The sequence below is a fragment of the Staurois parvus genome, unplaced genomic scaffold, assembly GCF_062004578.1.
Source record: "Staurois parvus isolate SC_StPar_1 unplaced genomic scaffold, SC_StPar_1.0 ptg000879l, whole genome shotgun sequence".
NCBI lineage: Eukaryota > Metazoa > Chordata > Amphibia > Anura > Ranidae > Staurois > Staurois parvus.
The window spans coordinates 1,866,695-1,982,356 of NW_028318675.1; the positions used below are offsets into that span (position 1 = coordinate 1,866,695).

The 115,662-nt window shown below is 47.6% G+C and overlaps 2 protein-coding genes across 2 annotated transcripts; both read right to left on the bottom strand.

Annotated features, from left to right (window-relative positions):
- Nucleotides 1–583: 583 nt before the first annotated feature.
- LOC149443042 (uncharacterized) lies at nt 584–68,260 on the bottom strand. The gene is given in 6 exon segments (XM_089655973.1): nt 584–2,241; nt 16,326–17,450; nt 29,660–30,514; nt 59,272–59,356; nt 64,897–65,940; nt 68,211–68,260. Coding segments are annotated over 6 exon segments (3,831 nt in total). The 3' UTR covers nt 584–1,569.
- A 391-nt stretch (nt 68,261–68,651) lies between these two features.
- LOC149443043 (uncharacterized) lies at nt 68,652–80,249 on the bottom strand. Its single transcript, XM_089655974.1, has 3 exons — nt 80,199–80,249; nt 69,063–69,197; nt 68,652–68,983 (listed from the first exon to the last, which is right to left on the bottom strand). The coding sequence occupies exons 1-3, from the start codon at nt 80,247–80,249 to the stop codon at nt 68,714–68,716; spliced, it is 456 nt and encodes a 151-aa protein (XP_089512100.1). The 3' UTR covers nt 68,652–68,713.
- Between the last annotated feature and the right edge of the window lie 35,413 nt (nt 80,250–115,662).

A 115,662-nucleotide genomic window follows, 5' to 3' on the forward strand; every position in this document is an offset into this window, starting at 1 on the left:
TCCATATCTGACATCTATCGACCTTTACACTCTCTCTTTACTAAACCTCTACATCCCACATCTGTGAAATCTTGGAGGAAGGTCATACCGGGAGAGAACCTGGTGGGCAACATACTGGAAGGATAGAACAAAGTGCAAAGGCTTGTGGTGAATGAATCCTGGAGAGAGTCTCAATGTAAGCTCTTCCATGGGGCCATCATCCCATTTCTATCCACCAAGAACTCTCCACAAATCCACTATATAGTGAGCACCGCCCTCTCTCTTCCACCGATTTCAGGAATGGCCCCGCATCTCAACCTTTTGGGAACAAGTGTTAGCCTACATCTCAGGAGTTTGTGGCTGCTCACTCCCCATGGACCCAGTTCTTCTACAACTCTTCATTCAGCTCAGAAAACCCACATCCACAAATCCTGCAGGAGCTTGCGGTGGATATTATTATGTTTACTGGTGGCCCACAGGGCTATTCCTAAGAAATGGACTATCACCTTGTCCCCACCATCACAGACACTAAAAAAGATCTACGTCTTCTGATTTACAGAGAGAAGGTAGACATGGAGCTCAACAACCAAGCCTCAGTCACACATTTCCATAATAGATGGGACACTTTTATTGCAGCAACACTTACATCCTTGGAGCAATCCTCTATGTTGTCTTCTTTTACTTCTATGGATGGGTTGGTGAAGGTGGTTACATTGTAGAGATTAGACAGCCGTGTATGGAACACGCATTGAGGACACGCATACATAACAGGTGTTACTTGCTCCCCATCTGGCCGTGTATACCTTGGTTTTCTGGTTCATGACGTTGTCATTCTTTTGCTCTCCTGATGTGTCTGTGCGCACTCATGGCCGAACCTTACTTCCTTGGCTTTATCATGACATCTAGGAACATTATGACATTCTGCTCCTCTCACTTATTGGAGTTGGGAACAAAGTATCAGGAGAGTCCATCCATGTTTTCTGATCAGGTATCACACCCGGTCACACCTCCAGGTCAGTTCCTGCCAGACGATTCCTTCCTCTTTCTTTATTGGAGAGATTATAATTATTTCATTGGTTACTGTGATTTATCTTTTATTCAGAAGTCATGGCAAGAAGTATGAGGTGCTCGTCTCCTCTTTTGATATTGCTTCTTTGTATATCTCTTTAGAAAACTCAATATAGAATGTTTGAAAAAAAATGTACTCAGCCAATGAAAGGTCAGGACTCCATTTTTATTCTTCTCCTATCAACCCGGTCCCACACTTCATCCATGTCTTTGGGGACCTCTGATCTCCTTATGAACTGTTTCTTCCATGATGAAGATCAGCCATGGAGTATATCTGAGGTGTATATCAGGGTGTGCTTCTTCCCCACATGAGAGCTGGGATGTCCAGCAACATTCATCTAGAAGACATTTCCCGCACTCAAGGCACTAATACACCTCCAGGGTTGTGTGTGACCCCTGATGTACAGGAAGACAGGACTTCAGTGAGGAACATTTCCCTCAATCAGGACAGGAAAGTGACTTCAGCCCTGTTTGACATCTCTGATGTTTATATAGATGGGGCTTCTGTGAAAAACATTACCTTCACTCAGGACAGGAAAGTAGCTTCTCCCCCGTGTGAGTTCTCTGATGTCTGTAAAGATCGGACTTCTGCAAAAAACATTTCCCGCACTCAGAACAAGAATATGGCTTTTCTCCTGTATGAAATCTCTGATGTGTGTTAAGGCCGGATCTCCCTGAAAAACATTTCCCGCACTCAGGACAGGAATACGGCTTCTGTCCAGTGTGCAATCTCTGATGTGTGTAAAGATGGGACATCTGAGAAAAACATTTCCCGCACTCAGAACAGGAATAAGGCTTCTCCCCCGTGTGAGATCTCTGATGTATGTAAAGATGGGGCTTCTGTGAAAAACATTTCCCACACTGAGGGCAGGAATGTGGCTTGTCCCCAGTGTGCAATTTCTTATGTCTGTAAAGATTAGACTTATCTGAAAAACATTTCCCACACTCAGTACAGGAGAAGCTCTTCCCTGTTGGAAGGTCGGCCTGGTCTCGCACAGTCTGAGGTTCCTCAGGATACGAGGAATCCGATGGTCCATCTACACTGGGTGGTGCCGGGTGGACATTGGAGGGAGCCGGGTTTTCTCCTGGACTATACTGTGTGATGTCCTCATCTTCTACTTTCCAGTCTGGAGACAAAGTGAGACAATCCTCGGAGGTTTTCCTCATCTCCCGGCCATGGACTAAAATACAAAGATAAAGAGGATTACTAGACAGGAGCTGATTGGTTTCCCCAAACCAGGACTCCGCCCACATCAGGCAGCTTGGTCTCTGAGGAGCTTACAATTCCACCCTCAAGGGAACTAGGAAATGGCTCCTCTGATCTCCTACCAGGTCATTTCTTTATTCATGGACCTTAGTCAGAGAGTGAGGAAACAACCAGAACTGTCTTTTATAGGAGGGACAGTGATGAGGGGATTATAGGACGAGGGTCCCCACCCCCTCTATCACTCATCGCCATCTTCCCAACACAAGAAGTACTGCACTTCCTTATTTAGTCCATGATTTAGTCATGAAGAACAGCGGGGCTGAGCCCCACCAGAGGTCAGAGAGTGAGGATGGGGGGAGAACAACCAAGATGAAGACTGGACTGATTCTGAAGACCACCATCATTGGGGTATTGACTCCTCCCTCATTATCACTTTCTGTTTAAGGGTCCAAAGGGTCCACATGAAGACACGTTTCTCAAACACTAATACACAAATGTAAAGGCTTAATAACATCTAGGTTCAGGGGGGATAGGTAGGAACAGACAGGAGGCAAAACCCGATGCTGGATCAATGTGAAGGAAAGCATGACAAGTATGGGTGGAGGAATGGATTTAGTGTTCATGACCCACCTGTGCTGATCTCTGTAGGAGTGTCCTCCTCTATAAATGTCCCCGTTATTCCATCCTCCTCCATAGACTGCTGATCATCCCTCACATACGCCTCTTCTTCTTCTTTAACCTCAACTTTGATGTCTATCAGATCTTCACTCTGAACCAAGAAAATGAGAGAAAATATCATCTGTAAATATAAGGTCACATAAAAGAACTCCACACATTGTCTCCATGAATCCATGTTCTGGATGCTCCATCCCACCTACCTTGTAATGGTGAGGGATGGTGTGACCTTCCTGTGTGGAATCCCGGGAATACAGAGGATGGGGACATCTCTCTGGTGGGTTCCTGGTATTAGGTGGCTCCATCATATCCTTGTGTCCTTCTGAAAACTCCTCCATCACTCCATACTCCTCATCCTCCTCTTTATACTTTTCTTTAACATCAATATTATCATCCCCGAGGATTCCACTCTGAAAGGTATAATAAAACATTCATTGTAACAAACATGCTGTGTATAAATCACAACTACCAATAATTGTCATCATCTACCTGATGATGGTGAGGGATGGTGTGACCTTCCTGTGTGGAATCCCGGGAATACAGAGGACGGGGACATCTCTCTGGTGGGTTCCTGTAGCTGGATGACTCCACCATGGTGTCCTGGTACAGATCTTTGTGTTCTCTTAGAAGCTCTGACTCCTCCATCCCCCCATCCTCATCCTCCTCCTCTTTTATCTCTTCTTTATCCTCAACTTTAGGATCTCTCAGGTTTCCACTCTGAATATATAATAAAAATGCCATCAATGGTAACAATGCAGATAATGTACAGATCCTAATGATACTATCAGTGATTGTTCCTCATCTACCTGATGATGGTGAGGGATGGTGTGACCTTCCTGTGTGGAATCCCGGGAATACAGAGGACGGGGACATCTCTCAGGTGGGTTCCCATGACTGGATCCATCTGTAGGAAACACACACACTGACTGAATCCATTGTTTCTATGTGTTTATCAGATGATGGGGGATCTAGGTGGATCCTCCGTACTGCTCTCTCCTTTACAATAAAGTCTCCTCTTACCCGGTGATGTGAGGGGCGGCTGATTGTCCATCATGACGTCCTTGTAGAGATCCTTGTGTCCTTCTAAATACTCCCACTCCTCCATGGAGAAATAGACAGTGACACCCTGACACCTTATAGGAACCTGACACACACAATGATACAGTCACCATCCAGACACATCCCTTGTCTGTTACTGGAGAATGTCCCAGAATTCCCGGCACCGCTCACCTCTCCTGTCAGCAGCTCAGTGATCTCTCTGGTGACTTCTAGAATCTTCTTCTTCTTTCTCTCTTCTATCAGGGAGGGAGGTGGAGGCAATGTGATGTCATATGATCTCCAGACTTCACAGGAGGAAAACTCTACATCTGAACACAAATAGTCACATCAAATGATATTCCCAGAATCCTCCTCACCTCTCCATTCAGGTCTCCATTTTATTAAAGCCCCACTTCAGGCTGAGGTATAATTCCCCCCCACAGGACCCCCACACTACGCAGGGTATAGGCTTGTTGCAGCATTCTGATGTCATTAGATACAACGCAGGACCAACAGTCCCACTTTACATGTGAGGATACCAAGGGACCCCCACATCCTAAGAGCATCAGAAAATATCAGATGGAGGAACATTGGGAGGAGGAGCTGTGAGGTCAGTGTGATGTCATAGGACATATAGACTCTGGATGGAGGGACATTTGGATGGGGAGATTTGAGGGGCCCTCTAGATGTGCCTCCCATGTAAATCAAATCCTTGTTCCTGGGTGCGTCCTACCTCTCCTAAACTGAAGAGTGACCTTTGACCTTTACCATCCAGAAATCTGTCCGGAATCTGTGGAAGTAAGCTGTCATGTGATCAGGTGACGTGCGGAGGAACGGAGTGTAAATAGCAGACAATTGTCTCCAGAGCCCCTAATGGTGGGGATGGATTTGGCGGCATGCTGGTGCCAAGTTTCCTCCCCCCAGGGTCACTGCAGGTGTGGAGAAAAGCTGTGTAAGAGGATATGGAGGAGAGATGAGGAGGAGATCCAGGAATCAGGAGAAAGGTCAGGGCAAGCAACAGACGAGCGCATCCAAGAGACCAAGCCGGGGTCACTACACAGAAAATCAATCCAAGGAAACAACAGGCAGGACGAGGAATAGCAAGAAGGAGCTGAGAGACAAATGAGAATATTGCTCAGCCAATGGGAGATGATCTCAGCATGACTTCCATCATGAAGGAGATGAGGGGGAGGGGAGGAAGTCACTGAAGGTGACCATAGATCCATGGAAATTCAGCTGGTTCAGCAGGGATCGCTCACATTTCCATCCATGTGTGGCCACTGCCGGATAAAAGCCACTCCCCCAGCGGCTGCAGCCAATAGCTTCAGTGCTGATCTGTGTATTCTGAGAGCGGAGGAGTCCCCCCATTGTCAGAATACAAGAGTGCAGCGGGGAGGATTCCCCCATCCACCTCCAATGTGTGGATGGGGGAATCGCTTCAGTTTTTATGGTCATCCCGCTGGCTGAACGATAAAACTGAACCATGTAGGCCAGCTTTGGGAGCAAATATATTATCATCAACTCCTCCCCCTGAAGGGGTTCATCTACGTATTACCTCCTCTGACACCAGATTCAGATTCACCTCTCCGCTTCCTCCCGATTCATCTCTCACCCAGAGCATCCTGTCTGTACCTGACATCACTTCCTGTCTGTACCTGACATCACTTCCTGTCTGTACCTGATATCACTTCCTGTCTTCCATAGAGACTTCCTGTGTGGGTAGAAGTGAGATCCCCACCTTGTGGAGCTCAGAGGAACTGCAGCCCCGAGAAGCGTCTGGTAGTGTGACCCCGGCCTTGTGCTGGGTGTGTATGGACTGTAGATCCTTATAGAGGGGTCACCTCCACTCCCACCAAGGGGGACAGAAATATATGACTGCTCGGGGGGGGGGGGATTTTGGCCCCTTTGATTTTGCAGTAAATGTGATTGCATTAGTCCCGTTGATTTTCGTATTTCCATGTAATAAAAGGTGTCACACGATGTCGGGTTCCCCTTTCTCTCCTCCCTGAGTGTGTATTTAGAGGTGGAGCTCCTGCTGGAATGGCGGTTGGAGGCGGAGTCTAGGAGGGAGACTGACAGAACCCGCAGCAGACTTGCAGGAGTGAGCGAGGAGGATCCGGTTCCTTTACCATCGGAGATGAGGAGAGTGTGAAGGATGTTTGTGACTCTGGGAGCTGAAAAGCTGGGAGTCCTATTGGTGTGGTGAGGGGGAAGCACTACTAGGGGGCGCCCTCACCATCCCGTGTACAAGAGGTGGAAGAAGGCGTGGCTACACTACAGCTGACACAGTTTGGAGGGCGGAGCACTTTCACCCCTTATCAACTTTTCACTGATTGGTGGATTTTTGGAGTAAAATAAGTGGATTGAAGTAGATGCAAAGTGGAAGCGGTGGACTTGCAGAGAACACTATACTGAGCATACAATATTGTCGGTCTCCATGGATTTGCACAGGATTTGAGATGATTTCCTATAGCAGCAAATCTGATGAGATGAATGAATGTAGCGCCCCCTCCTGGTCAGGTCTAGGATGTGTAGAGTCAGGTAAAGCATAGCTGTGTTTCTCTGCTCACCAGAGAGGCTGTCAGGTAGATTCAGTCGGGTATTCTGATTTACAGAGAGCTGTGATTGATTAGTCAGGTCTGCTCATGCTGCTCTGGTTCTGTTGGAGTTTGTCTGAGTTCTGCCCGCCTTCAGGAAGCTATGAGAGTCTTCCAGAACATGGGAATTGGCTAGACAAATGACCGGCATGAATATGGATACAGTCCTGGCCAATTGCAGGGGAGGGTGACCCCATTGCATGCTGGGAGTGGTATTTATACTCTGAGAGCACATGGGTTCAGTGTCTTTCCTTGGAGAGGATTGCACCAGCCAGGCTGGAGGCAGGCTGCCTCGCCTGGCACTTGCTGTTATGTGGCCTCGGGTGGGTGACCTGAGGGCCTGAAGTTAGAGAGAGTGACCCTGATTCTACAGTAAGCTGACTGAGGGGAGCTGTCTGCCAAAGCTCTGTCTGGTATCACTGGAGAGAGTGGCTTGGAAGATTGGAAGGAGGCAACCATTCTGTCCTTGAACCTGTGAGTGCAAACTCTGAGAGATCTGGGGGACTCTGTGTGCTTGTTACCCCTCTGGTGCTTGATAGTCAGCCTGGGTCTGAGAAAGGGAGCCCTGCCTAGTGTTCTGCAGAGCTTGTCCAAGTATTGCTACTGCTAATGGGACTTGGCTCACTCCTACAACTACTTGCTGCTATTTGTTACTGAGAAGTCTGCTATCTACTGTCAGCCGAGACTTCACAAGTGTTCTACTAAGAGATCAGCTAGATGTCCTCAGTGTGAAGAGTTCTGATTCTGGAGGATCCGACTACATTCCCCATCCCTATCCCCAGTTCTACAATAAACTCCAAACACAAAACATCCCCTAGACTGGTCATTGGAGACAACGAGCAGAAGTGTGTGTGTTTGCCTTGCTGTGGGGCAAAGCAAAGGGAAACCAGGGGCAACATTCAGCTCCTTCTGAGGTAGTGCTACATAAAGGCGGTGTAAAGTGGAAGCAGTAGATCTGCAGGGAACTGCATCCCGAGCACAAACACTTTGTTGTATATGGATTTGCACATGGTTCAGTATTCTTAATTTACTGTCAAACACCTCAAGATCAATGAAGTAGGTGTAAAGTGGAAGCAGTAGATCCACAGAGAATAATATTTTGAGTAGGGATGGGATGACGGTTTGAGTCAAACATAAGTTTGAATCGAACATTAGCCGTTTGAGTGTTCACCATTATGCAGGAAGTTTGCCCGCGTGCCCAAACAATGTAAAACATGCTTTGTGATTGGCCAAAGCATTGTACCTGACCTGCGGTCAGGTGCAATGCTTTGGCCAATAACAGCTGAGTTCTCGGGAAGAGCCATGATTGGCCCAAGTGCTGGCCGTATTATTGAACTACAACATGCAGAAGAGGTGGTGGAGTGGATAAATCAGTCATCCTCATCCTCTGTCACCCAGGCTCATACTATTTTGCCTTCCACCACAGCTGCCAAAGTGGCCTGTTCCTCCGGCTCCTTGTCCACCACAGCTGCTCCTTCCGTAGCCCCACCATCATGCATGGAGGAGTCACCAGAATGATTGGATCATAGTGTCAGTTCCATGCTGCTGGAGGATGTGCAGCAATCTGAATGCTGTGATGTTGGTTCCCAGGATGAGGAAAGGAGTGACGTGAGCCTAGAGAGAGGGGGCGCCAGTGAGGGAAAAGAAATGGTCAGTCCTGTTCCCCCAGCCGCAGCACACTGCCAAGTTGGCTCCATTGATGAGGAGGAAGGAGATGATGAGGTCACTGACCATACTTGGGTGCCTGAGAGAACAGAGGAGGACAGTGAGGAGGAGGCAGAACTCCAACAAGGCAGGATGTCCTCCAGGGACAGGCATAAGGGCAGCCAACCAATGGCATAACACGACAGAGCTCCACAGGTGGGGGGTGCTGCTGACTCCAGGCAGACTTCCACAAGTTCTCTGGTGGGGGCTTTCTTCAACACATGTGCAGCATTGCTGTTTGCAGTCTTTGACTGAAGCAGACCAAGCGTGGCCAAAACACCAGCCACTTGGGCACCACATGATTGACAAGACGTATGATGAGCTGCCATGCAGCCCGCTGGTAACAGCACCTGAAAGACCCAGAAAAAGTGCAGACTTCTCCTTGCTCCTCATCTGGGATCTCTACTGTAAAACGTCAGGTCTTCTCAACAGCCTCCACTGAGAGGAGTGATGGTACAGCAGTGGGTGGCCCATCTGACAGCAGGACACCACCTGTTGATTTCAGCAGGAACATTTCACTACCCCATTTGCTGAACCATGAAAAAAAAGACTGTCCCACCCATCCACATTCTATCCTGGCCAAATTGCTGCGTTACAACTGCTGCCTTTCCATCTGGTGGACTCTTCCCCCTTCCGGGAATTTGCAGAATGTGCTGTATCACAGTGACAGGTTCTGAAAAGACAATTTGTTTCATGCAAGGCCATTCCAGCTCTGTACCATCATGTGGAAGGTCATGTTTTGGCCTTGTTGGACAAGGAGGTCAGCAGCAAGGTCCACATTACTGACACGTGGTCCAGCAGGTACAGTCAGGGATGGTACATATCCGTCACGGCACACTGGGTGACTCTGCTAGCAGCTGGGAAGGATGCAGGACAGGGTTCAGTTCTGGAGCTTGTTCCACCACCATGCCTCCAAAAACCTAGTGGTGATTCTGCCACATCTGTCTGCTCCACCCTCTCCCCTTCCTCTTCCTCCATGGCCTCTTCTGCTGAATTGTCGTCTGAACCAGCAGTGCTCCATAACAGGGGCGGACTGACAACTCACGGGGCCCCTGGGCAATAGGGGATTATGGGGCCCCTGTGTCCTTGCCCAAACTCAAAAAATCATATGAAAAAGGTATCAGGGACATCTCATGGGGCCCCCTACTGACCCCAGGCCCTCAGGCAGTGCCCGAGTTTCCAAATGGTCAGTCTGTCCCTGCTCCGTAAGCGTTCAAGGGGCTATGTGATCAGTCAGGCTAAAAGATGCCATGTGGTGCTTCAGCTGGTCTGTCTAAGGGACAGGAGCCACACCAGGACACAGATTCTGTAAACTCTGAAAGGGCTCTCCGCCCTCCAACAGGGACACTTGACACATGTTCCATGCTTGGCACACAAGCTGAATTTGGTGGTGCAGCGCTTCTTGAACAGGTACCCAGGCTTTCAAGATCTTCTGAGGCAGGCCATAAAAGTCTGGCCATTTCTGGTGGTCACACATGGCCAGTGTTCAGCTGGCTGAAATTCAAGCCGTTCACCAACCAACTCATTTGTGACATGTCTACTCGGTGGAACTCCACGTTGGTAACACGGCAGTGGCTGCACACACAGCAGAGGACCATCAATGAGTACCTGTGTGAGAATGGCACAAGGACAGGCTCAGAGGAGCTTGGCTTCTTCTCACCTCACCAGTGGCTGCTGACAATGGATCCATGCACTGTCCTGCCACCATCTGAGGAGGCCACAAGGATGGTGAGCTGTGACACTGCATGCATCAGTGACACTATCCCTGTAGTCTTCCTGCTGGAGCACACGCTGCATGGAATCATGGACAGGGCACTGGAGGCAGAACAGCGGGAGGAAGAGGAGGATTTCCTGTCCTCTCAAGGCCCTCTTTATGCAGAAACCATTCCTGTGGGGCCACAGAACACACAGAAGGAGGAGGAAGTGGCGGAGGAGGAGGATTGCAGCAACATGGAAGTAGAGGATCACATAGAGCAGTATTCAAGGGACACTTTTCAGTCCCCAGAAACCCAGCCAGGAGTAGTACATGTCTGGGAGGAGGTAGTTCCTGACAATGTCATCCTCAGTGATCCAGAGGACTCAGAATCTCCTGCCTCCTCAAACTTACACTGCATGAGCTCCCTGATTCTGCAAAGTCTGTGTAAGGACCTGAGGATTTGTGTTATCAAGAAGAGGGATCAATACTGGTTGGCAACCCTTCTTGATCCACGTTACAAGGGTCAAGGTGCAGAGCTCATCCAGTCTTCCCAGAGGGAGCAGAGGATGAAACATCTTGAGGATGCCTTGAAAGAAAAATTGTGCAACACCTTTCCAGACACTGGGAGGTTACCATTTCCTGGACAACGTGTTTCTGAGGCTTCATTCTGTCAAATGAAGAGCGGTGGAGAAGGCGGCCAGCTGACCGATACCTTTAAACAGTTCTTTAGTCCTCAGTGCCCAGGACTGTTAGGTTTAAGCACCCATCGGCAGGGTCTGCATCATATAGTGCAGGATTATCTAGGGGTAAGAGTAGACTTGGAGACCTTTCCAACTGAGCATCCACTGGGTTACTGGGTCTTGAGGATGGATCACTGGCCAGAACTTGCTCAATATGCCATCAAGGTACTGGCCTGTCCTGCATCCAGCATGCTTTCTGAACGGACATTCAGTGCTGATGGAGGTTTTGTGATGGATAAAAGAGTGCGTCTGTCCACAGACAATTTTTTATGTTTCAATATTTTTTATTGAGTTTTTCAAAGATAAACAGGGAAAATAGATCAGGTTCAATCATACAACATTACAGTAGACAAATATGGTTGATCATTTTGTTGTAGATCCGCCCTCTGGACAGATGAGGTGTTGGTCTTGTTTAGCAATATCATCAGAGGTATTCATGTGCATTTGAAGAACCTTGGTGAGGAGTTTGGGGAGTTGGGGGGGTGTTAGTGGAGAGGTGGGGGAGGAGAGGATTGGGGAGGGAGGAATATAACTGGGAATTGAGGAGATACCAGTCTTGGTGTGCGGTGTGAATTCATCTCTTGAGATGTCATCAGGGTTGTACATAACATTTTGGGTGATTTAGCCATCGCGTCCACTGGATATTGAATTTGTGATAGGAGGAAGTGTTCATTGCGGATAGTTTTTCCATTTGACATTGAGTGTTAAGGTCTGTAATAATGAAGTGATTGAGGGGGTATTATTTGTGTTCCATAATCTAGTAATATTAATTTTGGCGGCAAAGAGTATGTGGGCAATAATTGTTCGGGAATGAGGAGGGAGTTTCTCTATTCCGATGTGTAGGACTGCTAATGAGGGGTTCAGGACTAACGGAATTTTGTTTATTTCAGAGATTAATAGGAATGTAGTATTCCAGAAGGAGCGAAGCTATCTGCATGACCACAAAATGTGGATTGTTGAGCCTGGCTCACCACAGAGTCTCCAACATGTAGGAGAATGTTTCGGGTAGTATATGGAGAGTTTAACCGGGGTCAGGTACCATTGGTGAAGTATTTTTAAGTATGACTCCCAGTGGGAGCTACATCGGGTAGCTTTAGAAGTGATGCTGAAGGTATTTTCCCAGCATTTTAAAGTTTTTTGGGTTGATAGGATTATGTCCCAATTGGTTATGGAGGTTGTTTGTAGAATAAATTGTGAGTTTATGAGGTGTGTATAGAAAGTGGATATACCTTTACCCAGGTATTGGGGTTTGGTGAAGAAGATGTAGGCTGTGTTTGGTATTATAGTATTGTGGGGTAAATTAGTTGTTAGTAGACAATGAGCGATTCTGAGGTATGTAACATTTTCAGCAGTAGGAATCAGGGGCGGACTGAAAACTCATGGGGCCCCCGGGCAATTGGGGATCATGGGGCCCCTGTGTCCTTGCCCACACTCAAAACACACCCAAAAAGCCTATAAAAGGTACCAGGGGCATTTTATGGGGCCCCCTACTGATCCCGGGCCCTCGGGCAGTGCCCTAGTGCTCGAATGGTCAGTCCGCCCCTGGTAGGAATATTATATTTGGATTGGAGAGTTTGGAAGGGGTAAAAGGATTGATTGGTGTAGAGGTCCCTTATGTTGGTTATTCCTTGTTTTGTCCATTGAGATAGGTCCAGTGAGGGGATGAAGAGGTGTAGTATGTTGGTTGGAGTAGGTACATGTTTAATGTCTTTGAATTTAGTGGATAGAAGGTCCTGCCAAGCTTGTAGGGAGGCTACGATGCAGGGATGATTTAGTTGGGGTGGTATGTGTTTGGACGGTAGGGTCAAGAGTATATTTTGGGGTTTAAGTGGTTGAAAAGGGAGGGTTTCCATTATAGACTAGATTTTTTCCTTCGAAGGATTCCACCAGAAATATAATTGGTCTAAGAGGGTAGCTGTGTAATAAGATTTGAGGTGTGGGAGTCCTGCTCCTCCTTTAGTTGTAGGTCTGATTAGAAGATTGGTGGTACATCCTGGTTTTTTCGAGTTCCATATGAATTTTGTGAGAATTGTTTGTAGTTTAGAGAAGAATGAATTAGGGATTGGTAAGGGGAGTGTGCGGAATATATAAAAGATTTTGGGTAAAATATACATTTTTAGTGTCGCCACACGGCCTAGTTTGGAGAGTTCGGAGGTGCGTAAAGTGTTTAGTTCTCAGGGTATAGTTTCAAGCAATATTTTGTGGTTTGCTGTGTATAGATGGTCTGTCGCTGGTGTGAGTCTGATTCCTAGGTAAGGAATGCTGTTTGTTTCCCATGAAAATGGGAATTGTTTGGCTGGTTGAGTTTGGAGTTGGGTCCACAGACATTTTTGAGAAAAAAACAATATTTTGGACTTTTTGTTATAAAACATGTCCAGTAAAAAAATTTAAAATCAAATTTCGTCATTAATTTCGGTCAAAATGTATTCTGCTCCATGTCTTTGCTAAAGAAAAATCCCAATACGTGTAAATTAATTGGTTTACATGAAAGTTATAGCGTTTACAAATGGTGGTATATATACTGGAATTTTTTTTTCTACTAAAAAATGGTGGCGATCAGCGACTTATAGAGGCGATCAGTGACTTATGGCGACGATCAGTGAGATATGGTAGCGATCAGCGACTTATGGTGGCGATCAGCGACATATGGTGGCAATAAGCGACTTATGCAAGAATAACTGAAGGGTTATGGTGTCAGTCCTGCTGCAGCAGGTTCTATACATTGTACAGATCTGCAACTTTTGCAGGTAGTTTAAGGGGACCCCCAGGCATGATATTGAAAGGAATGTTTTTTTTTTACATTAAGCAATGAGAAATGACTGCCCCTTTACTCTTTGAAAATATGTTTTTCCCTGATTCATGTCCCTCAGGGAAGTCCCCGAGTCCCCATACCACTTTTATGGCCAATACCGTACATATAAACCTTCAAATTGGGCACTTTTGAATTAGCATGTTCGAGTCCCATAGACTTAAAGTAGGTTCGATGTTCACGAACTTGGTCTGTTTGAATGTTTTACCGTGAACCGTACCGGGAGGTGTTCAGCCCATAACTACTGGCGTGCACCAGAATGTGTGATTGCACAATTTCATACACAGGAATGCGCACCAGAATGAGCATGCGCATTAGTATTAGCAAGTGCCCAAATTCTGCACATTCTGGGCACTGCCCGTGCACAGACGTTCATCCAGAGGAACCAGCTCATCTATAGGCATGACCTCCTTGATGGTTTGGTTTAATATTGTTGGGTTAATCCCCTTAAATCCAGTTCCACAGCATGCAAGTACTACCAGCTCCTGGCTTCTTGGAAGATCTCCCGGGACAAGGATAAAGGATTGAGCCCAGCGCTGTAATCAGGAAGCTTGCTACGTGTGGCAGTCTTTCCCCTTGTAGATCCCACAGAATGCTGCTGTACTCACACTGTCCTCTTTGCTCTCTGCTGCTTCAGGTCTCAATCCCATTTACTCCTTACTGTTGGATGTGTCTTCCTGAGCCAGCCTGAGCCCGGCCTGGAGGATGCCCCCGCCAGACCTAGGGGTCTCCTCCCAGGTACCGACAGTCTCCTCAGAACTCCATCTTCCACCCAACCCCTCTGTCAGCCTGACTCTCCCATATTGATAGGCCAGTCCACCACTCTACCAGGGCCTCCAAAGCTGTGATTGGCCGTACTCTCCATGAATATGTAGGTTAGGCCTCTACCCCATCCTGCCCACCGATTTCTGGAAGGGTCTATGGTCCTCCAGGGTCAGGAGAAGGTGATAGAGCTACAACCTGTGGAGTCATCCAGCTGACCTGCAATAACCCGACAACTACTATGAGTCTGAAGACATTCCTTGACAAGTCCTTTATTGAAACACCAAAAAACCCATCCCCCGAAGTAGATCTAACATCAGTCACGATGCCCACCACCTCTACCATAGTCCTGAGCTCAGATCCACTGCGTAGATGACTAGTGGCAGGTCGATGAGTACCCGTCTCATCAGCTCAGGTATTTCTTTCACACAGACTTGCATCCAAAGACAGTGACCAGTCCATGGGCTTAGCTTTGTTATTTTATGAGGGGAATTCAACTTGGATAGGGAAATAGGGATTATGGGATGCCCAATTGGCTTGAATCCTATTGGGCAGCACAGTGACTAAGTGGCACTTCTGCCTGGCAGTACTAGGGTCACCGGTTCAAATCCCAACCACGGCACCACCTGCCTGGAATTTGTATGTTCTCCCTGTGCCTGCGTGGGTTTCCTCAGGGTACTCCAGTTTCCTCCCACACGCCAAAGACATGCTGGTAGGTTAATTGGCTCCTATCTAAATTGTCCCTAGTATGTGTATGTATGAATGTAGGTTTGGGACCTTAGATTATACACCCCTTGAGGGTTAGGGACTGATGTGAATGTACAATATATATGTAAAGTGCTGCATAAATTGATGGTGCTATAGAAGTACCTGAAACAAATTAATAAATAATGTACAAAGCAGATCCTGGACTTTTCTTTTCCTGAAAGCCATCAGTCCCTGCAGATCAGGTCTCGATCCCATTCACTCCTTACTGTTGAATGTAACCTTTTGAGCCAGCCCAGCCCCCCTCAGACCTAGGGGACCCTACCCAGGCACCGACAGGCTCCTCAGCACTCCCAACCCCTCTGTCAGCCTGACTCTTCCATATTTATAGGCCAGTCCACCATCTCTTAAAATGGCCAGACCCCCATGAATATGCAGATTAGGCCTCCACTCCTTCCGGTTTACTGACTTCTGGAAGGTTCTATGGTCCTCCAGGGTCAGGAGGAGGTGATAGAGCTACAACCTGTCGAGTAATCCAGCTGACGTGCAATAACCCGACCTCAATCACAGACTCAAACAACTACCATGAGTCCTACACAATGATTTTACCTATGATACACTATTCTAGTAGCACATTAGAGGGCGCTACAAGTACAGGAGTAAGATCTCAGGAATCTGTATGAAACCCGGCCTGACAGGAAATGAAGGGGTCTAATTATAATTCATAGGAAGAATGTGACAATCACTTATTCAGACATTACAAATTCTGGCCATTTTGTTCCTAGAAAAGTGATTTCCTATGATAAGCAGCTCCACCTAGTGACCATAATGAAGTACTTCTCCTGAAATACCTCCATCAGTAAATATAGCACACTATGATATTATGGTCACTAGATGGAGCCAACGATGTGATGACATAAAATAAGACCACCACTCGTTACAGCTGAGCGAATGCCAATCACCTTCATTCAACAATCAGAAGAAAAAATAAACCTCCAAGTGTTTGTGAAATCTCCCACCACAAAATGTACTCAGCCAATGACAGGTCAGGACTCCATTTTTATTCTTCTCCTGCTATCAATGGCCATCCCAGTCCCACACTTCATCCATGTCTTTGGGGATCTCTGATCTCCTCATGGACTGTTTCTTCCATGATGAAGGTCAACCATGGAGTATATCTGAGGTGTATATCAGGGTGTGCTTCTTCCCCACATGAGAGCTGGGATGTCCAGCAACATTCATCTAGAAGACATTTCCCGCACTCAAGGCACTAATACACCTCCAGGGTTGTGTGGGACCCCTGATGTACAGGAAGACAGGACTTCAGTGAGGAACATTTCCCTCACTCAGGACAGGAAAGTGGCTTCTTCCCCGTGTGAGATCTCTGATGTGTGTAAAGATGGGACTTGTCTGAAAAACATTTCCCACACTCAGGACAGGAATACGGCTTCACTCCTGTGTGGGTTCTCTGATGTGTGTTAAGATTGGATTTATCTGAAAAACATTTCCCACACTCAGGACAGGAATACGGCTTCTCCCCCGTGTGAGATCTCTGATGTGTGTAAAGATTGGACTTTTGTGAAAAACATTTCCCGCACACAGGACAGGAATATGGCTTTTCACCCGTGTGAGATCTCTGATGTGTGTAAAGATTGTATTTATCTGAAAAACATTTCCCGCATTCAGAACAGCAAAGTGGCTTCTCTGCCGTGTGAGATCTTTGATGTATGGAAAGACAGGACTTCTGTGAAAAACATTTCCCGCACTCAGGACAAGAATACGGCTTCTCCCCCGTGTGAGATCTCTGATGTGTTACAAGTTTTGATTTTTCTACAAAACATTTCCCACATTCAAGGCAAGAATATGGCTTCTCCCCCGTGTGAGATCTCTGATGTCTGTAAAGGTAGGAAATATGTGAAAAACATTTCCCGCACTCAGGACAGCAATGCAGCTTCTCCCCCACATGAGATATCTGGTGTGTGTAAAGATAGGACTTCTGTGAAAAACATTTCCCGCACTCAGAACAGGAAAGTGGCTTCTCCCCCGTGTGAGATCTCTGATGTCTGACAAGATTCGACTTTTGTGAAAAACTTTTCCCGCACTCAGGACAGGAATATGGTTTTTCCCCTGTGTGAGACCTTTTATGCCTATTAACAAGGAATTTAGAATGGAAACCCTTCCCGCACTCAGCGCAGGAGAAGCTCTTCCCTGTTGGAAGGCCGGCCGGGTCCCACACAGTCTGAGGTTCCTCAGGATACGAGGAATCCGATGGTCCATCTACACTGGGTGGTGCCGGATGGACATTGGAGGGAGCCGGGTTTTCTCCTGGACTATACTGTGTGATGTCCTCATCTTCTACTTTCCAGTCTGGAGACAAAGTGAGACAATCCTCTGAAGTTTTCCTCATCTCCCGGCCATGGACTAAGATACAAAGACAAAGAGGATTACTAGACAGGAGCTGATTGGTTCCCCCAAACCAGGACTCCGCCCACATCAGGCAGCTTGGTCTCTGAGGAGCTTACAATTCCACCCTCAAGGGAACTAGGAAATGGCTCCTCTGATCTCCTACCAGGTCATTTCTTTATTCATGGACCTTAGTCAGAGAGTGAGGAAACAACCAGAACTGTCTTTTATAGGAGGGACAGTGATGAGGGGATTATAGGACGAGGGTCCCCACCCCCTCTATCACTCATCGCCATCTTCCCAACACAAGAAGTACTGCACTTCCTTATTTAGTCCATGATTTAGTCATGAAGAACAGCGGGGCTGAGCCCCACCAGAGGTCAGAGAGTGAGGATGGGGACAACCAAGATGAAGACTGGACTGATCCTGAAGACCACCATCATTGGGGTATTGACTCCTCCCTCATTATCACTTTCTGTTTAAGGGTCCAAAGTTGGAGGATGTTATCACATTATTATCACCATGTAAAAGTCTGTGCTCCAATCACATCATCCGATATAAAATGTCCAGCTGGGAGGAAATGGGTGTAACAACAGAGAATCCATATTATGTGTATATATAGCAGTGGGGGGAGGGGGAGAGCAGAAGTCAGAAGTATGTAATGTACAACATAGAGTATATAGTGCAGGGGTCAGGAGTATGTAATGTACAACATAGAGTATATAGTGCAGGGGTCAGGAGTATGTAATGTACAACATGGAGTATATAGTGCAGGGGTCAGGAGTATGTAATGTACAACATAGAGTATATAGTGCAGGGGTCAGGAGTATGTAATGTACAACAGAGTATATAGTGCAGGGGTCAGGAGTATGTAATGTACAACAGAGTATATAGTGCAGGGGTCAGGAGTATGTAATGTACAACATAGAGTATATAGTGCAGGGGTCAGGAGTATGTAATGTACAACATAGAGTATATAGTGCAGGGGTCAGGAGTATGTAATGTACAACATAGAGTATATAGTGCAGGGGTCAGGAGTATGGAATGTACAACAGAGTATATAGTGCAGGGGTCAGAAGTATGGAATGTACAACTTATTATAGGATACAAATCTTAGGAATATACTGTATAGTACCAAAATGATGTATTGTACAACATAAAGTATATAGCGCAGGGTTAGGACTCATAATATTAATATTCCTGTATCAGAAATCCAGGAATACAGGACGGGGAACACAGCTCAGGAAAGTGACCAGGGGATTACAGGCTGATATCACCCAGTCCCTGCCCTACTCTGGGCCAATCAGTGAGCAGTATGGGTGGAGGAATGGATTTAGTGTTCATGACCCACCTGTGCTGATCTCTGTAGGAGTGTCCTCCTCTATTAATGTCCCCGTTATTCCATCCTCCTCCATAGACTGCTGATCATCCCTCACATACGCCTCTTCTTCTTCTGCTTTCACCTCAACTTTAGGATCTCTCAGGTTTCCACTCTGAATATATAATAAAATGCCATCAATGGTAACAATGCAGATAATGTACAGATCCTAATGATACTATCAGTGATTGTTCCTCATCTACCTGATGATGGTGAGGGATGGTGTGACCTTCCTGTGTGGAATCCCGGGAATACAGAGGACGGGGACATCTCTCTGGTGGGTTCCCATGACTGGATCCATCTGTAGGAAACACACACACTGACTGAATCCATTGTTTCTATGTGTTTATCAGATGATGGGGGATCTAGGTGGATCCTCCGTACTGCTCTCTCCTTTACAATAAAGTCTCCTCTTACCCGGTGATGTGAGGGGCGGCTGATTGTCCATCATGACGTCCTTGTAGAGATCCTTGTGTCCTTCTAAATACTCCCACTCCTCCATGGAGAAATAGACAGTGACACCCTGACACCTTATAGGAACCTGACACACACAATGATACAGTCACCATCCAGACACATCCCTTGTCTGTTACTGGAGAATGTCCCAGAATTCCCGGCACCGCTCACCTCTCCTGTCAGCAGCTCCATCATCTTCTTGGTGACTTCTAGAATCTTCTGCATGTTGTGTCTCTCAGGGTTTAGGGAGTCACATGGAGGCACTGTGATGGTCATATGATCACCTGACTTCAGAAGAGGAAATCTCTGTATTGAGGAACCAATAGGAATATCATGTTAGAATCCCAGAATCCTCCTCACCTCTCCGGTCAGGTCTGTGTTTTATTAATAGAGATGAGAGTGATGTCATGTGACCTCCCAGAATCCTCCTCACCTCTCCGGTCAGGTCTGTGTTTTATTAATAGAGATAAGAGTGATGTCATGTGACCTCCCAGAATCCTCCTCACCTCTCCAGTCGGGTCTGTGTTTTATTAATGGAGATAAGAGTGATGTCATGTGACCTCCCAGAATCCTCCTCACCTCTCCGGTCAAGTCTATGTTTTATTAATAGAGATCAGTGATGTCATGTGACCTCCCAGAATCCTCCTCACCTCTCCGGTCAGCAGGTAGATGATCTCCAGGGTGAGGTTTAGTATCTTCTCAGTCATGTGACTCTGGTCCTCCTCCATCTTTATTGGTGTGGTCATGTGATCTATGTGGGTTTCTCTGTAGACAGATGGCCAAAAATGATGTGAACTGTATTGGTTGTACAATGTTAGGATGGGGATGTAAGGGGTTAATAGGCAGGCTGCTCCTAGTGGGAACTGGAACAGGTAGATTGGGTTGATTGGGGGGGTCTATTTATATAAAAACCCCATGCACAATCATTCAATAAATCTACATGAAAGTCCTTTTGTGCAAATTTTTTCAGACTTTTTCCCAGCTGATACATTTTCTTTTATCATGGTCAGTAGTAAAATACCACACTGTGGCCACTAGATGGAGATGAGGAGCTCAGGAAATACATAAGTCTTTGTTACAAGAGATACAATGTAACCATTTTGGAGACTTCTAGAGGGAATTAGCAATTCAATGTAACCAATGGGTGTGCAGCATACACATGTTGTAGAATAGTTGTTGAAGACCCCTATGCACACCCCCGCCATCACCTTGCTGTGTGTAAACAGTGTGTACTAAATGCCCCCCCACATCTCTACAGTATACATAAAAGCCAGGATGCCCATTCACCTCCATCAAACTACCACAAGGACTGAGAGACCTCATATGAGAGTTGCTGCACGGGGAGATAGAAGGGGTGAGGTCCGGGAACTCATCCCTCTCCACTCCATCCGCCATGCCGGTCCCAAGCCTGCAGGGGGGGCAGAGGAGCTGGGGTACATGGAGGAGGTAGTCAGGTGTGGGGGGAGGGTGAGATCTTCAAGGGAAGGGTGTGGAAGTGTAAATGTCAGTCCAACCCGAATCTGAATCTCATCCCTCCTTACAGGAGACGGCTAAGGAGAGAAGGTGACACCTCTCCACAATGAGGGGAATGATCTGGCCCCGGAAGTGGGGGAATGTTCTGCCCCTGAAGGGGGTAATCTGGGTTCCCACATTATATATGTGTGTATCATCATCTGCTGGAGATAAAAGATGTCACAGTGACTATGGAGGAAGAGGACGAACATGACTATGGAGGAAGAGGACGGACATGACTATGGAGGAAAAGGATGGACGTGACTATGGAGGAAGAGGACGGACGTGACTATGGAAGAAGAGGACGGACGTGACTATGGAGGAAGAGGACGGACGTGACTATGGAGGAAGAGGACGGACGTGACTATGGAGGAAGAGGACAGACATGGCTATGGAGGAAGAGGACGGACATGACAGAGAATTACTGGGTGTAAATAGAACATAACATCTTATTACCTCCTCTGCTGCAACTTCCAGCTACGTCTGATCTCTACTTTCTGTCTGACATCACTTCCTGTCTGTACCTGACATCACTTCCTGTCTGTACCTGACATCACTTCCTGTCTTCCATAGAGACTTCCAGTCTGGGTAGAAGTGAGATCCCCACCTTGTGGAGCTCAGAGGAACTGCAGCCCCGAGAAGCGTCTGGTAGTGTGACCCCGGCCTTGTGCTGGGTGTGTATGGACTGTAGATCCTTATAGAGGGGTCACCTCCACTCCCACCAAGGGGGACAGAAATATATGACTGCCTAGTCCAGCCTTTCTCAGCCTGGGTTCCTCCAAAGGTTTCTCAGGGCTCCTTCAGCAATGAACAATTCCTGTCTCTCAGTAACAACTGACATCAATGACCTGTAAGGGGGCCGGTCTTCCCACCAATGATGTAAGAATGACAACTATATAAGGGGGGTCCTTCTCCCATTGGTCACCAATGTAAAGGACCACTACACTGGCCACTAGTGATGGGCCAAACACCCTTCTGTTTGGTTCGTGGTGGAATATTTGAACCTACTGAAAGTTTGACTGTGAACTTTGAACCCAGGGGACAGTTCACTAAGCGGCATCTTCCTGATCTGAGTATATGGTGAGATCCCGCTCAGCTACTACAATCCGGTGGGAGGTCTATGATGAAGTCACGCCGTATTTTACTGGTGAGACATTCATTCATGTTTCTGGTGTCAGTGGGCTTCCCCGCTGACAGCTGAATGTTAAAAGTATTGCTGGCAAATACAAATAGGCAAAACAATTGGCATGGTGTCCCCCCATCCATACCAAGCCCTTTGGGTCTGGTATGAATTTTGAGCAGAACCCCCCCCCCCAAAAAAAATATGGCGTGGGGGTCCCCCCAAAATCTGTACCAGACCATTATCTGAGCATGCAACCTGGCAGTTAAGGAAAGGGGAGGACGAGTTAGCACCTCCCTTCCTGAACCATACCAGGCCACATGCCCTCAACAGGGAGGGGTGCTTTGGGACGGGGGGCTCCCCTCCCCAAAGCACCTTGTCCCTATGTTGATGGGGAAAGATTCCTCTTCTCCACAGCCGTGGCCTGTGGTTGTGGGAGTCTGTGGGCGGGGGGTGTATCACAATCTAGAAACCCCTTTAACAAGGGGGCCCTCAGATCCCAGCCCCCCTATGTGAATGAGTATGTGGTACATGGTTCTGCTACCCATTCACAAAAAAAAACGTAGTGTAAAAAATGACAGGAGCCAGTCTCTGACAAGTCCTTTATTAAAAATAAAAAAGTCCCCCAAAGTAGTTCCAACAATAAGCACAATTCCCGCCACCGCTACCCGAAATAAAAGGGGGAAAAAAGACACTCCTCTCTTGATGCTGCACCAGCCTGACAATATCTAAGGAGTGGGGCTACCCAGTGACATCAACTGGGTGCCCCACCCCCTATGACATCATCATGCACTGTGATTGGATAAAGCATTGCACCTGACCCACACAAAGGGGGTTCTCCCGTTGGGCACCAATGTAAGGGACCACTACACTAACCACTTATATAAGGGGATCCTTCTCCCATTGGTCACCAATGTAAGGGACCACTACACTGACCACTGATATAAGGGGTCCTTCTCGCGTTGGTCACCAATGTAAGGGACCACTACACTAACCACTTATATAAGGGGTCCTTCTCCCATTGGTCACCAATGTAAGGGACCACTACACTGACTACTGATATAAGGTAGTCCTTCTCCCATTGGTCACCAATGTAAGGGACCACTACACTGACCACTGATATAAGGGGGACCTTCTCCCATTGGTCACCAATGTAAGGGACCACTACACTGACCTCTGATATAAGGGGGTCCTTCTCCCATTGGTCAGCAATGTAAGGGGCCACTACACTGACCACTGATATAAGGGGTCCTTCTCCCATTGGTCACCAATGTAATGGACCACTACACTGACCACTGATATAAGGAGGTCCTTCTCCCATTGGTCACCAATGTAAGGGACCACTACACTGACCACTGATATAAGGGATCCTTCTCCCATTGGTCACCAATGTAATGGACCACTACACTGACCACTGATATAAGGGATCCTTCTCCCATTGGTCACCAATGTAAGGGACCACTACACTGACTACTGATATAAGGGGATCCTTCTCCCATTGGTGACCAATGTAAGGGACCACTACACTTACCACTGATATAAGGAGATCCTTCTCCCATTGGTCACCAATGTAAGGGACCACTACACTGACCACTGATATAAGGGGTCCTTCTCCCATTAGTGACCAATGTAAGGGGCCGCTACACTGACCACTGCTATAAGAGGATCCTTCTTCCATTGGTGACCAATGTAAGGGACCGCTAGCCTGACTACTGATATAAGGGGGTCCTTCTCCCATTGGTCACCAATGTAAGGGACCACTACACTGACCACTGATATAAGGGGGTCCTTCTCCCATTAGTGACTAATGTAAGGGACCACTACACTGACCACTGATATAAGGGGGTCCTCCCATTGGTCACCAATGTAAGGGACCACTATACTGATTACTGATATAAGGGGGTTCTTCTCCCATCGGTCACCAATGTAAGGGACCACTACACTGACCACTGATATAAGGGGTCTTTCTCCCATTAGTGACCAATGTAAGGGACCACTACACTGACCACTGATATAAGGGGGTCATCCCATTGGTCACCAATGTAAGGGACCACTACACTGACCACTGATATAAGTGGATCCTTCTCCCATTGGTCACCAATGTAAGGGACCACTACACTGACCACTGATATAAGGGGATCCTTCTCCCATCAGTCACCAATGTAAGGGACCATTACACTGACCACTAATATAAGGGGGTCCTTCTCCCATTGATCACCAATGTAAGGGACCACTACACTGACCACTGATATAAGGAGATGCTTCTCCCATTGGTCACCATTGTAAGGGACCACTACACTGACCACTGATATAAGGGGGTCCTCCCACTGGTCCCTAATGTAAGGGACCATTACACTGACCACTGATATAAGGGGGTCCTCCCACTGGTCACCAATGTAAGGGACCACTACACTGACCACTGATATAAGGAGATCCTTCTCCCATCAGTCACCATTGTAAGGGACCACTACACTGACCACTGATATAAGGGGGTCCTCCCACTGGTCACCAATGTAAGGGACCACTACACTGACCACTGATATAAGGGGGTCCTTCTCCCATTGGTCACCAATGTAAGGGACCACTACACTGACCACTGATATAAGGGGGTCCTCCCACTGGTCACCAATGTAAGGGACCACTATACTGATTACTAATATAAGGGGGTCCTTCTCCCATTGGTCACCAATGTAAGGGACCACTACACTGACCACTGATATAAGGGGGTCCTTCTCCCATTGGTCACCAATGTAAAGGACCACTACACTGACCACTGATAAAAGGGGTCCTTCTCCCATTGGTCACCAATGTAAGGGACTACTACACTGACCACTGATATAAGGGGGTCCTCCCACTGGTCCCCAATGTAAGGGACCACTACACTAACAGAGCTGAGCTCCAGGTTAGGACTGAACCCAAGGTCACACAGAATGGAGCATGTTTGTGGAATGGGTGAATGTCAGAACAGAATGTGTGTTCAGCTGAGTTGAACCTCGGACTGCAGTAGTTCTAATACTGTGAAATACAGCAGCTTCCCGCTCAGGCTGGATGTTAGGGGGCCAGCAACCTCCGGGGTCCCTGGATGACGTATCCCGCTCAGCCCATTCAGCAGTCAGCTGGGGATTTCCTGGCCGACAGGTGAATATAAATACAATGTTAAAGGAACATTTCTTCCCCCCCAGCAAAAATCATCCTAGACCTCTCAGGTGGGGTATTGATTTTAGGAAAAAAATAAAAAGTGGGAGGTGCCCCCGAAATCAGTAGCAGACTCTTATCTGAGCATGCAGCCTGGCTACCCAGGGAAGGGGGTGGGGAGTGAGCATGTCCCCTCCTGAACCATACCAGGCCACGTGTCCTCCACATAGGGAGAGTATCTATCCAAGTCCATTCACTCCTGGGTGGAAAGTTGAACAAGTCCAATGTATGAGCTCGTATCGGGGAACACGAGGAATCTGTACACCATAAGTCATCAGGAAATGTCTATCTGTCTGCAGAACATCGGGGAGATATTGGAACTCTAATTCATGGTCATCTGGAAATCATCAAAGAGAGAAAGTCCATCCAAACCGTGAGATTGGTCAGAGACTCATTGGTGTCATTCTGGGCATTGCCAGGCTAGGTCTTGGTTACAGAGTGAAGGGTGATGCTGCTCATACTATATGGAACCCTCATCTCCATCATGGACATTTTCTTCAGATTCCTTCTCTAGCTTGTTTTACTTGACTATTACACTCCATACACAGGGCTGTATATGACATACTCCTGACCACTGCACTCTATACACAGGGCTGTATATGACATACTCCTGACCACTGCACTCTATACACAGGGCTGTATATGATATACTCCTGACCACTGCACTCTATACACAGGGCTGTAAATGACATACTCCTGACCACTGCACTCTATACACAGGGCTGTATATGATATACTCCTGACCACTGCACTCTATACACAGGGCTGTATATGACATACTCCTGACCACTGCACTCTATACACAGGGCTGTATATGACATACTCCTGACCACTGCACTCTATACACAGGGCTGTATAGGACATATTCCTGACCACTGCACTCTATACACAGGGCTGTATATGACATACTCCTGACCACTGCACTCTATACACAGGGCTGTATATGACATACTCCTGACCACTGCACTCTATACACAGGGCTGTATAGGACATACTCCTGACCACTGCACTCTATACACAGGGCTGTATAGGACATATTCCTGACCACTGCACTCTATACACAGGGCTGTATATGACATACTCCTGACCACTGCACTCTATACACAGGGCTGTATAGGACATATTCCTGACCACTGCACTCTATACACAGGGCTGTATAGGACATATTCCTGACCACTGCACTCTATACACAGGGCTGTATATGACATACTCCTGACCACTGCACTCTATACACAGGGCTGTATAGGACATATTCCTGACCACTGCACTCTATACACAGGGCTGTATATGACATACTTCTGACCACTGCACTCTATACACAGGGCTGTATATGACATGTTTCTGACCACTGCACTCTATACACAGGGCTGTATATGACATACTCCTGACCACTGCACTCTACTCTGACTATTCTCAGCCTGATCTCCTGGTGCTGACCTCGGCTTGCTACTAGACCTTGTTCTGCCTGCCTTCCTGGTACTGAACCCGGCCTGCCTTCCTGGTACTGAACCCGGCCTGCCTTCCTGGTACTGAACCCGGCCTGCCTTCCTGGTACCGACCGTGGCAGTCACCTGCTTACAAGCTACGGCCTCCAACCGAGGAGACAGTGAGACTCTCCCTTGTGGAAGTCATTGAATTATATTTTGTGGATACAAGGAAGTGAATTATGTTACTGTTTACACAATGAGTAGGCAAATGTTTAAGCTCCTCCCACTGCAATTTTACCACACCCACAATTCACTGCTGTGCCCCTCCTATTTATTCTCCTCTGGGTACCAATGGATTAAATTCCCCCAGGAACAGACATAACTTTGGCCCTGTACTGTACTTCCTGGAGACCATTGGAGGATCTGATTGGACAGTAGAGATGTGAGTGAGGACAGAAATCTGCTTCCTGATTGGACACGATATGGATCCTTCCTGGTTCTAAAAATCTCTGATCTCACCAGTCCGGTACCAGAGGATCGGCAAACACGAGGATTAGATATTTTACAGACATGGCCAATGGTGGGAATTTCCAAGCACCAAATTATGATGTTCAGGGAAACCTTCCCCAACCTTCCTCCAATGGTGGAATCATTTGCCCCAGAGACCAGCAGGACCTTCTGGAACATTCTGGTGAAGAATAAGTGTGCTGTCAGACACCGTCACAGGAGGAGCTTTCCAAATTACCACTGGATGGCCCCCACAGACCCCCCGCCATGTTTGTCAGGCTCTGCTATCACACCTTTGTGCCCAGCACTCACATAGTGGGTGCCACTGGGTAGAGGGGGAAGATCATAGAACAACCAATCGCTGATCACCCCTAGAAGTGATGTGTATTCAGCCACTTCCGGGGTCAGTGCCATCATTCCTGACCACTGTGACCGGAGAAGCTGTGAATGGAGCTCAATCTGCTCTCCATTATCTTCAGTGGAGGGCAGGAGACACATGAGGGGTCTGATAGACATCATGGAGGGTGGGAGACACACAAGGGGTCTGATAGACACCATGGAGGGCAGGAGACACACGAGGGGTCTGATAGACACCATGGAGGGCAGGAGACATACGAGGGGTCTGATAGACACCATGGAGGGTGGGAGACACTAGAGGGGTCTGATAGACACCATGGAGGGCGGGAGACACACGAGGGGTCTGATAGACACCATGGAGGGTGGGAAACACTAGAGGGGTGTGATAGACATCATGGAGGGTGGGAGACACACGAGGGGTCTGATAGACACCATGGAAGGCGGGAGACACATGAGGGGTCTGATAGACACCATGGAGGGTGGGAGACACACGAGGGGTCTGATAGACATCATGGAGGGCGGGAGACACACGAGGGGTCTGATAGACACCATGGAGGGCGGGAGACACACGAGGGGTCTGATAGACACCATGGAGGGCGGGAGACACACGAGGGGTCTGATAGATATCATGGAGGACAGGAGACACACGAGGGGTCTGATAGACACCATGGAGGGCAGGAGACACACGAGGGGTCTAATAGACACCATGGAGGGCGGGAGACACACGAGGGGTCTGATAGATATCATGGAGGACAGGAGACACACGAGGGGTCTGATAGACACCATGGAGGGCAGGAGACACACGAGGGGTCTGATAGACACCATGGAGGGCAGGAGACACACGAGGGGTCTGATAGACACCATGGAGGGCGGGAGACACACGAGGGGTCTGATAGACATCATGGAGGGCAGGAGACACACGAGGGGTCTGATAGACACCATGGAGGGCAGGAGACACACGAGGGGTCTGATAGACATCATGGAGGGCGGGAGACACACGAGGGGTCTGATAGACATCATGGAGGGCGGGAGACACACGAGGGGTCTGATAGATAGATAGGCACAGAAATACTGACATAATCAGACCGCTAGGGAGGTTAAAGAGAACCCGTCACCACAAAATGTGATCATATGGGGGCTATTGGTTCCTTATATGTTGGCATTATAGTGAAAAAATGAAAGGTGCACCAAACACCTAAAACCCCGCCCCCTAATCATTGAGTTCCCACATACATACGAACCAATATTCCACCTGTGCCTACATACAAGATCATGGATTACATCACGCCATGCATGCCGGAGTGAGAGCAATCATTCTCCATCCATGATTCAGGGTCACCTCTACACTGAGGACCTGGAAAGGCTTTTATAGCGCCCCCTAGGGGCCATTTCTGAGGACAAAGTTTGTCCTGGTTTCATCATCACACCATTGTAGGGCTGGGCGTGTTGGGTATCTAGTTACTCAGCACAACCTCCTTTGTTTCCTGTTTTTGGGTAAAATATTACATTTGTTCACTAGATGACACTAATTCCTATAAAACGTTGTGCCATCTAATGGCGGAATGCACATTTTCAGCTGTAAATGAATGGTTGGTTTATTATTGCTGCTTGGATGACCTTCTATCCTTCAGTGTGTTCTGTACTCACAAGTGATGAGGATGACCTCAGTGATGGAGATGAATCCATGCCTGATGAAGGGAACTAAGGGCTCCACTTATAAACCATTCATTGGACGGAAGAGACAAGTGTCCATCCAGACATGACAAATTCTGGACCTATGTGATTTACAGTGATTTCCTTTGATTGTCGGCTCCATCTAGTGGTCATAATGCAGTATTTTCCTGAAATACCTCCATCAGTAAAAGTCGCGGAATATGAAATGATGGTCCCTATTTGGAGCCAATGATCACATGAAAAAAAATGTGGCCAAAAGATGTCACAGCCGGGTGAATGCCGGTCACATTTATTAAATAAAAGTTTAATAGATCTAAAAGTGTTTGTGAAATCTCCCACCACAAAATGTACTCAGCCAAACACAGGGCAGGACTCCATTTTTATTCTTCTCCTGCCATCAATGGCCGAACCGGTCCCACACTTCATCCATGTGTTTGGGGACCTCTGATCTCCTTATGGACTGTTTCTTCCATGATGAAGATCAGCCATGGAGTATATCTGAGGTGTATATCAGGGTGTGCTTCTTCCCCACATGAGAGCTGGGATGTCCAGCAACATCCATCTAGAAGACATTTCCCGCACTCAAGGCACTAATACACCTCCAGGGTTGTGTGGGACCCCTGATGTACAGGAAGACAGAACTTCAGTGAGGAACATTTCCCTCACTCAGGACAGGAAAGTGGCTTCTTCCCCGTGTGAGATCTCTGATGTCTTGAACGACTGAACTTGTCTGAAAAACATTTCCCGCACTCAGGACAGGAATATGGCTTCTCCCCCGTGTGAGATCTCTGATGTTTGGAAAGATGGGACTTCTGTGAAAAACATATCCCGCACTCAGGACAGGAATAAGGCTTCTCCCCCGTGTGAGTTCTCTGATGTGTGTCAAGTTTTGATTTTCGTACAAAACATTTCCCACACTCAGGACAGCAATAAGGCTTGTCGCCTGTGTGAGATCTCTGATGTCTATGAAGATTGGACTTATATGAAAAACATTTCCCGCACTCAGAACAAGAATACGGCTTCTCCCCCGTGTGACATCTCTGATGACTGAAAAGATGGGACATCTGTGAAAAACATTTCCCGCACTCAGGACAGAAAAAAGGCTTCTCCCCCGTGTGAGATCTTTGATGTATGTAAAGACTGGACTTGACTGAATAACATTTCCCGCACTCAGGACATGAATATGGCTTCTCCCCCGTGTGAGATCTTTTATGAACATTAAGTTTGTATTTAGAACAGAAACTCTTCCCGCACTCAGTACAGGAGAAGCTCTTCCCTGTTGGAAGGCCGGCCCGGTCCAGCACAGTCTGAGGTTCCTCAGGATACAAGGAATCCGATGGTCCATCTACACTGGGTGGTGCCGGATGGACATTGGAGGGAGCCGGGTTTTCTCCTGGACTATACTGTGTGATGTCCTCATCTTCTACTTTCCAGTCTGGAGACAAAGTGAGACAATCCTCGGAGGTTTTCCTCATCTCCCAGCCATGGACTAAAATACAAAGACAAAGAGGATTACTAGACAGGAGCCGATTGGTTCCCCCAAACCAGGACTCCGCCCACATCACGCAGCTTGGTCTCTGAGGAGCTTACAATTCCACCCTCAAGGGAACTAGGAAATGGCTCCTCTGATCTCCTACCAGGTCATTTCTTTATTCATGGACCTTAGTCAGAGAGTGAGGAAACAACCAGAACTGTCTTTTATAGGAGGGACAGTGATGAGGGGATTATAGGACGAGGGTCCCCACCCCCTCTATCACTCATCACCATCTTCCCAACACAAGAAGTACTGCACTTCCTTATTTAGTCCATGATTTAGTCATGAAGAACAGCGGGGCTGAGCCCCACCAGAGGTCAGAGAGTGAGGATGGGGGGAGAACAACCAAGATGAAGACTGGACTGATCCTGAAGACCACCATCATTGGGGTATTGACTCCGCCCTCATTATCACTTTCTGTTTAAGATTCCAAAGTTGGAGGATGTTATCACATTATTATCACCATGTAAAAGTCTGTGCTCCAATCACATCATCCGATATAAAATGTCCAGCTGGTAGGAAATGGGTGTAAAAAAAGAGAATCCATATTATGTGTATATATAGCAGTGGGGGGAGGGGGGAGAGCAGAAGTCAGGACTATGGAATGTACAACATAGAGTATATAGTGCAGGGGTCAGGAGTATGTAATGTACAACATAGAGTATATAGTGCAGGGGTCAGGAGTATGTAATGTACAACATAGAGTATATAGTGCAGGGGTCATGAGTATGTAATGTACAACATAGAGTATATAGTGCAGGGGTCAGGAGTATGTAATGTACAACAAGGAGTATATAGTGCAGGGGTCATGAGTATGTAATGTACAACATAGAGTATATAGTGCAGGGGTCAGGAGTATGTAATGTACAACATAGAGTATATAGTGCAGGGGTCAGGAGTATGTAATGTACAACAAGGAGTATATAGTGCAGGGGTCATGAGTATGTAATGTACAACATAGAGTATATAGTGCAGGGGTCAGGAGTATGTAATCTACAACATGGAGTATATAGTGCAGGGGTCAGGAGTATGTAATGTACAACATAGAGTATATAGTGCAGGGGTCAGGAGTATGTAATGTACAACATAGAGTATATAGTGCAGGGGTCAGGAGTATGGAATGTACAACATAGAGTATATAGTGCAGGGGTCAGGACTATGGAATGTACAACATAGAGTATATAGTGCAGGGGTCAGGAGTATGTAATGTACAACATAGAGTATATAGTGCAGGGGTCAGGAGGATGTAATGTACAACATAGAGTATATAGAGCAGGGTCAGGAGGATGTAATGTACAACATAGAGTATATAGTGCAGGGGTCAGGACTATGGAATGTACAACATAGAGTATATAGTGCAGGGGTTGGAAGGATGTAATGTACAACATAGAGTATATAGAGCAGGGGTAAGGAATATGTAATGTACAACAGAGTATATAGTGCAGGGGTCAGGACTATGGAATGTACAACATAGAGTATATAGTGCAGGGGTCAGGAGTATGGAATGTACAATATAAATTATACAGTGTAAGGGTCAGGAGTATGTAATGTACAACAGAGTATATAGTGCAGGGGTCAGGAGTATGTAATGTACAACAGAGTATATAGTGCAGGGGTCAGGAGTATGTAATGTTTAACACAGAGTATATAATGCAGGGGTCAGGTGTATGTAATGTACAACATATAGTATATAGTGCAGGGGTCAGGAGTATGTAATGTACAACAAAGAGTATATAGCACAGGGGTCAAGAGTATTTAATGTACAACACAGAGTATATAGTGCAGGGGTCAGGAGTATGTAATGTACAACATAGAGTATATAGTGCAGGGGTCAGGAGTATGTAATGTACAACATAGAGTATATAGTGCAGGGGTCAAGAGTATGTAATGTACAACATAGAGTATATAGTGCAGGAGTCAGGAGTATGTAATGTACAACATATAGTACAGCAGGTTCATAAATATTGCCTCACCGGTGCATTCCTTCATTTTAAGAATGTTCCAAACAGTTGTTTTGGCCACGCCTAATGTTTTTGCTATCTCTCTGATGGGTTTGTTTTGTTTTTTCAGCGTAATGATGGCTTCACTGATAGTGACAGCTCTTTGGATCTCATCTTGAGAGTTGACAGCAACAGATTCCAAATGCAAATAGCACACTTGAAATGAACTCTGGACCTTTTATCTGCTCATTGTAATTGGGATAATGAGGAAATAACACACACCTGGCCATGGAACAGCTGAGAAGCCAATTGTCCCATCACTTTTGGTCCCTTAACAAGTGGGAGGCACATATGCAAACTGTTGTAATTCCTACACCGTTCACCTGATTTGGATGTAAATACCCTCAAATTAAAGCTGACAGTCTGCAGTTAAAGCACATCTTCCCTTTATTTCAAATCCATTGTGGTGGTGTATAGAGCCAAAAATGTTAGAATTGTGTCGATGTCCCAATATTTATGGACCTGACTGTATATAGTGCAGGGGTCAGAGGTATGTAATGTACAACATAGAGTATATAGTGCAGGGGTCAGGAGTATGTAATGTACAACATAGAGTATATAGTGCAGGGGTCAGGAGTATGTAATGTACAACATAGCGTATATAGTGCAGGGGTCAGGAGTATGTAATGTACAACATAAAGTATATAGTGCAGGGGTCAGGAGGATGTAATGTACAACATAGAGTATATAGTGCAGGGGTCAGGAGTATGTAATGTACAACATAGAGTATATAGTGCAGGGGTCAGGAGTATGTAATGTACAACACAGAGTATATATTGAAGGGTTCAGGAGTATGTAATGTACAACACAGAGTATATAGTGCAGGGGTCAGGAGTATGTAATGTACAACATAGAGTATATAGTGCAGGGGTCAGGAGAATGTAATGTACAACATAGAGTATATAGTGCAGGGGTCAGGAGTATGTAATGTACAACATAAAGTATATAGCGCAGGGGTCAGGAGTATGTAATGTACAACATAAAGTATATAGCGCAGGGGTCAGGAGTATGTAATGTACAACATAGAGTATATAGTGCAGGGGTCAGGAGTATGTAATGTACAACATAGAGTATATAGTGCAGGGGTCAGGAGAATGTAATGTACAACATAGAGTATATAGTGCAGGGGACAGGGGTATGTAATGTACAACATAGAGTATATAGTGCAGGGGTCAGGAGTATGTAATGTACAACATAGAGTACCGTATTTTCCGGCGTATAAGATGACTGGGCATATAACCCATATATGACCCCCTACTTTTCCTATTAAAATGTAGTGTTTGGGCTATACTCGCCGGATAAGACTACCCCTATTCCAATGCACACCAGTGGGAAGAATAGTGCCCCATCATTGGTGTCAGTGGGAAGAATCGTGCCCCATCATTGGTGTCAGTGGGAGGAATAGTGTCCCATCATTGGTATTAGTGGGAGGAACAGAGCCCCATCATTGGTGTCAGATCGACGAATCGTGCCCCATCATTGGTGTCAGTGGGAGGAATAGTGTCCCAATATTGGTGTCAGTGGGAGGAATAGTGTCCCAACATTGGTGTCAGTGGGAGGAATAGTGTCCCAACATTGGTGCCAGTGGGAGGAATAGCGTCCCAACATTGGTGTCAGTGGGAGGAATAGCGCCCCATCATTGGTGTCAGTGGGAGGAATAGCGCCCCATCATTGGTGTCAGTGGGAGGAATAGCGCCCCATCATTGGTGTCAGTGGGAGGAATAGCGCCCCATCATTGGTGTCAGTGGGAGGAATAGTGTCCCATCATTGGTGTCAGTGGGAGGAATCGTGTCCCATCATTGATATCAGTGGGGGGAATGGTGCCCCATCATTGTTATCAGTGGGGAGAATGGTGCCCCATCATTGGTGTCAGTGGGGGGAATAGTGCCCCATCATTGGTGTCAGTGGGAGGAATAGTGCCCCATCATTGGTGTCAGTGGGAGGAATAGTGCCCCATCATTGGTGTCAGTGGGAGGAATAGTGCCCCATCATTGGTGTCAGTAGGAGGAATAGTGCCCCATCATTGGTATCAGTGGGAGGACTAGCACCCCATCATTGGTGTCAGTGGGCGGAATAGTGCCCCATCATTGGTATCAGTGGGCGGAATAGTGCCCCATCATTGGTGTCAGTGGGAAGAATAGTGCCCCATCATTGGTGTCAGATTGACGAATCGTGCCCCATCATTGGTGTCAGTGGGAGGAATAGTGTCCCATCATTGGTATCAGTGGGAGGAATAGTGCCCCATCATTGGTGTCAGTAGGAGGAATAGTGCCCCATCATTGGTGTCAGTGGGAGGAATAGTGTCCCAACATTGGTGTCAGTGGGAGGAATAGCGCCCCATCATTGGTGTCAATGGGAGGAATAGTGCCCCATCATTGGTGTCAGTGGGGGGAGGAATAGTGCCCCATCATTGGTGTCAGTGGGAGGAATAGTGTCCCAACATTGGTGTCAGTGGGAAGAATAGTGTCCCAACATTGGTGTCAGTGGGGGGAATAGTATCCCATCATTGGTGTCAGTTGGAGGAATAGTGCCCCATCATTGGTGTCAGTGGGAGGAAAAGTGCCCCATCATTGGTGTCAGTGGGAGGAATAGTGTCCCATCATTGGTATCAGTGGGGGGAGGAATAGTGCCCCATCATTAGTATCAGTGGGGGGAGGAATAGTGCCCCATCATTGGTGTCAGTGGGAGGAATAGTGTCCCAACATTGGTGTCAGTGGGAGGAATAGTGTCCCATCATTGGTGTCAGTGGGGGGGAATAGTGCCCCATCATTGGTGTCAGTGGGGGAGGAATAGTGCCCCATCATTGGTGTCAGTGGGGGGGAGGAAGAGTGCCCCTTCATTGGTGTCAGTGGGAGGAATAATGCCCCATCATTGGTATCAGTGACACCAATGATGGGGCACTCTTCCTCCCACTGACACCAATTACACCTGTTCTAGTATGGTGCTGCTACAGCCAGCATATGTGGTTGTAGCAGCACCTCTGCACGGCACACTTACCGGCCACTCCTTCACTCGATTTTCGCGGGTCCGCTCGGCTTCACCTCCTCGCCGTTGATTGGCCACCTGTGTGCCTTTCCTGAGCTACAGTTCCGGCGGCTAATCACCAGTGAGGAGGCGGAGCCGAGCAGCCACGCGAACATCCAGTGGCCGAACCGAATGAAGGTGCAGCCGCGCTTCCTGGACCGGATCATCGCGGGACCGGAGCCAGGTAAGAGACAGAAGCCCCTGCCCACCCCTGTACTTAGTGTCCCTTCCGCTGGAGGGGGCGCGGCAGCGGCACCACGCCACCCCCCTAAAAAGTGTCAGCATGCCGTATACCAGCGTATAAGATGACCCCCGACTTTTGAGAAGATATTCAAGGGGTAAAAAGTCGTCTTATACGCCGGAAAATACGGTATATAGTGCAGGGGTCAGGACTATGTAATGTACAACATAGAGTATACAGTGCAGGGGTCAGGAGTATGTAATGTACAACATAGAGTATATAGTGCAGGGGTCAGGAGTATGTAATGTACAACATAGAGTATATAGTGCAGGGGTCAGGAGGATGTAATGTACAACAGAGTATATAGTGCAGGGGTCAGGAGTATGTAATGTACAACATAGAGTATATAGTGCAGGGGTCAGGAGTATGTAATGTACAACATAGAGTATATAGTGCAGGGGTCAGGAGTATGTAATGTACAACAGAGAGTATATAGTGCAGGGGTCAGGAGGATGTAATGTACAACAGAGTATATAGTGCAGGGGTCAGGAGCATGTAATGTACAACATAGAGTATATAGTGCAGGGGTCAGGAGTATGTAATGCACAACATAGAGTATATAGTGCAGGGGTCAGGAGTATGTAATGTACAACATAGAGTATATAGTGCAGGGGTCAGGAGTATGTAATGTACAACATAGAGTATATAGTGCAGGGGTCAGGAGGATGTAATGTATAACACAGAGTATATAGTGCAGGGGTCAGGAGTATGTAATGTATAACACAGAGTATATAGTGCAGGGGTCAGGAGGATGTAATGTACAACATAGAGTATATAGTGCACTACAGACATATCCCTCCACCCGGCACAGCCAGCAGACCACAGAGAAGGTCCCCTGGAAGAGTCAGGCACAAGGCAGGAGACCCCAGTCACATGTCCTGGGTGCCTACATTATGCAATGCTTAGATTAAAAAAATCAGAATTTTGCTTCCAGCTGAACCCCAGAACCTCCATAAATCCAGTCTAGATACATAAATTGTGTCTGCAGCACAGAGAAGGAAGATTATCCGAGAGAAATCCAGGAATACAGGACGGGGAACACAGCTCAGGAAAGTGACCAGGGGATTACAGGCTGATATCACCCAGTCCCCGCCCTACTCTGAACCAATCAGTGAGCAGTATGGGTGGAGGAATAGATTTAGTGTTCATGACCCACCTGTGCTGATCTCTGTAGGAGTGTCCTCCTCTATAAATGTCCCCGTTATTCCATCCTCCTCCATAGACTGCTGATCATCCCTCACATACGCCTCTTCTTCTTCTGCTTTCACCTCAAATTCTATATCGATTGGATCTCCACTCTAAATCAAGAAAATAAGAGATAATATCACATAAAAAAATTCACACATCTTTACAAGTCCATGTTCTAGATGCTCCGTCCCACCAACCTTGTAATAGTGAGGGATGGTGTGACCTTCCTGTGTGGAATCCCAGAAATACAGAGGACGGGGACATCTCTCTGGTGGGTTCCTGGTATTAGGTGGCTCCATCATATCCTTGTGTCCTTCTGAAAACTCCTCCATCACTCCATACTCCTCATCCTCCTCTTTATACTCTTCTTTAACATCAATATTATCATCCCCGAGGATTCCACTCTGAAAGATATAATAAAACATTCATTGTAACAAACATGCTGTGTATAAATCACAACTACCAATAATTGTCATCATCTACCTGATGATGGTGAGGGATGGTGTGACCTTCCTGTGTGGAATCCCGGGAATACAGAGGACGGGGACATCTCTCTGGTGGGTTCCCATGACTGGATCCATCTGTAGGAAACACACACACTGACTGAATCCATTGTTTCTATGTGTTTATCAGATGATGGGGGATCTAGGTGGATCCTCCGTACTGCTCTCTCCTTTACAATAAAGTCTCCTCTTACCCGGTGATGTGAGGGGCGGCTGATTGTCCATCATGACGTCCTTGTAGAGATCCTTGTGTCCTTCTAAATACTCCCACTCCTCCATGGAGAAATAGACAGTGACACCCTGACACCTTATAGGAACCTGACACACACAATGATACAGTCACCATCCAGACACATCCCTTGTCTGTTACTGGAGAATGTCCCAGAATTCCCGGCACCGCTCACCTCTCCTGTCAGCAGCTCAGTGATCTCTCTGGTGACTTCTAGAATCTTCTTCTTCTTTCTCTCTTCTATCAGGGAGGGAGGTGGAGGCAATGTGATGTCATATGATCTCCAGACTTCACAGGAGGAAAACTCTACATCTGAACACAAATAGTCACATCAAATGATATTCCCAGAATCCTCCTCACCTCTCCGGCCATTTCTCTGTTTATTAAAGTCCCACTTCATAATGAGGTATAATTCCCCCCCACAGGACCCCCACATAACTCAGGGTAAAGCTTGGCGTAAGCAGTTCTGATGTCATTACATATAACAGGACAAACAGTCCCACTTTGTTAGTGAGAATAACAAGTACCTGCTGACATCCTAAGAACATCAGAAAAAAAAGCCAAATGGAGGGACATTGGGAGGAGGAGCTGTGAGGTCAGTGTGATGTCATAGAATTCTCTGACTCTGGATGGAGGGACATTGGGAGGAGGAGCTGTGAGGTCAGTGTGATGTCATAGGATTCTCTGACTCTGGATGAAGGGACATTGGGGGGAGGAGCTGTGAGGTCAGTGTGATGTCATAGGATTCTCTGACTCTGGATGGGGGGACATTGGGGGGAGGAGCTGTGAGGTCAGTGTGATGTCATAGGATTCTCTGACTCTGGATAGAAGGACATTGGGAGGAGGAGCTGTGAGGTCAGTGTGATGTCATAGGATTCTCTGACTCTGGATGGAGGGACATTGGGAGGAGGAGCTGTGAGGTCAGTGTGATGTCATAGGATTCTCTGACTCCGTATGGAGGGACATTTGGATGGGGAGATTTGAGGGGTCCTCTATATGAGGCTCCCATGCAAACCAAATCCTTTTTCCTGGGTGTGTCCTACCTCTCCTAGACTGAAGAGTGACCTTTACCATCCAGAAATCTGTCCGGAATCTGTGGAAGTAAGCTGTCATGTGATCAGGTGACGTGCGGAGGAACGGAGTGTAAATAGCAGACAATTGTCTCCAGAGCCCCTAATGGTGGGGATGGATTTGGCGGCGTGCTGGTGCCAAGTTTCCTCCCCCCAGGGTCACTGCAGGTGTGGAGAAAAGCTGTGTAAGAGGATATGGAGGAGAGATGAGGAGGAGATCCAGGAATCAGGAGAAAGGTCAGGGCAAGCAACAGACGAGCGCATCCAAGAGACCAAGCCGGGGTCACTACACAGAAAATCAATCCAAGGAAACAACAGGCAGGACGAGGAATAGCAAGAAGGAGCTGAGAGACAAATGAGAATATTGCTCAGCCAATGGGAGATGATCTCAGCATGACTTCCATCATGAAGGAGATGAGGGGGAGGGGAGGAAGTCACTGAAGGTGACCATAGATCCATGGAAATTCAGCTGGTTCAGCAGGGATCGCTCACATTTCCATCCATGTGTGGCCACTGCCAGGTAAAAGCCACTCCCCCAGCGGCTGCAGCCAATAGCTTCAGTGCTGATCTGTGTATTCTGAGAGCGGAGGAGTCCCCAAATTGTCAGAATACAAGAGTGCAGCGGGGAGGATTCCCCCATCCACCTCCAATGTGTGGATGGGGGGATCGCTTCTATTTCCTTCCATGACCTTTTTGTCCACTCACCCAGACCCAGTGGTCGGAAAGGTGGTGGGGTTGGTTTGCTTCTATTCCCACTCAGCGCCTTTCAAGTCCTCCCTAACCCTCCCTCTCTATCCTTCTCTTCTTTCCAGACTCACTGCATCCGGCTGTTTTCTCCCATCTCCCTGAGGATTGCAGTGATCTATCGGCCTCCTGGACCCGTGTCCCGCTTTTTTGATGACTTCTCCTCCTGGCTACCCTACTTTCTCTCCTCTGAACTACAAACTATCATTCTCAGAGATTCTACCATCCCCATTAATGTCAACAACCCGGCTACATCCCAACTCTTCAACATAACCTCATCTTTTGCATTAGCACAATGTATACCGTCCTCCACTCACTCTGATGGGAATACATTACACCTTGTTTTCTTCCATCTTTGCACTCCCTACAACCTCACAAACACCCCCTTTCCTCTCTCTGATCACAATCTCATCACCTTCACAGTCTCCTCGTCTTCAAACACCTATCCTTCCAAGCAGCCAACAATTACCTGCAGAAACCTTCACAACTTGAACCCGGCTCCTTTCCACTCTGCAACTGACCAACTCTATGACAGAATCTCTCCCCTGTCCTGCCCTGACCTGGCCACTGCTGTCTACAACAGTTCACTATTAGAGATGAGCGAATCGAAGTAGCCGAAGTGGAATTCGAGTCGAATATTGGAAAAATTTCAATCGCGCCGAATCCGAAAAATAGCCTACTTCGGACGCGCGAATCGAAATTTTTCCGAAAATGGCGGCGGACATGTGCGGCGACGGAGCGGGGATGTCTGGGAAGGCGCGCAGACAAGGCGCGCTGACCCATAATGCATTCCTCAATGACATGTGATCGCATCAGCCAATCAGCAGCCAGCCAGCCAGCACTGTGTAATGGTCGAGCTATAAATAGCGGCCATTTTGGAATTCTTCATTTGCCTGCAGTCATTGAACAGAGGCAGACCGCTCTGTATTAGGGACAGAGTTAGGGCCACAGAAACGTTACTTAGGGACAGAGAACTATTACTCAGGGACACAGAATTGTTAATGAGGACCACAGAATCGTTACTTAGGGACAAAGAAATGCTAGTTAGGGCCACAGAATTCTTACTCAGGGACAGACAGAATTGTTACTGAGTGCCAGAGAATTGTTACTTAGGGCCACAGAAACGTTATTAGGGCCACAGAATTGTTACTCAGGGACAGACAGAATTGTTACTGAGTGCCAGAGAATTGTTACTTAGGGCCACAGAAACTTTAGTTAGGGCCACAGAATTGTTACTCAGGGACAGACACAGAATTGTTACTGAGGGCCACAGAACTGTTACTTAGGGCCACAGAATTGTTACTCGCACAGACACAGAATTGTTACTCAGGGACACAGAATTGTTACTCGCACAGACACAGAACTGTTACTTAGGGCCACAGAATTGTTACTCGCACAGACACAGAATTGTTACACAGGGACACAGAATTGTTACTGAGGGCCACAGAACCGTTACTTAGGGCCACAGAATTGTTACTGAGGGCCACAGAACTGTTACTTAGGGCCACAGAATTGTTACTCGCACAGACACAGAATTGTTACTCAGGGACACAGAATTGTTACTGAGGGCCACAGAACCGTTACTTAGGGCCACAGAATTGTTACTCAGGGACACAGAATTGTTACTGAGGGCCACAGAACTGTTACTTAGGGCCACAGAATTGTTACTCGCACAGACACAGAATTGTTACTCAGGGACACAGAACTGTTACTGAGGGCCACAGAACTGTTACTTAGGGCCACAGAATTGTTACTCGCACAGACACAGAATTGTTACTCAGGGACACAGAATTGTTACTGAGGGCCACAGAACCGTTACTTAGGGCCACAGAATTGTTACTCGCACAGACACAGAATTGTTACACAGGGACACAGAATTGTTACTGAGGGCCACAGAACCGTTACTTAGGGCCACAGAATTGTTACTCAGGGACACAGAATTGTTACTGAGGGCCAAAGAACTGTTACTTAGGGCCACAGAATTGTTACTCGCACAGACACAGAATTGTTACTCAGGGACACAGAACTGTTACTGAGGGCCACAGAACTGTTACTTAGGGCCACAGAATTGTTACTCGCACAGACACAGAATTGTTACTCAGGGACACAGAACTGTTACTGAGGGCCACAGAACTGTTACTTAGGGCCACAGAACTGTTACTTGCACAGACACAGAATTGTTACTCAGGGACACAGAATTGTTACTGAGGGCCAAAGAACTGTTACTTAGGGCCACAGAATTGTTACTCGCACAGACACAGAATTGTTACTCAGGGACACAGAATTGTTACTGAGGGCCACAGAACTGTTACTTAGGGCCACAGAATTGTTACTCGCACAGACACAGAATTGTTACTCAAAGACACAGAATTGTTACTGAGGGCCACAGAACTGTTACTTAGGGCCACAGAATTGTTACTCGCACAGACACAGAATTGTTACACAGGGACACAGAATTGTTACTGAGGGCCACAGAACCGTTACTTAGGGCCACAGAATTGTTACTCAGGGACACAGAATTGTTACTGAGGGCCACAGAACTGTTACTTAGGGCCACAGAATTGTTACTCGCACAGACACAGAATTGTTACTCAGGGACACAGAACTGTTGCTGAGGGCCACAGAATTGTTACTGAGGGCCACAGAACTGTTACTTGGGGCCACAGAAACGTTAATCAGGGACACAGAATTGTTACTGAGGGCCAAAGAACTGTTACTTAGGGCCACAGAATTGTTACTCGCACAGACACAGAATTGTTACTCAGGGACACAGAATTGTTACTGAGGGCCACAGAACTGTTACTTAGGGCCACAGAATTGTTACTCGCACAGACACAGAATTGTTACTCAAAGACACAGAATTGTTACTGAGGGCCACAGAACTGTTACTTAGGGCCACAGAATTGTTACTCGCACAGACACAGAATTGTTACACAGGGACACAGAATTGTTACTGAGGGCCACAGAACCGTTACTTAGGGCCACAGAATTGTTACTCAGGGACACAGAATTGTTACTGAGGGCCACAGAACTGTTACTTAGGGCCACAGAATTGTTACTCGCACAGACACAGAATTGTTACTCAGGGACACAGAACTGTTGCTGAGGGCCACAGAACTGTTACTTAGGGCCACAGAAATGTTACTCGCACAGACACAGAATTGTTACTCAGGGACACAGAATTGTTACTGAGGGCCACAGAACTGTTACTTAGGGCCACAGAATTGTTACTCGCACAGACACAGAATTGTTACTCAGGGACACAGAATTGTTACTCAGGGACACATAATCGTTGAATTAAAGAGTATGTCAGACAACATGCAGAGGAGTGGCAGAGGAGGCAATGTTTTTGGAGCGAGCAGACGTGGCAGCAGAGGAAGGGGTCGAGGCAGCACTAGAAGAAGTACTGGCGAGGAGAGTGGCTCGGTAGCCGGTCTAGAGACAGGTCTGTCTCCTGACCCAGACGCAGCCGAGGGGGCTAGTAGTGAGGCGGAGACCCTACTTGATGATGAAGAGGTTGATCGCAATTGGCTGCCTCGTCGTCATCAGGCAATTTCTTCCGCATCATCAGGAGAAGAGGGTGCCAGCTTGGCAGCGAGCGAAACAGTCGGTGGGTTGCCCAGGAGGCAGCAGGGTCGCATCAGTGTCAGTGGAGCCAAACGTCCACGGAGTAGAGCACCAGCTCCACTGCAGCCTACCACCACGGCCAGTAGTGGTGCCGGTGTGCACGGAGGAAGCAGCAGTCAGCCAGTGAGGAGTATCGGGGGCAAAGTTTCCTACTCGGTGGTGTGGCAATTTTTCGTCAAGCCGCCCGAGGAAGTAAACGTAGCCGTATGTCGACTATGTGGCCAGAAAGTCAAGCGTGGCCAGGGGGCCCATGTTGGGACTACAGCGTTGCGTCAGCATATGCAGCGTCGCCATTCGGTGGCCTGGGAAAACCGTGATAAAGATACGGCGGTTCTGCCTGCCCCAGCCCCCGCTCCATCACCCGCTCCGTTACTTGCTCCGTCACCCGACGTCGTCAATCACCCTCTATCAGCCAGTCAAGGCTCCAACACCTCTGCTGAGGGGAGTTGTCGCTCGTTGGCATCTTCCGCTCGTTCAGATGCTCCTTCTCCTGCTACTCCTCTTCTCGGATTCCGTCAACAGTCTTTCTTGGAATCCGTTTCCAAGAGACAACAGTTTGCGAGCACGCACCCGACGGTGCAGAAGCTGAACGTCCTCCTGTCCAAGTTGCTGGTGCTGCAGTCCCTCCCTTTCCAACTGGTGGACTCAGCACCTTTCCGAGAAATGATGGCTTGTGCCGCGCCGCGGTGGAGAGTGCCAAGCCGGCATTTCTTCGCCATAAAGGCAGTGCCAGCCCTGCATTCACATGTAGAAGAGATGGTGGGCCAGTCTTTGAGCATGTCGGTCTCTGCCAAAGTGCACGGCAGCGCCGACGTGTGGAACTGTAGCTACGGTCAGGAACAGTATATGTCATTTACGGCCCACTGGGTGAACGTGGTGACGGCACAGCCGCACCAGCAACTTGGACAAGTCACGACGCTTTTGCCTCCACGTTTGCACGTCCTTGGTCCAGCAAACATGTCCGCCTCTACCACCTCTTTTTCCGCCGTGTCCTCAGCCGCCACCCCCGTGCCAAGTCCCATTACCCGACCGGCATATCACATGTGCAGGGCGCAACGGTGTCACGCTGTGCTGCACCTGGTATGCCTTGGCGAACGTAGTCACACAGGGGAGGAACTTCTCAGTGTAATGAACAGAGAAATCGACAGATGGCTGTCTCCGCGCAAACTGAAAATCGGAACCATGTTGACCGACAACGGAAAGAACATGGTGTCTGCTCTGCGTCAAGGAAGGTTGTGCCATGCGCCATGCATGGCTCACGTGTTCAATCTGGTTGTCAAGCGGTTCCTAAAATCCACCATCCCACTGCAAGACATCCTTAAAATGTCACGTAAACTGTGCATGCATTTCAGCCATTCCTACACCGCAAAGCACACCCTCATTGAGCTGCAGCGGCAGAACGGAATTCCACAGCATCGCCTGATCTGCGACGTTGCAACAAGGTGGAATTCAACCCTACACATGTTAGACCGCCTTTACGAGCAGCGAAAGGCCATCACCGATTTCCTGATGTTACAAGCGGATAAAGGTACTCCCCTGTGTAACTTCGATGTCAGCCATTGGCAGCTCATGCGTGACACCTGCCGCTTGCTCAGGCCCTTTGAGGAGGCCACGCTATTCGTGAGTCGGCAGGACTATGGGATGAACGACGTCATTCCTCTGTTGCACGTCCTGGAACAAATGCTGTTAACAATGGCTGGTCAGGGTGCGGTAGACGTGGCGCACAGATCTCAACGCCACATGACCCCTGTGGGGCCAGGACAGGAAGAAGAGGAGGAGGTAGAGGAGGACATTTGTGCTCAGGAATTATTGAGTGAAATGGGTGGTTTTTCCACTCAGCGGACAGGAGTGGAGGAGCAGGAGCATCTGGTAGAGGAGGAGGAGGAGACAGAGGACCCAGACGCACCGTGGCAGTATGCTGTGGAGATGGAGGCAGGGAGTCCCTCGCATTCCTTGGCACAAATGGCCCATAGCATGCTCGGTTGCTTGCGTAGCGACAGCCGAATAATAACCATCAGACAGAGGGATGACTTTTGGCTGTCCACCTTGTTGGACCCTCGCTATCGTTCCAAAATGGTGGCCTTTTTCACACCTGCTGAGAGGGAGGCCAAAATTACGTACTATAAAAACCACCTATGTAGTCAGTTGGTCTCTGCCTTTGTGCGCCAACGTCCATCCTCAGACACTGTGGGCCCTGTGCGCTCGCGTTCCGCTGCCATGGCAGCAGGGGAGGGGTGGGGTGGTAGGAGCAGTGGCAGCTCCACCAGCAGCGGCTGCCTCAGTCTGCAGTCGATGATGAGTAGCTTTCTTCACCAGCGCAGTGAGGAAACTACTAACCAGCCGCAGCAGCAGCAGCAGCATCAGGTGGACCTGGAGCAGGAGCTCAAACAACAGGCTTGGGCCTACTTGGACAGCACCCTGCTAACCGAGGTAGACAATCCCCTTGACTACTGGGCAACGAAACTTGACCTTTGGCCCCAACTAGCTGAATTTGCCCTTGAAAGGCTGTCATGCCCGGCCAGTAGCGTGGCATTGGAGCGCGTGTTTAGTGCAGCAGGAGGTATTGTAACTCCGCGGAGGACACGACTGTCCACCCAAAGTGTGGAGAGACTCACGTTTGTGAAAATGAATCAGGCGTGGATTAGTCTGGATTTCAAACCACCAGTTCCTGACACAACTGACTAAATCCGCCATGAATCATGCCCCTGCCATGTGCCACTTTCAGGTCTCCTCACACACTGCTGGTGTGTTCCATTTTTTGTCATAGGGTGCTGGCAGATTACGGGCCTCCCATTGCTGCTGTCTCCATCGCCACACTCTGCCATGTGCCACATTCAGGTCTCTTCACACTGCTGTTGTGTTGAATTTTTTGTCATAGGGTGCTGGCAGATTACGGGCCTCCCATAGCTGCTGCCAGGCCCCTAATCTGCCATGGGCCCCTATATACCGCCTCCTCATGCTGCTGCCAAGTCCAGAGTCTCTCATGGGTCCTGTACGGCCTCCCATTGCTGCTGTTTCCATCGCCACACTCTGCCATGTGCCACATTCAGGTCTCTTCACACTGCTGTTGTGTTGAATTTTTTGACATAGGGTGCTGGCAGATTACGGGCCTCCCATAGCTGCTGCCAGGCCCCTAATCTGCCATGGGCCCCTATATACCGCCTCCTCATGCTGCTGCCAAGTCCAGAGTCTCTCATGGGTCCCTGTACGGCCTCCCATTGCTGCTGTCTCCATCGCCACACTCTGCCATGTGCCACTTTCAGGTCTCCTCACACACTGCTGTTGTGTTGAATTTTTTGACATAGGGTGCTGGCAGATTACGGGCCTCCCATAGCTGCTGCCAGGCCCCTAATCTGCCATGGGCCCCTATATACCGCCTCCTCATGCTGCTGCCAAGTCCAGAGTCTCTCATGGGTCCCTGTACAGCCTCCCATTGCTGCTGTCTCCATCGCCACACTCTGCCATGTGCCACTTTCAGGTCTCCTCACACACTGCTGTTGTGTTGAATTTTTTGACATAGGGTGCTGGCAGATTACGGGCCTCCCATAGCTGCTGCCAGGCCCCTAATCTGCCATGGGCCCCTATATACCGCCTCCTCATGCTGCTGCCAAGTCCAGAGTCTCTCATGGGTCCCTGTACGGCCTCCCATTGCTGCTGTTTCCATCGCCACACTCTGCCATGTGCCACATTCAAGTCTCTACACACTGCTGTTGTGTTGAATTTTTTGACATAGGGTGCTGGCAGATTACGGGCCTCCCATAGCTGCTGCCAGGCCCCTAATCTGCCATGGGCCCCTATATACCGCCTCCTCATGCTGCTGCCAAGTCCAGAGTCTCTCATGGGTTCCTGTACGGCCTCCCATTGCTGCTGTCTCCATCGCCACACTCTGCCATGTGCCACTTTCAGGTCTCCTCACACACTGCTGTTGTGTTGAATTTTTTGACATAGGGTGCTGGCAGATTACGGGCCTCCCATTGCTGCTGCCAGGCCCGTAATCTGCCATGGGCCCCTGTACCGCCTCTTCATGCTGCTGCCAGGTCCAGAGTGTCTCATGGGTCCCTGTACGGCCTCCCATTGCTGCTGCCAGGAGGCAGCAGGGTCGCAGCAGTGTCAGTGGAGGCAAACGGCCACGGAGTAGAGCACAAGCTCCACTGCAGCCTACCACCACGGCCAGTAGTGGTGCCGGTGTGCACGGAGGAAGTAGCAGTCAGCCAGTGAGGAGTAGCGGAGGCAAAGTTTCCTACTCGGCGGTGTGGCAATTTTTCGTCAAGCCGCCCGAGGAAGTAAACGTAGCCGTATGTCGACTATGTGGCCAGAAAGTCAAGCGTGGCCAGGGGGCCCATGTTGGGACTACAGCGTTGCGTCAGCATATGCAGCGTCGCCATTCGGTGGCCTGGGAAAAACGTGATAAAGATACGGCGGTTCTGCCTGCCCCAGCCCAGGGTTCCATTTTGTCATAGGGTGCTGGCAGATTACAGGCCTCCCATAGGTGCCGCCAGGCCCCAAATCGGCCATGGGCCCCCTTACCGCCTGGTCACGCTGCTGCTGAGCCCACAGTGTGACCTGGGTCCCTGTACGGCCTCCCATTGCTCCCACTCTACCATGTGCCACTTTGAGGTCTCCTCACACTCCTGCGGTTTTCCATTTTGTCATAGGTTGCTGGCAGATTAAAGGCCTCCCATAGGTGTCGCCAGGCCCCAAATCGGCCATGGGCCCCCGTACCGCCTGGTCACGCTGCTGCTGAGCCCACAGTGTGACCTGGGTCCCTGTACCGCCTCCCATTGCTCCCACTCTGCCATGTGCCACTTTGAGGTCTCCTCACACTCCTGCAGTTTTCCATGTTGTCATAGGTTGCTGGCAGATTAGCAGCCTTCCATAGGTGCCGCCAGGCCCCAAATCGGCCATGGGCCCCCGTACCGCCTGGTCACGCTGCTGCTGAGCCCACAGTGTGACCTGGGTCCCTGTACCGCCTCCCATTGCTCCCACTCTGCCATGTGCCACTTTGAGGTCTCCTCACACTCCTGCGGTTTTCCATGTTGTCATAGGTTGCTGGCAGATTAGCGGCCTTCCATAGGTGCCGCCAGGCCCCATATCGGCCATGGGCCCCCGTACCGCCTGGTCACACTGCTGCTGAGCCCACAGTGTGACCTGGGTCCCTGTACGGCCTCCCATTGCTTCCACTCTGCCATGTGCCACTTTGAAATCTCCTCACACTCCTGCGGTTGTCCATTTTGTCATAGGTTGCTGGCAGATTACAGGCCTTCCATAGGTGCCGCCAGGCCCCATATCGGCCATGGGCCCCCGTACCGCCTGGTCACGCTGCTGCTGAGCCCACAGTGTGACCTGGGTCCCTGTACGGCCTCCCATTGCTTCCACTCTGCCATGTGCCACTTTGAAATCTCCTCACACTCCTGCAGTTTTCCATGTTGTCATAGGTTGCTGGCAGATTAGCGGCCTTCCATAGGTGCCGCCAGGCCCCATATCGGCCATGGGCCCCCGTACCGCCTGGTCACGCTGCTGCTGGTCCCACAGTGTGACCTGGGTCCCTTTACGGCCTCCCATTGCTTCCACTCTGCCATGTGCCACTTTGAAATCTCCTCACACTCCTGTGCTTTTCCATTTTGTCATAGGTTGCTGGCAGATTACAGGCCTTCCATAGGTGCCGCCAGGCCCCATATCGGCCATGGGCCCCCGTACCTCCTGGTCACGCTGCTGCTGGTCCCACAGTGTGACCTGGGTCCCTGTACGGCCTCCCATTGCTTCCACTCTGCCATGTGCCACTTTGAAATCTCCTCACACTCCTGCGGTTTTCCATGTTGTCATAGGTTGCTGGCAGATTAGCGGCCTCCCATAGGTGCCGCCAGGCCCCATATCGGCCATGGGCCCCCGTACCACCTGGTCACGCTGCTGCTGGGCCCACAGTGTGACCTGGGTCCCTGTACCGCCTCCCATTGCTTCCACTCTGCCATGTGCCACTTTGAGGTCTCCTCACACTCCTGTGCTTTTCCATTTTGACATAGGTTGCTGGCAGATTACAGGCCTTCCATAGGTGCCACCAGGCCCCAAATCGGCCATGGGCCCCCGTACCGCCTGGTCACGCTGCTGCTGAGCCCACAGTGTGACCTGGGTCCCTGTACGGCCTCCCATTGCTTCCACTCTGCCATGTGCCACTTTGAAATCTCCTCACACTCCTGCGGTTGTCCATTTTGTCATAGGTTGCTGGCAGATTACAGGCCTTCCATAGGTGACGCCAGGCCCCAAATCGGCCATGGGCCCCCGTACCGCCTGGTCACGCTGCTGCTGGTCCCACAGTGTGACCTGGGTCCCTGTACGGCCTCCCATTGCTTCCACTCTGCCATGTGCCACTTTGAAATCTCCTCACACTCCTGCGGTTGTCCATTTTGTCATAGGTTGCTGGCAGATTACAGGCCTTCCATAGGTGCCACCAGGCCCCAAATCGGCCATGGGCCCCCGTACCGCCTGGTCACGCTGCTGCTGGGCCCACAGTGTGACCTGGGTCCCTGTACGGCCTCCCATTGCTGCTGCCAGGAGGCAGCAGGGTCGCAGCAGTGTCAGTGGAGGCAAACGGCCACGGAGTAGAGCAGCAGCTCCACTGCAGCCTACCACCACAGCCAGTAGTGGTGCCGGTGTGCACGGAGGAAGTAGCAGTCAGCCAGTGAGGAGTAGCGGGTGCAAAGTTTCCTACTCGGCGGTGTGGCAAGTTTTCGTCAAGCCGCCCGAGGAAGTAAACGTAGCCTAATGTCGACTATGTGGCCAGAAAGTCAAGCGTGGCCAGGGGGCCCATGTTGGGACTACAGCGTTGCGTCAGCATATGCAGCGTCGCCATTCGGTGGCCTGGGAAAAACGTGATAAAGATACGGCGGTTCTGCCTGCCCCAGACCAGGGTTCCATTTTGTCATAGGGTGCTGGCAGATTACGGGCCTCCCATAGGTGCCGCCAGGCCCCAAATCGGCCATGGGCCCCCGTACCGCCTGGTCACGCTGCTGCTGGGCCCACAGTGTGACCTGGGTCCCTGTACGGCCTCCCATTGCTTCCACTCTGCCATGTGCCACTTTGAGGTCTCCTCACACTCCTGTGCTTTTCCATTTTGTCATAGGTTGCTGGCAGATTACAGGCCTTCCATAGGTGCCGCCAGGCCCCATATCGGCCATGGGCCCCCGTACCGCCTGGTCACGCTGCTGCTGGGCCCACAGTGTGACCTGGGTCCCTGTACGGCCTCCCATTGCTTCCACTCTGCCATGTGCCACTTTGAAATCTCCTCACACTCCTGCGGTTGTCCATTTTGTCATAGGTTGCTGGCAGATTACAGGCCTTCCATAGGTGCCACCAGGCCCCAAATCGGCCATGGGCCCCCGTACCGCCTGGTCACGCTGCTGCTGGGCCCACAGTGTGACCTGGGTCCCTGTACAGCCTCCCATTGCTCCCACTCTGCCATGTGCCACTTTGAGGTCTCCTCACACTCCTGCAGTTTTCCATTTTGTCATAGGTTGCTGTATGGCCTCCCATTGCTGCTGCCTCCACCGCCACACTGTGGCTCCAAACACTGGTTTTGGCCCCGTGACTGGCCAAATGAGTGAAGTGTGCGGTGATTCTAAGATCGACGGCACTCATCTGCATGTCATACTGACTGACAGTATTATTTCTCTTCCCCAGCAGACTCCAAGGGCATTTAAATTAAAGGTACAGTGTTCTGCACTAATATTAAGTCTCTCTGAAGCCTAGAAACACCCTTTTTTAAGTTAAATTCACAGCGAATTTATTCGACTCGAATCGAATATTGTCCACGAATTCGCCGAATCAGTCGAATCAAATTTTTCATTTCTTTGCTCATCTCTATTCACTATCATCCACACTGGACTCACTTGTTCCTCTAACAACGCGAAGCATCAGGCCCCGACCATTACATCCGTGGCAGACTGACCACACCAGACATCTTAGGAGACATAGTAGTGCGCTGGAGCGATTGTGGCGTAAAACCAAATCTCAGCAAGCATTCACCCGATATAAATCTGCTTTCTTCACATACAATTCCTCCCTTCATGCTGCCAAACAAGACGACTTTGTCACTCTTATTAATACCTTGTCATCCAGTCCTTGTCGTCTCTTCTCTACTTTTAACTCTCTACTTTCTCCACCTCCACCCAGTACGTCACTCACTGCTCATGAGATTGCAAATCATTTCAAAAACAAGATTGATGCAATTCGTAGGGGCCTCTCCTCTGCACAGACATCCATCCAACTTAGCATACCTTATACTAAACCTCCCTCAACACTTTCCTCTTCTGACCTCGCTACTACTGAAGAGGTCACTAAGGTTTTCTCAGAAGCCCGTCTCACTACCTGCCCCCTGGATCCTGTCCCCTCACAACTACTACGGTCACCCCCTTCTTCCATCCTATGCTCCCTCACTCACATCTTCAATCTCTCCCTCTCTACTGGTGCTTTCCCCACCCCTCTAAAGCATGCACACATCATTCCCATACTTAACAAGCCCTCCCTGGACCCCACCAACCTGAACAACTTAAGACCCATCTCCCTGCTGCCATTTACCTCTAAACTCCTAGAACGCTTAGTCTACAATCACCTGAGCTCCCACCTCACTGACAACAACATTCTTCACCCTTTACAGTCTGGCTTTCACTCTCTACACTCCACTGATACTGCCCTACTAAACCTCACTAATGATCTACTAACTGCTAAAACCAATGGCCACTACTCCATACTAATCCCAACCAATGACCACTACTCCGTACTCATCCCAACCAATGGCCACTACTCCGTACTCATCCCAACCAATGGCCACTACTCCGTACTCATCCCAACCAATGGTCACTACTCCATACTTATCCCAACCAATGACCACTACTGCATTCTCATCCCAACCGATGGCCACTACTCCGCACTCACCCAACCGATGGCCACTACTCCGTACTCATCCCAACCAATGGCCACTACTCCGTACTCATCCCAGCCAATGGCCATTACTCCGTACTCATCCCAACCAATGGTCACTACTCCGTACTCATCCCAACCAATGACCACTACTCCATTCTCATCCCAACCGATGGCCAATACTCCGCACTCATCCCAACCAATGGCCACTACTCCGTACTCATCCCAACCAATGACCACTACTCCGTACTCTTCCCAACCAATGACCACTACTCCGTTCTCATCCCAACCAATGGCCACTACTCCGTACTCATCACAATCAGTGGCCACTACTCCATACTCATCCCAACCAATGGCCACTACTCCGTACTAATCCCAACGAATGACCACTACTCTTACTACTTAACCTCTCTGCGGCTTTTGATACTGTTTACCATCCCCTCCTCCTCAAAAAACTCCACTCTCTTGGCCTCCGAGACTCTGCTCTCTCCTGGTTCTCCTCCTACCTATCACAGCGCTTCTTCAGCATTACCTATAATGCTGCCACCTCCCCCTCACTTCCTATTTCTGTAGAGGTCCCTCAAGGCTCTGTCCTTAGACCCCTTCTCTTCTCCATCTACACCTCCTCCCTTGGTCACTTGATAAACTCCCATGGCTTTAAGTACCATCTCTGTGCTGATGACACACAAATCTATCTCTCTACCCCTCACCTCACCCCTTCAGTCTCCTCCTCACCTCACCCCTTCAGTCTCCTCTCGCATTACTAACCTACTAAGTGACATATCGGCATGGATGTCACTCCACTTCCACAAACTCAATCTTTCCAAAACTGAGCTCTTAGTATTCCCCCCAGCCTGTGCCCCTCCCCTGACTTCTCCATCAAGATCAATAATACAACCATCATTCCCTCCCCTCATGCCAGGGTACTAGGTGTAATCCTAGACTCCCATCTGTCCTTTCAGCCCCAAATCCAATCACTGTCCAAATCTTGTAGACTTCACCTCCGCAACATCTCCAAGATGCGCCCGTTCCTAACCTCGGAAACCACTAAGCAACTTATTCACTCCCTTGTTATATCTCGCCTTGACTGTTGTAACTCCCTCCTCATTGGCCGACCTCATCGCAGGGTATCCCCTCTTCAGTCTATCATGAATGCTGCTGCCAGACTCATCCACCTTACTAACCGTTCTGTATCTGCCACCCCTCTCTGCCAATCCCTCCAGTGGCCTCCATTCAGTGTCCTCCACCCCTCTCTGCCAATCCCTCCACTGGCCTCCATTCAGTGTCCTCCACCCCTCTCTGCCAATCCCTCCACTGGCCTCCACTCAATGTTCTCCAGCCCTCTCTGCCAATCCCTCCAGTGGCCTCCATTCAGTGTCCTCCACCCCTTTCTGCCAATCCCTCCACTGGCCTCCACTCAGTGTTCTCCAGCCCTCTCTGCCAGTCCCTCCAGTGACCTCCATTCAGTGTTCTCCATCCCTCTCTGCCAATCCCTTCTCTGACCTCCATTCAGTGTCCTTCACCCCTCTCTGCCAATCCCTCCACTGCCTCCACTCAGTGTCCTCCATCGCTCTCTGCAAATCCTTCCACTGACCTCCACTCAGTGTCCTCCACCCCTCTCTGCCAATCCCTCCACTGGCTTCCCATTGCCCAACGGATAAAATTCAAAACATTAACAATAACATATAAAGCCATTTATAATTCTGCCCCAAATTACATCACCAATCTTGTCTCTTTATCACCCAAACCGTCCTCTCCGCTCCTCGCAAGACCTTCTGCTCTCTAGCTCCCTTGTCTCCTCCTCCCATGCTCATCTCCAGGACTTCTCCCATCCTCTGGAACTCTCTACCCCAATTTATCAGACTATCGCCTACTCTGCTCACGTTTAGGTGATCTCTAAAAATCTATCGCTTCAGGGAAGCCTATCCTGCCCTCAGCTAATAATGGAATCTTCTACTCCTCCAACCAGTCCATCCCCCACAGTTACTACCTTTTGTACCACTAGCCCCTCCCTCCTAGATTGTAAGCTCCCAGGATCAGGCCCTCCTATCCCTCTTGTATTGAACTGTATTGTTGCTGTATTGTCTCCCTTTATATTGTAAAGCGCTGAGCAAACTGTTGGCGCTATATAAGTCATGCATAATAATAATATTTTTTTCTCTCATCCCGCTGGCTGAATGATAAAACTGAACCATGTAGGCCAGCTTTGGGAGCAAATATATTATCATCAACTGCTCCCCCTGAAGGGGTTAATCTGGGTCCCCACACTATATATGTGTGTATCATCATCTGCTGGAGATAAAAGACATCACAATTAGAGATGAGCAAATTTCTCAAAAATTCGATTCGGCTGATTCGGCGAATTCCAGTATGAAATTCGATTCGATGCGAATTAATTCGCTACGAAGTTAACTTATTAAAAGGGTTTCTAGGCTTCAGAGAGCCTTTAAATTAGTGCAGAACACTGTACCTTTAATTTAAATGCCCTTGGAGATGAGGAAGGAGAAGGAGAAGGATGAGAAGAAGGAGAAGGAGAAGGATGAGAAGAAGGAGAAGGATGAGAAGAAGGAGAAGGATGAGAAGAAGGAGAAGGAGAAGGATGAGAAGAAGGAGAAGGAGAAGGATGAGAAGAAGGAGAAGGAGAAGGAGAAGGATGAGAAGAAGGAGAAGGATGAGAAGATGGAGAAGGAGAAGGATGAGAAGAAGGAGAAGGAGAAGGATGAGAAGAAGGAGAAGGATGAGGAGAAGGAGAAGGAGAAGGATGAGAAGAAGGAGAAGGATGAGAAGAAGGAGAAGGAGAAGGATGAGAAGTAGGAGAAGGATGAGAAGAAGGAGAAGGATGAGAAGAAGGATGAGAAGAAGGAGAAGGATGAGAAGAAGGATGAGAAGAAGGAGAAGGATGAGAAGAAGGAGGAGAAGGATGAGAAGAAGGAGAAGGATGAGAAGAAGGAGAAGGATGAGAAGAAGGAGAAGGATGAGAAGAAGGAGAAGCAGAAGGAGAAGGATGAGAAGAAGGAGAAGGAGAAGGATGAGAAGATGGAGAAGGAGAAGGATGAGAAGAAGGAGAAGGAGAAGGATGAGAAGAAGGAGAAGGAGAAGGATGAGAAGAAGGAGAAGGATGAGAAGAAGGAGAAGGATGAGAAGAAGGAGAAGGAGAAGGATGAGAAGAAGGAGAAGGATGAGAAGAAGGAGAAGGAGAAGGATGAGAAGAAGGAGAAGGATGAGAAGGATGAGAAGAAGGAGAAGGATGAGAAGAAGGAGAAGGAGAAGGATGAGAAGAAGGAGAAGGATGAGAAGAAGGAGAAGGATGAGAAGAAGGATGAGAAGAAGGAGAAGGATGAGAAGAAGGACAGTTCTGTGACAGTTTCTGTCTATTTCTGACAGTTCTGGGACATTCACTCCATACAGCGGTTGAAACATTGTATCTATTTTTTTCCATAAATGACATTCTGCAGATACACTTAGAGGAGCGCTGCAGATACACTTTTTGCCGGCTTGGAATTAATCTTATTTTCATCCTACTTCTTCTTCTTCATCCTCATCCTCATAAGAAGAAGAAGAGGATGAGGATGAAGAAGAAGAAGAAGTAGGATGAAAATAAGAATAATTCCAAGCCGGCAAAAAGTGTATCTGCAGAGCTCCTCTAAGTGTATCTGCAGAATGTCATTTATGGAAAAAAATAGATACAATGTTTCAACCGCTGTATGGAAGGAATGTCCCAGAACTGTCATAATTAGTCTATTTCTGACAGTTCTGGGACATTCCCTCCATACAGCGGTTTCCGGCAAAAAGTGTATGTGCAGAGTTCCTCTATTCTGCAGATACACTTAGAGGAGCTCTGCACATACACTTAGAGGAGCTCTGCACATACACTTTTTGCCGGCTTGGAATTATTCTTATTTTCATCCTACTTCTTCTTCTTCTTCTTCATCCTCATCCTCTTCTTCTGAGGATGAGGATGAAGAAGTAGAAGAAGAAGAAGTAGGATGAAAATAAGAATTCCAAACCGGCAAAAAGTGTATGTGCAGAGTTCCTCTATTTCTGACAGTTCTCTGACAGCTTCTTCACATGTACAGCGGTTGAAACATCTGTATCCTAAATGGAAACTAATAGATACAATGTTTCAACTGCTTTACATGTGTTCCTTCTGTCAGAGAACTGTCAGAAATAGCGGAGCTCTCTGCAGGGACACTTTTGCCGGCTGATCGGGAAATATTCGATTCGCGCACCCGAAGTAGGCAAAATTTCGGATTCGACGCGAATCGAATATTTCCTGAAATTCGACTCGAATTCCGGTTCGCCTGGTTCGATTCGCTCATCTCTAATCACAATTACTGTGGAGGAAGAGGACGGACATGACTATGGAGCAAGAGGACGGATGTGACTATGGAGGAAGAGGATGGACATGACTATGGAGGAAGAGGATGGACATGATGGGGGGTTACTGGGTGTAAATAGGAAATACCATCTTATTACCTCCTCTGCTGCTACTTCCACCGATGTCTCTTTTTCTTTGTGCCACACGGAACTTTGTCTTTATTTCAGGTCACTTCCTGCCTGTACCTGACATCACTTCCTGTCTGTACCTGACATCACTTCCTGTCTGTACCTGACATCACTTCTTATCTGTCTTCCATAGAGACTTCCTGTCTGGGTAGAAGTGAGATCCCCACCTTGTGGAGCTCAGAGGAACTGCAGCCCCGAGAAGCATCTGGTAGTGTAGATCTCATTTGCTGCCATAAGTTTTTGAAGATTGAAGAAAAAAAACAAAAGAAATGTTTCTATTTTTTTTCATATTTCAAAACCTTTTGAGAAAAAATGAGATCTGCAAAATACTCCCCATGCCTCTTTTTAAATTCCCTGGGGTGTCTACTTTCAAGAAAGGGGTCATTTGGGGGGGTTTGGTGCTATCCTGGCATTTCAGGGCCTCCGAAACTGTGATAGGTAGTGAGGAAGTGAAATGAGGAAGTTACGCACCTTCAGGCTTTCAAAGCGGTCATTGGATTTCAGGTTCCTGTATGTGGCTAGGCTCCCAAAAAGTCTCACACATGTGGTACCCCCATACTCGGTAGAAGTAGCAGAATGTATTTTGGGGTGTAATTCTATATATACCCATGGCTTGTGTGACAAATATATCATTTAAATGACAACTTTGTGTAAAAAACGTTTTTGTAATTTTCCAGAAACTTGTGGAAATAAAAAAAATCTTCCATGGACTCAATATGCCTCTCAGCAGATAGCTTAAGGTGTCTACTTTCTGAAAAGGGTCATTTGGGGGTGTTTGTACTATTCTGGTATTTTAGCACCTCAAGAAATGTGATGAGTCAGAAAGTAAAAGCTGTAAATTCCATTATCTCTCCCATAGTTTGTAGACGCTATAACTATCACACAAAGCAATCAATATACAATTATTGGGAATATTTTTAACCAAAGACATGTAGCAGAATATTTTAGTATTTTTTAATATTTTTATGACAGAAATGAGAAAATGTTTTTTTTTTCAAAACTTTTTTTTTCAAAATGTTTTTTGTTTATAGCACCAAAAATAAATATTGCACAGGTGATCAAATACCACGGAAAGAAAGCTTAAAAGGACGTAAATTTCATTTATTTACTGTATTGCATGACCGCGCAATTGTCAGTAACACTAGTGCAGCGCTGTATAGCAAAAAATGGTGTAAATTCCATTATCTATCCCATAGTTTGTAGATATAACTATCACACAAAGCAATCAATATACACTTATTGGGATTTTTCACCAAAAACATGGAGCAGAATACATTTTGGCCTAAATTTATGACTAACTTTGAGTTTACTATATATTTTTTATAGCCGAAAGTAAACAATTTGGTTTTTCTTCAAAATGTTCGGTATTTTTTTGATTGTAGCGTGAAAAATAAAAAGCGCACAGGTGATGAAACACCACCAAAAGAAAGCTCTATTTGTGTGAAAAAAGGATGTAAATATTGTTTGGGTGAAGCATTGCATGACCGCGCAATTATCAGTGGAATTAGTGCAGCGCTGAATATCAAAAAGAGGCGTGGTCAGGAAGGGGGGAAAATCCTTTGGAAGGCAAGGGGTTAATCTTGTCCAGCAAAAAAAAAATTAAAATTAAAATTTCGTCATAAATTTCGTCCAGAATGTATTCTCCTCCTTGTCTTTGCTAAAAATAAAACCCCAATCCGTGTAAATGAATCGGTTTCTGTGAAAGTTGCAGCGTCTACAAATGGCGGGATAGATACTGGAATTGTATTTTTTTTACTAGTGTGATAGATATTTTGGGCCTACAGTAATTTTTACCATCATTGGGAACTTGTTTTTTTTTTTTTAAAGAAATATTTATTGGGTTTTATGTCAATAAAAAAAAGAAAACATCGTCATTTGGGTGTTACAAACAGGGAGAACAGATGACATTAATGACTGGATAGACATTGCAGATGATGTACATAGAGCATTGCTGGGTTCTGCTCTCCAATGTGTGTCAGAGTGAGGAGACCGGGGATCACATCAACATCTATACATCCTACAAATGTACAAAGGGACATAAAAGAAAGACAAAGGAAATACAGCAGAGGGCTTAAGAAGGGGGAGGGGGGGAGAAGGAAGGGAGGGGTTGGAAGGAAGGGGGTAGGGAGGGAGGGGGGGGGTGGAAAGAAGGGGGGAAGGGCAGAAAGAAAAGGGAGCTAGAAAGGGAATAAAAAGGAATCCCCTGATCTCTGATGTGTGGGATTAGAGAGGGATAAATAGACATAGAAGTATAGCCGGAACCTCTAGTGGAGCATCTAAGCAGCACGTTGTTCAGCGACCCCTTGAAGGGGAGGGAGGGGGTGGATCCTAAGGACATCATGGCCTCATGCTCATATGACAAGTTGGATTTAGATGGGTTGACCTCCGTGGAGCAGAGGGATCTCAGGACCACTAATGCCTTAATAAATACATTATCCATACGTTTTAGTCAGAAGTGGAGACAGTGTTCTGGAGGGGGTGTAGGTGGGGGCAGGATCTGCCATAGCATTTTCCAGAAGCCTTCTTTGTTCAGATAGAATGTTCTGGATACGTATATTTGCCATTTTCATGCGAAAGAGTCCGATTTGTTTGGACAGGATGAGAAAAGATGAAGTTTGTCTGTGTGGAGGAGGTGGATGAGATCCTTTTTGACGTCAGACTTGGTTGGTGGTGTACCATCTACCCATTTTTTCAGGATGGCTCGTCTTGCCATCAGGAGGAAAGTAGACATCCAAGACTTGTTTTGTTGAAGAAGTGAGTTGAGGCCCCTGTGAAGCATGAAAAGGGTAGAGTCCAAATTGCCGAATAGTAGATGTATTGGAGATTCAGGGAGTTTAACTCCTGTCACAAATTGGATGAAAGATAGCGCTTGATCCCAAAATGTGGAGATAGGATGGCAAGTCCAAAATCTGTGTTTAAGGTTTGGTAGGTTACAGAGGCAGAGAGGACATTGAGACGTGTTCGATGCGGACTTGGAGGAAGAGCGAGGCATGTAGGCCCGATGCATAATTTTCAGTTGCTGTTCCCGTCAGAACTCGTTCGTAACATAGGCACAGGTGGTGTTGAAGCCTGCCAAAATGTGTTCCACAGTAAGATAGTCCTGGAAGTCCTTGACCCATGAGGTCACAGATGTAGACTCTAAAGGTTTAGTAAAGCAAAGGTTAAGTGGGGAGTAAATATCTGAAGTCTTGAACCTGCCTCTGCTCAACAGAGTGTCAACCAATGTGGTTTGAAAAAGAGAAGGCTTGTCAGGAGCTGGTGATTTCACAAAGTTTATTACTTTCATTGCATATACAGTCATGGCCGAAATTGTTGGCACCCTTGATATTTCTCCAGGAAATCATGTATTTCTCACGAAACGTATTGCATTAACACATGTTTTGCTATACACATGTTTATTCCCTTTGTGTGTATTGGGACAAAACAAAAAAAGGGAGGAAAGAAAGCAAATTCGACATAATGTCACACAAACCTCCAAAAATGGGCTGGACAAAAGTATTGGCACCCTTTCACAACTGCGGATAAATAAGAATGTTACAAGCATGTGATGCTCCTGTAAACTCACCTGGGGCAAGTAACAGGTGTGGGCAATATAGAAATCACACCTGAAAGCAGATAAAAAGGAGAGACGTTCACTTAACCTTTGCATTGTGTGTCTGTCTGTGCCACACTAAGCATGGACAACAGAAAGAGGAGACGAGAACTGTCTGAGGACCTGAGAACCAAAATTGTGGCAAAATATCAACAATCTCAAGGTTACAAGTCCATCTCCAGAGAACTAGATTTGCCTTTGTCCACAGTGCGCAACATTATCAAGAAGTTTGCAACCCATGGCACTGTAGCTAATCTCCCTGGTCGTGGACGGATGAGGAAAATTGATGAAAGATTGCAACGCAGAATAGTCCGGATGGTGGATAAGCAGCCCCAAACATGTTCCAAAGACATTCAAGCTGTCCTGCAGGCTCAGGGAGCATCAGTGTCAGCGCGAACTATCCGTCGACATTTAAATGAAATGAAACGCTATGGCAGGAGACCCAGGAGGACCCCACTGCTGACACAGAGACATAAAAAAGCAAGACTACAGTTTGCCAAAATGTACTTGAGTAAGCCAAAAGCCTTCTGGGAAAACGTCTTGTGGACAGATGAGACCAAGATAGAGCTTTTCGGTAAAGCACATCATTCTGTTTACCGAAAACGGAATGAGGCCTACAAAGAACAAAACACAGTACCTACGGTAAAATATGGTGGAGGTTCAATGATGTTTTGGGGTTGTTTTGCTGCCTCTGGCACTGGGTGCCTTGACTGTGTGCAAGGCATCATGAAATCTGAGGATTACCAAAGGATTTTGGGTCGCACTGTAGGGCCCAGTGTCAGAAAGCTGGGTTTGCGTCCAAGATCCTGGGTCTTCCAGCAGGACAATGACCCCAAACATACCTCAAAAAGCACTCAGAAATGGATGGCAAAGAAGCGCTGGAGAGTTCTGAAGTGGCCAGCAATGAGCCCAGATCTAAATCCCATTGAACACCTGTGGAGAGATCTTAAAATTGCTGTTGGGAAAAGGTGTCCTTCCAATAAGAGAGACCTGGAGCTGTTTGCAAAGGAAGAGTGGTCCAAAATTCCGGGTGAGAGGTGTCAGAAGCTTATTGATGGTTATAGGAAGCGACTGATTTCAGTTATGTTTTCCAAAGGGTGTGCAACCAAATATTAAGTTAAGGGTGCCAATACTTTTGTCCAGCCCATTTTTGGGGTTTTGTGTGACATTATGTCATATTTGCTTTTCTGCCTCTGTTTTATATTTGTTCCAATACATACAAAGGGAATAAACATGTGTATAGCAAAACATGTGTTAATGCAATACCTTTTTTGTGTGAAATACTTGATTTTCAGGAAAAATATCAAGGGTGCCAACAATTTCGGCCATGACTGTATAAAATGGTGTGAGGGCAAGTCCAGGCTCCCTAATGTCCGCAGGATTGGTGGAGGTTTACAGAGGAAGAGTCAAAGAATTGTGGAACAAGTGTAAGGTCTTGGGTGTGCCATTAGTGTAGGCCGCGTATTGTTGTGGATGAGGGAAAGATGGATTACCATGAATAGGGAGGTAGCAGGAAACCCATGGGGACACTCCCAATTTGCGTCTGATTTCTCTCCAGGCCACCAAAGTGTCACGTAAAAGAGGGTTGTTTTTTAGGGGAGTTGGAAGCTGGTTTATATTGCCGTGTAAAATAGCAGCTACATTGTGCGGGTTACCATGTCAGATTCTAGCTGGTGGAGTAAATAGACGACTTGGATAGCCAGTCTAGACTGATGTGTAAGAGACATGCAAGGTTATATATGTGAATGTTGGGAAGGCCCGATCCCCCCTCGCTCCTCCGGTATGTGAATGTTGGGAAGGCCCGATCCCCCCTCGCTCCTCCGGTATGTGAATGTTGGGAAGGCCCGATCCCCCCTCGCTCCTCCGGTATGTGAATGTTGGGAAGGCCCGATCCCCCCTCGCTCCTCCGGTATGTGAATGTTGGGAAGGCCCGATCCCCCCTCGCTCCTCCGGTATGTGAATGTTGGGAAGGCCCGATCCCCCCTCGCTCCTCCGGTATGTGAATGTTGGGAAGGCCCGATCCCCCCTCGCTCCTCCGGTATGTGAATGTTGGGAAGGCCCGATCCCCCCTCGCTCCTCGGGAGATAGAGGTTTTGCAAAGCTATGCGTGGACGGCAACCCCTCCAGAGAAATTGTGAGAGAGCTGGGTTTAGTTTGGTTACGTCTCCATGATGGAGTAGTAGAGGAATGGATTGAAGTGGATAAAGTAGTTTTAGGAAAGTGGCCATTTTAAAAATATGAGATCTCCCCAGGAGCGTGAGGAGCAGACCCACCCACATGGCTAGCAGACACCTTTACCCTCCCCCACTTCCCATCTACTTCTCACACGTGGACACTGCTGACGGACACTTCTACCCTCTACTTCTCACACGTGGAAACAGCTAGCAGACACCTCTACCCTCCCCCACTTCCCATCTACTTCTCACACGTGGAAACCGCTAGCAGACAGCTCTACTCTCCCCCACTTCTGCTCTACTTCTCACACGTGGACACCGCTAGCGGACACCTCTACCCTCCCCCACTTCCGCTCTACTTCTCACACGTGGACACCGCAAGCGGACACCTCTACCCTCCTCCACTTCCGCTCTACTTCTCACACGTGGACACTGCTAGCAGACACCTCTACCCTCCTCCACTTCCCATCTACTTCTCACACGTGGACACCGCTAGTAGACACCTTTACCTTCCCCCACTTCCGCTCTACTTCTCACACGTGGACACTGCTAGCAGACACCTTTACCCTCCCCCACTTCTGCTCTACTTCTCACACGTGGAAACCGCTAGCAGACACCTCTACCCTCCCCCACTTCCGCTCTACTTCTCACACGTGGACACTGCTAGCAGACACCTCTACCCTCCTCCACTTCCCATCTACTTCTCACACGTGGACACCGCTAGTAGACACCTTTACCCTCCCCCACTTCTGCTCTACTTCTCACACGTGGACACCGCTAGCAGACACCTCTACCCTCCCCCACTTTCGCTCTACTTCTCACATGTGGACAGAGCTAGCAGACACCTTTACCCTCCCCCACTTCTGCTCTACTTCTCACACGTGGACACCGCTAGCAGACACCTCTACCCTCCCCCACTTTCGCTCTACTTCTCACATGTGGACAGAGCTAGCAGACACCTTTACCCTCCCCCACTGCCCATCTACTTCTCACACATGGACACCGCTAGAGACACCTTTACCCTCCCCCACTTTTGTTCTACTTCTCACACGTGGACACCGCTAGAGACACCTTTACCCTCCCCCACTTTTGTTCTACTTCTCACACGTGGACACCGCTAGAGACACCTTTACCCTCCCCCACTTCTGCTCTACTTCTCACACGTGGACACCGCTAGCAGACACCTCTACCCTCCCCCACTTCTGCTCTACTTCTCACACGTGGACACCGCTAGCAGACACCTCTACCCTCCCCCACTTCCCCTCTACTTCTCACACGTGGACACAGCTAGCAGACACCTCTACCCCACTTCCTCCAAGGAGATCCCATTACCCCATCTTCTCTGCAGATTTGACCAAGTCATTACCATCCCCTATACTCCAACTGTTGAAGGGCCCCATCTATAGCCGGCAGAAGATGAACTCTCCTTGGTCTCCATATACTGTATATCCATCGGTAACTCAGAGATGCTCCCACTTTCCATTAGCCAATCCCTGCTCCTCATCCCTCCACACCCGCCCCATATACAGTCCAGGTGTGGCAGTCCCGGGAGTGCAGCTGTAGCTGTGTGAAGCCTGAATGTCCCAGTAGGAGGAGTTCTGCCCGCAGTGTGAGCTGCACTCCTGGAGGACCCTGTTCCAGTCTATGCTGCACCACCCCCAGCTTCATGATTGGCCTTCCTCTGCCTCATTGTCTGATATCAATTGTCCGTGTATTGCTACATGTTGGGGATTTCTGCTACAAATCTGAACTAGGAATAGAGAAAGGTAGAAAGGATGGCGCTCTACTTCCTGCTCTCTGTGCTTTCCATCCCCCATCAACCAATCACAATGTGTCCACAATCACCATGGAAATGATCAGATCAATGAAACGTTTGTTATAGACAGACCATCATGTGCCGATCATATACACAGACATTTGTATCACGGGAAACATACAAGAAGAAACATGTATGGAGAAAGACAAGGGAAAGTCCCAATATGTCCATTCACCAATCACTCCTTCATTCCCGGTATACACACAATTCCATTGCTCCCATGTGTACACCATCAGTCACTCTTCTAGAATTGGGACATTTTATTACCACCCACCTCTTCAGTGATCCCCCACCATGCAAGTATTGTCCTCACCTCCAACTGTGGGCCTAATGAGTGCTTGGAACATTTGTCCACAAAGTATCAATAATAGACCTCCAAGTGTTTGTGAAATCTCCCACCACAAAATGTACTCAGCCAATCACAGGGCAGGACTCCATTTTTATTCTTCTCCTGCCATCAATGGCCAACCCGGTCCCACACTTCATCCATGTCTTTGGGGGCCTCTCATCTCCTTATCAACTGTTTCTTCCATGATGAAGATCAGCCATGGAGTATATCTGAGGTGTATATCAGGGTGTGCTTCTTCCCCACATGAGAGCTGGGATGTCCAGCAACATTCATCTAGAAGACATTTCCCGCACTCAAGGCACTAATACACCTCCAGGGTTGTGTGGGATCCCTGATGTACAGGAAGACAGGACTTCAGTGAGGAACATTTCCCTCACTGAAGAGTAGAAAGCAGCTTCTCCCCCCTGTGCAATCTCTGATGTTTGTAAAGACTGGCCTTCACTGAAAAAAATTTACCGCACTCAGGACAGGAATACGGTTTCTCCCCCGTGTGAGATCTCTGATGTGGGAAGAGATTTGACTTATTTGAAAAACATTTCCCGCACTCGAGACAGGAAAATGGCTTCTCCCCCGTGTGAGATCGCTGATGTTTGTAAAGAATGGATTTCCGTGAAAAACATTTCCCACACTCAGGACAGGAATACGGCTTCTCTCCTGTGTGAGTTCTTTTATGCTCATTAAGATGGCATTTAAAACGGAAACATTTCCCGCACTCAGGACAGGAATATGGCTTTTCCCCCGTGTGAGATCTCTGATGTACGGTAAGCTGGGATTTCTGTGGAAAACATTTCCCGCACTCAAGGCAGGAATACGGCTTTTCTCCTGTGTGAATTCTTTTATGTTCATTAAAATAGCAATTAAAACGGAAACATTTCCCGCACTCAGTACAGGAATACGGCTTTTCTGTGTGAGATCTTTGATGTACGATAAGCTGGGATTTCTTTGAAAAACATTTCCTGCACTCAGGACAGGAATACGGTTTCTCTCCTGTGTGAGTTATTTTATGCTCATTAAGATGGCATCTAAAACGGAAACATTTCCCACACTCAGGACAGGAGAACGGCTTATCTCCCATTTGAGATCTCTGATGTCTGACAAGATTGGATTTCTGTGAAAAACATTTCCCGCACCCAGGACAGGAATACGGCTTCTCACCTGTGTGAGATCTTTTATGCACGTTAAGATGGTATTTAGCATGGAAACACATCCCGCACTCAGTACAGGAGAAGCTCTTCCCTGTTGGAAGGCCGGCCCGGTCCCGCACAGTCTGAAGTTCCTCAGGATACAAGGAATCCGATGGTCCATCTACACTGGGTGGTGCCGGATGGACATTGGAGGGAGCCGGGTTTTCTCCTGGACTATACAGTGTGATGTCCTCATCTTCTTCAGGGCAAGAATGCGGCTTCTCACCTCTGTGAGATCTTTCATGCTCATTAAGTTTGGATTTATAATGGAAACATTTCCCACACTCAGTACAGGAATATGGCTTCTCAGCTGTGTGAAGCCTTTGATGTGTTTTAAGATTAGACTTTTGTGAAAAACATTTCCCGCACTCAGGACAGGAATACGGCTTCTCCCCCGTGTGAGATCTGTTATGCTCATTAAGATGGAATTTAGAAGGGAAACATTTCCCGCACTCAGTACAGGAGAAGCTCCTCCCTGTTGGAAGGCCGGCCCGGTCCCGCACAGTCTGAGGTTCCTCAGGATACGAGGAATCCGATGGTCCATCTACACTGGGTGGTGCCGGATGGACATTGGAGGGAGCCGGGTTTTCTCCTGGACTATACTGTGTGATGTCCTCATCTTCTACTTTCCAGTCTGGAGACAAAGTGAGACAATCCTCGGAGGTTTTCCTCATCTCCCGGCCATGGACTAAAATACAAAGACAAAGAGGATTACTAGACAGGAGCTGATTGGTTCCCTCAAACCAGGACTCCGCCCACATCAGTCAGCTTGGTCTATGAGGAGCTTACAATTCCACCCTCAAGGAAACTAGGAAATGTCTCCTCTGATCTCCTACCAGGTCATTTCTTTATTCATGGACCTTAGTCAGAGAGTGAGGAAACAACCAGAACTGTCTTTTATAGGAGGGACAGTGATGAGGGGATTATAGGACGAGGGTCCCCACCCCCTCTATCACTCATCGCCATCTTCCCAACACAAGAAGTACTGCACTTCCTTATTTAGTCCATGATTTAGTCATGAAGAACAGCGGGGCTGAGCCCCACCAGAGGTCAGAGAGTGAGGTTGGGGGGAGAACAACCAAGAATGAAGACTGGACTGATCCTGAAGACCACCATCATTGGGGTATTGACTCCTCCCCCATTATCACTTTCTGTTTAAGGGTCTAAAGTTGGAGGATGTGATCACATTATTATCACCATGTAAAAGTCTGTGCTCCAATCACATCATCCGATATAAAATGTCCAGCTGGGAGGAAATGGGTGTAACAAAAGAGAATCCATATTAAGTGTATATATAGCAGTGGGGGAGGGGGAGAGCAGAAGTCAGGACTATGGAATGTACAACATAGAGTATATAGTGCAGGGGTCAGGAGTATGTAATGTACAACATAGAGTATATAGTGCAGGGGTCAGGAGTATGTAATGTACAACATAGAGTATATAGTGCAGAGGTCAGGAGTATGTAATGTACAACATAGAGTATATAGTGCAGGGGTCAGGGGTATGTAATGTACAACATAGAGTATATAGTGCAGGGGTCAGGAGTATGTAATGTACAGCGCAGAGTATATAGTGCAGGGGTCAGGAGTATGTAATGTACAACAGAGTATATAGTGCAGGGGTCAGGAGAATGGAATGTACAAGATAGAGTATATAGTGCGGGGGTCAGGAGTATGTAATGTACAACATGGAGTATATAGTGCAGGGGTCAGGAGTATGTAATGTACAACATAGAGTATATAGTGCAGGGGTCAGGAGTATGTAATGTACAACATAGAGTATATAGTGCAGGGGTCAGGAGTATGTAATGTACAACGCAGAGTATATAGTGCAGGGGTCAGGAGTATGTAATGTACAACAGAGTATATAGTGCAGGGTCAGGAGAATGTAATGTACAACATAGAGTATATAGTGCAGGGGTCAGGAGTATGTAATGTACAACGCAGAGTATATAGTGCAGGGGTCAGGAGTATGTAATGTACAACAGAGTATATAGTGCAGGGGTCAGGAGAATGGAATGTACAAGATAGAGTATATAGTGCGGGGGTCAGGAGTATGTAATGTACAACATGGAGTATATAGTGCAGGGGTCAGGAGTATGTAATGTACAACATAGAGTATATAGTGCAGGGGTCAGGAGTATGTAATGTACAACATAGAGTATATAGTGCAGGGGTCAGGAGTATGTAATGTACAACGCAGAGTATATAGTGCAGGGGTCAGGAGTATGTAATGTACAACAGAGTATATAGTGCAGGGTCAGGAGAATGTAATGTACAACAGAGTATATAGTGCAGGGGTCAGGAGTATGTAATGTACAATATGGTCAGAAGATTAAATGCTTACTGTAGACAAGTTGCAGAGATCCCACACCGCTGCCTCCCATCTCCTGAGACTGCACTCAGTGACTTGGGTCTGAGACACTACAGACATATCCCTCCACCCGGCACAGCCAGCAGACCACAGAGCAAGGAACCCTGGGAGAATTGTACTGTCAGAGATCTTACCCGGGCATGAGGAAGAAGACCCACAGATTAGGTCCCAGATAACTCAACATCTATGGTGAAATGAACATTTTGCTGCCAGCTGAACCCCAGAACCTCCATAAATCCAGTCTAGATACATAAATTGTGTCTGCAGCACAGAGAAGGAAGATTATCCGAGAGAAATCCAGGAATACAGGACGGGGAACACAGCTCAGGAAAGTGACCAGGGGATTACAGGCTGATATCACCCAGTCCCCGCCCTACTCTGGACCAATCAGTGAGCAGTATGGGTGGAGCAATGGATTTAGTGTTCATGACCCACCTGTGCTGATCTCTGTAGGAGTGTCCTCCTCTATAAATGTCCCCGTTATTCCATCCTCCTCCATAGACTGCTGATCATCCCTCACATACGCCTCTTCTTCTTCTGCTTTCACCTCAAATTCTATATCGATTGGATCTCCACTCTAAATCAAGGAAATGAGAGAAAATATCATCTGTAAAATGTAAGATTTATGATTGTGACATCACACACAAAATCCACACATTGTCTCCACAAGTCCATGTTCTAGATTCTCCATCCCACCAACCTTGTAATAGTGAGGGATGGTGTGACCTTCCTGTGGGGAATCCCGGGAATACAGAGGACGGGGACATCTCTCTGGTGGGTTCCTGGTATTAGGTGGCTCCATCATATCCTTGTGTCCTTCTGAAAACTCCTCCATCACTCCATACTCCTCATCCTCCTCTTTATACTCTTCTTTAACATCAATATTATCATCCCTGAGGATTCCACTCTGAAAGATATAATAAAACATTCATTGTAACAAACATGCTGTGTATAAATCACAACTACCAATAATTGTCATCATCTACCTGATGATGGTGAGGGATGGTGTGACCTTCCTGTGTGGAATCCCGGGAATACAGAGGACGGGGACATCTCTGTGGTGGGTTCCCATGACTGGATCCATCTGTAGGAAACACACACACTGACTGAATCCATTGTTTCTATGTGTTTATCAGATGATGGGGGATCTAGGTGGATCCTCCGTACTGCTCTCTCCTTTACAATAAAGTCTCCTCTTACCCGGTGATGTGAGGGGCGGCTGATTGTCCATCATGACGTCCTTGTAGAGATCCTTGTGTCCTTCTAAATACTCCCACTCCTCCATGGAGAAATAGACAGTGACACCCTGACACCTTATAGGAACCTGACACACACAATGATACAGTCACCATCCAGACACATCCCTTGTCTGTTACTGGAGAATGTCCCAGAATTCCCGGCACCGCTCACCTCTCCTGTCAGCAGCTCAGTGATCTCTCTGGTGACTTCTAGAATCTTCTTCTTCTTTCTCTCTTCTATCAGGGAGGGAGGTGGAGGCAATGTGATGTCATATGATCTCCAGACTTCACAGGAGGAAAACTCTACATCTGAACACAAAGAGTCACATCAAATGATATTCCCAGAATCCTCCTCACCTCTCCATTCAGGTCTCCATTTTATTAAAGCCCCACTTCAGGCTGAGGTATAATTCCCCCCCACAGGACCCCCACACTACGCAGGGTATAGGCTTGTGAGGTCAGTGTGATGTCATAGGATTCTCTGACTCTGGATGGAGGGACATTGGGGGGAGGAGCTGTGAGGTCAGTGTGATGTCATAGGATTCTCTGACTCTGGATGGAGCGACATTGGGAGGAGGAGCTGTGAGGTCAGTGTGATGTCATAGGATTCTCTGACTCCGGATGGAGGGACATTGGGGGAGGAGCTGTGAGATCAGTGTGATGTCATAGGATTCTCTGACTCTGGATGGAGGGACATTGGGAGGAGGAGCTGTGAGGTCAGTGTGATGTCATAGGATTCTCTGACTCTGGATGGAGGGACATTGGGGGGAGGAGCAGTGAGGTCAGTGTGATGTCATAGGATTCTCTGACTTCGGTTGGAGGGACATTGTGAGGAGGAGCTGTGAGGTCAGTGTGATGTCATAGGATTCTCTGACTCTGGTTGGAAGGACATTGGGAGGAGGAGCTTTGGGGGGCGCTATGTGAGGTTTCTGTACATTGCTCCCAGGTGCATCCCACCTCTCCAAACATGAAAGATGACCTTTGTCTTTGGGCTTTGCCAGGACACATCATATTTCTCAGATCTCCATGTACTCCGGAGACTTTACTGATAACATTTTAGGATGAATATCTGTGACTGGGATCATTATGGAGAAATATGGTTTCAGGGCATTTTTATTATTATACAGGATTTATGGCGCCAACAGTTTGCTCAGCACTTTACAATATAACGGGAGACAATAAAGCAACAATACAGTTCAATACAAGAGGGATAGGAGGGCCCTGATCCTGGGAGCTTACAATCTAGGAGGGACGGGCTAGTGGTACAAAAGATAGTAACTGTGGGGGATGGATTGGTTGGAAGAGTAGAAGATTCCATTATTAGCTGAGGGCAGGATAGGCTTCCCTGAAGAGAGAGGTTTTCAGAGATTGCCTAAAAGTGAGCAGAGTAGGCGATAGTCTGATAAAATGGGGTAAAGAGTTCCAGAGGATGGGGGAAGCTCTTGAGAAGTTATAGAGGTGAGCATGGGAGGAGGAGACAAGGGAGCTAGAGAGCAGGATGTCATGGGAGGAGCGGAGAGGATGGTTTGGGTGATATTTAGAGACAAGATTGGAGTTACAATAGTCAAGGTGAGATATAACAAGGGAGTGAATAGGTTGCTTTGTGGTTTCCGAGGTTAGGAACGGGCGTATCTTGGAGATATTGCGGAGGTGAAGTCTACAAGATTTGGACAGTGATTGGATTTGGGGGTGAAAGGACAGATGGGAGTCTAGGATAACACCTAATACCCTGGCATGAGGGGAGGGACTGATGGTTGTGTTATTGGTCTTGATGGAGAAGTCAGGGGAGGGGCACAGGCTGGGGGGAATACTAAGAGCTCAGTTTTGGAAAGATTGAGTTTGAGGAAGTAGAGTGACATCCATGCCGATATGTCACTCAGTAGGATAGTAATGCGAGAAAAGACTGAAGGGGCGAGGTGAGGAGGAGACTGAAGGGGTGAGGTGAGGAGGAGACTGAAGGGATGAGGTGAGGAGGAGACTGAAGGGGTGAGGTGAGGAGGAGACTGAAGGGGTGAGGTGAGGGGTAGAAAGATAGATTTGTGTGTCATCAGCATAGAGATGGTACTTAAAGCCATGGGAGTTTATCAAGTGACCAAAGGAGGAGGTGTAGATGGAGAAGAGAAGGGGTCCAAGGACAAAACCTTGAAGGAACCCTACAGAGAGAGGGAGTAGAGAGGAGGAGCCAGAGTTATAGGTAATGCTGAAGAAGCGCTGTGATAGGTAGGAGGAGAACCAGAAGAGAGCAGAGTCTCGGAGGCCAAGAGAGTGGAGTTTTTTGAGGAGGGGATGGTCAACGGCATCAAAACCAACAGAGAACTCAAGCAGTAAGAGTACAAAGTAGTGACCATTGGTTGGGATGAGTACGGAGTAGTGACCATTGGTTGGGATGAGTACGGAGTAGTGGCCATTGGTTGGGATGAGTACGGAGTAATGGCCATTGGTTGGGATGAGTACGGAGTAGTGGCCATTGGTTGGGATGAGTACGGAGTAGTGACCATTGGTTGGGATTAGTATGGAGTAGTGGCCATTGGTTTGGATTAGCATGGAGTAGTGGCCATTGGTTGGATTGAATATGGATTAGTGGTCATTGGTTGGGATGAGTACAGAGTAGTGACCATTGGTTGGGATGAGTACTGAGCAGTGACCATTGGTTGGGATGAGTACTGAGCAGTGGCCATTGGTTGGGATGAGTATGGATTAGTGGTCATTGGTTGGGATGAGTACTGAGCAGTGACCATTGGTTGGGATGAGTACTGAGCAGTGACCATTGGTTGGGATCAGTACAGAGTAGTGGCCATTGATTGGGATGAGTACGGAGTAGTGGCCATTGGTTGGGATGAGTACAGAGTACTGACCATTGATTGGGATGAGTACGGAGTAGTGGCCATTGGTTTTAGCAGTTAGTAGATCATTAGTGAGGTTTGTTAGGGCAGTTTCAGTGGAGTGTAGTGAGTGAAAGCCAGACTGTAAAGGGTGAAGAATGTTGTTTTTTGGTGAGGTGGGAGGAGCTCAGGCGATTGTAGACTAAGCGTTCTAGGAGTTTAGAGGTAAATGGCAGCAGGGAGATGGGTCTTAAGTTGTTCAGGTTGGTGGGGTCCAGGGAGGGCTTGTTAAGCATGGGAGTTATATGCACATGGTTTAGAGGGGAGGGGAAGGCACCAGTAGAGAGGGAAAGATTGAAGATGTGAGTGAGGGAGCATAGGATGGAAGAAGAGGGTGACCGTAGTAGTTGTGAGGGGACAGGATCCAGGGGGCAGGTAGTGAGACGGGCTTCTGAGAAAACCTTAGTGACCTCTTCGGTAGTAGCGAGGTCAGAAGAGGAAAGTGTTGAGGGAGGTTTAGTATAAGGTATGCTAAGTGGGATGGATGTCTGTGCAGTGGTGATGCCCCTACGAATTGCATCAATCTTGTTTTTGAAATGATTTGCAATCTCATGAGCAGTGAGTGAGGTGCTGGGTGGAGGTGGAGAAAGTAGAGAGTTAAAAGTAGAGAAGAAAGATGAGGACTGGATGACAAACTATTGATGAGACTGACAAAGAAGGCTTGTTTGGCAGCATGGAGGGAGGAATTGTAAGTCTCTTAACCACTTCCAGTCCGGACACTTTCACCCCCTTCCAGTCCAGGCCAATTTTCAGCTTTCAGCGCTATCACACTTTGAATGACAATTGTGCGGTCATGCAACACTGTGCCCATATTAATTTTTTAACGTTTTTTTGAGACAGATAAAGCTTTATTTTGGTGGTATTTATTCACTACTGGGATTTTTATTTTTTTGCTATGTAAATGAAAAAGTCCAAAAATTTTGAAAAAAGTTTTTACTTGTAAAATTTTGCAAATAATATTTCATTATAAATCTTGGCCAAAATTTATTCCGTTATCTTTTTAGTAAAAAAAAAATAGCCCAAATTAGTTTATAACCAAAAAATATAACTTTTAAACATTTTTTTTACATTTTTTAAATTTTTTTATATTATTATTTATGTTGTTTATTTTTACATAATGTCAGCCAAGTAATACAGCGTCACCATGGTGACACTGTAGTACTTGTGGGGGGTGATGAAGATTTTTTTTTTTTATTCTGATTTCTTTTACACCCATAAAGGCTGTAAAAGCAATAATTTCTCCTTCTCTCTGGCTGCATTCTTGCAGCCATTGAGAACTACAGTGTGAGCTGTGATTGGTCACAGCTTGTCACATGGTACAAGTCTGTTGTGAATAGCCTTGTACCATGTGACCTTTGTGATCATTCACAGATTTCACACGTAGTAAGCAATGTTAGAAGCAGGGGTGGACTGACAACTCATGGGGCCCCCCGGGCAATAGGGGATCATGGGGCCCCTGTGTCCTTCCCAAACTCAAAAAAGCTTATGAAAAAGGTACCAGGGGCATCTCATGGGGCCCCCTACTGACCCCAGACCCTCGGGTAGTGCCGAGTTTCCAAATGGTCAGTCCACCCCTGGTCAGAAGTGACATCTTGTGATCACTGATTGGCCAATCAGTAATCACATGATCGGGACCTCACAGAGAAGTCCCATACGTTGATCGGTATTCGTGGTGCTGCATGCTCTCAGGAAGTGCGCATAAGCAGGGGGGCGGGGAGTCCATTTATAAATGGCCACCTGACCTTGCACTGCCACCATCCGGCCATTTATATACAACGGGTGGATGGGAGGTGGTTAAGATGTCCGGTGTGGTCAGTCTGCCATTGAGAACTACAGTGTGAGCTGTGATTGGTCACAGCTTGTCACATGGTACAAGTCTGTTGTGAATAGCCTTGTACCATGTGACCTTTGTGATCATTCACAGATTTCACACGTAGTAAGCAATGTTAGAAGCAGGGGTATTCGTGGTGCTGCATGCTCTCAGGAAGTGCGCATAAGCAGGGGGGCGGGGAGTCCATTTATAAATGGCCACCTGACCTTGCACTGCCACCATCCGGCCATTTATATACAACGGGTGGATGGGAGGTGGTTAAGATGTCCGGTGTGGTCAGTCTGCCACGGATGTAATGGTCGGGGCCTGATGCTTCGTGTTGTTAGAGGAACAAGTGAGTCCAGTGTGGATGACAGTGAACTGTTGTAGACAGCAGTGGCCAGGTCAGGGCAGGACAGGGGAGAGATTCTGTCATAGAGTTGGTCAGTTGCAGAGTGGAAAGGAGCCGGGTTCAAGTTGTGAAGGTTTCTGCGGGTAATTGTTGGCTGCTTGGAGGGATAGGTGTTTGAAGACGAGGAGACTGTGAAGGTGATGAGATTGTGATCAGAGAGAGGAAAGGGGGTGTTTGTGAGGTTGTAGGGAGTGCAAAGATGGGAGAAAACAAGGTCTAATGTATTCCCATCAGAGTGAGTGGAGGACGGTATACATTGTGTTCAGGACATTTACTACAAATGACATTTTTCTCTCTTTCTTCCTATTTGAATCTTATGAAACAAAGACATAGATATTCCAATCCCCCTAAATATCCCCCCATCCCCCGCCACTAATTATAAAATCCGTTAGTGTAGACTGATGGGGTGAGAAGGTGACACCTCTCCACAATGAGGGGAATGTTCCGGCCCCGGAAGTGGGGGATGTTCTGCCCCTGAAGGGGTTCATCTGGGTTCCCACACTATATATGTGTGTATCATCATCTGCTGGAGATAAAAGACGTCACAGTGACTATGGAGGAAGAGGACGGACATGACTATGGAGGAAGAGGACAGACATGACTATGGAGGATGACGGACATGACTATGGAGGAAGCGGATGACATGACTATGGAGGAGGATGACGGACATGACTATGGAGGAAGAGGACGGATGTGACTATGGAGGAAGAGGATGGACGTGACTATGGAGGAAGAGGACAGACATGATGGAGGGTTGTTTACTGGGTGTAAATAGAACATAACATCTTATTACCTCCTCAGCTGCCACTTCCACCAACGTCTCCTCTCTACTTCCTGTCTGTGCCTGACATCACTTCCTGTCTATACCGGACATCACTTCCTGTCTGTACCTGACATCACTTCCTGTCTGTCTTCCATAGAGACTTCCTGTCTGGGTAGAAGTGAGATCCCCACCTTGTGGAGCTCAGAGGAACTGCAGCCCCGAGAAGCGTCTGGTAGTGTGACCCCGTCCTTGTGCTGGGTGTGTATGGACTGTAGATCCTTATAGAGGGGTCACCTCCACTCCCACCAAGGGGGACAGAAATATATGACTGCCTAGTCCAGCCTTTCTCAGCCAGGGTTCCTCCAAAGGTTTCTAGGGGCTCCTTCAGCAATGAACAATTCCTGTCTCTTAGTAACAAATGGTATCAATGATCTGTAAAATCCATTTCTTGGAATACATCACAGGACACGAAGCATCTTTATAAATCCTTCCTAACACTGTTATGCCCACCTACAGGTGATTGGACATTGGCCAACAATAGACAGGACGTCCCCTTGTAGAGCATATCTCCGACATAGGAAAGGTTTGTAGCCAGCCATAGCCCATAACAGGAGGGGACGGATCTCTGGGATTCCTGAGGAAAGGAATCACTAACTAGCTGACATCTCCCGAGCGTTCCAAATCAGACTCGTCCTCGCAACTTCACAACTTCTCCCAGACACAAAAACATTCCACGCATGTAAACACATACATGTAATCTGACCGACGTCAACATGCTCAACTCTGACAGTCCCAGATTATCCAATGTGTTTGGTGTTTAGTGACATCATATATCATGCCTGCTCAATATACAAGAAATGATCCACTACAGGGACCCATCACCTCCCAATCGTGCCGCTCACCTTCAGGTTTGAGCCACACAAAGGGAAGGTCAAACACACTTTGGTCACCACTATGGGTGGCAGAACTGGCAACATTCCTCCACTTCACTTGGAATCAGTAAATCTCATTTTAAGGCCGCAGGTCTCCAGCCAAATCCTTGTTAAAATTAAAGCCCAATAGAGCTCATGATTGTTTACATTTCCATTCAATGAGTTTATTGTGGTGCAGGGAAGTTCAGGCACTCCAAACTTGTGTGAAATGCCGTCACCTCCACCTGAGTTGCCTGAACCTCCAGTAAGAGATGCTAAAGATGTTCTCCCTAATGAGTCACCCATTTAGAGTATAACTCCGTTCCTGGCTGGGCAGGATTTGGCAACGTGATGTGTAACTTTCTTTTTTTGGATCATTGCTTAGTCAGGAGCTGGAGGGAGTGATGTGCAGGTGACAAATCAGCAGGAAGGTATCAGTCTGGGTAAAGATGCCAAACCATTCATTTCAGTCAAATGTTCATCCAGTGTAATGTGTCAGGGAAAGGCATTCACCAATACCTGGTCCTAGGGGTGGGACAAGAACATGATCTAGTGTTTGGGGTCAGACGAGCCCCCTGTCCTACTGTACCCTTGTGCTGTGTGTTAAACACTCTTTCATTTTTGTTTGTTTCTCCTTGCAGCCAACATTGGATGCAGCTGGTTCAGCACCCCGTCCACCTGGACCCTGCCCCCTTCTCGAGCTTGGGGAAAGGCTGGTGTTCAACATGGAGAGATTATGGGAGCAAAGGAGGCTAATGCATCCAGTAATATAGAAAGGTTACTGGGGCTCCATCATGAAGCCCTGCTTGGACTTGTCACCGCGGTCAGGGATCAGACTACAGCATTGCAGGACCTTATTCATGATATCCGGGCCTTATGTCAAGCAGGGGCTGAACAAAATGCAACTTCGGCCTCAGGATCCCAACCCCCGTGCAGTAGTTGTTTGGGGCCAATGCCAAGGTTGCCACAGAGTTCCCCTGTAGAAAGGTAGAAAGTGCCGGGAAATCAGAAGGGGAACAACCTTTGGAGGTGCCGATTCTGGAACTACCCACTCTGGAGCAGCCCCCTCAAGAAACCCCACCGGAAGACCAGTATGCCTCCTTCCCCAAGGATCCCTCTTCTGCACCTTCCTCACATTCCACTTTGCCCCTTGACCACACCCCCACTTTCACTCCCCCTCCCCTTGTTTCTACATGCCCCTCCTCTCAATCCCGTTTCCACCCTTACCTTCCACATCCTGCCCACTCTCCTCAGCCCTCAAATGCCCCTCCCCACATTCTCCCTGTCTTCCATTCCCCCCATTCAACCTCTCCCCCAGCACTCCCTCCCCACCACTCTTTCCCAGCCCCCCCACACACTGTACTCCCCCAACCCTCACACCCACCCCCTCTGCAGCAGCAGCCTCCTCCTCCCCATTAATTTTGTATTTTTTTTTGTAATAAACATTATTTGGAAAGTAGCAGAACGTGTCTTTCAAATTGTCAACAATGCGTTTGGGGTAATAATGGAGGCTTGGTCATGTCGGGAATCCAACACAGGTGCTTTTCTGAGTATGGCTACCAATAATTCCAAATAGCGAACACTAAAAAAGCAGCACTTCAGAAAGAAAACTAAAAGGTGACCCTTCCAGAGGCATTGGTGGTTAGACTCTTTGGCCTTTCTGCTGCTTTCACCTGGTGGTCTGTCCTGCAAATAGTTTTAGCTGTTCCCCATCACACAAGTTCTCTGGCACATGTAGCGGTTGGCCATTATCTGCTAACCATTTGGCTGCCCCAAGGGAGCTTAGAATTATCAGTGGACTCTGTGGGCAAGGCTAACGTTCCCCAATATGGGAACACACAATATTGCAGCTTGTTTTCTAAGTGTCGGCTAGCTTTTGTCTTTTTGGGGTGCTGGTTTTGGCCAAGACTCCTGCATGGAACACTCACCTCCCCAGAGACTGACACTGCTGTCCAAACATGTTCCCTGTGCTACTTCATTGACACACACTATACAAGAAGTGTGTAATATCCAGGACACCAGGCGTGACACCAGGACACAACTTACACACAGTAAGCCTGCCAAGGAATGCTAGAGACACAGAAAAGTTGGGAGAATAAGAAGAAGGCCTTCTGTTGTTTGGACTATCATTATGCTGGACTAACTGGACCCAGACTAAGTTTGCTTTACACCCCGTGTAACATCTTGTCCTGAGATTGGTTGGGGAGCATAGGATCTTTAGCTGCCTGATTCTAGACGTGTGTGCCTATGGAATTTATGTGCCCAGTGGACACTTGTTCCTCACTTCATTCCCTCCCCACCTCTTGTTGCCAAAACACTGACATGTGAATGAGGAACAAGTTGGATCCAAGTGGTATGTGTGGAGCAGATAGACAATTTGCCCATTAGGGCCACTTCTTTTCTGGGGGACATTGCATGTAACTGGTCTCATCCATAACTGATAGTCCTTCCAAGGGCAGCTTTCAAGTCATGTGACTTCTGTGTAATGCCAATCCCAACTAGAGATGAGGTGATGGGAGACATCTTGACAGAGTTGGGCCACAGGATCCCCCCACATTGTCTACTTGGCTGCACCCCCTTTGGCAGTCTGCACAACTACACCCCACCAAGCTATGTAGAAGTCCCTGGATGGAATGAAGAGCTACTCCAAACGTGAACAATGTAACGTGAATGGAGTGTTCTGTGTAAACTGTTGCAGCATTTCACAAGAGGAAGCAAACCAAGATTGGGAGTAGCTGCAGACAGCAAGCAGACAACTTCAATCTTTATGTATCCCAGCTTAGGATTGAAGGAGCTGGTTTACCTCTCGGAAACATGCAATCCTATCTGCTACAGTCCTAAAGCTGGACTTGCCAGAAAACACTTTGTTTGGACATTACCAACAATTCCAGGTAAGCAAGATTGTCCAGTGCAGCTGGAGCTAGCAGAGTCCTGCAATGCTTTAGGGACATGCAGATCAGCTCCAACTGCAATGAAGAAGATTGCCGACCTGCAAAGGCTGAAGAAGACACAACACAGGGCACTGTCCAAGAGAAATAGAACATTTATTACCAACAATCAATAGAAAACTATAAAACATCCTAAAAAATTGTAACTAAACTAAAATTGCTGCCTGAAATAGGCTCCAAGGCTGGGCTGGTCCTCGTCTGGTTCCACCTCCAGGGCTTGCTCCAGGGCCTGGATCCAGCGGCACATCCAGCCCAGGAGGCCACGAATGTCTGGATCGGGGAACAATGTAGAAAAAGCCAAACAAAATGTATTATCTGCAATAAAAAAGGAGACAGACTTGCTTCACACAACAACAGCATGCAATGCTTGTCTACCTTTGTCCATTATCCTGAAAGCACTCTATGCTGTTGTCACCTCATAATTGGAACACAGAACTTACATTTCTTGCCTGGATGATATCATGGCCCAAGGAGTGAGCTTGGAATCCTTAGTCCTAGATTACCCGCTTCCCACCCGCAATGTACTGTGGCCAGGCGGCAGCTACAGGCAAAGCAATGTACTTGTACGTCACTCTGGCTGTACTAACACAGGAGGCACACCATACACCCGAGCCGGCACACAGCACTCCCCTCCCCCGACTGCTGTGTCTGGTGGATACAGCGGAATGAAGATCCCAGTGATTGTGACCCGGTGATCATGTGATCTCTAGGTGATCCCAATGTAAGCTGTTGTTATGAATCAATCTCATTCATAACAGCTCTGCTTCTCCTCCTAGTGAGCTGTGATTGGCCCACAGCTGTCACATGATACATGGGGCCAATCACAGCACCCTGTACCATGTGACCAGCTCCAGCCAATCACAGATCACTATCTTGAGCTGTCAAAAATCTAACTCACTGATGACAGTTGATGAATGAGTTCGGTTCTGACAGCAAGCTTTGCATTGCAGGAGAAATGATCATTATATCTCCTGCAAAGAAAAGTGTGGAAACAAAATCCCTGATCACCCCCCTCCCCCCACAGTAGTACAATGGTTACTATGGTAACATCCTACTATTCTGATACAAGTATTAAAAAATAAAGTTAAATACCATATTGAGAATTTTGTATTAAATTTTTCTTAAGGTTTTTTTTTTAACTGCTTACCAACCACTTACCTGCATTTTGTGGGCGAGCAGCAGCTCTTGGCAAAGTGACGTAATCTGCATCGCTTCCGGTGTCAATGTACCTGCACCCCCCACTGCCCCCCCGGTCGGTCCAGGGAGAGAAGAGAGAACACGGCACAGAGTAAAAGCACCACTACATTGTACACACACGTTAGATTAGCACATTTAACCCTTTGATGGCCCCGTCACCCAGCCAGTGCCATTAGTACAGTGTCAGTATATAGAATGTTTCACTGATCACTGTATTCCTGCCACTAGTGACATCACATAGTGTCAGGGTCAGTAAGCCCCTCCCAGCCAGGGTCAGCTGGCGTTAGATTGGCCGCACACTGTGGCACTCACGCTATAGGTCGCTGATCACCGCCATTACTAGTATAGTGTTTGTACGGATCAATATATTGATCATGAACAGAACTATACTAGTGCCGGCTTTGTATAGTGTCCCCAATACTCAGTGTTAGCCGGATCGGCCCGGTCACTGCCAGCACTAGTGTTCAGCCCCTCCACTGTTCTTCACAGAAGATTTGTACCAATTGTGGGCCAAGGCAATTTATACACCACAATACATGGCCGCCACCCAAATTCAGCTCTTGTCACACAATTCACATGGAACTCTATCACCGTTTATGAAATTAAAACTTATTGGGCCGAACCCCCAACATGGACATTACAGAAAAGAATGAATTGCAGTCATATTGGTCCTCAGACCCGATTCATCGTATGTCCGTGTTCTCTGCTGGTACATATATGTCCAACATGGACCAGCAATGTACTGGAACGTCGCTGGACTTGGAGTGGTTATACCGGGAGGATGCTTGCAGCTACAGCCATCATTCTAGTGCTGGTTTATTAGCTGGGGGTCGGCTTTCATGTAAAAGTAATCCTAGTGGCCAATTAGCTGCAGAATTGTTTTTACAAGCAGTGAGATGGGACATCATTATAAATGATTTCCTATAGCAGCAAATCTGATGAGATGAATGAAGTGGGTGTAAAGTGGAAGCAGTGGATGTGCAGGGAGCAGCATCTTGAGCACAAAGCACTTTATGTTGTGGATGGATTTGCACACGGTTCAGTTTCCTTCATTTATTGATAAACCCCATAAGACCAATGAAGTGGGTGTAAAGTGGAAGCAGTGGATGTGCAGAGAATAGGATTTGGAGCCCCGAGCTCTTTATCTCTGAATGTCTCCACATATTTGTAGTGTATTTGTGATGATTTCTGTGCACACACAATAGGACAGCGCTGTGACACATAATGCTCTTCTAGATGACAGGGAATCCTTCCCTTTGTTACAGCAGCAGTCCGCTAGAAGGTTTTTGTAGGTTTGGAGTTGTTACACATAGCGCGGGTTTTATCCATTTATAGTGATGACATCATTGCCCAAATCTGGGGGTCACCAGCCATTTCCACCCTTTACTCCCAGCTGGGGGGCTTTGTATCCATATACCAGATGTTCTACAGGACTAAATCTGCAATCAATGTTACTGCAAAATCAAAGGGGCCAAAACCCCACCCCCGAGAAGTCATATATTTCTGTCCCCCTTGGTGGGAGTGGAGGTGACCCCTCTATAAGGATCTACAGTCCATACACACCCAGCACAAGGCCGGAGTCACACTACCAGACGCTTCTCGGGGCTGCAGTTCCTCTGAGCTCCACAAGGTGGGGATCTCACTTCTACCCAGACAGGAAGTCTCTATGGAAGACAGGAAGTGATGTCAGGTACAGACAGGAAGTCTCTATGGAAGACAGACAGGAAGTGATGTTGGGGACAGACAGGAAGTGATGTCAGGTACAAACAGGACATTCCATGCGGTACAAGGTGATATTCCTGTATGTGGCAGCGGAGGAGGTAATATGTAGATTAACCCCTTCAGGGGGAGGAGTTGATGATAATATATTTGCCCCCAAAGCTGACCTACATGGTTCAGTTTTATCGTTCAGCCAGCGGGATGACCATAAAAACTGAAGTGATTCCCCCATCCACACATTGGAGGTGGATGGGGGAATCCTCCCCGCTGCACTCTTGTATTCTGACAATGGGGGGATTCCTCCGCTCTCAGAATACACAGATCAGCACTGAAGCTATTGGCTGCAGCTGCTGGGGGAGTGGCTTTTATCCGGCAGTGGCCACACATGGATGGAAATGTGAGCGATCCCTGCTGAACCAGCTGAATTTCCATGGATCTATGGTCACCTTCAGTGACTTCCTCCCCTCCCCCTCATCTCCTTCATGATGGAAGTCATGCTGAGATCATCTCCCATTGGCTGAGCAATATTCTCATTTGTCTCTCAGCTCCTTCTTGCTATTCCTCGTCCTGCCTGTTGTTTCCTTGGATTGATTTTCTGTGTAGTGACCCCGGCTTGGTCTCTTGGATGCGCTTGTCTGTTGCTTGCCCTGACCTTTCTCCTGATTCCTGGATCTCCTCCTCATCTCTCCTCCATATCCTCTTACACAGCTTTTCTCCACACCTGCAGTGACCCTGGGGGGTGGAAACATCACACTGACCTGACAACTCCTCCTCCCAATCTCCCTCCATCCAGAGTCAGAGAATCCTATGACATCACACTGACCTCACAGCTCCTCCTCCCAATGTCCCTCCATCCAGAGTCAGAGAATCCTATGACATCACACTGACCTCACAGCTCCTCCCCCCAATGTCCCTCCATCTGCCTTTTCTCTGATGCTCTTAGGATGTGGGGTCTCTTGGTATCCTCACATGTAAAGTGGGACTGTTTTTTTTTTTTATTTAAATTTTTATTCATTTTCCATGTATAATACATTTTTCATCATTCTCATACATACAAAAAAAAGAAAAAACACTATTTCCATATCATTAATAACATTTCTTACTATATTTATTCCCATTTACCTCCCCCCCTCTATTTCCCCTCCCCCCTTAAGTGAAAACCTCCCTCCCCCCCTATGAACCCACCTACTCTGCATTATTCTATTAACTCTTTTCCCAACTAGGATATGGGGTATGTAAATCCTTTCAACTTTCTCACATTTCTACTTCATATATTTCAGCATAAATTCTTCCCATTTTCTCCACCTCCTAGAGAACAACCCCATCCTATCTTCCTGCATATAACACAGTCTCTCCATCTTGCAAATTTGATTCGTTCTTTCCACCCAGTCCTCTATCTTCGGCACCTCTGGTCTATACCAAAACTTAGGTATCAAACCCTTCGCCGCATTCAGATAGCTCCAAATACCCGAGTCCTTATATTTATTTACCGATAACTCTGTACTGTGTAGTAGACATACATCTGGGTCCAGTTCTAACTTTATCCCAGAGATATTCTCAATTAGTTGGACAATTTTTTCCTAGAAACCTTGGATCTTCGGGCACTCCCACCATATATGATATGACGTGCCTATTTTTCCGCAACCCTTCCAGCACTATTGTGAATTTTCCCCACATACAGTTGTGACCAAAATTATTCAACCCCCACTGAAATTGAGTGTTTTGGCCAGTTTGACATTGCTTTTGATCATTCAGTCATCTTGCTTACATTTACATTAAAGAGGCACTTGTAGGTCAGACAAATATAACATAACAGTTATAATGAAATAACCACAAATGTCTTTTCTGTGCTCACAGCATTATCAGTTTTATTCAACCCCCAAGTGACATTCAATCTTAGTACTTAGTACAGCATCCTTTTACAGTTATAACAGCTTTTAAACGTGAAGCATAGCTTGACACAAGTGTCTTGCAGCGATCTACGGGTATCTTCGCCCATTCTTCATGGGCAAAGGCCTCCAGTTCAGTCACATTCTTAGGCTTGCGCACTGCAACTGCTTTCTTTAAGTCCCACCAGAGGTTCTCAATCGGATTTAAGTCTGGTGACTGCGATGGCCACTCCAAAATGTTCCAGCCTTTCCTCTGCAACCATGCTCTAGTGGACTTGGAGGTATGCTTGGGATCATTGTCCTGTTGAAAGGTCCAACGTCTCCCAAGCCTCAGGTGTGTGACGGACTGCATCACGTTTCCATCCAATATCTCCTGGTACTGAAGAGAATTCATGGTACCTTGCACACGCTGAAGCTTCCCTGTACCTGCAGAAGCAAAACAGCCCCAAAGCATGATTGACCCTCCACCATGCTTCACAGTAGGCAAGGTGTTCTTTTCATCATAGGCCTTGTTCTTCCTCCTCCAAACATAGCGTTGATCCATGGGCCCAAACAGTTCTAATTTTGTTTCATCAGTCCACAGAACACTATCCCACAACTTTTGTGGTTTGTCCACATGGCTTTTGGCATACTGCAGTCGACTCTTCTTATTCTTTGGAGACAGCAAGGGGGTACGCCTGGGAGTTCTGGCACGGAGGCCTTCATTACGCAGTGTGCGTCTTATTGTCTGGGCTGAAACTTCTGTACCCACATCTGACAAATCTTTTCTCAGTTCCTCAGCAGTCACACGGGGACTTCTCTCCACTCTACGCTTCAGGTAGCGCACAGCAGTCGAAGTCAGCATCTTCTTTCTGCCACGACCAGGTAGCGTTTCAACAGTGCCCTTTGCCTTGAATTTGCGAATGATGCTTCCTAAGGTGTCTCTTGGTATGTTTAACATCTTTGCAATCTTCTTATAGCCATTGCCCTTCCTGTGAAGAGAAATCACCTCTTCTCTTGTCTTCCTGGACCATTATCTTGCCTTCACCATGTTTGTAACCACACCAGTAAATGTCTAGAAGGAGCTGAGTATCACAGTCATTTTAAAGCTGCCTAATTGGTGCTTATTATGCTTGATTGCTGCTCGGTGACATCCACAGGTGTTTTCAATACCTGATGGAAAGCACCTGTATGAACCTCTGTTCTTCAGAGTGGTAGTCTTTAAGGGGTTGAATAATTGTGGCAATGAAGAAACCACATAAGAACCATTTACTACTGTATTACATAAACAATTGATGTCATTTTAGTTGCATTTGGGTAGTTACAACGTCCTTGTAGGATTTGATTCTGAATACAATTCCAAATGTACACTATAGTCCCTAAACCCCTTTACAGCATTGGGGGTTGAATAATTTTGGTCACAACTGTATCTTATACTCAACCTTCGGTGTGATGTGCCATCTCGTTAAACATTTATAATTTACCTCCACCTCTCTCATACTTATATTCTCGTGTATTAATCTATATATTTTCCTTTGTTTATCTTTATCTATCTCTATTCCCAAATCTCTTTCCCATTTTATTATATACATTGGTTTTGTGAAAGTGTCTAACTCAGTGAGGGTCTTATAAATTTTTGCCGTGCCTCGCCTCCCATCGCCTCGTGTTTCTAACAACCTCTGAAACAGGTTCCAATCCTTTCTCGATCTCAACGGTTTTGGAAGGTCTCTGATAAAATGTTTTAATTGGTGATATTTCCATTCATCTATTTTAATAAAAAGTTCCCTTTTATCTTTTTTCAAATTCTTAAGTGTTCTCAATTCCTGTCCTTCCATTATATCTCTCAGTTGGATATCTTCTTTTTTAAACCATTTTCCTGTGCTCTCCTCCTTACCTGGGGGAAAATAATCCGTGTTCCTCAGTGATATTAATTGTGAATTAAAATCCCATTTCATAAGTTTATGCAGCTTATCCCAAACCTTTAAGACATTTAATGTAAAAACACTTGTGGTATCTTTTAACCCTCTATACTGTGCTGGTGCCCATATAACTCTATTCAAGGTGACTCCACTTAATTCATTCTCAATCTGAACCCACCTTTTCCCCTCTTGGTTATGTGTCCAATCATAAATTCTCGCTAGGACTGCTGCTCTATAATACCTCTTAATATCTGGCACTCCCAAACCTCCCTTCTCCTTTTTTCGACTTAACAAGTCATATGATATTCTAGGTTTTTTATTTTTCCATATGTATTTTGTTAACATCCTTTTTATTACTTTAAAGAAAACCTCCGGGATTTTGACTGGAATCATCTGAAATTTATAGAGGATTTTTGGTACAATTATCATTTTTATCAAGTTTATACGGCCTATCCAAGACGGATTGCCTCCTCCCAATCTCCTTAGTTCCTCCTTGATCTCATTTAAGAGTGGGATATAGTTTAATTTTTTACAGGTTCGTGTATGAAGCAGAAAGTTTAACCCCCAAATACTTTATCTCTCTATTTTTCCATATAAAGGGGAATTCTTTTTGTATTTTTTCTTTTTCACTATTTGAAAGGTTTACATTTAAGATCTCGGTTTTTGTTGGATTGATTTTCAGGTTTGATAGCTCCCCATAATCCTTTAAACTCTTCATTAGATTTGGGAGTGTTATCCTAGGATTTCCTACATAAAACAACAGGTCATCCGCAAAGGCAGCTACTTTATGTTCGACTTCCCCTGTCTGCACTCCTTTTATATCTATATTCTTCCTAATAGTTGCCAATAAAGGTTCCAGTGTTAAAACATACAACAATGGGGATAATGGGCATCCCTGTCTAGTTCCATTTGACATCCCAATAGGTTCCGACCTCTCTCCATTAACCATGACCACCACTGAGGGCGCTCTATACAATTTTCCTATCCATTCTCTCATTCTTACTCCTATTCCTAGAGTTTCCAGGGTATCCATCATAAAGCCCCAATCTACTCTATCGAATGCCTTTTCAGCATCGATAGCAAGTACTACTACCGGAGTTTTCCCCTTACTAGCTTTTTGGATAAGAAACAGAGTTCTCAGCCCATTGTCTCTACCCTCCCTCCCTGGGACAAATCCCACCTGGTCTCCCTGGATCCATTCTGGCATAAAATTCTTTATCCTATTTGCTAGGACCTATGCGTATAACTTAGTGTCAATGTTCAAGAGTGATATCGGTCTATAACTAGAGCACTGAGAGACATCCTTCCCTTCCTTTTGTATCAGTACTACATGGGCCTGTAAAGATTCCCATCTCATCTCCATCTCTCCTCCCAGGGCATTCATATATTTCTTCAATTTGGATATTAACAGGTCGCTGTATTTTTTATAGTATCTTGCTGTATAACCATCTGGTCCCGGGCTTTTCCCCGTCATAGTACTCTTTAATGCTCTTATTATTTCTTCCTGTGTTATTTCCAAATCAAGGGAATTCAGTTGGTCATTACTTAACTTCGGTAATCCAGCATTTTTTAAATATTCCCTCCTTTTCTCTCTTCTCTCATTCTCAATTGTATTTACTGGGTCTTGGGGGCAATATTATATAGTTTACTATAATATTCTTTAAACACCTTAATGATCTCTTTAGTAGAATAAACCAATTCCCCCTTGAGGTTTTTTATTTTCTCTATATAATTCCTATTTTTTTTTTCCTCAAGGCTCTCATTAAATATTTTCCTGGTTTATTTCCCCATCTATACCTCTCACTTGCAACTTTACTAAAGACTCTTCTCTTCTCCTCCTCCATCAGTGACTCTAGCTCTTCTTTCTTTTTTATTACCTTCTGTCTTATCTCTTCTGATCTTCTACTTTTATGTATCTGCTCAAAGTCAGATATTTCTTTTAGCAACCCAGTAAATTTTTCTCTTCTTTCCCTTTTCTTTTTTGCCTCGGCAGCGATCAGTATACCTCTTATATAGGCTTTATGGGATTCCCACACTGTAGCCACCGACACCTCCCCTGTCTCATTCTCTTGAAAAAATCTTTCAATCTCTTCTCTGATTTTTTGATCCACCTCCTGATCCAGGAGAAGAGCCTCGTTCAACTTCCAACCTATCCCACCTGTCCCTCGTCTACTCCACCTCACTTTCAGTGTTACAGGGGCATGATCTGAAAGGGACATCACCTCTATTTCTACTTTCTCCACCAATTCTATAAGTTGATGATCTACCAATATATAATCCAGTCTGGAGTACATCTCATGTGCTTTGGAGAAGAAGGTATAATCTCTCTCTTTTCCATGAATCACTCTCCAAATATCCACCAGTTGACACTCATGTATCACCCTCTTCAGGATTCTCAGAGCCCTACCTCCCTCTCGTTGCACAGAAGAGGTCGTATCCATTTGTGGGTCCATACAAAAATTCAAATCCCCTGCCACTATCAAGCGTCCCTTCTTAAAGGCCATCAATTTTCCCAAGACTCCCTTCAGGTAAGCTTCTGGTCTTTTATTTGGGCAGTAGATATTAACAATTGTACATTCCTGCTCTTGTATTCTACCCCTCAAGAACAAAAATCTCCCCTCAGGATCTACCTCTCTCTCTTCTATCTCCAACCTTATATTTTTTGCAAACCCTATTGCTACTCCCTTAGCTCTCTTGATTGGGGAATCCGCATAAAACCATGTTGGGTAATTTCTAGAGTACAACTTTATATTTAACTTAATCTCTAGGTGTGTCTCCTGCAAAAATACCACCGAAGCTTCTCTATGCTGTAGCTCTTTGAATAATTTAAATCTCTTCCCAGGACAGTTCAATCCCTTTACATTATATGATATAAATCGGAGATCTTCCATCTATTTTATCTTTCTATTTTCTTCCTTTTTTTTCTTTTTTTTTTTTTCTATCATGCAGAGTATTGCCTCTAAAACCCATCCCTCCCTAACCCTCCCCCCCTGACACCTCCTCTCCCCCCATCCTCCCACCTCACTACCCCTCCCAGGCCTCCTTTGCCTTTGATCCCTCTATAGGAGTTTGACTCCGCCTATGACCGCTCACCTTCCCCCCCTCCTCCCCGGTGTCCCCTTATCTATTGTCTCTCTATTTCCTCTTTTAACCAACTGCCATTATCCTGACCTACCAATGTCCAACTCTCCCTCTTCCACTTCCCAACCCGGTATCACTTATCTCTGCAGTCCAAGTTTATCACAGAAATCTTCCATATCTTCCGGAAATTTTAAGATAGCTGTAATTCCATCCCTCCACCCGATTAAACTTGTATCACGGCCCCATCTGTATTTCACACTATGTTTTTTCATCACTTCTAATAGGGGTTTCAATGATCTCTTCCTTCTCAGAGTCTCTGGTGTTAAATCTGCAAAAATTTGAATATTTTTCTCTCCATATGTAATATTTGTTTTTCCTTTTATCTTTTTCCATATCTCTTCTCTATCTCCGTAGTTATGGAATTTAACAATTATATCTCTTGGTTTTTCTATCCCTTTTTCTTGTTGATACTTCCCAATCCTGTATACTCCGTCCAATTTAAACATCTCCTCATCCGCTTTATCCATTATGGAGTTCAAAATTTTGCCAGTTAGCTCTTTTAAGTCTTTTATATCTTCCCCCTGTGGCAGTTCCGGGACTCCTCTTACTCTGAGATTATTTCTCCTTTCTCTATTTTCTTGTTCTTCCATCATATAAAGCAATCTCTTTTGTTCTTTTCTATCTTCTAGTATCCATTTTTCTAATTTTGGGATGGTTTGGGTATAAGTTTGAACTTTTTCCTCCATTTCCTCCACCCTAGTTAACAATTGTCCCATTTCTTCCCGAATCATCCCCATTTCATGCTTCATTGATTTTTCCAAGCCTTTAAACATCTCCGCCATTTCTTTTTTATTAGGTATTTGCATATCTCTTTCACGATCTCTCGGGTCAATGCCTTCCATTAATTGTTGACTATTATATACCGGGCCCAGGGAAAGTCTCGGACTATTATCCATACTTATTTCCAATTCACTTTTTTCATTTATTCCCTGAGTTTTTTCTGGGGTAACATTTCCCTGTGACACATACTTCTTAATCGTACCAGTTTGGGAGTTCTTAGGCCCACTCCCTTTAGTGTTTTTACCTTTCATGTTGTTTTTAAACCTTTTACTCTTATTTCCAGCTCTCCTGGACTCTTACTCCTCCCAATCTTCAGACCCGCCCTAGGAATCCCCTATTTCTTTTATTTTCAGATTGTATATTTAATGCAATGTCTTACTACAGGCATCTGAAAGTCTAATACGAGGAATCAATGTATATAAGGCTCCAATATACAGATCCAATATATAAAGAGTGTAGAAGAGGACCTGCAGGGAAACCCACGGTCATCACTCACCCTTCACGTTGGAATATCACTCCAGAAGCAGTCCTCTTTTGTCATTATATCTTCTTAAGGGGATTCCTGTGGGTCTAATATAGCTCAAGTCACTTATCTTCCCATCAAATATCTCCTTATTTTGGAGGTGATGTGCTGGCAAATGTTAGGTTAGAGATTGGGAGAGGTATAGAGGTTAGAGGGTTAACCGTATTGTAGCGGTGGTGTAAGGCTGTAGGGATGGTATGGTGTAGGGATGGATTAGAGGGCTCAGGAAGATGGGATGGAGATGGTGTGATGTGGAGGCAGTATACTGGTTTACCTCCCCCACTTCTCATACTTGTTTAGACGCCAGGCAAGCTCTCCCACACCCGGATCTCCCAAGACTCCTCCGCGGCTGCCCACGTGTCGGCGCCGCTCCACTGACTCATCCGTCTCACTGGTGTCTCCCTGGCAACCCCACTCCTCCTCCGAAGCCGGCTCTCTCCTGGCTCCAGGCAATCTGACCGGCAGCCCGACCATCTCCCCGGCAACTCCACTCCTCCTCCGAATCCGCCGCAGGACGTCAGAGGAAAACCCCGAGGCGTTCCTCTCCTGGCTCTCTCCCAGCTCTCTCCCGGGTCCAGGCAGCCGAGGACTCCGTGAACCCTCTCCAGCCGGGTGAGTCACCGCACACCCTCGGTGCAGCTGGTCTCTCTACCGGGGCCTCATGGGGAGGATAGACGAGGGGAGGCTAACGGAGAGTGCTTACTGCACACTCTCCCATGCCGTCATAGTCAGGCTCCACCCCCGGCTGAGTTGCTGGTAAAGTGGGACTGTTGGTCCTGCGTTGTATGTAATGACATCAGAATGCTGCAACAAGCCTATACCCTGCGTAGTGTGGGGGTCCTGTGGGGGGAATTATACCTCAGCCTGAAGTGGGGCTTTAATAAAATGGAGACCTGAATGGAGAGGTGAGGAGGATTCTGGGAATATCATTTGATGTGACTATTTGTGTTCAGATGTAGAGTTTTCCTCCTGTGAAGTCTGGAGATCATATGACATCACATTGCCTCCACCTCCCTCCCTGATAGAAGAGAGAAAGAAGAAGAAGATTCTAGAAGTCACCAGAGAGATCACTGAGCTGCTGACAGGAGAGGTGAGCGGTGCCGGGAATTCTGGGACATTCTCCAGTAACAGACAAGGGATGTGTCTGGATGGTGACTGTATCATTGTGTGTGTCAGGTTCCTATAAGGTGTCAGGGTGTCACTGTCTATTTCTCCATGGAGGAGTGGGAGTATTTAGAAGGACACAAGGATCTCTACAAGGACGTCATGATGGACAATCAGCCGCCCCTCACATCACCGGGTAAGAGGAGACTTTATTGTAAAGGAGAGAGCAGTACGGAGGATCCACCTAGATCCCCCATCATCTGATAAACACATAGAAACAATGGATTCAGTCAGTGTGTGTGTTTCCTACAGATGGATCCAGTCATGGGAACCCACCAGAGAGATGTCCCCGTCCTCTGTATTCCCGGGATTCCACACAGGAAGGTCACACCATCCCTCACCATCATCAGGTAGATGATGACAATTTTTGGTAGTTGTGATTTATACACAGCATGTTTGTTACAATGAATGTTTTATTATATCTTTCAGAGTGGAATCCTCGGGGATGATAATATTGATGTTAAAGAAGAGTATAAAGAGGAGGATGAGGAGTATGGAGTGATGGAGGAGTTTTCAGAAGGACACAAGGATATGATGGAGCCACCTAATACCAGGAACCCACCAGAGAGATGTCCCCGTCCTCTGTATTCCCGGGATTCCACACAGGAAGGTCACACCATCCCTCATCATTACAAGGTTGGAAGGACAGAACATCTAGAACATGGATTCATAGAGACAATGTGTGGATTTTTATGTGAGCTTCAGATGATATTTTCTCTCATTTCCTTGATTTAGAGTGGAGATCCAATCGATATAGAATTTGAGGTGAAAGCAGAAGAAGAAGAGGCGTATGTGAGGGATGATCAGCAGTCTATGGAGGAGGATGGAATAACGGGGACATTTATAGAGGAGGACACTCCTACAGAGATCAGCACAGGTGGGTCATGAACACTAAATCCATTCCTCCACCCATACTGCTCACTGATTGGTCCAGAGTAGGGCGGGGACTGGGTGATATCAGCCTGTAATCCCCTGGTCACTTTCCTGAGCTGTGTTCCCCATCCTGTATTCCTGGATTTCTCTCGGATAATCTTCCTTCTCTGTGCTGCAGACACAATTTATGTATCTAGACTGGATTTATGGGGTTCAGCTGGCAGCAAAATGTTGATTTTCAGCACAGGCATTACTAGACCTTATCACCTGACATAAGTGTCTACAGTCTCCTTCCCCATGCCCAGGTCTAGTAAGATCTCTGACAGAACATTTCTCCCAGGGTTCCTTGCTCTGTGGTCTGCTGGCTGTGCCGGGTGGAGGGATATGTCTTGTATCTAGACTGGATTTAAATTGATTCTGGGGTTCAGCTGGCAGCAAAGTGTTAATCTTCTTCATACGTGTTGCTCTACCTAGGCACTTGGGGCATTCGTCTTGGGGTTCTTACCAATGCCCGGATCTATCAAGGTTTGCTGGTTGTGCCAGGTGGAGGGATATGTCTGTAGTGTCTCAGACCCAAGTCACTGAGTGCAGTCTCAGGAGATGGGAGGCAGCGGTGTGGGATCTCTGCAACTTGTCTACAGTAAACATTTAGGCTTCCACTTATTACTGAATACCAATATTATGAATCCTGACCCTTACACTGTATAATTTATATTGTACATTACATACTCCTGACCCCTGCTGTCAGGGCTCCGGGTATGACCAGAGGTATGTGAACTGACACAGGGAAACGCAGGCTTCAGATATGGTATAAATAAGACAATTTATTAAGACTAACAATACAAATATAAACACAGTGCACCAAACCCCAAGCTAACACAAATACATACAACAAGGTGAAACAAACCCAAACCTAAACTGATACAGATACTCAGGTACATACACATATAGAGCACAGCGTAGTCAGGCAGGCGATAACTATCGGGCAGGAAGGTACAGGAGGAGCAGGCGGAGAGTAGTCAGGTCACGAGCCGGGTACAGCAACTAACGGCAGGTAGGTACAGGGGGTCAGGCAGAGAATGGTCGGGGTCACAAGCCAGGGATCAAACAGGAGAAGTCAGCAGAGGTCAGGATCAGGCAGGGTCGGCAACAAGTCAGGCAGAAACAGGAACAGGAATGCAGGTTACAAGATACAGGGGCCCATGGAAAAACACACACCAAGGCCCTGACTGTGAGTCTGGCCATTCCTTAAATACAACCCCTGCAATCAGCTTCAGGTGTTTTGGCTGACTGCAGGGGTGAGTCTCTGATTGCTGAAAGCACCCGCTGGCCAGCCCTGGTATTGCAGCCCACAAGCCAGGTGAGTCCCACCGTTATTGGCAAGTCCATTCCTGACCCCTGCACTATATACTCTATGTTGTACATTCCATACTCCTGACCCCTGCACTATATACTCTATGTTGTACATTACATACTCCTGACCCCTGCACTATATACTCTATGTTGTACATTACATACTCCTGTCCCCTGCACTATATACTCCATGTTGTACATTACATACTCCTGACCCCTGCACTATATACTCTATGTTGTACATTACATACTCCTGACCCCTGCACTATATACTTTATGTTGTACATTACAGACTCCTGACCCCTGCACTGTATACTCTGTGTTGTACATTTCATACTCCTGACCCCTGCACTATATACTCTATGTTGTACATTACATACTCCTGACCCCTGCACTATATACTCTATGTTGTACATTACATACTCCTGACCCCTGTACTATATACTTTACGTTGTACATTACATACTCCTGACCCCTGCACAATATACTCTATGTTGTACATTACATACTCCTGACCCCTGCACAATATACTCTATGTTGTACATTACATACTCCCGACCCCTGCACTATATACTCTATGTTGTACATTACATACTCCTGACCCCTGCACTATATACTCTATGTTGTACATTCCATAGTCCTGACTTCTGCTCTCCCCCTCCCCCCACTGCTATATATAAACATAATATGGATTCTCTTTTGTTACCCCCATTTCCTCCCAGTTGGACATTTTATATCGGATGATGTGATTGGAGCACAGACTTTTACATGGTGATAATAATGTGATAATATCCTCCAACTTTGGACCCTTAAACAGAAAGTGATAATGAGGGCGGAGTCAATACCCCAATGATGGTGGTCTTCAGGATCAGTCCAGTCTTCATCTTGGTTGTTCTCCCCCCATCCTCACTCTCTGACCTCTGGTGGGGCTCAGCCCCGCTGTTCTTCATGACTAAATCATGGACTAAATAAGGAAGTGCAGTACTTCTTGTGTTGGGAAGATGGCGATGAGTGATAGAGGGGGTGGGGACCCTCGTCCTATAATCCCCTCATCACTGTCCCTCCTATAAAAGACAGTTCTGGTTGTTTCCTCACTCTCTGACTAAGGTCCATGAATAAAGAAATGACCTGGTAGGAGATCAGAGGAGCCATTTCCTAGTTCCCTTGAGGGTGGAATTGTAAGCTCCTCAGAGACCAAGCTGCCTGATGTGGGCGGAGTCCTGGTTTGGGGGAACCAATCAGCTCCTGTCTAGTAATCCTCTTTGTCTTTGTATTTTAGTCCATGGCCGGGAGATGAGGAAAACCTCCGAGGATTGTCTCACTTTGTCTCCAGACTGGAAAGTAGAAGATGAGGACATTACACAGTATAGTCCAGGAGAAAACCCGGCTCCCTCCAATGTCCATCCGGCACCACCCAGTGTAGATGGGCCATCGGATTCCTCGTATCCTGAGGAACATCAGACTGTGCGGGTCCAGGCCGGCCTTCCAACAGGGAAGATCTTCTCCTGTCCTGAGTGCGGGAAGCGTTTCAGTTCTACATACCAGCTTAATAGGCATAAAAGATCTCACACGGGGGAGAAGCCATATTCCTGTTCTGAGTGTGGGAAATGTTTTTCAGTGAAGTCCAGTCTGAACACACATCATAGATCTCACACAGGGGAGAAGCCATATTCCTGTCCTGAGTGTGGGAAATGTTTTTCAGAGAAGTCTGCTCTTTATAAGCACCAGAAATCTCACACAGGGGAGAAGCCGTATGCCTGTGCTGAGTGTGGGAAATGTTTTTCAGAAAAGTCCAGTCTTCATACACATCAGAGATCTCACACAGGGGAGAAGCCATATTCCTGTCCTGAGTGTGGGAAATGTTTTTCAGAAAAGTCCAGTCTGCAGAAACATCAGAGATCTCACACAGGGGAGAAGCCATATTCCTGTCCTGAGTGCGTGAAATGTTTTTCAGATAAGTCCAATCTTTACAAACATCAGAGATCTCACACGGGGGAGAAGCCGTATTCCTGTCCTGAGTGCAGGAGATGTTTTTCACACAAGTCCCATCTTTCCAGACATCAGAGATCTCACACGGGGGAGAAGCCTCTCTCCTGTCCTGAGTGAGGGAAATGTTCCTCACTGAAGTCCTGCCTTCCTGTACATCAGGGGTCCCACACAACCCCTGAGGTGTATTAGTGCCTTGAGTGCGGGAAATGTCTTCTAGATGAATGTTGCTGGACATCCCAGCTCTCATGTGGGGAAGAAGCACACCCTGATATACACCTCAGATATACACCATGGCTGATCTTCATCATGGAAGAAACAGTCCATAAGGAGATCAGAGGCCCCCAAAGACATGGATGAAGTGTGGGACCGGGTTGGCCATTGATATCAGGAGAAGAATATAAATGGAGTGTGAAAAGCTCTGTAATGATGGAGAACATTCCCCCGGCTCAGCAAATCTCCTAATGACATCGGTGTTTTAGCCCCATTCACAGAGAAGGAATGGACAGGAGATACAATCTCTCATACAGACAGAATGGTCATGTGACTTTATAAAGAGGAACGCCAGAAAATCCCATCAATCAAATCTTCCAATGTGTTCTGTGCAATCTGCGTACACATGGGGGGAGGGGCAGACCCAGGGGCATCCAGTGAGAACACAGAGGGGGGCTGGCTTACCATGGTAGGCAAGAAGCGTCATAGACCCGAGCACCAGCATGTCCATCGGCCACCATAAACAAGGGAGCTGGCCCAGCACAGAACTCCTGGGAAGACGTACCTGATGCCACTTTCCTGCTCCATTTTCCATCCAGCCAGTGATGGTCCTGCCGCCATTTGTTTTATTATTGGTGTATACTCTGATCAGCAGGAATCATTTCTCCTGAAGAAGTGAGCGCTGCACCACGAAACGCGTGGAGATGGATGACGCTGCTGGATCCTCCTTATGGTGCTCAGAATTCTGTCCCACGGTGATTGTTGTCCAGGAATTGTCCATTGATGGACTTTGTGAGAGATTTCATGGCCTTGTACACCTGCTGGGAGGGTTGTATGATTTCTACGCTGATTGGGAAGAAAACATTGGAAGATCTTTATTGATATGTTTTTCTGGAGTTCCTCTTTATAAAGTCCCATGAGTCCCATTGTGTCTGTATGAGAGATTTCATCTAGGGTAAGGACTGACCTACACCCCATCCATGCACACTTACCTCTTCGGATCTGCTAAGGAATGGACATGCACTTTCACCAGGTGAATGGTTCTACACATTCTATGAATAGACCCCCAAATGTCAGGAGACGTTTCTATAAAGACGGGAAGTATGGAGCAGAGAAATGAAGAGACCTCCCAGCAACGTTATTGTAATGTACACCAATAATAATGACTCCGCCCCCACATTCCAGACAAGGGATCATCCTGACCAATCGGATTTCTTCCTTTACTATTTCCTGATTTTTTTTTTTTTGCAATCCTGTTGAAAGTGAAATTATAATAAAAATGTATTGAATGAAAAACAAAATCCTGTGTGTGTGCAATGATGACAAAGCTGTGTATCCAGAAACGGCTGGTCGCTGACACTTCCATATACAGCCCAATGAAGTGACAAGGAAGCCCTAGAACCCTTTGGAGGAACCCTGGCTGAGAAAGGCTGGACTAGGCAGTCACATATCTCTGCCCCCCTTGCAGGGTTCCCAACCCTCCGGGACTTTTATTACTGACACAACATGAAATAGAATAGAATGGATAGATAATGTGGACATTGTAGTCAATGGAAGGTGATGAAGGGACAGGCAGAATCAAGCTCCTTGATAGTAGAGGCAGACCCGATCAGTCCTCATGGGGGTCACATACATGTATAATAGACCCTGGTGGTGTCATGGAGGACAATCCTCAGGTATCCTCATATGTAGATGATAGTCACTGAGATATCAGATAAAGCCACACGCTGCTATCTCACACTTGGCACAAAGACAGCCAGTAGATGGATGTAAAGAGATGACGGAACGGGGCACTTGTAGAGTCAAAGGAGGCAGCGGTCACCATTCACTTTCAGCACAGGAGAGTCCCTCAATCCTCAGTGAGGTCATATACATACATGGCAGACCCATATAGATCCCATAGGGGGTAATCCACGTAGTCATCCACGGATAATTGTGGTAATAGCAGTGTTGCCAGTATATGGATGGCGGGTTATAATGACAGGATAGATAGTGCAGTAGGCAGTGGGTGAGCAGAAATATGAGACTGATAGAGCCCTGTGTGCCAGCGATAGGAACAAGGACATCAGACAGGTGGAGCTCAGCCCAGCAATTTCCATGAATGGGGACTCCCGCAGTGTATTAGTGCCTTAGTCCAAAAAACAGAGTCCGCTCACCCATCCAAGTGCCGTTTGCTAATGCATTGTCCTCCCGCTGCATAGTGGAAGTGTAGAGGCACGCCGTGTAATCATCTGTGGATGAGGAGGTCTGCAAAGAGGTCTAGTGTGTCCAGAGTGGTGTGGCCAGGTGGTGAGGCTGTGTGGAGAGGCCTGGATGCCGGGGACGCGGGCGTCATGATGCTGTGACGTCAACGTGTTTCATCCACTGAGTCACGTGAGCTTCTTCAGCCCACACCGCACTGGACACACTAGACCTCTTTGCAGACCTAATCATCCACAGATGACTACACGGCGTGCCTCTACACTTCCACTATGCAGCGGGAAGACAAACAGCACTTGGATGGGAAGCAGAAGGAGCCTAGAGAGAATGGGGAGGAGAAGAAGCCTAGAGAGGATGGGAGGGGATGGAGCCTAGAGAGGATGGGGAGGGGAAGGAGCCTAGAGAGGATGGGGAGGGGAAGGAGCCAAAAGAGGATTAGAAAAGAGAAAGAGCCTAGAGAGAATGGGGAGGAGAAGGAGCCTAGAGAGGATGGGAGGGGAAGGAGCCTAGAAAGGATGGGGAGGGTAAGGAGCCTAAAGAGGATGGGGAGGGGAAGGAGCCTAGAGGATGGGAGGGGAAGGAGCCCAGAGAGGATGGGAGGGGAAGGAGCCCAGAGAGGATGGGAGGGGAAGGAGCCTAGAGAGATTTGGGAGGAGAAGGAGCCTAGAGAGGATGGGAGGGGGGTAGAAACCTAAGAAGAATGGGAGAGAAGAGTGGAAAAGGAAGGGAAAGAAAGTATAGAGGATGGGGAAGAAGCCTAGAGAGGATGGGGAGGGGAAGGAGCCTAACGAGGATGAGGAGTGAAAGAAGCCTAGCCTCCCCAGTGGTATTCCTGAGTGTAGCTCGGGGTAAAATTTCAGTATCAAGAGAGGTAACCCCGAGCTACACTCCAGATAACCATGCGGCGTTGCTCAGGGAGTCCCTGCAGTGCTTACCTTGTCCTTCACTCCCGCGATGTGTCCCCTGCAGCATCCCCAGCCATCTCCTCCGGCCGATACTGGCTTCCGGCTTCGGGACGTACGGGTGTCGGAACCGGCGGCAAATTTAAAAAATTTCATTTTTTTGCAAACAAATATTACATAGTAAAACATTGCTGTTTCAAACCATTTCACATACATTTTGTCCCGAGTGCTTTGTCCGGCGCCCTGCCTGCATTTTTACTGTTCTTTCTGCCTGTAAACAGAAACGTCCATGGCGTCCAAAAAGCGTCCCTTTAGGTCAGACGCGGTTTTAGAGCGGCTAGAGAACAGCGATAGGAAATCAGAACCACTTGCAGAATTGAGTGATAATGATTCATGGGGGAAATATGTCATCAGACACTGAAAACGATTTTGCGACTTTGCTCAGCAATGTGCAAACTTGGCGCTCTATTTCAAATTTCAGTGTTTTTGGTTTGATTATATTATTGAATTACATTTATTATTATTATTGTCACGGACTGCCAGTGCCTCTCCCATCCCCCGCCATATCCCTCCACCCCTCCCTTCCCCCTGGCACATTCTGAAGTCTGCTGGGCCGGCCGTTGCCGAGGCAACCTAGCCACGTCCCACTTGATTTTCAAAACTCTTGCACAGGAAGTAGCCTCTCTCTCTGTTCCTGGCCATGCGGCAGGAACCATCTTGCTCCCAGAAAGATGCTGGGAGGCTCAGGTGAGGTGGACTGAGCCTCCCCAGCCATCCCCCCTGTACACTCTGCAGACCCCAAAAGGTCAGGACTGTAGCCCTCTACAATACCCAGGGTTGGGAGTTTCCACAGCTCTGCATGAGCCTTCTCCTCAAAGGTCAGTGCCCACAGCTGAGACCCTGCCAGTCTGTAAGCCTGTCTACTGAGCACCCTTGCACCCTGTCTGCTGCTGAGTGCCCTGGGAGCTGCTGCTGAGGGAGCCTGCACACTGTCCGTGGCTGCGTGTCCCTGGAAGCTGTCTGCTGCTGAGTGCCCTGGGGGCTGCTGCTGAGGGAGCCTGCACACTGTCCGTGGCTGCGTGTCCCTGGAGGCTGTCTGCTGCTGAGTGCCCTGGGAGCTGCTGCTGTCTGCTGATCACTGGTTGTCCCTAGAACGCTGACCGCTGGTCGTCCCTGTCTGGAGCCGCCTGCCGCTGAGGGTCTGCAAGCTGCTTACCGTGAGTGTCCTGAACTGTCCCTGCTGTGTGCACCGACCACCCGTGTCCTGAACTGTCCCTGTTGTGCGGACTGACCACCCGTGTCCTGAACTGTTCCCGTTGTGTGCACTGACCACCCGTGTCCTGAACTGTCCCTGTTGTGTGCACTGACCACCTGTGTTCTGAACTGTCCCCGCTGTGTGCACTGACCACCTGTGTTCTGAACTGTCCCCGCTGTGTGCACCAACCACCCATGTCCTGAACTGTCCCTGTTGTGTGCACTGACCACCTGTGTTCTGAACTGTCCCGCTGTGTGCACCGACCACCGTGTCCTGAACTGTCCCTGTTGTGCGCACTGACCACCTGTGTCTTGAACTGTGCCTCCTGTGTGCACCGACCACCCGTGTTCTGAACTGTCCCCGGTGTGTGCACCGACCACTCGTGTCCTGAACTGTCTCCGCTGTGTGTGCACTGACCACCCATGTCCTGATGGCATGCCCGGAGTATAGCTACCTGTGGTGCCCCTGAGTGCTTGAGCCATCGCTACCCGTTGAGTCCCCGTGAACCCAATGACCCTAGAAAGCTGGGTGGGAGCTGTGCTGTGGCCAGTCTCCACAGCTAGAGTCCCGTTGAGTCCCCGAGGCCCCTGCCCAGTGGTAGGTTGCCTTCTGTTGCCTGAGCCCCTGTCCAGGGGTAGATTGCCGTCTGTTGCCCGAGGCCCCTGTCCAGTGATAGGTTGCCCTCTGTTGCCTGAGGCCCCTGCCCAGTGGTAGGATATAAGGGAATACTTCTCTTACTGGTCACTGATATAAGGGGGTCTTTCTCCTACTGACCACTGATATAAGGGGGTCCTTCTACTGACCACTGATATAAGGGGGTCCTTCTACTGACCACTGATATAAGGGGGTCCTTCTCCTACTGACCACTGATATTAGGGGATCCTTCTCCTACTGACCACTGATATAAGGGGGTCCTTCTACTGACCACTGATATAAGGGGGTCCTTCTCCTACTGACCACTGATATAAGGGGGTCCTTCTCCTACTGATCACTGATATAAGGGGATCCTTCTCCTACTGACCACTGATATAAGGGGGTCCTTCTCCTACTGATCACTGATATAAGGGGATCCTTCTCCTACTGACCACTGATATAAGGGGTCCTTCTCCTACTGATCACTGATATAAGGGGGTCCTTCTACTACTGATCACTGATATAAGGAGGTCCTTCTACTGATCACTGATATAAGGGGGTCCTTCTACTGATCACTGATATAAGGGGATCCTTCTCCTACTGACCACTGATATAAGGGGTCCTTCTCCTACTGATCACTGATATAAGGGGGTCCTTCTACTGATCACTGATATAAGGGGGTCCTTCTACTGATCACTGATATAAGGGGTCCTTCTCCTACTGACCACTAATATAAGTGTAGCAGGAGATATTAATCCTGTCTCATGGCTGTGATCTGCTGACTGGCCTCTCCTGTGTAACCTGACACTTGCCCTGACACAGACAAAGCAGTGAGGGATTTCAGCCCCCCCCTTCTCCTCTCAGACTGTAAGAGAGAGAGAGACAATTATGAGAGCCATTAAAGGAGCCAATGTCAAGGACTCTTTCAAGCAGGAAGTGCAGCTGCAAAGCATTGTGGACGATGAAGTTTTGAACAGAAACGGCCTTATAGGCTAATATGGAGATAGAATTAAAAAAGAACCACGAAAGCCATCATGCTTAGGGAGAGCAGAGGGAAGGAGCCATCTGGGGTTTCTCCTGAGGGAGAGGGAGATTGCATGTGGCAGGAGAGAGATTGGACCTGGCAAAGAAGTGCTGATGGGCAGTGCACTGCATGCTTGGTGATCTGCATCAGACAAAGGAACATCCAAACTGAGGGAAGTGGTCTACAGTACAGTGCCTACACTGACAGTGTGAAGTGCTCATCGTGAGGTGACCAGAGGAACCTGTCATTTCCAAGACGATCGTTTGGGCCTTTGTCACAGGATCTGGTGAGAGGGATTTCTCCCACTGTCAGATAACAGGAACATTGCACACATACAGAGACATCATACCTTGCTCATATTCACCAGGCACTGGGTGGTGTAGATGGCCCTGCTGAACAGACACCGTGTTCACTTTGCTATACAAATACTGCCACAGGATTACAATTACACTTTAAGTGTTTAAGGAGTTTAAGTGCACCAACGAAAGTGGCTAGCTGAAGATCCCAACATTCATCCAGTTACAAAGAGACTGAAGTTACTGGTGCCATACGTGCACGCGCATGCGTAGTCAGGCCTCTATATTGCATGGTGTGTGAGGGAATAGCTTTACCTTGAAAGTAGCTATTAAGCATCATTTGGGTACAGTGTTTTCCTATTGGGGTCATGGTGTCGGGGGTTAGAAGGAAGAAGTCTGACACAACAGAGAGTCATTCTTCTGCTCTCCTCCTGCTTGGACATCATGGGGCCAAATTTATGAAGAGGAGTTAAATCCACTTTGAGGTTGCCATTTAAGTGTTTGCCTCTGCTCTTGGGGTTATTCATGGTTGGAATCCCCTGAAAGCAGCCCGAGTGTAAAAGTGAGTTATATTGCTTTCCGTCACAGTATTTGTTGTTCTCTTGATTCTCCTAACATATACTGGTTGTTAATGTTTATTATTTCCCATAGAGGTCTACAGTAAAGCTGATCTCTGTATTTTATTATAAAGTGTGTGCTTTTCATTGGTCCTTGCACTTACACTATTGCCAGGTGTGCCAGTGTGGGCTGAGACAGTTCTTGGGGTTGAAAGGAAGAGTGGCGGAGTGAACAAACTTAAGCAGCCCCTTCGGGGGTATCGCTACATGTGGGGGCTCGTCCGGGATTACTTGCTGCTCAATCACCCAACAACCACTCAAGCAGTGCCCTATACCAACTCCTAAGATGGACGTCGCAGCTGCGACCAAGTGGTGCAGCAGGGAAAATGCTTGCCCAGAACGAAGTGTAGTGGTCGAGTTCCCCAGAGAAATGGGGACCGAAGAACAGATTACCAAGATAGTGAATGCACTACCCACAGAGGGGAAGAAAACGTGTGTGATAGATGTGATACCCGCCTCAGACACCACCCTGGCATATGCCCTGCTAGAGTGGAGGAAGGGAATCCCTGACAGTTTCCAAGGAGCCAATATCCAAATTGAGGATGGGACAAGGCTCCAGTTACTTCAGTTGAACACCCCAGGGCCTAGTTGTGCAAAACCTGAGAGGGAAGAACCCCTGTCCCAGACACCTCTAGCCACCATAGGCCCGGAATTCCTCACTGCATTGGGGGACTTCATGTTAAAATGCCGCAAAGACCCCTCTCCATACACAGGATCGGGAGCTCCGATTCTTCTCGGGTAGGCAACCAATACCTACTGGGGAGGATGGCTTTGAAGAGTGGCTAGACCAAGCCATGCAAGCACTAAGTGAATGGGACATTCCTGAGGCCCACAAGAAACAGAGGATTACGGAGAGCCTAAGGGGCCCTGCATTGGAGGCCATTCGCAACCTAAAACTTAGCAAACAGGATTGCACTGCTCAGGGCTATCTAGATATTTTACAAGATGTATTTGGGCGCACTGAGAAGGCTTCAGACCTCATCTATCAGCTAGAGCATACCTACCAAAATGAAGGGGAGAAACTCTCCAGTTACATGGGACGTCTAGACAAGATAATACACCAAATTCTGCTAAAAAGGGGAATAGGCCCTGAGAGAGTAGATGAGGTTCGGGCGCAACAAGTCCTACGGGGAGCCAGGCCCCTAGACCCTATTGCCATTCTATTACGAACTCGGCGAGATGGTGGCCTCCTGAACTATCCAGACTTGATCCGGACTGTGAGAGAGGAGGAAGCCATGTTGGATGACAAAGAGAGACAGTCAGACTCTGTTGTAGGGGTCCGGGTAGTCAATGTGGGAGGTGACACCCCTGAAGTTGAACTCCTTAAGACTCAGGTGTCCCAATTAATGGAGATGGTGACCTTACTAATGGCGGGACCATCGGGTTTAGCAAGAGAGACGAGAGCAGTTTCTGAAAACCTGTCAGGAGTTGCCCCAACGCAAGCAACTAGTCCCACCATTCAAATGACCTGCTTTAATTGTGGAGGGACCGGACATGTCAGGAGAGTCTGTCCGAGCCCCAGGAAGCCTGAAGCTAAGCGCCAAAAAACCGGCGGAAAACTTCAGAGGGCCCTGGTGAAGGAGCAACCCAGGGACCCCACCACCCCAGCTAGCTCCACTCAACCAAGTAAAAGGGGGGCGAGGAGAAAATCTGGTCCTATCCAGAAGGACCCCACCATCCCTTACAAACAGCCTAGGGAAGATGCCACTTCACCTCAGGGAGTCAGTGCACACCTCAAACCTGGGAGTCAACCACGGCTTAGGCCGAGTCAAAACTCCCCCAGGAGGGGAGTAAGGATAAGAACTGCAGAACAGAAGAAGACGGCTACCTGTTCACCACTCCCTGAGAATTTAATGGGACCATCCCCTGTCGTCCCGATTCAGGTAGAAGGGATTTATACCAGGGCTCTTCTGGACACCGGAGCCCAAGTAACCCTTCTGTATCGAGATTTCTATGACAAGCATCTGAAGCATTTGCCCTTTCAGAAGCTGGAAGATCTGGAAATATGGGGCATAGGAACCCAGAAGTTTCCCTATGATGGTTACCTATCGGTCAGACTAACTTTTGATCCTTCCATGACAGGGAAGGCTGAGACTTTCGAAGCCTTAGCCATCATCTGTCCCCGGCCGCCTGGGGCCAATAGGAGTCCCCTAATCATAGGGACCAACACCAATCTTGTCAGAAGGCTGTTGGCGCCATTGGTTGAAGAGCCCAATGATCAACCCCCTTCTGTACATCCCATGCTGAGGCAAGCATATCAGCGCCTGGTACAAGAAAGGAGAACCCCAGCGGAAAGAATAGGGAAGATATGGCGCCTGGATCAACATGAGAAGGTGCTACAACCCGGAGAGGTGGCGTGTTTACAGGCATCAGTCAAATTGACCTGGAAGCAGACAGGCCCCTTCATTGTCCTTGAGGCTGGTGGCTGTGAAGAGAACACAGGAGTGGAGATCCTCCCGGAGGTAGTGTCAACAAAAGCGCTACGGAGGAGCCACGGAAAGGTTTCGGTCAGTGTTCATAACCCAACTGCTGCCCCAGTGAAAATCCCAGCTCGGGTGCTGTTAGGACATGTGGATCCTGCAACTCCAATCTTGCCCACTGAGCTAGGGGACGGAAGAGAGAAAGAAATCCCTGTCGATGCGTTTTACCCAAGGAACACCCCCCTTTCCCCGGAATGGAGAGAGAGAGCGAAGAATCAACTCCTAGGGTGGCGGGCTGCATTCTCCAGAAGTGAGTTCGATGTGGGGTGTGCAGAGAGTGCCCATCATCGGATCCGGCTTCAAGAAGACGCTCCATTCAGGGAAAGGGTTCGACGAGTTCCATTGGGAGATTTGGAAGACCTGCGTGAGAAATTGGCAGAGTTGAAGAGGACAGGCATCATCAGAGAGTCCCGAAGCCCATACGCCTCTCCGATAGTGGTGGTCCGGAAGAAGAACGGATCTTTAAGATTGTGCATCGACTACCGGACGCTAAACCGAAGAACTGTTCCTGATCAGTATACCACCCCCAGGATAGAGGATGCTTTGCAAAGCCTATCAGGGGCAAAGTGGTTCAGTGTGCTGGACCTGAAGAATGGGTATTACCAGATCCCCATGCACCCAGAAGACCGAGAAAAGACCGCGTTCATAACCCCAATAGGGTTCTTTGAATTTGACCGGATGCCTCAAGGTTTGTGCAACTCTCCAGCCACCTTTCAAAGGCTGATGGAGAAGACGGTGGGTGACATGAATTTAATTGAAGTACTGGTATACTTGGACGACATCATTGTGTTCGGGAAGACCCTAGAGGAACATGAGGAGAGATTGGAGAAGGTACTCAAGAGACTTCATGATGAGGGACTGAAGTTGTCTTTGGAGAAGTGCCAGTTTTACCAACCCTCAGTCAATTACCTGGGTCATATCGTATCTGCCGATGGAGTGGCCACTGACCCCAAGAAGCTGGAAGCTGTTACTTCGTGGCCGAGGCCCACAAATGTCACAGAGCTCAGATCTTTCCTGGAGTTTTGCTCCTATTATCGTAGATTCGTCCAGGGCTTCGCTCGGATAGCCCGTCCACTCAATGAACTGCTCAGAAACGAAGAAGACAATGATGATGCAGATCTTTCTAGACCTGCGAAGCCAGCAGTGGGACCCAGGAGGCCTAGGGAATCTATTCAAGGACAATGGACAACCCAGTGTGAAGAGGCCTTTGAACGGCTGAAAAAGAGTCTAACCACTGCTCCAATCCTGGCCTATGCAGACCCAGCCAAGCCGTACGAATTGCATGTGGATGCAAGTAGAGATGGGTTAGGGGGAGTCCTCTATCAAGAACAGAATGGATGCTTGCGACCTGTCGCCTATGTGAGCCGGGGTTTGGCGTCCGCTGAGAGGAACTACCCCACCCACAAGCTTGAATTCTTGGCCTTGAAGTGGGCAGTAGTGGACAAACTTCGAGATTACCTATATGGAGCAGAATTCGTGATAAAAACAGATAATAACCCCCTCACATACATTCTCACTACAGCTAAGCTGGATGCTACTGGCCACAGGTGGTTAGCTGCCTTATCGGAGTTCACTTTCAGCCTCAGTTATCGGCCAGGGATTGGGAATAGGGATGCAGATGCCTTATCCCGAAGACCTCACTGTTCCAAGGATTCCCCAGAAGAGTGGACTCAGGTGCCCTCTGAAGGGGTACGAGCCTTATGCCAAGGAGTGGAACACCGAACAAGAGGTGGGTCCAGGGCAGAAGACATTGGGATTTCGGCATCTGGCGTTCCCAGGTGTTATTGCAATGTCACCCAGGTTGGGGGTGAAGGCCTGCCCAAGCTTTCCAGGAAGGATCTGCGAAGAGATCAGTTGGAAGACCCCCTCTGCGGCCTAGTATTGAAGGCTTTAGAAAGCAAAAGCCCTGATTTGCTTCTTACATCGTCAAGGGAGGCAAGGCGGCTACATCATGAGTGGGATCGGCTACAGTTACGCCACGGAGTGGTCTACCGAAGGGGCCCCTCTGATGATCCTGAAGAGAAATGGCAGCTATTTTTGCCCACAAAACACAGAGAAACGGTGCTGACTGCTCTCCATGATTACCATGGCCATCTGGGACCAGAAAGAACCTTTTGTTTGGTAAGAGACCGCTTCTACTGGCCCTGCATGCGGACAGAAGTTGAAAGTTACTGTCACTCCTGCATCCGAGAGGAAGACTCTGCCTCAACGAGCTGCCCCAATGGGCCACCTTCAAAGTCAGGGACCCATGGAGTTGGTGTGCATTGACTTCCTGTGCCTGGAGTCGGATCAGAGTGGACAGGGAAATATCCTGGTAGTGACTGACCATTTTACCAGGTATGCCCAGGCTTTTCCTGCTAGAGATCAGTTAGCATCAACTGTGGCAAAGATTTTAGTAGAAAGGTTCTTTGTGCATTACGGACTACCACAACGTATCCACTCAGACCAAGGGAGAGATTTCGAGAGCAATCTCATCAAGAGACTCTTGAGTCTACTAGGCATCCAAAAGTCGAGGACTACTCCATACCATCCTCAGGGAGATCCTCAGCCAGAGAGATTCAATCGTACCCTCCTGAATATGCTCGGGACTTTGACTTCAGTGCAAAAGCAACACTGGAGTAAGCATGTAGCAGCCATCGTACATGCCTACAATAGCACTGCCAACGACGCTACAGGATACTCTCCTTACCGGCTGATGTTTGGCCGGGAAGCCCGACTGCCAGTAGACTTGGCTTTTGGAACCTCTGTAGACCATACCTCTGCAGCTTCCCATAGAGGATATGTGGACCGCCTAAGGAAAAGCCTGAAGATTGCTTATGAGAAGGCTCAAGCCACCTCAGACGCCAGGGGTCAGAGAAACAAAGAGAACTTTGATCTCAGAGTGCGAGTACAGGACTTACAATCTGGAGACAGAGTCTTACTGAGAAATCTGGGCATCCCTGGAAAACACAAGTTGGCGGATAGGTGGCGATCAGAGCCCTATGTCATCTGCAAACAATTGCCTGGATTGCCAGTTTACCAGATTCGACCGGAAAAGGGTGTTGGCCCACTCAAAACCTGGCACCGCAACCACCTTTTGCCTTTGTCAGATGCCGTCCGTCTACCATCACAATCTGATCCACAGTCTACCCCCTCAACTTCTCAGAGGACTAGACCTGTGACCAGGTCTCAACCCACACCACCTTCTGCAGATGAAGAGGACAGTGAGAGTGAGGAGGTAGGGACAGATTTGCTGTGGCCATCTGACATTTCCGAACCCACCATTCCTTCTTTCACTGGAGTGACTGACGTAGTTCCTCTTAGGCCAGAGGCTCCTGAATTTGTGCCTCAGGCCCAACCTGCACAAGACTTGCAAGAGCCTGAGCCTTCTCCACCCGAGTTAGAACCTGAAGACTGGTGGTCCATTGCTGATGAGGGAGAAGACGTGGAGGAAGCTGAACTGGGAGAGACAGAGAGCGTCGAGCAAGAAGCGAGGGTTGATGAGTCAGTAGTGTCAGAACTAACATCGGGAGCAACGCCAGAACCATTGCTAGAGCCCAGGGAACAGAGAGAGCGTAGAGTTATTCAACCCCCAAAAAGACTGACATATGATGTGTTGGGTGAAAACTCTGAAGAAGTAGTACATGCTTCTCAAAGGACTCTCGTGACGCCTGGTTCTCCTACAGCAGTTTCGGTAGAGAACAGCCCCAACTCACCCCCTGGCACATCTGGTTGGGCCATTCCCATTAGTGTGGCTTGTAGGCGGGACAACCTTCCATCCTATGTTAACTGGTGGGAGGTTCCTCTGCCAAGATTTTATGAGAATGTAAATTGTTTGGTTTCCTGTGTGTACTAATTTGTTTTCTCCGCGTGTATATATCAAGCATGTACCAGGTCAAGGATTGTTACTGCCTTTGGAGGACCAAAGGTTCTTTGGTGGGGGGAGTGTGTAGCAGGAGATATTAATCCTGTCTCATGGCTGTGATCTGCTGACTGGCCTCTCCTGTGTAACCTGACACTTGCCCTGACACAGACAAAGCAGTGAGGGATTTCAGCCCCCCCCTTTCTTCTCTCAGACTGTAAGAGAGAGAGAGCCAATTATGAGAGCCATTAAATGAGCCAATGACAAGGACTCTTTCAAGCAGGAAGTGCAGCTGCAAAGCATTGTGGACGATGGAGTTTTGAACAGAAACGGCCTTATAGGCTAATATGGAGATAGAATTAAAAAAGAACCACGAAAGCCATCATGCTTAGGGAGAGCAGAGGGAAGGGGCCATCTTGGGTTTCTCCTGAAGGAGAGGGAGATTGCATGTGGCAGGGGAGAGATTGGACCTGGCAAAGAAGTGCTGATGGGCAGTGCACTGGATGCTTGGTGATCTGCATCAGACAAAGGAACATCCAAACTGAGAGAAGTGGTCTACAGTACAGTGCCTACACTGACAGTGTGAAGTGCTCATCGTGAGGTGACCAGAGGAACCTGTCATTTCCAGGACGATCGTTTGGGCCTTTGTCACAGGATCTGGTGAGAGGGATTTCTCCCACTGTCAGATGACAGGAACATTGCACACATACAGAGACATCATACCTTGCTCATATTCACCAGGCACTGGGTTGTGTAGATGGCCCTGCTGAACAGACACCGTGTTCACTTTGCTATACAAATACTGCCACAGGATTACAATTACACTTTAAGTGTTTAAGGAGTTTAAGTGCACCAACGAAAGTGGCTAGCTGAAGATCCCAACATTCATCCAGTTACAAAGAGACTAAAGTTACTGGTGCCATACGGGCACGCGCATGCGTAGTCAGGCCTCTATATTGCATGGTGTGGGAGGGAATAGCTTTACCTTGAAAGTAGCTATTAAGCATCAGTTGGGTACAGTGTTTTCCTATTGGGGTCATGGTGTCGGGGTTTAGAAGGGAGAAGTCTGACACAACAGAAAGTCATTCTTCTGCTCTCCTCCTGCTTGGACATCATGGGGCCAAATTTATGAAGAGGAGTTAAATCCACTTTGAGGTTGCCATTTAAGTGTTTGCCTCTGCTCTTGGGGTTATTCATGGTTGGAATCCCCTGAAAGCAGCCCGAGTGTAAAAGTGAGTTATATTGCTTTCCGTCACAGTATTTGTTGTTCTCTTGATTCTCCTAACATATACTGGTTGTTAATGTTTATTACTTCCCATAGAGGTCTACAGTAAAGCTGATCTCTGTGTTTTATTATAAAGTGTGTGCTTTTCATTGGTCCTTGCACTTACACTATTGCCAGGTGTGCCAGTTGGGGCTGAGACAGTTCTTGGGGTTGAGAGGCAGAGTGGCGGAGTGAACAAACTTAAGCAGCCCCTTCGGGGGTATCGCTACACCCATAAGACCAATGAAGTGGGTGTAAAGTGGAAGCAGTGGATGTGCAGAGAATAGGATTTGGAGCCCCGAGCTCTTTATCTCTGAATGTCTCCACATATTTGTAGTGTATTTGTGATGATTTCTGTGCACACACAATAGGACAGCGCTGTGACACATAATGCTCTTCTAGATGACAGGGAATCCTTCCCTTTGTTACAGCAGCAGTCCGCTAGAAGGTTTTTGTAGGTTTGGAGTTGTTACACATAGCGCGGGTTTTATCCATTTATAGTGATGACATCATTGCCCAAATCTGGGGGTCACCAGCCATTTCCACCCTTTACTCCCAGCTGGGGGGCTTTGTATCCATATACCAGATGTTCTACAGGACTAAATCTGCATTCAATGTTACTGCAAAATCAAAGGGGCCAAAACCCCTCCCCCGAGGAGTCATATATTTCTGTCCCCCTTGGTGGGAGTGGAGGTGACCCCTCTATAAGGATCTACAGTCCATACACACCCAGCACAAGGCCGGGGTCACACTACCAGACGCTTCTCGGGGGTGCAGTTCCTCTGAGCTCCACAATGTGGGGATCTCACTTCTACCCACACAGGAAGTCTCTATAGAAGACAGGAAGTGATGTCAGGCACAGACAGGAAGTGATGTCAGGCACAGACAGGAAGTGATGTCAGGTACAGACAGGAACAAAGGAGACATTGGTGGAAGTTGCAGTGGAGGAGGTAATAAGATGTTATGTTCTATTTATACCCAGTAACCCCCCATCATGTCCGTCCTCTTCCTCCATAGGCACGTCCGTCCTCTTCCTCCATAGGCACGTCCGTCCTCTTCCTCCATTGTCACGTGGTCTTCTCATAGGAGTGGGCTGAGCTCTCCTGGGTTCGGTTCCAGTGTTGCTCAGTGAACTGGCTGAACTCAATCCTTCCTGAAGTCAATGGGAGCCAATGCACAATAGTTGGGCTAATAGACAAGGGGGTGTCAGACAATCACCCTGAGGGACATGTACAATGCAGGAATCCAGTTGGCCGGGAGCAGGGAGGTTTTAAATGGTTAAAGTGAAACATTATAAATGTCCAACACCTATAACCCCTCCCCTCCCGGGCACTGTCACCCCCCTTCCTGCCCAGGCTGATTTTCAGCTTTCAGCGCTGTCACACTTTGAATGACAATTACGCGGTCATGCAACGCTGTACCCATATGACAATTTTATCATTTTTTTGTGACAGATAGAGCTTTCTTTTGGTGGTATTTAATCACCTCTAAGTTTTTTATTTTTTGCTAAACAAACCAAAAACCACTGAAAATTTTGAGGACAAAATGTTTTTTTTTTTGTTTTTGCTCTAAAATTTTGTAAATAGGTGATTTATCTCCTTTAGTGATGTGCACTAATGAGGCTGCAGTGATGGGCACTGAGAGGCTGCACTGACGGGCACTGATGTGGAGGCACTGCCAGGCGTCACTGATGGGCATTGACAGGCGTCACTGATGGGCACTGAAAGGCAGCACTCATATATAACACTGATAGGCGGCATGGATAGGCAGCACTGATGGGCACTGATAGGAGCTGATAGGCAGCACTGACTTGCACTGATATGTGGCACTGACTGGCACTGGTAGGTGACACTGAAAGGCAGCTCAGATGGGCACGGATATGTGGCATTGATGTGCACTGATGGTCACTGGCAGGTGGCACTGATGAGCACTGACAGCTGGCATTGATGGACACTGACAGGTGGCACTGCTGGAGCTACACCGATCATCAGGGCACACTGATCATCAGTGTCCCGATGATCAGTGTACATGTTCCCTCTGAGGAATGCTGATTACCGGCTCTCCTCTCCTCTGTCAGCGTGACAGCCCGAGAGGAAAGAAATGGCGATAACCGGCATTTCCGTGTTCACATGCGATCACCTGTGATTGGACACAATCACAGCTGATCGCTCTTTGGCTCTCCAATCCTATCTTCGGCTCTTTCCATTGATCGGCGATCCGCTGTGTCCAAGGGACACAGCACACCGCTGATCGCCGTGCTGCACACTCCCAGAGCCGCACACGCATGGTTAGAGTGAGAGGACGTCATATGACATCCTCCCAGAACAAAAGAACCGCCTTGCACTTGTCATTACCTTATATGGCAGACAGGAGGCAGTTAAATGACATTTTTGGGGAGTTTCCTAATCTTGGGGGGTTTCCTAATAATGGGGGTGTCCTAATCTTGGGGGTTGTCCTATTCCTGGGGGGTTGTCTTCATCCAGGGGAATATCCTAACCCTGGTGGATGTCCTAATCCTAAGGGATGTCCTAATCCTGGGAGGTGTCCTAATCCTGGGAGGTGTCCTAATCCTGGAGGTGTCCTAATCCCCCCTGTGAAGGGACATCTCTGTGATGTACAGAAAGTGCTGCAGCAGCGCTGACACTTACAAAGGAAATAGTGTTTAACCATTTGCCTGCCAGCAACTTCCTGGTTTACAGGAGAGCACGCCGCCCCTTGCTGCTCACACTGTGGTTGGACACAGCATGAGTTTGTCATCAGGCTTGCAGCCAATGATTTTAGCTGTGAACCTGCTGATAACTGTGGCCAACCACAGCACAGAGATCAGGGTGTTAGTGATCACACATGAAGATCTGGCTGCTTCTTCTCCCTGATCTCACTTACCATTCAGAGCTGAGATCAGGAAGAAAATCCATCCAGTCTGGGAGTACAATCAGCACACATACACTTGTTAGGCACACAGTGAACCCCTTGATTGCCTTCCTGATCACCCCCGTCACCCAGCCAGTGTCATTAGTACAGTGACAGTGTACAGTATTATCACAGATCTCTGTATTAGTGTCACCAGTGACATCAGTTAGTGTCCCCCCCAGTCAGTGCCAGTTACTGCCAGTCTCTGATTGGCTGCCACATTATCAGTCACACTATAAATCGCTGATCACTAGTATAGTGTTTCTCTGGACCAGTATCCTGGTCACGGTCAGAACTATACTAGTGTCCCTGATAGTATGGTGTCCCCATAAATGCGGTGTTAGCAGGATCAGCCCCAATCACTGCCACCACTTGCATTTACCCCCCCAACAAATGCAATGTCGGTATAATTTTTCAGATCACTGCCATCTCTGATACATTGTCTGCAAAACCAGAGTCAGCAACATCTGAGCCTGATCTCTCCTACCACTAGCAGATCATTTTATTTCTAGCACACAAGCAGTCCCTGATTGCTAGCCAGGAGCTCTTTTTCCCATAGTCACCACTAAGTACCTGTAAATTTAGTGCCCAAAATGTCTAAAAAAAGGTTCCCTAGGGAGGCATACAGGATTCCCAACATGACAGATGAGAGTGAAGGGGAAGCCTCACTATCAGAATCAGGCTCAGATTATGAACCTGTAGAGAGCAGTGACACCCCAGCAGGTAGGTCTGATGATGGTGAAGAGGTCCCTGCTAAGATCAGGCACACCCAACCCCATTCCCAGGTTGCTGAGGTGCTAGAAATGCAGGATTATTCTCATATGCAGCACAGTGACAGCACTAACACTGCACTACCTTTTGCTGGATTGACAAGCACCAGAGTCCTAGTGGAACTTTGTGTAGAACAGGCCGGAGGTAATATGATTTTACTTTTTCCCAGTTCCTGCCAATCAGGCAACAGAATCTATTAGGGCTGATATACTGTGTGTGATACTTCAATGGGCTTCTGGTGTAGATAAGCCGCAGCACTGATTGGGCTACAGAGACTGTGTCTCTATGTGGCAGTCTGTATTGTAAGAATCCTGGACTTAGTAACCGGCAACAACAACTATGGACCCTGTATCACATGGTGGTGTGGTGTGGGTTAGGAACTCTCTCACCAGTCCTTCAAAGTAGTGGTGTGAAATGATGTCCTTGTTGCTGGGGGGCCCCTTTTCTGGCTGTCTTCCCATGGAGATAGCAGTGCCAATGGCAGTGGCACAATCCACCTACATGCAGGATTGACTATTCTGCCTCTCTGTACAATCAACAATCTGGAAATTCCCTTCTCCATCCTCTGATTCAGTCTGATCCAGCCTGAGGCCTCCTGGATCGGCGCTCTGTTCTCACACGCACCCTGCCTCTCCTCTCCTCCCCTTTTATATGCTCCAGTCCCTTTACTCACTTAATTGGGATCTCTTGTTGTCAGCTGAACTGAATGAAGAAATCCTGCTTGCAGCATACAAGTCCCAGCATTCTCAGCGTTGCTGTACAATTTCCTGTGTCAGCTGAACTGCAGAGCACAGCCATCTTGTGGCCATTTAACAATCTGCAATTAGTAACAATGCAGTGTGTCACATAATATAAAAACCCCCAGTGATGATCAAATACCACCAAAGTAAAGCTTCATTTGTGTGAAAAAATGATATAAATTTCATTTGGGTTCAGTGTTGCATGACCAAGCAATTTCCAGTTAAAGTAGTGCAGTGCTGAACAGAAAAAAAAATGGCCTGGTCCTGAAGGGGTAATACCTTCTGGTGGTAAAGTGGTTAAACTGTGTGTTAGGTTCTTTATAGGTAGAAAGGTAAGGATGTGGAACTCCCTTCCACAGTTGGTGTGTCAGCGGGGAGTGTAGATACATTCACAAACCTTTTAGATGTGTTTCTTAGGGAACACAATGTAAAGGGATATGGAAGAGGATGGTGCCATAGACACGCAGATACACACACTGCGGCTGAACTGGAGGGACGAGTGTCTTTAGTCAACCTTACCGACTATGTAACCATTTATCATTCCTTGTCTGCAGATCTAAAACTCATCAAAACCAGTTCAGAGACAAAACAAACCCAACGGAGAAAAAGGGATTTCTGATCCGGCAGACCAAGAGAGTTCTGGGGTCTAAACACTAAACAGTCTAAAGTAAACGTGTTCCTGGGGGGCGGTAGTTCATAAGGTATAACTGAAGGTAAAACTTTTTTGTAGTTTTGGATTAGAGAGGAATTAGAGCATCTGTCAGTTTTCATTGCGGTTTCTGCCCCCATTTGTCCCGGTGACCATTATAACCAAAAGTGACAGAGAGTCCCAAAGACATCAGAACACTAATAGAGAGTAAATCGTCCAATGGGGAAACTAGTTCTGGTGACACCGCAGAATTCCCTCACTTTGGGGGGATTTCCTCTCACTTCTTGTTTTAGGAAGTGAAGGGA

What these genes read in the sequence shown, in the direction of transcription:
- LOC149443043 (XM_089655974.1), bottom strand. Translation starts at nt 80,249, where the DNA reads ATGCAGATTACGTCACTTTGCCAAGAGCTGCTGCTCGCCCACAAAATG. An exon ending in TGCTCGCCCACAAAATGCAG is followed by an intron (nt 69,198 to 80,198) that starts GTAAGTGGTTGG and finishes ATAAACACATAG; the next exon opens with AAACAATGGATTCAGTCAGT. An exon ending in CCATCCCTCACCATCATCAG is followed by an intron (nt 68,984 to 69,062) that starts GTAGATGATGAC and finishes TATATCTTTCAG; the next exon opens with AGTGGAATCCTCAGGGATGA.